The following is a 141,693-nucleotide window of genomic DNA, read 5'->3' as shown; positions in this document are numbered from 1 at the left end:
TCCTGTGGTTCAATCAAACGGTCATTCCTGTGTTTTTCCTGCATTTTGCAATCCTCTGTTTTACACTTATATTCCTATCAAAATCCTACATTTTTCCTATTCCTACGTTTTCTCAATCCTGCGATTCAAAGGCCCTTAAAATCTGAGAATATAAGAGAAAACACCAAAAGCACTCATTTTTCAACAGAAAAACATGCAAAATTGTAAAGTCCATAATAAATTGAAAACAACTCATTTTGGAGTAAATCAAATTTCTGTGAACTCACCAGATTATGAACTTTAAAGTTATGAAATAAAAATTGCACTCACAGTACAACTTTCACCTCTAAAATTTATCTAAGAAAAATTCTACATAAAGCATGCACAAACTTATAAAATGCTTACAAAATTCATTTCAACTCATTTTGGGGTAAATTCACTTTACACAGATTCACCAACTTACACTCTCTGGTAAAGTGAAATAAAAACATATACTTACTTTTTGCCAAATGTCTCTAAAACTAATATCTTCAAAATAATTAATTTTATGTAGGCTGAACTTTTAGAAGTTTATATAAAATTCATATTAACTCCTTTTTCAGTAAACTCAATTTCTATACAATCACAAAACTATGCACTTCAATGATATAAAAATAAAAACACACACTTATAGTACAATAAAAGCCCCTAAATATTTATATAAAGAATAAACAACCTAGTATACACTTTAGCTTATAAAATTTGTAGAAAATTCATCTTTAGTCTAAATGGAGTGAACCAAATCTCTATTAACCAGCAGGAAATGAACTTCATCCCAGTAAAATAAAATATGGCACCTTCTGTACTAAATATATCTCTAAATTTTAAATTGATAAAAGTATATGCTAATCACATATTACTAGTTAAGCAAATTATAAAAAATACATCCAAACTTCAAATGAACCCAATAGATCCTAGATGGACCAGAGAACCTATAACTCCAACCTCTCCCACCAAAACTTAAGGCACTTAGCTCATATAATAATTTCTATGTTGACATAATAAATTGCTAGCATAGACTAGAGCTCCCCTAGCTTATAAAAATATGAACCATGATAATAAAGACCATAAGCTTATGAACTACAAATGGATTAATTAACCAAATTATTCCTTGAGTAAATTGCATCGCCAGTACACGAACTCGGTAGGTAGGTGCAATATAGTGCACAAACTTGTAAAATGCTTATTTTGGTGCATGAACTTGTCCAATGCGTGCGGAGAAAGGCGAAAAGGACACTACATGACTAATCTTATTGATTTAGGGGCTAATTAGGATACTATGTAAACATATATCTGAGAAGGATACCATTAGACATACAACTCTTCAATAAAGAAAATAGAATAGGATAGATGGATAGTAGAAAAAGATTACAAAACCAAGCAATTATATAAAGGTTAGAAATATATAAAATTCATCATTTCCATGATGAAGGATAAAGTAGAGACCAAATTTATAAATATTGCATGTCTTTTGCATACTCACTACATGTATGCATGTCACATCCTAATCAACATCAACATCATAAAATTAACATTGCCAAGTTATTTTGGTCCTCGTTCGCACGAACTAGACAAGTTCATGTACTGAAACGAGCATTTTATAAGTTTATATACTAAATTACACTCACCTAACAAGTTTGTATACCACCAATGCAATTTACTCTTATTCCTTTTACTCAACTCAATCAAGAAGTAACATGTACTGGACATAAAACTATTAAGACATATACATGTAAAACACTATATGCCTACAACACGCTATAACTTGTAAAATTTATAAGAAAATCATTATAACTCCAAAAATTATGAAACCAAGTATGTTAGTCTTAAAAAAAAGACACCACTACACCCTGTGAAGTCTAATCTAATAAAAATCACTTGGCAAAAATATTTCATAATGCTACCTAAGCCAATAGTACACTATACCGACGTAACTTCTAAAATTCATAACTCTCTAATGCAAAGTGATAAAATATAAACCCTTTCACTTAAATTCATATTTGACTAGTACCTATTCACTATGCACAAATCATTCATTTTAGAGCATTTTGGATTTTTCGCATATTTCGGTGTTTAATTGCATAACGTGTACTTTGTATAGATGATTGCTTAAACGGTGAAGAAGTGATTTAGATGCTGACTTTTTCCAGTTACAAGTCAAGTCCCACCTCCCTATCTCTTTGATCACATTGGTCCTATGTTTTGGAGGTTATTGAAAATGTTTGCAAATCTTGCATGTCATTTGTACACTAATACATTAAAATTTTGTTAAACTTGTTAAAATAACACCTATTGATTGCATTATCACTTGAACTCCACATATAACCATAATCTTCGTTCCTAGCCCTAGAAACATTATGGCTACGTCGGAATAGGTAGGGAAGGCCCAAAGGGGAACTCGCCTGTCATCTAGTGGCGGTGGCTAGTATCGGTGATGTCAGTTGGGGAGGAGGTGATGGTGACGACGAGGCGAGGGAGTAAGGTGGCAGCGGCGGTGAGTGCCATGGAATTGGTGTCCATCGGTGATGTGGATGCGCGGCTGAGAATAGAAGATAGGAGGAATGCGGCGGCGGCGTCGATGTTCCAGACTTCCAGCGGCGTCGATGTTCCAGACTTCCAGCTCTAGGCACTCGTTTTACCTTTTTTTTCCCGATCGTAACCTTTGCGATTGAACGATCGGATTTATTTTGGTACCTAATGATACCAGTACCCCAGGGTACCAAGTGCTGGACTATAACAAAGCTCTTCCTATATACAACCCAAGTCAGCGAGACAAATCTGACGAGTTCACTAGATGTGTTGATAACTTATGTCAAAGACTACTTGTGGGCTCATCAGAACAAAAGCTTCATCCTACTAGCTCATAATCATCAGTAAACGTGTTACCTAATTAGATGAAAAGTAAAGATGCGCATAGCTATAGTTTCTAACTTGCAATATATTAATGCCGCAAGTACCATTGGGTTCTCTTAGTCATAGTGTTGAAGTGGAGTAAGGTCTACTACCTTAACTCCCGAATAAGTGATAAATATGACTTTTCCATGCTTGAAGGTTCATTTCATGATGCGTGGGCACCAAACGTGGAAGGGGGGGGGGGGGGGAAACCTCTATCACCACAAAGACTTCCCATGCCATCAACAAATTGGTGAAACTTGTGGTTTCCACGTGTGCCATAACATGAAGACCTTGCTGAATAAGGTGACAAAGGGGAGGGGGGGGGGGGAAACCTCTATCACCACAAAGACTTCCCATGCCATCAACAAATTGGTGAAACTTGTGGTTTCCACGTGTGCCATAACATAAAGACCTTGCTGAATAAGGTGACATTGCTAGATATTGAGGTTCGTATTTACTTAGTTGTAAAAAAAATGTTAGTTGCTCAACTGTATGCTAACTTGGCGCCTCCACTTGCAGGCAAGCATTAACAACAATCTATCATGGTTATGGATACCACATATCCAATAGTAATCGACTAAAGCTCAGCGGGGCCTACCACATACCAAGTCTTATATGGAATCATACCTCGTATAGAGAAGGAGTTCCGAATAAGGAAGGATAAGTAGAGTTCTATATGGAAACTACAATGACTACTCGGATCGTATCTATAATTGTCTCTCTAGTTTTACTTGGACAAGGAGACATCTATGGGTATAAATACAAGACCCCCTAGGAGGTGGGGAGACAGGACAAGACAGAATAGACACCAACACATGCCGCCAAACATCGACATCAGAGATAAGCCTAGACAGACCCCATATGGTACCTGCGGAGGCCGACAAGAGGGATTTAGTGCCATCTCAGATATCGACGAGTTCGTATTCGAGGAGGAAGACTACCCCGTCGTCGACTACGTGTTGGTGATCCATACCGGCAAGTCGACGACAGCTAGATAGGTTATCCCAATTATTGTACTTGTGTGATTCAGATGAGTAAAGAGCAACACCGGCTTCGGCCAACAGGAGTAGGGCTATTACCCGTCAGATAAGGGACCCGAACATGTATAAAATCCTGATCTCTGTCTCTTTTACCTCAATCTCGCATATACCCTGGTACTGATGATCTCCATACCATCCAAATACCGTAGTCGTGACCTAAAACGTCTACACAATCCGCCGCACAAATTTGAACACATTAGAGAAGAGTTAGATGCCTTCATAATTGCAGAAATAACATCTTCAAAAGGAAGCTTTGTTTTAAAGTAGCCTGTCCAAAAATTATGGAACATTTAAGAATGCTTGTGTGAGATTAATTAGCCCGTCCAAAGACATATGATCGTGTGACATTTATGTATATATTATGTAGTACAATATCATATGCTTCTGTATATATTTGCATTGCTAATTACATGCGACTTGGGTTGATTTAAACAATGTTATGTATCGAGAAACTCAAGGCCATATCTCCTTCCAAATGGTAACTCGGTTGTTGCATATTGTAATGCTTAACTCTTGGAGATGCATATCGACGGTTTGGTGAAATGTGAAATACATGTACATGTTAATGTGAATGCATGGATGTATAACATGTCAATGGATTTGCGAAATGAATGTGTTTTGTGTTATGAAATGATTTTCCTAGCAAAGGCATGAGGTTAATCATAAAAAATATTTTTAGCCATAAAAATATCTTTTTGATAAATTAATCATCGGTGTCAGGTTTTTACAAACCAACATGACAGATGCACATCGGTGATGTCGGTTCTAAAGAAGAAACCGTCACCGATGAGTCATCCGTGACGATCTCCAAAGGACACCGACAAAAGGTGACCTAGTCATCTTTGTCGGGTTTTAGTACGGGACCATCACGGATGACTCATCGGTGACAGTCGGTGATAGACTGTAGGTCGACTCATTTCTGGGTCAAATTCATCGGTGACAGGTGTTCAGTTAGGCCCGACAAACATGACTGTCATCGGTGACGGTGGTCGGATTGAGAAAGATGATTTTTCACATCACTAACCAATAATCTATGATGGCCTCTTGCCGACACAGATGAGGATTCCGTCTGATACATATGATCTGTTCCGCATCAGTGACAACAAACCATGACAATATAAGTTCAGGGATTATTCTTTCCAAAAATTACTATTTTGTAGTACAATATAGGGACGTCAACAATAATATTTATAAAATCTATAAACTTATTTTTATTATAGATTCCTAGCACAACGGATGGATAAGATAACATTTATGAATGTCTGCATCCAACATGGCTGTTGCAACGCACTTGGTCTGTTTTTCAACGATGCAGCGCACTGGTGACAGAAGACAAATACAAGCTACTTTGAGAACGGGAAAAAGAACATATACAATGAAAACTTTATTCTTATATGCGATCCAAGATAGACCATTTGTAATCAACTTTAGACGAGCAATTTTACAGTAGGAGGTACCATAAGGTATCACCTTATCTATTGTAAATTTGGAGGTACCAAATTTTACACAAAAATTTTGGTACCTCATGGTACCTTCTCAGGGACTATAAAAATGCTCACTTCATAAACATATATTTATACTAGTCGATAGCCTGCGTTTTGCTGCGGGATATGTCTAAATAATGCAAAAAATGATGTGGAGATAATGATTTGACATTGCTTCCTTATTAAGTTAGTTCTAAAAATACAACAAAATTGCAAATGATATGTTATGTTTGTATGATATTTAAAATACTCTAAATAATAATTGCTATAGTGGATAATGATGTGATATATTTTAGCTTTAAAAGTCGGTGGGCATCAACTATATAGATATTACAGATATGTCTCCGTTTGTGCATATTCAACATATTTGTCAACCCAAATATTAGTATATTAAGAGGTACAGAAAATACCGCTAGCTGTAGCCTATAGTACTACTACAGGATAGCGCCACTCAAAACTGAAAATTTTCAATTTGAAAAACAAATAGGCAAGGAAATCTATAAATATGGTGCTTCTTCCCAAGCGAGCCTAATTTGCCACAATTGCATGGAAAAACCTTCTTTCCAGTCGAGCCGCTTAACTCCGTCATGTTAGGGCGGCCACCTGGGATAATCATTTTCCTCACGTGGCTGGGTGGCCAGCCTTCAATAATTACCAAACATTTCTCATAGACATCTGCGAGCCGCCTAACCGCTTTGAAAAACTGATTTTAGCTGTCCGCTATCTGCAGAAATCTTTTCCATAAATCTTTTCTATGGTAGTGGCTTAAACAAATCTCTACTATTATAAAAATTGAAGATGTTTTTGCCGGTATTTTGGTACGTCATCCTTGTTTGAGTCGGTTTTTAATTTCGTTCACTTTTGAAAATATAGATTCATGTTTAAGTCAGTTTTTATGTTTGTTCGCTTTTGTAAATATAAAATGAGTCGTATAAGAAATATTTTTAAAAAAACTCACATGCTAACTTGAGATGAAAGTCGGGCTCCTAATTGCAGCTCATGATTTTCTTTAAAAAAATCAAGTGAATTTCTAGAGTAAATTTTATCTTAGCTAAACCGTATAACAATAATAAGATTAAAATATCTTTCACCGGTTGCAACGCACGGGCATTTTTTCTAGTAAGGATGATGTGGCACAATGTGAGAGCTGGTAATGGGTTAGAGATGAACCCTGAGCTCCTTTCGATAAGCTCATGGCTTTGATTGGCATGATATTTTGGCGAGTTGATGATAACTATAATTTGGAAGAAACGTTGACGACATGACTACAACCGTATGAGGCATTATTGTGTTGCGCTTTAGTGATCAATACACCCCTCCGCGAGTTTTTAATCTTGCCGGTGCAGATCAACCTTATTTCTACAAGCAAATCAAATAAACAAGCAAAACAGGATAAAAGCAATCTGGATTGCAAATAGAAATTTAATACAAATGATAAGTTGGGTTTCCGTAACGAGCAAACCGGCGATCTAACCGAACACAAGATTACATGGCAAATAGCGAAGCTAAACTTTAATATAAACAATACCCAAGAAACCCTGAAGGGTACCTTGTTATTTAAGGAGGTGGGAGGACCGCCAAGGGGTCTCTAGGCTCGTACTCCACCAGGTTGGGATGCACCCACATGGGCTCCACTTATGCCAGGGTTCCAAATTGAAGTTACAAGTCTATAGGCTCATCATAGGTGATGTAGCATATTGTTTTGTGATTTCAGCTGACTAAGATGGAATTTGGAGATGATGCTAGATTCATTGGAAAGAGAACTCTGAGAGTTTTGCATCATGTACTCACAGGTTAAAAACGAAGCACCTATGTATATTTGGTGGCTGTTCGAAATCGATATTGTTGTAGGTGACTGAACTAGATTCCGTACCTTTTACAGCTTGATCTGGATATCTTTCAGTAACCGTGGTCACATTAGTTGGATGCACTTGTATCCAAAGAAAGGATTGCATGTTTCTAACTCCTAGCACATGAATGTAATTCTAGTTTTTGCAGCCACCCTGCCACTCAATGGCTAGACCCACAAGATGACCCGGTCGCAATCACGCTAGACGCACCCGAGAAAATGACCCGGTCGCGATCACGCCACACGAACCCCTCACCTGCCGCGATCATGCCACACGACCACCTGCAGTCGTCCTCGCTGCTCCGGTTTTAAATGTTCGCTCTGGAGCCTCTTGTCCGCTGCCGCGGCCTCCCTCGTTCTCCCGTTGGTGAGCCGGTGAGTGTCCCGGGTTTTTACTCCCATCGCATTGCACCCAAAAAAAAATTTTTTGTGCTGCTCTCTGCTCTCAGATTCATCACAATTTACTGTTCGCTCACAGTTTCAGGTAGCTCCAGGGGGCCTCTCTGCCGCGGCCCTCGTCGATCTGGCCATCAGTGAGCCGGTGAGTGTCCCCGGTTTCCATTTGTTTGCCTTTTCTTGCTGCCATTTTCTTTTTTGGTCCTGCATCTCACATTGTACTGTTCGCTCCCAGTTTCGTCAGGCAAGAAAAGCCTTGTCAGCTGCCGCCGGCCGGCCTGTCGGCGGATGAGACGGTGAGAGAGCCTCTCCTCCATCCCCAGACCCCTGTGCCGTCCAATTGCCTATATCTAATACCTGTCGACTTTGTTTTCATTCCAGGTGTATGCATTCCGGCGTTGCAACGGAAACCCGTATGGAAGCTCGCGGTGGACTGAAACGTAACAGGTACTTCCTCCGTCACAGTGTTTTGTACCAAAATAAAGCTATTTCTCCACCTTTCTCATCCTTTCATCCAATCACAGCCATTTTTCTCCACCTACCTTTTCTTTTCAATCAATCACACACTTCTTCAAATCATTCTCATCTAATTTCTTAACCCGTACCAACCTTAAAAATAGTTACATTTTAGGACGGAGGAGCTTCGTTAAAAAAAAATGTATAGGTAATTAATGTTTACATTGCTGTTATTACCGCAGAAGGATCACAACGACACTTTTCATATTTGAACCGATCTTTCGTCACAAATTAACTTTTGGTCTTCTAAAACATTGCCTCAACATCCATAAAAAAATTCCCAGTTATAAAAAGAAAGAATATGAGCTATAAATTTAATCAAATTCATCTTAAGCCCATGTTTTCGGTGATTATATAAAATGCTTCAGTTAGAGTTTTAGGGGAGCAGCTCATTTTGATTTAATCAGTTTTTGCTAAACGAATGAAATGGACCGATTAATCGCGACTATATATCCACTGTGCCGCACGCCGAACTGCCCGTATCTAATACGTACTTCTCTACTTTGTTTTCATACCAGGGGTATGCATCCCCGCGTTGCGGCGAAAGCATGTATGGAAGCTCGCCGCGGACTCAAACATAACAGGTAATTAACGTTAACATTAATTAATTGCTGTTTATCACCTCGGTAGGCTGACTTGTTTTGAACTGATCTTTCGCCACAAACTTATATAAAAATATATGAAGCGGCATTTAAAATTCTAAGCAAACAGAAGGAGCAACACAGTGATAAAATTCAAAATAACTGTATGTATGTATCGCCAGAGGGCAGAATATACTCCGTTTTCTAAATATTTGATACAATTAACTCTTTTTAATATGTTTGACTGTTCATCTTATTCAAAAAATTTAAGTAATTATTATTTTTTTTCCTATTATTTGATTCATTGTTGAATATACTTATATGTATACATATAGTTTTACATATTTTATAAAAAAATTTAATAAGACGAACGGTTAAATATGTGCTAAAAAGTCAATGGTGTAAAATATTTAGAAACGAAAGGAGTACATTATATTAGGAAACCCTGTTTTGGAGTACTCACTAGTGGTTTATGGGGTGATTTATAATTATTTTCATAAGAGCATGCATGTTTAATTCCCTAGCTAGCTACACAGTCGTCCACAACTTTTATAGCTGGCCTGCGCTGCAGCCTGCCCATATTATTTGTCCTGCAAAGCGAAGAGCAGTCATCACGCATCAGTAGGGTAGATACATAGAGTAGTACGCATGTATACGGTACGTGAGTTAGCATACTCTTATGTACTCTACTCGACCACCTGCAGCTAGCTTGCCCTACTGTTATGTACTCTACTCGACCACCTGCAGCTTGTCGACCCCGGCGCGCAGCAACAGGCCACGGGCAAAACGCCAGTGAACACAGACTGCTGTGAGATTACTCTGCGGCATTTTTTTTTTTCCAACAGCTTTGTCTCATTTTACTCTGTGCCATATACTCACACCTTCTCATTTTAAATGCATCAATGGTTTTTTCACCTAACTTTAACCGTCCATCTTATTTTAAAATATTTTTTAAAAAACTAAAAACATAAATCACGAGAAAAGTGCTATTCATGTTTTATCATCTCATAACAAAAGTATTAACTATAAAAAAAATTCAAACAACACGGACGATCAAAATTGGGCGCATAAACTTATGGTTACACTTAAAATGCGACGGAGCGAGTATATAATAGCCCGTTATAACTAGTTTTATTAGTCGACAAACTAGCTATTTTTCCTTAAAAAACAAATTAACTATATTTTTTGTTGCGTAGTGTGTTTATCCATGCAATATATATAGCCTACACCTTTTTAGTTAATAATCAACTATGAGACCTTGCTTTTGTGGGAAAAAAAATACTACATTGTTAGCGCAAGGGAACGGCAAAGCCATGTAATGGTACAGTTCAGGAGTAAATTGTCGGACTAACAGTAGATCAGATCGAAAGCCATTTAAGTTTGTTAATTTGTTCACTTTTTTATTTGTTATAATATATATTTGCTCCCGCATAACATTTTTAATTCCTTGAATATATCGCTAACTATTTTACCAAGAATTTGTAATGTTTTCTGAAGAAGTAACACAAAAGTGAAAGAAATACGAAACAACATTTGACAATTTAATTTGGCTTAGCGGTAAAATTTGTAAAGTTTTCTGAAGTAACACAAAAGTGAAAGAAATACGAAAAAAACATTTGGCAATTTAATTTGGCTTAGCGGTAGATTGTAACTGATCTTAAGCATCCCTAATGTTGTAATTATTTTGTACATTTACAGAAACTTACCAGTATTATATGTTGAGATTTGCGTAGGGTAATGTTTGGTCAGGTCTTAAGATATTGAAAAAAATACGTATATAGTTAATCCATAAAAGAAGGATGTTTTTTTTTTAACTTGGACATGTTTTTATTATTTTTGCTCCATATAATATTCTACTTTAGAGTGTTCTTTTAATTGCATTTCATGAATAGTTTTCTAAAGTGTGAAAGAAATCCATCTTTATATTCTCCCTACTATCTGCAGATGCAGTACCTCCACGAGCTTGAAAGAAATTATTAGCACTAATTTGTTGATCCTGGTGGTACTATCATATCTAGTTCATGCTGTCAGTGCGCAATCACTAGATGAACCATTCAGGTATATACTGTATATTAAATGCTTTTATATTGTCAACGTGCATAAACATAAGTTAGTTTTTAATTGATCTTCCTTTAATTAAAGTAGTTTAGAGTATAAAATGAACTTTTCCTTTGTTAAATAAAAAATTGGATTCTAAAATTAATTATAGTAAGAAGAAAACTTTATGCATTTCTCTCATATATAATTAAGAGAATAAATTTTAAAACGTTTTTACCTTATGTTTAGACATTTCAAAATAATTTATACCTCTAACATTATATTTTATCCTATTATATAATATTAAAATGGATTTAAAGAATAATTTTATTTTCTTTTAGTACAGATGTGATTTATTTATACACTTTATTACTTTCAGTTAAACAAGTTTCAAAGATTTTTTTTTAAGTTGTAGGTAAAATTTTCTGCAATTTAATTGACGGGAAGAAATGATTGTTTGAAACAAATAATTATGTCCAATTGTACTTTCCTATTGTGTTCTTCATGCATTTCTAGAGCTAGTACTCCCTCCGTCTCATAATATAAGGGATTTTGAGTTTTTTACTTGCATTGTTTGACCACTCGTTTTATTCAAAAAATTTGTGCAAATATAAAAAACAAAAAGTTACGCTTAAAGTACTTTGGATAATAAAGTAAGTCAAAAAAATAAATAATAATTCCAAAATTTTTTGAATAAGACGAGTGGTCAAATAGTGTAAACAAAAATTCAAAATCCCTTATATTATAAGACGGAGGGAGTATATGTTTAATTCAATTGTCTAATGGCTTTATATAGGGGGACTGGAGCAGAAATTTATGAAATGACATACGACCTCAAACAGGATCAGCAGGCTTCATTTATTGTTAGCTTCATTGACTGTGCAACCAAAGAATCTGAATTTCACTTAGGGACCCTGAAGGTTCTTAGAAATCAAACAGATACCGATCGAGAAGTGCCATTTGGTTGGATCCTACCCAGACTAATTGCCCGTAAGGGGTCCGTTACCTTGGCTTTTAGGACCGATAACTTATACTTGATAGGGTTCACAGATAAATATGGAGGTTGGTATAGTTTCAATGGGTACAAAGTTTTGATCCCGGGTTCCACTGAATTGGAAATTGATGGAGGATACGGAGAGGGTGGGATGGGTGGGTTTAGAAAACTGGGAGATCTACCACTAAGCAGGAGACATGCCTTAGATGCTGTAGATATTCTTTGGGATTACGACCCATCTACTACACCCAAGGAAGTCCTCCAAAATGCAACAGCAACACTACTGTTAGTAATCCCTGAATCTGCAAGATTTAAAGAAGTGTTTGAGCCGGTCATTGCTGATTGGGACAGTAAGGAGGGCATCCGCTTAAAGGAAAAGATTGAAAGCATGGGACTACTGCATAATTGGGGTATGCTTTCAAGTGTGGGAATGATCGGATTACCATGGGATAGCAGCGAAGTGCAGGGCTATGTTAAAAAAATGAGCAGAGATAAAGTTTATATAAATAGCAAAGAGGATGCAGTCCGACCTCTTAAGGTTTTACTTATGTCGAAAGCAATGAGACCAAAAGAACTCGTCATCAAAAGGATTAATGACCCCCAGTCCTAGAGTGTGATGTCAACAAACGGTATGATCTTCAACTTTTAATATGATTGGAGTCTAAAATTAATTTTACTCTGCTTTGCATTCGTAACAATAGATCCTTGGAAGTAATGGGTGCTCATATTTTCTTTATGATCAAAATATTAGTAAATCCCTAGAAGTACATGCACCTGTAGTAGGTTGCTAGGATGCACTCAGAAATTGTGTATAACTTCTGTAAATCTTGAACACTCCCAATTACTAAACTTCCATAATACATGTACTAGATCGATCCCAGTCATTATAAAAATATTTAAAATAGGTATAACATATATTCTTAGTTTAATGTGTACCTTTTCTTGTACAATGCAGTGATGCTTTGAGGAAGTGATATTTGCTAGAAGGACCACAACAAATTTTAGTTGCAGTACATTGGATGGAACTGGGTCGATATGTCCAGTTTTATTGCATTGAAATAAATTTGGTGCACTCTAGCAATGTTAGATTTATTGTTGAAAATAACAATCGTAGGCGTGTATTATTTACACTGTGGATCAATTAGCAGTTAGGTAATGCCAGGTTGAGATGAATTGCTGTTGTGGTATGAGGAAAGGACGAAACACTGAGAAAATTCATTCAGCACAAGTCCTGTTTGGATTAATGCGTCAGTTGCCACGTCTTGGCATGCTAGTACTGCTAGTTAATTAGTGTAGTGCTAGTTTGCTTAATGCAAATTAGCCTGCGCCAAAAAGTTAGCCATCAACGAACTGCTTTGCCAAAAGGTTTCTTTGTCAAATGTGTGCGCTCAAACAATATTCGCTAGATTAACTAGCTAGCTGTGCCCCCCGCGCGTTGCGCGGGCATATGATGAGGCAAACTGTAATATCTCAAGATAAGAAAAGAGCACATCACAAGATAACATGCAACACTGTTCCACAGTAATAGCTCTGCATATCATAAGATAAGTGCAACACCGTTCCAGGGTAATAGCTCAAGATCAAAAAGGACATATAACATTGTTCTCAATTTTGAGTGATGTAATCAAACTGTTGAATAGTCTAACATTAGTTGTGTAAGGACAAGGGACCTAGGCTGTGTTTGGAACATGGGTTCCTGACATGCATATTGCGCACGGAAAATGGAGTGGTCCATTAGCGAGTGATTAATTAAGGATCAGCTAATTTTTTTTAAAATGGATCAATATGATTTTTTAAGCAACTTTCGTATAGAAATTTTTTTGCAAAAAAAACACACCGTTTAGCAGTTTAAAAAGCGTGCGTGCAGAAAACGAGGCGGAGGAGCTGGGAATCAGTAGTTCCGAACACACATCCCTGAGAGCAAGTTTAATAGTATAGCCAACTAGTGACTCCAAATCATTTATAGTCAATCTAATAGCCAGTTCATACATAATTACCAAGCATATACTACACAATTAATATTTGGTCCCACCTGTCATACACACATGCATCTTGGAGTATGTACTGCAGCTGGCTATAAATCTGTAGCCCACTGCTCTTCTTTATCGTCTTTTATTTTCTCGAAATATGTTTATAGCTGGTTTATAGTATGTTATTGTACATACTCTAATATATAAGTGAGGGAGCCCTTCACCTCAATGGCTAGCTTTTGAGGTGGCAAAGGCATTTTACGATTCTACAGTTGGTATTAGAGCCTGGCTAGTTCAACATCTATGGTCCGAGAGACATATTGTGTGAAGGCCTGATAAATTGTGGGTGCCTGCGCGGGGCCAGGGGGGAGGGGCTAATGCGCGACTAGTCGCGCGGCCCCCTAGGCGCGTGACCGCTGACCAGTACTACTCTACTACTACTAGTAGTCTACTACTAGTACTACTACACTACTATACACTACTAGTACCAGTACTACTGCTGCTGCTATACTACTACTAGTATTAGTACTATAAAAAATATATTTTTATAGGTATATATTTTTTATGTATAAAAAAATATACACATATGCAAACTTTGTATACGACGTGTACAAACTTTGTATATGATGTATACAAACTTTGTATATAACATGTACAAACTCTGTATACATACATATTAAAAAATTGAAAAAACAAAAAAAAACATAATGTATATTCGAATACAAATGTACAAACTTTATATACGACGTATATAAAGTTTGTATATACGGCGTATACAAAGTTTGTATTCACGTATACAGGTATATGTATACGTATATATAAAAAAACCAAAAATAAAAAACTGGAAAGAAAAAAAACGAATGGAAAACCGCAAAAAACGGAAAGAAAAAAACCGAAAACAGAAAAAAAAACCAATGGAAAAAACCGCGGCCCCACCCCGACACGCGCTGCCGCGCGGCCCACTCTGCGCGCGCCACGTGCCTTGCAGCGTGCGGCGGGGGAGGGGGGGGCTGATCGCGTTTTAGCTGGCGAGACCCGTATACCTGAGGGACCGTGGTGAAACATTGAAATATTGAATCCTTGAGCTACTCGTAGACCCATCCTTTTATTGATGCGGAATTCAGATAGACAACCTCTTTGTAAGCAGGGGCGGATCCAGCATGGGGGGCGGGGTCTCGAGCCCCCACTACTGGCGTGATGACTATGAGAGACTTCACGAAGACCCCACTAAATTTTTTTACCAAATTTAGAGGAGAGGGGGGACTGTAACTCTATCTAGTTTGTAAGGGTGAAATCCAAGGAATTCAAGATGGTCACCATCATTAAGACCGTTGCCTTGATTGTCTACAATGTTATTATCATCATCAGAATACCATTTGAAATTATTTCCAGCCGGTGATTCATCATCTGAAGAATGAAAAAGAGCGGGATCATATTCCCAATTGTATAAATCCCACTCCCCTATAAACTTTTGGCTATAAAGATAATAGTTAATATCCCCTAAAATCCACGGTCCATAAACTTGTTTGCTATGGTTCAGACAAAGCAGCAGGGGCTTAAGGTTGTTTTGGTGCTTCAATACGCACTTAAACTCGCCACACGATTCATTAAGGACCCAAATTGAAAGGCAATAGTCAGTTTTAAGTGATGCAAGGTACATCCCATTCTCTGATTTTCCAATGTAAATATATGGTCTGCTCTTATAAATCCCAGTAGGATGCTTGATTACTTGGTAGATCCCATTAGATATACTAGGTGATTCCCCGCGTTTTGCTACAGGAATTACTAATTAATTTTTAATATTATTTTTCGTTACAATTGAGCTAGTAGCAAAAAAGAAAAAAAAATCTTAAGGCTTATCAGTATTTATCATGAAAAAAAAATGAAATTTACTCTTTAATGTATAACATATTGTAAGTATATAGTAAATATTATAAAAATGATAGAGAGCTTTGTAAAACTATTGTGAAAATGATGTGAGAGGTGAAGATTGGATATGCTTGCATATTAATTTATAGAATTAAATAGATTGTAGATGATGTTGCATGCTTGCATGAATTATTGCTAGTGGATGATGTGGCATGGTTGTATGTCAAGCTTTAGAGTTAGTGGGTTATAACTTTATAGAAAGTATAGATATGGATATCCTACGAAGGAAAAACACAAAGATCTATTATATACTAAAAGTTTATAAAACTTCCTACACTCTTAAGCCGCCACATGGCATTTCAACAAATTCTAAAGAAGACAAAATATCTAACCGTCGATTTTCATTTAATCTGGTGGACCCATTATTTCCAACCATTAGATCTATTTTCAATTAAAAAAATATCAATTAAATTTATCTTCATCAATCCTACGTACACATGCATATAAGCACAACACGTACGAGAATGATACCTAGCGATGGATCGCTGGGGGTCGCTAGGGGGCAATCAGATTCTGATTCCCTCTCTCCACCCGGTTTCCTTTTTAGGTACCGTATTACTTTCCTATTTTAGTAAATTTGTGCACCTAAAGTTTGTACACCTCAAGTTTACACATCTTCACAAAAATTTTTAAAAAAAACAAAAAGTTAGAAAATTTTATGTATAGAAATACTATGTATAAAAAATTTGAATTCAAATTCAAATTTAAATCGGGTATGTAAACTTTTGACTTATAAACTTTGGGTCTATAAATTTTAGATGTATAGAAATACTATATATAGAAAATATTTGAATTCAAATTCAAATTCAAATTTGAATCGGATATAATTCAAATTCAAATTTGAAACGGGTCTATAAACTTTAGGTGTATAAACTTTAGGTGTATCAACTTTAGATGTATAGAAATACTATATATAAAAAATATTTGAATTCAAATTCAAATTTGAATCGGATATATAAACTTTTGACTTCTAAACTTTTGGTCTCTAAATTTTAGATGTGTAAACTTGATGTGTATAAACTTTAAGTGCATAAATTTACTAAAATAGAAAAGTAATGCGGTGCCAAAAAAGGAAACAGGTGGAGGGAGGGGGGGAGGGGGATCGATCGCTACCCCTGTCGCCGGGCGATCGATCGCCCATTAGGCGTACCCCAACAGGGACATATGTACGTAACTAGCTGGCCTCATGTCCCTCTTTTTCTTTCCTTTTTCTTCTGAAATAAAAAAATAAATACACCGTTAAAAAACCATTAGATCTATCATGAAAAAACAATTAAATTTAAATCTACAAACCCTAAATACACGTACACATAAGAACCGTATGTAAGTACGTAAGCACAAGCACTTTGGCCTCACAACCCTCTATTTCTTTCTTTTTATTTCTGAAATCCAAACAAACATAAATACACCATTAAAAAATTGGATTCAGCTCAAAGCTATATTTAGGATCTAAAATTAAAATTCTAGGCTCCTTTGGATTATAGGATGTAAAAACAGTATGCAATTTGGATTCCTATTGATTCATCGCTATATTATCCTTTGGTTTCCACAAATATGTTGTAGGAACTCCACGAATATGTCATAACAATTCTGAAGGAAAACAAATCCATTTCCCACCGATACCATGCAAGAAACACACAAAAAATTAAGCCCATTAAACATCATCAAAACGCTCCTAAATTGGCAAATGGCATCCTACGAACACTCCTAAGCCGCTACATGGAACTTTAATAAATTATAAAAAAATCATATAAAAATTATAATAAAAAAATGCTTAGCTATCTGTTATAACTTAAATCGGTTGACCCATTATTTTCAACTGTTAGATCAATTCTTCAAAACACAAACCCCTTCCACCTCACACCTCCCTTATGTACATAATCACTTGTCCCTCCCCAACATCCATATGTACAAAGCATATATCTTACGTACAACAGTTGATGAACCCTGAGTTCCACTCGACACTCAAGGCAGTTTTTTGGTCCGATCTTTCGGTGAGTTGTGGATAACTACAATTTGAGAGAAACGTTGACGATCCGACTACAACCGTCCAAGACGTTGTGTTGCGCCTTTGCGATCGATACACCTCTCTGTGGGTTGCTGATCTTGCCGGTGCAGATCAACCTTATTCCTGCAAGCAAATCAAAGAAACAAGCAAGAACAAGATAAAGCAATCTGAATTGCAGACAGGAATGAATACACACGATAAGTTGGGGTTTCGAATACAAGCAGACGGACGGTCTAGCCGACACGTGCACTGCAAAAGTAGCAATGGCTAAACTTTCATCAAAACAAAACCCAATTAACCCTGAAGGGGTATCTAGCTATTTATGGAGGTGGGAGGACCCTACGACGTCCTCCACCTGGTTGAGGCGTGGCCCAAGTCCCAGACGAAGTTACAAGCCCATAGGCCCATTACAGGTGATGCAGCACCTTGTTCCCTCAATTGCGCATGTTTGAGAAGGAGTTTGGTGGTGAGGCTGGATCCTTTGGAAAAAGGACTCTGAGAGCTTTCCGTCAAGTACTGATGGGTCGAAAACGGATGTCGTATGCAGATTCGGCGGCAGTTTGAAGTCAGCAGTGTAGCAGGTGGCCGAATAGGATTCCAACACTTGGAGGACTTGATCTTGATACCATCTTGTTTATCCATGATGTGAGCAACGGTTGTATCCGTAGTAACCATGGTCACATCAACAGTGTTTTAAATAATTCAATTAGGTTAAAAGTAAAAAAAAAAGACACATAAGTTGTTTCGTAGTATGTCTAAGGTGGAATAAGTTTACATTAATCACTACCTTTCTTATAAATAATGGAGGTATAGTTCCAACCGTTTCATATAAAAGGTTGTGTTTCTCAAATGTGCTTTCTTGCGCACTCATTTTAAAATATACAAATAATCAGTTTGAAATATATATTTTATATTTTTATAAATAAGAAAATACTTAGAACATGTGACAAGTTTTTAATACACGCATATTGTTATGATGCCAGACTCAGTCGTCATATAGAATATAATTACGATTTTAGTCTTTTACTGTCTAAATATGTCACTGATTGTTAGGATAACTAATGCTCAACATTTAATTTTTAAAATATCAAACACTCATATTCAAAAGAAAAAGATATGGTTGTATAATTTTATACGATATTAACAATGTGCCCGTAGAGTGAGCTATAAATATTAATCTTGGTGGTTTATAAATATATACAATCTAGCTACTAAAAAAATTTTAGGACAAAGATCATATATTTAAACATTATCAAATAACATGTTAAGTAAAAGTCACTATATATCCCTACGGCAATAAAAACAATAAAATAAAAAATAAGATGTCCATGCATGTTTTATTTCTTCACATAGCATCGAGCCAATCAAGCTGCTAATGCAAAGTTTTTTTTGGTTATTATTTATGCATTGATAGATGATAATTTGATCTAGGTGCGTTAGTAAATTTTCAATTCCCGTGTTTTCTATGCTCCATTGAAACATTCGTTCTTTTCAATACTCTACTTTACACATGTATTATTTTCACACTTTTCAATTCTTTTTTTTTTCAAGGCTGTGTTACAAAGGAACCTTTAATTTCTTTCACCGAGAGACAAAGTTATAACATTTCATAATTGTAATAACACAAATTATGATAGTTTAAATAAGATGCCCGCGCAAATGCGTGGGCTACCTTCCTAGTTTGTATTAATTAATATATAAAAAACAGAATACAACTTTAAGGAGTTAACTAAGATAAAATAGAAATATTAAGGCTAGAGTTGAAACCTCATAACAAAATGTGATTTCACATAGAGTGCTCCTCGCCAGTAGACATGTTGCTCGAATAAATATAGCCTCTGAGCGTCAGCCATGGTCCCTGCACCATCCCCTTATCTAATGAATGATCTCTCCTCCCATCATTCCGTTGCCGATGAGAAGACATGAAGGATAAGCGGCGACGGTGGACATTCCGATTCCTTCAAGACGTGATCCATCTTTCAACGCTGTACCGTCCGGTGTTAACAAATAAGATCTTAAACACCTCGTAGTGCGGTGATATGGTGGGGTCGAAGACGATGCATTCTTTGTCGAAGAACCCAAATTCTAGCTTGGGGAAGTGGCGGGGCAATAGTGGCAAGCTCACCCACCTCCGAGTGGCTGGGTTCACCACGAGGAGAGAGAAAAGCAAAAGGAGGCCGTTACAGTGGTCCATGATGGTGGGATTTTTTTCACGGAAGTGCTAAACATCAGTCGACTGAAAACCTACCTCCAAATCTTGCAAATTTTGGTTCACTAGATGTGCTTCGTGATTCGTGCTCCAGCTGCTTCTTCTCCAACTCTGTCACACCCAGAAATTCCCGAATAGATTTCCAAGCAGAATGTGCATTAAAACCCCCGTCCAGGACCGGCCGGGGTACACAAACAACAAAGTTGACACACAGATCCACGTCTTACAAACATCATAAAAGTCTTACATAAATGCAGCGGAAAATTGAAAGATAATTGGAGCTAAGCCTTGACTTGGACTGCAGCGGGAACACCACTCCACAGGCATCCTCGATGGCACGGACGAAGCCAACTCCTCGGAAAAGCCACCATCTGACACATACTCAAACTCTGGGGTTTTGGGGAAAATAGAGCAAGACTGAGTACAACCACCGTACTCAGCAAGTCATACCGGAATAGGGGGTATGATGCAGGATATTATCAAAGGATAGCTAGAGTGGTTCATTTGCATAAAGCGAGCATTTATAAACAGTAGTTGAAAGCAGTAAAAACAGTTGTAATAGTTACTCAATATTAACCATCCACTGTCCAACGCTACACCACGTTGCAACAGGCCCAACCATCCACCTGAACTAATCAATTCCATCAGACTAGACTAAGGTGAGACTAATCACGGTGAATCTGGTTGACCGCCCATAACAGCAGGCACGGCTATTCGAATAGTTTTACTCTGATCAGAGGTGTACAACTGTACCCACAAGACACAGCCCCACGACACGTTTCCGTGCGCCGACATGCCACCACGACATACCGGAAAGAGGCCGTGACAGGACCCTTCACATAACCCCCTCTAACCAAGCACACCACACCTCAAGTTTCACCCCCGTCCCCAACGGGCAACGGGCAGTCCCCTCTCGTGCCTAGGTGAATCCGGAAGCGACAGAGGCCGTCGCAGGGCCCGCCCCGCTCCATCACGCCCACCCTTGCCTGGATGCGTCAGCTAGAGGAAAGCTACACTACAAGCCCAGCCGTTGCCCACGCTGGCTTGTGGTGAGTACGAGGAATTCTTCCAGGGTTTCCCGCGAACCGGTCCTTAAGTGCCATGGGCGCGACCATCAAAACCATGCACCCACAGCCCACCATTTAGTTAATTTTAATTAACCAACACCGGAGCGGTGACACTAAACCAACATCAACACTAAAACCTGAAGTCTAGTCATTAATGTGATTCCTCCATTGTGTGCTAGTTGAACTAAGCATGGCTAAGCAATCCCTAGTCCAATATCTAGTCATGTTATATCCCAGGCTAACAAAGGAGCATGGTACAAATAGCATGGCGGTAACAGTAGGTAAACATCCCATGGTAACATTATAAAACAATGCAATATTTAAGGGAAAACGATAGAGCATTTGTAATATAGGTTTAATATGTTCAAGTGACAAGCATGACTTGCCTTGCTCTGCTGCTAGAGGAACCTTGGCGACTATTTCAAAGTACACCGGAGCGCCGGAAGAGCCGGAATCTAAGCGACATACAAAGCAAACAATACAAACAGGCCATAAGACTACTGAAACAGAGAAAAAAAACCATTTTTAATGGATTCTTTGCATTTTTCTTGATTTACTGAGACTTGAATGGGCTTAAACGGAGCTCGGATGAATTTTCTATGAATTTTAGAAGATTCATTGTGTTTTTGCTATAAACAGAAAAACCCTTAAATGATTTATTGCGCAATAAATAAAAATTGAGAGAGAGAGGAGGCGGCGCCGACATGCGGGCCCCAGATGGCAGTGACTCGGGTGGCGGTCCGTGGTGGACCGGGTCCACGGACCGGGAAAGGGGCGGCGAACCATGTGGCGCTGACGTGGCGCCGACGCGGCGGCCACGCGGCAGCCACGCAGGCGGCCGAACGGACGGCCCCGATCCACCCGGGGTGGATCGGACGGCGTTGGGGCGGCACGCGGCCGGCGCGCACGGGCGGCTCAAGCCGGCCCGGCGGCCACGGCGCGTGGCGGCGTGGCATCGACACAGCGGCGGCGCAAGGCGGCGACTGGCGGCGACCGGCCGGCGGCGGAGGACGGCTAAGCGGCGGCTAAGCGGCGTGAGAGAGAGAGAAAGAGGGAGAGGAGGAGGGGCCTCACCGACGACGATTGACGACGGCGAGCGACGGAGGACGATGGCGACGGCGGGACGAGCTCCGGGATCACCTACGGGAACAAAAGGGAGGAGTTAGAGAGGGGGAGAGAAACCATGGATGGCTAGGGCGCCGGCCGAAGGCGCCGGCCATGGCGAAGCTCACCGGCGTGCGGTGCAAACGGGGTTCCCGCGGCGGAAAACGGCGACGGAGAGGCGGACGGCGTGGCCCTCGGGCTCGTGAACCCGATGGCGGCGACGGCGCAGCTCGGCGCGGCGGCTAGCGGCTAGCGGAGCGGCGGCGGAGAGGAGGGCGACGACGCTAGGGCGATGGAGGGCTCGGGGAGCTCGGCGAAATGGAGAAAAAGAGAGAGGGGAGGGCGGTGATGCTTAAATAGGGGAGAGGGGGCTCGGACGTGGCCGGGAGCGGCCCGATTTCGCCGGCCGACATGGGGAGGTGGAGGTGGAGAGAGAGGCGGGATTCGAAAATCGAATCCCGGCCGTCTCGAGCGCGGGCGCGGGCGGGAGAGAGGGAATGGGCGCGGGAGATGCGGGGAAGGCGGCGACGTGGGCGACGTGGCCCCGGGAGGCGAGGGAGAGGCGAGAGCGGCGGTTGCGGGACGCGGCGGCGCCGGCCGGAGGTGGGAGACGGGCTCGACAGGTGGGGCCCACCTGTCGGTGACCCTAGGGGAGAGGGGCGCGGGGCGGCCGGCTTAGCTGGGCCGTGGCCTTTGGCCGGCCCAGCGGGGAGGGGGAGGGGAAGAGAATGGGCCGGCGGTCCATTCGAAAAGAAAAAGGGAGGGAAAAAGAAAAAGAAAAAAAAAGAAAAAGAATTTCCAGGGATTAAATATTGCTTGTGCTCATTTTTAATTGGTTAAAATTATTTCTAGAGCTCTGAAAATTTCACTAAAAATTTTGTTAGCGTATTTCGACATGTAGAACTCAAGAAAAATTCCACATGCCAATTCTGATTATTATTTACATTACTTCCTTTAGGGTTTCTGTCTTGCTTTTACACCGATATTTTCTTGAGACCATTTATAAATTCCATTTAGGCTTGGGAGAAGAACTTCAGGGTGTGACAAACTCCAACAAACTCCTCTTCTTGTCCGGTGCCGGCAACAACCCAAACTCCGGCGAAGGCCGACGAATTAGGGTACCGGGGTGAGGTGGGGTGGGAGGGGGAGGGGGAAGAAAGGGGAGTTCACTGGGCTTAGAGGAATGGTCGTGGGAGGCGGCGGCCCGGCGGTGGGCGGCAGAACGGGCGGGCGGCGAGGCGCCGGCGGCGGTGCCGGAGCCGCGAGGATGGAGGAGGGCGGTGGGCTGGTGTTGGTGGCGGGGGCATAGCGAGCTTGTGTCTTGTGGTGGCCGACGGTGGTTGATCCGGCGGCGAGGAGTCGCCGGAGACGAGAAAGACGACGGGGCGGGAGCATCTATCTCACCTTCGATGGCTCGAGGAGGGAGGCGAGGGGGAGGGGGATGGGGAGGAGGCCGGCCGGGGGGGCATCGCCGGTGCCGTTCACACCTTCCGGCCAGCCGGCGAGGCCAGGCGGCGGCACGCTGGGGCGGCGGCGGAGGCGGCGCGCTCGCACTAGGGAGAGCGGCGGCGTGACTGCGTGAGGAGGAATCGGGAGAGGAGGCGGTGTTTTAGGGTTTGGTTGGTTGCACGAATCTTAAAGCAGTCGGATGGTCTAAAATTTACAAGATTTCTAAGGATGTTTTCTGTCAAATGATCTATAGATAGCCCCTTTTTTTCAGGGGCAAAATATCGAGCACGCCGCTAATCATTGTCGGCGATGGACGGGAGAAGAATTCCGGAAATATAAGGCCGTTGAAGTCAATGAAGATATCGGCGAGCGATAACAGGAGGAGCTCCGCGCGGAGCAGCCGACGAGAGTCGATTGGCAGAACGCCAGTCTGTGCTAACGCCTCGCGACGCGGCGAGGCTGCGAGGGTAAGGTGCCGGAGGATTTCGGCGAGCACGTCCTCCGGTAGCATCACCTCGTCGCCTCTCGCTGCGGGCGGCTCATCCATGACCTCCATGTTTTGGCCGATACGTAGCCTTCATTGTGTACTGCAGGCTGAAGTGGACTACGATACGGATTGGAAATCATGTGCGAGTACGTGTACAACTCGGAAATAGCTAAACTCTGCTCCGTTACTCGTAACGAGTAGTACGAAAATCATCAACCTTGTGCAGTGCCACGTTGGTCACACGGATTGATATTGCTCCCCGCTGCAAATCTAGCTGTGCCTGCTGCGCCAGCGTACACATTACTAGCATTAGCAGACAAGTCCTCATTCTCACTCGAACTCGGCTCAACCTCTAATATAATCACCTTTCTTTAGATCAAAACCTCAACCTCTAATCACCTGATTACAAAAACTCGATTACAATTAGAGGGCAGCTACACAACGGGATTCTGTTACTACGAGATACTCTAAGTGACTCCTCCATTTCCTTTCTTCTGTATAGGTGAGATTTCACGTGTGCTCCCCTTGGTACCTGGTACCACGTACCAGAGGCGCGATACCTATCCGGTTCCTACTCGGTATCGATACCTCGTCGCCGGTGTCGCTCCTCTGCAGCCGGAGCAGCACAACACAGGCTGGTACCTGATACCTGGTATCAGTATGGTACCAGCTGCATGGTGTATGGTACCTGGTACCTGTAGAATTGGGGGATTTAATAAAATAGGACAGAGGAATCGATACTATCCATATAAGCCGGAGAAAAAATCAGCAAGAAAATCATCAAGAAAAAAAGAGAAAAACACACGTGAGGAATGGATGCAAGCGGCGGTGAAGCACTGCCGACGTGGGGGGTGGAGGAATCAGCCGGAGTGGAATGGAGTGCGAGGGGTACCTGCAGGTATCGAAGGAAGGGATGCAAAGTAGCGGCGCAGCACTACCGGCATGGGGAGGCAGATGGATGGAGGGGAGTGGCAGCGGTGCAGCACTGCCGCGTGGGGGTAGAAGGACAAAGGAGCTCGCGGTCCTCGTCGGCAGGGGCGCGACGACGCGAGAACTCGCACGCTGCTTCACCGCCGCGCCGCGCGTTCCTAAGCTGGCAGGAGCAGCTCTGCGTGGCGCCGTCTTCCCCGTCGCCGGCGGAGGAGGGAGAGCAAGACGCCGGCGAAGCACCGCCGCGTGTAAGCGACGGCGAGGACGGCGGAAGCCGCCGGAGATTCGCCGCTGTGAGCGGCAATGACGCCGATGATGTTGCCTAGAACGCTCGTTTTTCCGAGAGTCACGGGCGGGTGGGGGAAAGTGAAACATGCACTAGACGCTTCTGTTCAGAAAAATGGTTTATACACTAATTAATCGTGGTTAATCGCTATCGGTAATCGCAATTTAAGTTCTCCCGTTGCAACTAATTAATCGTGGTTAATCACTATCGGTAATCGCAATTTAAGTTCTCCCGTTGCAACGGAAAGCCCTGGACTAGATTTTCTGTTACAATTAACGTGGCAAGGAGCACAGTCCTATACCGATTGACCTAACCCACCGAGCACCAGATAAAAGCGTTAATTGGATTCCTATCATTATAAATTATTCAGTTTTGATTCCCATCCATTGTAAAACACGTAAGTTACCTATTAGAATTACTACTAAAATGACAACTATTTTGTTGTGTCAAAACCACCGCACATAACTTAATATATATTTATATTCACCAATTTCCGCAGCAACCAGGGTTATGGATACCACATACCTAATAGTAGTCGACTAAATCTCGGCAGGACCCACCACATACCATATCCTATACGGAAACAATCTGCGGATATAGGAGGAGTTCCGGATAAGGAAAGACAACCAGAGTTCTACATGGAAACGACAAGGACTACTCGGATTGTATCCATATTGGTTTCCCTAGTTCTACTTGAACAAGGGGACACCTATAGGTATAAATACAAGACCCCCTAGGGGGAGAGAGAACCAACACAGACAACCCACCACAGCATACACACAACATACAAGCCAACATACACCAAGACAAGCCGCTGGATATCGACATCAGAGATACGCCTGGATCGACCCTATCCGGTACCTTCAGAGGCCGGCCGTAGGGATCTAGCACTGTCTCTGATTTCTCCCGGCACGAGCTCGAGGAGGAAGGCTACCCTGTTGTCGACTACGAGTCAGACCTTCAGACCGCCATGTCGACAACAGTTAGATAGGCTACCCCACATATTGTACTGGTGTGATTATGGTGAATAAAAAGCAACATCGGCTCCGGCCAACAGGATGTAGGGTTATTACCTGATAACTCAGGGGCCCGAACCTGTATAAAAATCCATGTCTCCATCTCTTTTACCTCAGTCTCGCATATATCCTAGCACCAACGATCCCCATACTGTCCAAATACCGTAGTCGTGACATCAAACGTCGACAGATATCATCTAGTTATATCTATTTTAATCAGCATGTAAATTTTTTGTCCACGTAGAGTAAAATAAAAAATTCGTTTTTAATTAGGAGGTGCCTGTTTTTAGCTGATACTCATATTTGATTTATGCTGATGGTTATAGAATTCAAATACTTTCTGATTTTATTGTCTCTCTCCGCAACCACATATATAATCAAAATATATTCGTAACTTGGAAGCTTTACTTGATATTAGAAGCAAAAGCCTTACCAAAGAGAATTCCCCAAACAATATACAAGCTAATCTTGACAGAGATTATATACTGAAATACTAGTTTCAGGGAGCTCATCAACCCAGCACGGTGTATACGGAAATGACTCGCGTATGTGTTCATGTTGGGCAAAGTGTTTATAGTGTTTTGGGTATAAGTTACCCAAACAATGAAGCTTTGAGCTTTTCAAATGGTAGGCGAATCCTTTCATTGATCCAGAAGACATAAAGACAACCTCTTTGTAAGGGTGAAATCCAAGAAATGTAAGGTAGTCACCACTATTACGCTCTTCACTGTTGCATTGATTGTCTACAATATCATCATCGTCGGAATGCCATTCAAAATTATTTTCCGCTGGTGCTTCATCGTTTGGAGAATGAAAATGAGAGGGATCATAGTTCCGATCGTATAAATCCCACTCCCCTGGAAACTTTTGGCTATAAAGATGATAGTTAATATCCCTTAAGATCCACGGTCCATAAACTTGTTTGCTACGGTTCAAACGTAGCAGCAAGGGCTTAAGGTTGTTTTGGTGCTCCAATACCCACTTAAACTGGCCACATGATTCATCGAGGACCCAAATCGAAAGGCGACCATCAATTGTAAGTGATGCAAGGTATACCCCTTTCTCTGATTTTCCAAAGTAAACATATGGTCTGCTCTTGTAAACTTCAATGGGATGATGGATTACTTGGTAGCTTCCATCGGAAATGGATATCCTACGAAAGAGCAAAAGCACAAGGATTTAAAACAGTAAACAAAGAAAGCAGAATGCAACTTTAAGGAGCTGTACACTAACTAAAAAACATTAAGACTAGAGATGAAACCTCATAAGAAAATATGAGTTCACATAGAGCGCTCCACGCCAATAGAAGTTTCCACGTTTATCCAGATGACACTGCCTCTGAGCGTAAGCCACAGTTCCTGCAGAATCTCCTTCTCTGACAAATGATCTCTCCTCCCATCGCTCTGCCACCGATGAGAAGACATGAAGGATGAGCGGTGATGGTGGCCATTCTGATTCCTTCAAGACAAGATCCGTCCTTTCGATACAGTATTGTCCGGGCTTAACAAATGGGATCATAAACACCTCGTAGTGCGGCGATACGATGGGGTCAAAGACAATCAATCCTTGATCGTATAAGAACCTAAAATCCAGCTCGGTGGAGTGGCTGGGTAATGGTGGCAAGCACGCCCACCTCTGAGTGGCCGGGTTAACCACTAGGAGAGAGAAAAGCAAAAATAAACCGTTGCAGTGGTCCATGATGTCAGGACCTTCTTCGAGAGGAAAGAAGTCGAACACACCACTAATCGGTGTTGGCGGCGGGCGGGAGAAGAAGTCCGGAAACCTAAGGCCCCAGAAGTCGATGAAGATGCCAGCGAGCGACAGCGGGAGGAGGTCCGCACGTAGCAGCCGGCGGGAGTCGATGGTAGAACGCCAGTCCGTACAAACACACCGCAACGCGGCCAGGCTGCGGGGTGGCAGGCGCCGGAGGATTTCGGCGAGCACGTCCTCCGGTAGCACCACCTCGACGCCTCTCGCTGCGAGCGGCGCCTCTTCATGATCTCCGTGTTTAATTTGGTGGAACGGGAAGCAACTGCCTTTCCCGGCGTTTTTTTTCCCCTCAATGTCGTCCCTCCCTCTTGATCACACGGATTGCATGATCGACTAGATGGCCTTTATTGTGTACTGGACTCCGATACGGATTGTATTCGAATAATCATGTACGAGTACGTGTACAACTCGGAAATAGCTAGACTCTGCTCCGTTGTTCGTAACGAGTAGTATGGATCCGAGTACGTACATCATCGACTTGTGCTGCGCCACGTTGGTCACACGGATTGCTACTGCTCGGCAAAGCAAGTTGCATGCGCCTGCTGTTCCACGTTGGGCCCATGGACAGAATCGTTTGCCTGTACGAGTACTTGCACAACTCCGAAATAACTATCTGCTCCGTTGCTCGTAACGAGTAGTATACGTACTTGTGCTGTGCCACGTTGGTCACACGCGCGGACGCCTAGATTTTACAACTTTCAAAATATTTAGACGTGACTATAAATGAGACGCCCATTTAACCGCACTTTGCCCTCTAATGTGCACGCACATCATAGGCAGCATTATGTCAGTACTCCCATAGCATCTGCAGGCATGCAGCCTGCATGCAAAGTTTGGAGTAAAGTTTCAATCAATTTTTCTTTAATCTATGATTTAATTATACTGTTGTATTTTTTAAAATAAATTATTATAACAAGTCTATACACGATTATATTTTGATAAAAAAATCAAACTGTGTTTAACCTCTTATAGAAAATTGTTTGAATTCACTTAATAAAATATTTCAAAGAGATACAATTTTCAAAATATACTGACTGTTATCAAACCAACATCAAGTCTTAACAAAGTAAAACATGAAGAAAAACTCATACAAAATATTATCCCGTTTTAGGTTATAAGACGTTTTAGATATGGTCAAAGTCAAACTGCTTCAAGTTTGACTAAGTTTGTAGAAAAAAATAATACTCCCTCCATCCCAAAATGTTTGACGCCGTTGACTTTTTAAAAAATGTTTGACCATTCGTCTTAATCAAAAAATTTAAGTAATTATTAATTATTTTCCTATCATTTAATTTATTGTTAAATATATTTTTATGTATACATATAGTTTTACACATTTACAAAAGTTTTTGAATAAGACGAACGGTCAAACATGTTTAAAAAAGTCAACGGTGTCAAACATTTAGGGAAGGAGGGAGTAACATTTTCTACCCAAAACAAATTTATTATGAAAATATATTCAATTATTGATTTAATGAAACTAATTTAGTATTATAAATATTACTATATTTATCTATAAACTTAGTCAAATTTAAAGTAGTTTGACTTTAACTAAAGTCAAAACGTCTTATAACCTGAAACGGAGAGAGTACATGATATATTTACAAATACTTGATATTGTTAAAAGATCACACATCTACACCGCGCACAGTCACGCAATTGTCTAAACACAAGACTCCCTTTATTTCCACAATTAACATCAGGCTAAATCAAAGGAAAAAGTCCAAATCCCCCCTAAACTTTGCCCAAAAGTCCATCTAGTACCCCGAACTATAAAACCGGGTATTTAGCCCCCTAAACCTTATAATCCAGTCCATTTAACCCCCTAAGCTGTTTCAGGAGATGGTTTTGCACACGTGGCGGGATAACTGGACCGTATTTGCCACGTCGTCATGCTGACCAGGCAGTTGCAAAGTAACAGGAGGGAAAGGGAGAGTTCCTCTCGCTCTAGGGTTCATATTCCCCACCTTGAGTTCTTCCCGCACATCAGTGGCAGCGTCAAATCCCAGAACTGGAGGCGTGGCGACTCTAGCGCAGGAAATCATAGCAGTGGCGCTGGTGCGCAGCCACGGCAAGCGCGACGACCCTGGCGCCCGTGACAGGCTGGAGCCGTGCAGCATCCTGTATGGGTCATCTTTGCCGGCGCCGGGACTCATGTGTTCCCGGAGCTGGTAGGCTGCAGGATCAGTTATGTGCCTGTCGGGGCAGGTCAGCATGGGCTGCACGGCGACGCTCGACGCGCTGGCCGCCAGCACGGCAAGGATGGACAGGGCTAAAGAATATTTCAGCCGGCTCATCACCATGGCCACCCCCCTGTATTTTAGATCGGTGTTCCTGAAGCAATTTCTGACGAATTGTAGAACATGGTGATAGAAAAGAATTTTTACAATGTAAATCCATGCATATAGATTAGGGAGGAATGAAATGTGTAAAATAAGCTCATGTATTATCCCTTTGTAATCTGAAGATTGCCCATGTGATATTGTATAATCTAGTAAGCATATTATTATGCAATTCAAATGATGTATCCTTTTGGGATTGTCTTATTCGCATTTTTCTCAATGAGGCAAGAATGATATATGGAGCGATATGCATTCCCTCCCTCCTGTTATTTCACGATCTCTTCACCTTTCCCTCCCTATTACTTTGCAACCGCCTGGTCAGCATGACGATGTGGCAAATACGGTCCAGTCAGCCTGCCACATGTGCAAAACCACCTCGTGAAAGAGCTTAGGGGGTTAAATGGACTGGAATACAAGGTTTGGGGGGCTAAATACCCGGTTTTAAAGTTTAGCGTGCTAGATGAACTCTTGGGCATAGTTTAGGGGGGGATTTGGACTTTTTCCTAAATCAAATGAATCTTGTGCACAACATACTTACCAAAAAATAGAGGAGGGGAGGGGGAGAGGGACGCCGGCTGTGGGAAGAGACAGGGTCGGTTGCCGCCTGCCCCTCGCCGACCACGCCCGGACCGGCGTTGACATCGACGGAGAAAGGAGGGGAGGGGAAGAGGAGCGCCGGCGGCAGGGTATCCGAAGGATGTCGGACGACCGGAGTAGGGAGATCAAGATAAGGGAGAGAGGGGAGAGAGAGAGAGGTGAGGGGGGTTTTTATATTTTTTTTCTAGATTCTAGGGTGTTTAGTGTAAATTTTGGACCTCCACACAAATTACGAAAAATAGTAGAACTGAAACAAAAATATCAGGGGCTGAAATATAAAAATTAAAGCCACTTCTCAAGCACTTGCACTGTTAAGAATCAATATTTTGGACCTGTGACCTTAGCCTACGTGGCACTCCGAGGCTCCTCGAACGAGGGGGACGCAATGTGAATGGCCATAGGAGGTCCTCGCCGCCGATCGTGACGGACATGAGGCCAGAAGTATAGATGGCCATAAGGCCTGCCCGGCCCGGCCTAGGCATGGCTAGGCCCGGCCCACCAGCCATTGGGCCGGCACGACCCAATCGCCCATGGGCTGCACCTCCGGCCCATGCACGGCCCACCAGCAGTCAGGCCGTGCTGTGCTGGCCAGAAGGAACGCGTGGCCCATCGTGCCTTTTTAAAATAAGTCTATTTTCCCTCCCTCTTCTTTGGGCTGTGACATATATATATATATATATATATATATATATATATAAACTATTCTATACCCCCCCTCCCTCCCAAGGGTCACATCCACTTCCCCCCTCCTTACCAAGGCCCAAAACCCACCTCCCACCTCGGTCAGAGGCCCCTCCCACCGGTCAAACCCGCCTACTAACTCCCCCCACCACCCACCTCTTCTCAGCTCTCGTCCCAGGATGGTGTAGTAACACGACGACCACTGTGCAGTAACATTGTGTCTTACGTGCAGTAACAGCGTTAAAATATAGTTGAAATATAGTCATGACGGATCTACTTTTGATAAGCTCTTTTTTTCTAGCATCATGGTGCAAACGGTTTTAAAAAACCTTACATCACTTGGGAGATATTGTTCTTCAAAGCTTGACTTTTTTGCAATTTGTCTCTCCACAAGTAGTAATACTAAACTATTACTTGTTACTACTTGTCTGTTGTACGTTATTACAATCACATCACGATGTTACTACACTGCGTTTTACTATATTTTTTGGGTAGTGTTACTGCATAAACACGTGGTAACGTGTACCTTCCGTGCAGTAACACTTTTACTTTTGTGCAGTAACAAGTATATGGTTAGCATCTGAGACTTTTAACCTATATATTTTTGTTTCAATTCCTAATTTACTGTAATTCACCACAATATTACTGTCACATCTTACACATGCAGTAACGCTATATTGGAGGGAGGAGACCAATTTTCTTGAGAAGAGGGAGGAAGAACGGTTCTTGAGGAGGGGAGTACGTAGATGCATCTTGAAGTTTAATCCTCCATACGCAGTAACACTATAACATCATGATGGAAACGGTTTTAAAAAATAATACATATCTTGTGAGATATTGCTTTTCAAAGATTGACATTTTGAACTTTAGCCCTCCACATGCAGTACCAGAATGTGTAATTTACAGTAACAGGGGTATATACATTCAGTAGCATGGTTTTACCAAATGTATAAAATTGTTCAAAACACTCCTACATCAATCAGACATCGCTCAAAGCCACCTACAGACTTTACCTATGGCCCACCTATTCGATCTTCATCTCGTAAAAATGACATAGTAACACTGCATTTATCATGCAGTAACATAGCTACTTGGAAGTGGTAACATGCACCTATTATGTAGTAACACTTCTACTTTTGTGTAGTAACAAGTATACGGTTAGCATGTGAGGGTTTAACCCATATATTTTTGTCTCAATTCCTAGTTTATGTAGTAATACTATTCAAGAAATGCAAGACACTTTGTTACTGCAAAGCTTATTGTCTTTACTAGACTCTTATAGTAACGTTGTGATAGAACTGTAGTAACGTACAGTAGTAACAAGTAATGCTATTGTATTACTACTTGTGGAGAGTCAAATTCCAAAAAGAAAAGCTTTTAAGAACAATATCTCTGATGTCATGTATGGTTTTTTAAAATTGTTTGCACCATGATGCTAGAAAAAAAATGATTATCAAAAGTAGATCCATCATTACTATATTTCAACTATATTTGAGCGTTGTTACTGCACGTAAAACACAGTGTTACTTCACGGTGACTATCGCGTTACTACACAGTTTCGCGAGACGAGAGCTGAGAAGAGGTGGGTGGTGAGGGGAGTTAGTAGGAGGGTGTGACTGAGCTTTGACCGGCGGGAGGGGGCTTTGACCAGCGTTTGACCGAGGTGGGAGGTGGTTTTTGGGCCTTGGAAAGGAGGGGGAGGTGGGTGTGGCCTTTGAGAGGGAGGGGGGTATAGAATAGTCTCACCCTATATATATATATATATATATATATATATATATATATATATATATATATGTCCGATTCCAAAGAAAAAGAAAATATATGTGACGCGGTAAAAAAAACAAATCTAATCCGATTCTATCGACGCGGTAAAAGAAAAATCAGGCAAAAAAAAATGAATCTGTCCGATTCCAAAAAATAAGAAACAAACTCTGATCCAAAAAAACGAAAAGAAAAAAAAACTCCGTCAACGCCGTAAAAAAAGGCTAAAAAATAAAAAAAAGAATATGTCCGATTCCAAAGAAAAATAAATTATATGTGACGCGGTAAAAAAATCAAATCCTATTATATGTGGCACGGTTAAAAAAAATGCGACTCGGTAAAAAAAACAAATCGAATCCGATTCTATCGACGCGGTAAAAGAAAAAACCAGGCAAAAAAAATCTATCCGATTCCACAAAACTAGAAAACAGACTCCCATCCGTTTTCGCTACTTCTATCTATCTACTCAACTTATATATCTCTATCTCTACTACTTATAAAAAATAAAAATAAGAGGTGCTTCCATCGTCCGTAAAAAATCGGGCGAAAAAAAACCAAGTTTGTCCGATAAAAAAACCGGGCGAAAAAAATATGTCCGATCCAGAGGGAAAAAAATCGGGCGAACAAAAAACAAAATTGTCCGATAAAAAAAACCGGGCGAACAAAAACGTGCGAAAAAAAAGAAAAAACAAAATAGCGATAAAAAAAATCTGACTCGGTCCCGTAAAAAAATAGCGATAAAAAAAAAGTCCGACTCCTCGTTGCGATTCCCTCTCAGAAAAAAAAGTCATCCGAGTCTCATTCCTCTCGGTTTGAGTCCGAGATACTAGGCACCACTTCTCTCTCGGTTTCAAAGATATTCCGTACATCTTGGTGAAAAAAAAATTGATGTGCCGGATTAAAGATCTGTTTGCAAAAATGGAAACTACATGTCGAGAGCACTCTATTTTTATATGATTTTAATTTTTGGGTTTGTACATTTGCATTTGAGTCCCTGTAATTTTTATATTTACATTTGAGTCCCTATAATCTTGCAATAAGGTGCTTTTGGTCTTTTTTTAAGAAAACAATTAATAAAAGGGATAGAACAAAGGCAGAAAGGTGCATAAAAAGAAAAAGAAAAGCCACACAAAAAAGAAAATAAACAAAAAACAACAACAACAAAAGTCTATTTCCCTTAAGTGGCGAAAATAAAAACTATAGATGCAAACAAAAAAAAACCCGATTCCTATAAAAGGCAAAAAAAAAAAGTGGTGAAGAAAAACGCTAGATCCGATTCCTTTAAAAAGGGGAAAAAAAGTCTGATTCCTTTAATGGCGAAAAAAATCTGAAAAAACATCTAAAAAAGTTCATCCGATTCCCTAAGAAAGTGGCAAAAAAATGGTTCATAAAAAATAAAAAGCTGGTTCGTATAAAATAAAAAATGCACGCGAGAAAAAAATAGAAAGGACGAAACAAAGTCCAATTTCTAATCAGTATAAATCTCTTCCCTATCTCTAATCTAATCTAACTATTTAAAAATAAAAAAATGCACGAGAAAATAAAAACGATCAAAAAAACGTGTGAGAAAAAAGTCAGAAAAAAGCGCAAAAAACACGTTGAAAAGGTTTTTCCATCTTCTTAAAAAAACGCGTGAGAAAAATTATTTCCATTGTCGGCAAAAACTTTTTAAAAAAAACATGCGAGGAAAAGACTGTCAGAAAAAATGTGTCATTTCTAAAAAAAATGGTTTGAAAAAACCACGCAAGAAAAAAAACTATCTATATAAAAAAATCGCTCTGAAAAAGCTGTCAGAAAAAAGCTAAATTAATGGACGCTTGAGTCGGATAGGATCCATCAATTTTTTACCATCTACTACACGGCTTTTATTTCGTCATATATTCTCATGTATTGGAAAAAAAGCAAAAAATCACATTCAGAAAAAACTGGCAAAAAAAACCACGGAGAAAGTAATTGTCAGCAAAAATAGGCAAAAAAAAAACATGCGAGAAAAGCAAAACAAAAAAGGGGAGAAAAATATGGTTTTCGTCATCATTAAAAAAACAAAAAAAACATGCTATGAAAAAACTGTTAGAAAGAAATGCGCTATTTCTAAAAAATGGTTTGAGAAAATCGTGCAAGAAAAAAAAACACCATTTATAAAAAAAACAAGCCGCTCATTAAAATACAAATACTGTCATTGACATGATTATGCATGAAAAACGTATATTATCATTAGAATTTTTTCACCCGTTGCAACGCACGGGCATTTTTGCTAGTACTTAAAAAAATATGAGGTGTTTCCGTCGTCCGTGCAAAAAAATCGGGCGAAAAAAATCGTCCGAAAAAAATCAGGCGAAAAAAACAGGATGAAAAAAAAGGGGCGAAAAAAAAGAATCCTATTCCGTGTAAAGAAAAGGGAGAAAAAATAAAAAACCAATCTGTCCGATTAAAAAAAAGAAATCGGGCAAAAAAACCTGCGAAAAAATACCGGGTGAAAAAAAAGGGCAAAAAACAATGACGATTCCGTGTAAAGAAAGGCGAAAAAAAATCAATCTGTCCGATTAAAAAAAGGAATCGGAAAAAAAACCGGGCCAAAAAAAATCAATCCGTCCGATTAAAAAAGGAATGGGAAAAAACCGGACGAAAAAAACGGGTGAAAAAACCGGGCAAAAAATGAATCCGATTCCGTGAACGCAGTAAAAAAAAGGTGAAAAAAATAAACAACGAATTCTGTCCAATTAAAAAAAAAATTATATGTGACGCGGTAAAAAATTCGAATCCTATTACATGTAACACGGTACTATATATCTGTATCTTCTCTATTTCTATCTCTACTACTTAAAAAATCATTAAAACAAAAAAAGAAAGTCCGATTCAATTTACTTCTGTCGTCTGTGAAAATCTTATCTTATCTTAAAGGTCCAGGCAGCTCGGTGCTCATCGTTGTTTGCGCGCCCGCCTAGTCGGACCGCCGACACCGTGGCACAGCTTTGCGGTGCCCTCAGGTGCACCCTTAGCTGGCGAAGCAGGAGCCGCTCGGCGGTCGTCACTGCACGCGCTCACTCGCTCAGCAGACTACCGTCGTCGCCTTCGCCATCGTTCTGCTCGCTCGTCGCCGGAGACAAGGGATTTGGGAGCTAGGGTTTTGCCCCTCTCTCTCGGTCGGCGCTTCATCCGGCATGGGAACAATCGGAGCCGTCCATTAGATCGGATGGCTCAGATTTACCCAGCGTCGGGCCTTTGCCGCCGCTGATTACACTGCGCCTAATGGGCCACGGAAGTGCATCGGACCGTCCCCGCATATGTGGGCCGCGCTCAGCTGCTCGGCTTGCGAGCTGTCGAATTGACTCAGCTCGCCGAAGATGGGCCAACCCAAGTTTGGGCCGGCTAGGAAGACCTGGGCCGAAAGCAAATTTGATCAAACAATATGGCTCAGATTTTTTAAATCAAAGTCCGTCGGATAAACTCCTAAGTAGGCTCGAAAAATTAAATCTAAAACTAAATCATAAATTCTATGCTAATTCATCAAATTAGACTCGGTTCTACCTATTTGTTAATATATCAAATTAGACTTGATTTTTATCGATTTGAGGTTTTCAAGGTGTGACTCTATCAAACGGTGTTTTTCCCGTTGCAACGCACGGGCACTATTGCTAGTCATTCAAAAATTATATCATGGTCCTTGTCTCTCCCTTACATCTCTCTTTCTCTCCCCTCCTCCCTCATGTCCTTTCTCCCACATCGCCGGTTCCTTCTCCCTCCTCCCTCCCTCTCTCCCGCGGCGGGCGGAGCGGTGGCAGGCAAGCGGAGACGCAGGAGTGGTGGCGGCATGCGCTGGAGAAGGGGCCTTCTGAGCAGTCGTCCTCTGGCTCCTCCGCAGAGTAGCTGGGGTCGGCGCCGCCTTCTCCATCTTGGGCGCAGCAGCGGTCGGCCTAGTGGTCGCAGGGGTCGGGATCGGCGCTGGTGGGGCCCTCGCGTGGCAGCTGGGTACTACGCAGCGCCATGCCCGGGTCACAACCCCTCTCTCTCTCTCTCTCTCTCACAACTTATCACTTTGCCAGTGCCAGCCCTGGCCGATCGGATCACCTCCCAGGCTCCCACCCCTCCCTTTTGCTTTTCGCCGCAGTGTACGCTGTTGCCTCCTGCCGCTGTCCCCTCCCCTTCCTCCCGCGGAAACCGCCACGGCATAGTGCATCGGAGGCAGAGATGGTGTGTGCATGCATTTGCTTGACCACCAGTCCACCACCAACCTCTCCCCTACACACACAGAGAGACAGAGACACAGACAGACACAGAGAGAGAGTGTGTGTGAGAACCGCCTCCTGTGCAGCTCTCCTTCCAGGGTACTACTACGTACTACATTTTCCCGGCACTATACTAGAGGTAAAAAAACGTGGTAAAAATTTTGCTGCATGTAGGTACATTCATGTGCTAATGAAACTGTTTCTACTCACAGGTTAGTAGGTTACTGATGACAAAAACCGAGCTACTACAGAATACATAACTCAATTGCAGTTAAAATCACACAGGCGCCACAGCTACTACTATACCTCCCACACACACTTTTTAACTCCGGTTTGGACTATAGAGACGAGGGATCCGAGAGATGACCAAAATTTGGCTGCCTTTTCCTTTTGCTTTTCGAGCAGTGAACGCACTGTGCGCTGCAACGTATACATGCATGCATGAGCTGGGCCGACCGCTTGGACGCATGTGAGCCAAAACGCTGATACGAATCAAGACGATCGCTTTGCAAAAGGGAGAGAGAGAGCAGTACACTGTACACCGTCTGGCCTGATCGTTTTTGAAGCGTGACACGTACGCCGAATTACCGATGATGATCAGGCCATATGGTTTTAATTTCACTGTAAAGTTGTACAGATTATTATTTATCTACCTGTGATTAAAAGCTTGGTAGCCATTAACTACGGCATGACATTTTTTTTCAAACTTGGGCACAGCTGTGGCTGTATCTCATGTGGGCCCAAGCAAGTAACGTACGAGAGATAAGGCCAAGGCGCATGAGACGCCCATGGGTCATTCCGGAATCTTCTTTTTTCTGTCCGTTGTGACCGAGTTGTTCGATTGATTAAAACACGATCTATTTGATTTGTTCGATTGACAAAATTAAACATTTGCTGGCCATAGCGATCGAAATTAATTGTGCAAGACTACAGAGGCATTACGTGGCAGCAATTAGAGAGACTCGATCGCTGGGAAAAATGAGAATACTTGGCTACATTAATTATAATCTGCTCTTTCCAGCTGGCATACAATAATTCCAATCTGTATATTAGTATTTAGTTTGTCAAATCGGGACAATGTATATCATAAATAGCACTCCAAACATATATAACTTCAAATATTTCGAGAAATCAAAACGGAAGGAGGTGTCAAATTTAATGGGTCACTACACGAACGTACGCCTTTCGCCATTTGCAGTTTAACTTTGAAGATTAGGAACGGTGCTGCACGTATGCCAACACTGACTATACGTATAACTTCACGTTTATAGTTATATCATAGCTTAGTTCGTTCTAACAAGATCGTAACACCAAAACTAATAAATTGACGAAAAACAACCTCAGAATAATTAATTCACCACAATAAACTCGTGCCAGGTTGCACTGATTAGGAAAACCTAGTCTTGAGTAGTAGCCAGTTATTCTGATTAGCCGCCGACTAATCACCCTTCCGTACAGACAAGCATAGAGTCACCGAGCGGGTAAGGTCACCACCCCTTTCTCCCTCCCACCGGTCTAGGGTTTCTCGTCGATTGCTTCCTTTGCATATAAACGCCCCCCTCCCTTCCATTCGAACAGAATCACACACCCACTCCACCCTTCCCTGGCTTCCCCACCCATCCGGCCTCACCTCCATCTCGTTCCCTAGCTTCCTCCACATCTCTGCCATGGCCTACCGCGGCGGCGACCCTGGCCGTGGCGGTGGAGCCCCGCCGGGGATGACGCCGTGGCCGGGGCCTCCTCCTCAGCCGGGCCAGCCGGCCGTCGTCTACACGGCGCTGCACCAGGGCGCGTACCAGCCCGGGGTGGCGCAGGTCGTGTACTGGGCGCCCTCCCCGGGGGCTCCTTCTCTGGGTGGCATCCGCGCGCCTCCGGCTCCGTACCAGCCGGCGCAGGTGGCTGCGCCACAGGCGGCCGCGCCGTTCGCCGCTGCTCTGGCCAAGGAGGTCGAGCAGAAGCTGTTCGTGACGGAGAACGCGCTGGGGCCACCCGCTGCGGCGGCGGCGGTCTCGAAGAAGGGGCCCGCCCACCCTGGGCGACCGGGGTACGGCGCGGCCGGGAAGAAGGTGATGATCCACGAGAACAACTTCCTCCACAACGTCGTCGACAACAACCTCTTCCACAACGATGTGAGCTCACCTCACCCTCTTCCTTCCCTTCCCAGCCCTAGATCTACGTATACTCGATCCATGCATCTTTCTGTGTATTTGTGATTGTCAAATTTATTTAATTTATCTATGCATGTTCTATGTATACACGCACGGTTCTTGCTTGCTTCAGGATGATTTTGTTTCGTTCTTCCGAATTCGGTTGCAAGTTCGTTTCTCTGCCGCTTTCGTTTGCAGTTTTTTGCATGGAGAGAATCTTCCGATCTCATCCTAGTTTGTGGGTGTTTGGTCGGAGAGTCCTCGCGTCTCCTTTCTTGCATAAAGTTTCTTGTCCCTTTTTTTATCCTCCGTTTCTTTATCCTTTTCCACTTCGGTGCTTGCTGTTAATTTGGTGCTAGAGAACTGGTCGATGTCGAGAGAAATCTCATGGCCGCAGCACACGCAGCTCACCCGTTCGAAGCCTTTCGTTGTGTTCGTTTGTAGTTTTACATGGAGAGCGGCTTCCGATCGATCTCATCCTTGTTTGTGGGTGTTTGGTCGGAGAGTGGCGTCTCCTTTCTTGGATAAAGTTTCTTGTCCGTTTTTTTATCCCTCCATTTCTTTATTCTTTTCCACTTCTGTGCTCGCTGCTAGTTTGGTGCTAGAGAACTGGCCGATGTCGAGAGAAATCTCATGGCCGCAGCACACGCAGCTCACCCGTTCGAAGCCTTTCGTCGTGTTCGTTTAATTTGGTGATATGCATGTACATATGTACTACGCATCTCATGTGCTCAACGCACCGGCGTACATGCATGTCGTTGTTTGCTTGGGAACATTTCGGACTGTGTTTTGGAGTTACTGATTTCGTACAAGGGTAGGCCTGATCGACAAGGGTGGGCCTGTTCTCTCCCTCGTGGGAGCTGGTCGGGTCTTTCCCTCTGCAAGCAAAGGTTGCTCGGTACAGTTTACAAGTTTTGCCTCTTTTGTGTGAGAGATGGAAGAAGACAACCTCTCTGTGCCATGCCCGGTCGGTTCTACCTCTGGTTTTGACTGTTTTTTTTTTTTTGTCTTTTGGAGACTGCCATTTTTGTGCAAGTGGATGCTTTCCCGTGAGTTTCTTGCTGTTTTGTTGCAAGGGACATGCTAAACTTTCTCCCTGCATGCGAAGCCTTCGCGTGAACTTTTGCATCCAATCGTTGTCAGATCGATTCTTGTTTTTTTTGTAGCAGCGGACTAGCGACCGCTGTCCTTTTTCTGATCTTGCAGCAACACTGAAGCCTGTCGCTTGCATGGTTGCAGACGTAGAGTGGTGGATCCACGTTTAAAAACTCGGTTAATACTGTTTAGCTTTTGGTTCTGTGTTTTCTGCCTTTTCTTTTTTGGCAAAATTTATGAAAAAAATTGTTGTTTTTGTCGGATGTCGTTCGCATTCATAATTTTGTACGCCTAGCTTTTATCTAAAAAGCTTATTCCATGCCGAAATAGCAGTCGTCTTCGTGTAGAATCATATGATGCCAAAAAAAAAATAATAATAATAATTGTTGTCTTTCTCGGGAAGTCGGGATGCCGTTATCATTCATGATTCCGTGCTAGCTTATAAACTTGTTCCAAGGAACGTAATCTTTTCCAATAACGTTTTTTCGTGTAGAATTTTTCAATAGTTTGTTTCGTGTGTAAGCATTTCTGTAAGCTCGTTTCTTGTTTATTAATACTAGTAATTTCGTTTCTTATTTTGTTGTTGGGCTTTTCAAGATGTTAGTTCTAATTTCTGAGACCGACTATCTCTTTAGGGTTAGGGCACTCACAGTGCAAGCCATGGGATCCGTACCCCTAGCCTAAAAAATTGATTTAAAAACATCCATCTCATGATGTAAGTGTCTAGTTGTGTGGTTTAATTGGATAAACTCACTGTAGAAGGCATCTACCCCACAACACACGTTACCCCGCCCAGGGAGCAAGGAAGGCGTAAATTCTTCACCTACCCGTCGTTTCTCACAACGCGACGACTCCCTTCCTCGGCTCGGCCGCTCCTGCTGCCGCTGCTGCTGCCCCCGCCGCCGCCTCCCCCTGTTGCTGCCGCTGCTCCTCCTCCTCATCTCCCTCCCGTGCTGTGAACAGGGTACCGGCGGCGGCGGCGATTCTCCGGTCGGATCCAGGAGAGGTTGACCTAGGCGGGGGGTGGGGGAGTAGATCCGGCGGGCGCGCGACCGGGGAGGCGGAGTCGGCGGCGGCGCTGGTGGACATGGGCGCCGACGCCGTGGCGACTGACGCGAGCGGGAGGCGTCCCCGGGAGGCGCCGGCGCCGGTGGTTGCCGGCTCCTCGTCGTGGCGGCGGCGCCGCCTCGCCTCCCGTGCTCGAGTGCACGCCGCCGCCATGGGGGACACCACTGCGGTGGGGGAGGGAGGAGGAGGGAAGGCGGCAGCGGGCGCCGCCGCGGCCAAGAAGCGCGTGGCGCTCAGCAACATCACCGCCGCGATCTGTTATGTTGCTTTTTTTTTTCTTTTTCATCTTGTGGTGGCAAAAATAGTGTTTCTTGAATCCATCTTCTTGAGTTCTTCCAATCCCCAAGATCCTCTGCCATATTTTTGCTTGCTGATTTTGAGGATTTTGCTTGTGCGGGAGCGGAAGAATCGGTGGCGGGAGATGATTTAGGAGGGTAAATCGGGTATTTCGCTGGGAGGATTGGGCGCGAGGTCACGGGTCGGCGAAGCAACACTGCCCACAGCGCGCGTCCCTGCCGTTTTCTCCTCCGCCCGTGGACTCGCGTGAGCGAGGTTTCGCGCGGCTCTGCTTGGGGGCGAGGTGCTCAGTTGGGGTGCGCGACCTAGCGCCACGCAAGCGTGAATCCGACCTGGCGAGTTGAAGCACCGGTCCACGTCCCCGCACTGTAAGAGGCCTTAGAGGCTCAGAGCCCAATAGCCCAATTTCTAAGAATCATAATCTTTGTACTTGGTCTACTTGTTTATTTTTTCAGGAAATGATCAATGGAGGAACTGAGGAACCAAGGTTCTGCGGTGGCCTGATTCAGATGTGCAATGTGGAGAATGCTCTGAGGGATGTTCAAAGGAGAACAACCGAACTGCCAGTCAGATATGCTCAAGGAAGTCACAAGAGTGAAAAAATCTATTCTGGTCAGAATTGTTGGCTATTACTGACAATGTACATAAGTTACTATTTGAAGCATTTGATGGTTGGCTTATTATTCCGTTTCGATCTTATCCTGCAGGAACTGTTCTGGACAGTCAGATTGGCCTTCTTGGAGAACTAGATTCGAACATAAGTGCTACTGGCTTGCAGGTAACGCCTTTTTGCGGCTTAAACAAAAGTTTTTAGCCAATTAAATTTTCAATTAAATGAGTGCATGTTATTTCTTCTTTCAGCATACTCATGACTTGATGAAAAAGATGAAGTTTGCAGCCTCGGCAACTCCGCATCCACGCCGGGTTCTCGCTGTAGCTCTAGCCATCATGGTGGCCTTTGCAGTTGGCCCCATGGTGGCTCTAGCTAAGTGCGAGCAGCAGGCCCACGCCGTGGCTTCTCTGTGCGGTGGGACAGGCATATATGCCAGATGCTGTTTTGCCTTGAAGAGGTCCCTTGATGGTGGAGATCCTCTATGCCTCTGTTCGCTCGCCAACAACAGGGAGGTGGCTGAGATGGGGTTGAATTCAACCCGAATCCTTTCTCTTTATCGGAAATGCGAGGGCAATGTGTTTCCTGTTCTACCCGCTGGTGGATGTGAAGAGGTCCCCGCTTTGTCTCCCTCTCCGCCGCCGCTGCATGGCTCTGTGATGCCACCTCCACTGCCACCGGCGACGGTTGAACCGGTCATTTCAGCACCGATGGTCGAGCCGCCGCCTCCGCCTGCCATGATTACACCATTGCCACCATCCACGCCAGTGTTTACGCTGCCTCCGCCACCACCAGTTACTACTGCGCCGAGCACAGCCCTGCCAGCCGGTGCAAGTGCGGCAGCGCTGAGCACGGGGGTGCTGAGAAGAATCTATCAGGCGCTCATTGGTCTTCTATGTCTTGTGGCTGGTTTTCTGCTGGTGGCGGTGTTTGTTGTGGTTCGCAAGTATTGGAAGCCTCAGTTGAGTAAGTGGTCTCCTGTTCAACCAAATTCCTTTTTATCAATTCTCAGGATTTGCTTTCCTTTCATGGCTTAACGTAACCCATATGTATTTTCAGACAATGACGTGGAGATGGGCTCCTCAAATGCCGCAGATCAGTCAGCCATTGAGAATGCCAAGAAGGCAGCGGCCGAGGCCCAAAGCTCCGCCGAAGCAGCTGCAGGTGCTGCCGCTGGGTCCCTGGCCACTGCGCAGGCTGCTTCTGAAGCGGCGCAGGCAGCGCAAGCAGCAACTGAAGAGGTGGTGACGGTACAGGCAAATGCGGCTGAACAGGCAGTGCTATTTGTGGAAGCATTGGGGCGAGCCGCACAGCAGATAAGTACTTGCACCATTACATTAGGCCAGCTTCTACAACTTGTGTCACAGATTATTCAGGCAGTGAGAGCAGCCCAAGGAGGCGCAGCTTCAGCCGCCGCAGCAATTACGGGCTTTGTTCGCCCGCTTTGGGGAGATCTTTGGGCGTGTCGGAGCCGCTACAGCATTTGTGGAGGCTCAGGCCGTGGCTGCACAGGGCGCCCCGTCAGATTTGATTGATATCGACTGCATTAATAGGCCTGGAGGTTAGATTGATGGTATATTTTTTCTCTCTTTGTTTCACAGATCTTTTCTAACACTATTCGTATTGAATCTGATGTATTTTTTTTAATTAGGAGATAGAGGCGTATCCTCATTTGATGAAGGAGGGTCCAATGAAGATGAAGATGAAGCCAATGTAGAAAGAAGTACTAGTAGGACTAGTAATAGGATTAGAAAAAGTAATGTGCGTTATTCTGAAGATGTTTGGGTTTTAGATCCTCCAGCTAGGGGTAAGGGTAGACGTATTTGAGAGAATTTTTCAGTTTGAAGATTTCTGACTTTGAGAGAATTTTTCAGTTTGAGGATTTTTGGCTTTTTGAGTACCATTGAGATGTTGTTCATATATGATCTATCAGATTTGCAGAAACAATATTGCGTACTTCATCGTTCACTATCTTTATCTTATTTTTCCCTTGTCTGGGCTTTGTGGTTCACTATCCCTGCTTCTACAATTTGTTTTGCCTAGGTGTCTGAACCGTTTAGAAGAGCAATGTTTCAGATTAATGATGAAAGTATCTTAGTTTTTTTCATTTTTTGCTTAACTCATTATATTTGAACACAGCATCCATAACAGAAGGCACTCAACTATCTAGAGACCCTGATCTACCAGATGGTCAGTCTTTGTAACCTGGCATGTCATCATCTGGTGTTGGTGTTATTGGCCGGAGGAGTGTATCTGATCATCTTGGTGCAATAGGTGATAACCTCAGTGTAGCTTCTGCAAGTACTAGTCATGATCTGCTTTATAATCTGCAATGCTCGAAGCTGCTTACCATAGGCTTCCACAACCAAAGGACTCAGAGCGAGTCAAAAATTATATTCCAGTAAGATCATTTCGGTAGAGTTGTTATGAACAAAATATTCTGGCGTATTGTTCTAACTTCTTTGTCATGTGTTATGTTCAGAAGCACCCTGCAGTCACCCCTGCCAGCTTCCCGCAAATTCAGGCACCTGTAGTATCAAATCCTGCCTTTTGGGAAAGAATGGGTGGCGATTCATTATCTACGGTTTTGTTTTTTGCTTTCTACTATCAGCAAGTAAATTTCCATATATTTTTTTTTCAATTGTTTTCATCTGCCTTGCCTGCCTTTAGAAACTTTCAATGAGTTCTAACCTGTTTGCTCTTGCTCCTGGCATTTTCTGTTGCTTTCGTAGAATACATACCAGCAATTTTTAAGTGCCAGAGAACTAAAGGAGCAATCGTGGAGATTTCACAGAAAGTACAATACTTGGTTCCAACGGCATGTGGAGCCACAAGTTACCACTTATGAGTTGTCAGCAAAATCACTCACTCACAATCTGTGGAAGAAAACAGCTAAGTCTGACGGTTGTCGAAACAGCAACAGTTCACTAACGAAACTGGAATTCAGAGAAACCAAAAACAGAGTGAAACAGAGTGTTTGTGCTGCTTAAAACTTGCGCAGCTTTTCAGGGGTTTTCTCTTCTATTTATTCTCCTCCCTGAGAGTTTGTTACATGCATCTAAAAATCGAGTTTTCAGGATCATAACGAACGCGCCATCCCACGATCTAGCTCCTGATCCGGTCAGCAACAGAAAAGAAAACAACGATAAATGCTCAACTGAATTCCGGTACTCCGGACTATTTTCAGTCTTGCCTACATGCACGGCTAACACAAAATTACATGCAAACTAACATGCATCAGATACAAAGTGGATCAATGCTCAAGATTATATCAGCTTCGTCAACAATTCTCCCCCTAATCTTGAAGCATCTTAAGTCTGAACCAAGCCCAGCTTGTTCTTCAGTTCTTGAAACCGAATCCTCCCAGGTGGCTTAGTCAGGATGTCTGCAAGTTGCTCTTCAGAACAGATGTGCTCCACCTCCATCTTTTTTTGTTCAACACACTCGGATGAAATGGAACCTTGTATCAATATGTTTGCTCCTATCATGAAGAACTGGATTCTTGCAGAGATTTATAGCAGATTTGTTGTCAACTTTCAAAATTGCACAACTTGGTTCCTTATCTTGCATCTCACCAATCAACCGTGCCAACCAAATATCTTGACAAGCTGCAGTTGTGGCAGCTATATACTCAGCTTCACATGAGGAAAGGGCCACAACCTTTTGTTTCTGGGATTGCCAACTTATCAAATTTTCTTCAAACTTGAATAAAACCCCAGTTGTGCTTTTTCTATCATCAACACCCCTGCCATGTCACTATCACTATAATGACAAAATATAATTGTGCAGTATTAATTTTGAAATGTTATAGTATTCATATTACTATAGCATGAATACACGTTTGTTTTTATATAAGATAGATCCAACGATAAGAAATAATGGTTCCACCGGTTTAAAAGGCATGGGAGTATTCCAAAAATATAGCTTAAAAATTATGTTTGTTTTAATATTTAATATTATTGCAAAGTGAGTGTAGCTCAACTGGTTAGGTTCCTTGTAGTGGAACTTGCCACCGAGTTCAAGTCCTAGACTTTGACATGGTTGCTCGCATTTACGACTAATTATTCTTTCAGTGGTAGGTGATGTATCCATCGACAGCGAGACGCACGTGGTGATTTCTTAAATCTCAAAATATGTCGTCTAATCTTTTGGAGATACTCAAAGAGGGGTAAGCTATGTGTTTGTGAGTTCATAGGGGTGAGTGTGCGTCCGCTAAGTTGTGAGCGCCTACGTTTGTTGTGTGTTTCTAAAAAACATTCATAGGGCTAGGCTATGTATTTATGCGTTCATAGGGGTGAGTGTGCATGTGTTGTGAGTGCCTATGTTTGTAATATGTTTCTAAAAAATATCGAACAATATGAAGGGGACAGGCAGTGTTGTGCGCATGTGAGGGCGAGGAGGAGGTGGAAGAGATTTTTTTTTTAATTTTTCTAAATGATTTAAGTGATAGCCGATGATGGGGTGCTTCATTTTTTTTAAGAATTTCTAAGATACTTTCTTTGTTTTATAGGACGTGGCACATGGCGATTTAACATTATGTTTAAGAAATAGATCTAATAGTTAAAAATAATAGATACATCAATTTAGTTGTATTTCTTTAGAATCTTACCACATGATAGACAGTGACTTATGAGCGCTCGGGAGGGAGTTTAATTGATTTTTGTTATATACAATGATTTAGTATAACATAATACATATTTTTAATTATTTTTTGGTTGTTAGGATATTTTTTTTTAAGATAGATATTGTGGGTCCTAGTTTTGAGTTATATATTTTTATAAATACATTTAATTTTAGATCTATTAGAAAATACTTTGGGTGTTGTATTTTCTAATTAAACCACTTAGATTGTTTTAAATTGTTCTACTCGAAGTACATGTTATTAATCAGAAGGTTTAAAAATCTATTTGATATTTTCTTCAAAATGTATGAATCGGTGAACAATAGTTAGTCCATAGAATATATATGACACAAAGTAATGAATTTCTTTAATAATAACTTGGATCTTCAGTTTTAAATTTTATAGTTAATAATCTAATGGTGTGCACCAATAAAAAATTAGCTATATGATTTAGATAATATAGTTGTTTAAAATTAGTTTTCATAAAATATTTTTTCCATCTAACTAAAAGAGAAAAATAGGAGAGAAAGAAAATAGGTGGGGAGGCACGTACGTACTGAATGGGAGGGGTGGATATGCGGGGCTTGTTTTCTTATCCTTTTCTATTTGATAAACAAATCTAATGATAGAAAATAATAGGTTATAAAATATTTTTTCCATCTAACAAATTGAGGAAATTAGGAGAAAAACATGAGCGAAGGAAAATTGGTTGGACTGGGGAGGTACATACTGGTCGGGGTAAGTACGGGAGAGGTTTGAGATATGTAGGCCTTTTTTTTTTGTTTTCATCCTTATCTATTTGGATAAATAAATCTAATGATAGAAAACAATGGGTCCACTACATATTAGTGAAAATCGACAGATGGATGTTTTGCTTATTCTCAGATTTTTTGTGATTTTTAAATTTATTAAAATGCCACGTGGTGGCATAGGAGCATTTAAAGGAGCGCCATGTAACGACTTGAGAGCATTTATAGCACATATGCGGGCACCTTACTTATTTAGTGCTGATTAAAATTTTATTATAAATCCTTATGTGGAAATGACTTTTTAAAGGAAAATGTATGAATTTCACCCTTAAACTACAACGACGGTACGAATTGTCCCGGTTATATATAAAATCATTTATCACCATCGTTTGTAAACATGAGTTAATATATTTTTTATTTTGTTTTTTGTTTTATTCTACATTTGATTCACCTATGCATGTTCATGGGTATTATAAGATAGAATAATCTATATTGTCAAAATTATTTATGCTAATTATTAACATTATATAGATGAGAATGACATAATTAAAAAAAGATATAATGTGGTTCCATAAGACACTTTCATTGACTATGTATATGCTTTTTCTGGCAAATACTAAGCACGTAGTTGTTCCTCTTAGTGTAGGTGTGCGTATGTGTATTTATATGATGGATGTGCATACGTTTATATATGTGCTCGTGAATGCCTTTTATATCATTAGTAAAAAAAATACTTTCAAGAAAATTGGTGAGATGGCATGAAGTGGTGATGCGGCGACGTGAATTCTTCGACAACCTCGTTAGGAATGGTCGCTACTCATATGCACAATTTAGGAAAATCTCATAGCTGTAAAGAAAGAAAGAAAGAGAAAACTACTCGATGCAGCTGATCGTATACACACTCTTCTTTTTTTTTCCTTTATGACATCTCTTGTGTACGTACATAGTGAGGGATTACATGAATATATATAATGGTTGAAAAAAATATATCCACGGGTTATGTATAAATAAATAGCTAGATTTTACTTTTTTTTCTTATATAAGCACGGGTTATGTAATATATATAATACTTAATTAATCTTACGCTGATGATATGCTTTGTTTCGTGTGTCCTAGATATGCTCATCCAATGAGATAGACCAAATAATTCCTAAAAGATAAAAGGACATCTACATGCTGTAAAAAAATATATATGATTGTTAATTTTCCTAAAAAAAATATGAATAAAGAAACATATAATATATGAAAATACATTCATGATACGCCATTTGGATATATCAGTTTCGCGTGTCCTAGATATGCTCATCCAATGAGGTAGACCAAATGATTCCTAAAAGACAAAAGGACATCCACATGCTGTAATATATATATATATATATATATATATATATATATATATATATATATATATATATGTATATATATATATATGATTGTTAATTTTCCTAAAAAAATATATGAATAAAGAAACATATAATATATGAAAATACATTCATGATTAATTTAATAACGTCATTTGGATATATGAGTATTACACAGGATGGAATGAGTTAACTTTTAGAGTGCTACTCACAATTTAAATTGTTTTTATTTTTTAAAATATAAGTCCAATTTAACTATGCTCTTCAGTGATATACAATCATATAATCCACAATTTTAATTTATTTTTATTATTATGGATGATTCGATGAGATCCGCTGTTTAGAATGAAACTTGAAATAACATATACTTTTAGAACTTAAAACATATGGTTAACATGGATTTTTTTTTTAGTTTTTCATCTAATCTAAATATACAAGAAGGAAAAAAGACATATAGGGAATATGTACGGACGTACAGCTTCATGAGGACACGTACGGCCGGGTAACATGGGATTCTTTTTTTTGATAGATTGATTTGGTATTTTCTTTAAACTAGAAAAATGCCCGTGCGTTGCAACGGGTGAAGGATATTTTAATCTTATTATTGTTGTACGGTTTAGCTAAAGTGAAATTAACTGTAAGAATTCGCTTAGATATATTTTTTACAAAATCATGAGCCGCAATTAGGGGTCCGATCGTCTCAAGTTAGCATGCAAGTTTTTTAAAGAGAATTCTATATGACTCCTTTTGTATTTATAAAAACGAACACAATTAAAAACCGACTTAAACACGGATATGTATTTCCAAAAGCGATTGAACTTAAAAACCGATTCAAACACAAATGGCATACCAAAAGTACCAACAAAAACATCTTTATGTTTTATAATAGTAGAGGTAGATATTTCTTATACGACTCCATCCATATTTCCAAAAGCTAACGAACTTAAAACCCGACTCAAATACGGATCTATATTTCCAAAAGCGAACGAACTTAAAAATCGACTCATACACGGATGACATACCAAAGTACAGGCAAAAACATCTTCAATTTTTATAATAGTAGAGAAAGATAGAGATGCAACCCGTTTAGACTCCTGGACTGGTTACGTAATATTAAGTAATGGCTACTCATAAAACTCTTCAACGGAATACTGCACTTGGATTTACCACGACATTTGAAGGTTAATTAATTACCTAACCTATAATGGTCTTGCTTATACCCCAAATTACATTAGGAAAGATTAACTAATTAATCACAACCTGGGCTCCATAACCTAAGTCAGATTGTCATTAAGATTAGGTCTCCATGCGCAATGGACAAGCGACAGACTCGGACAGGCAAACATGACAAATCTGCACACACCCAAGATATATTCTCGGTATTACGTATAGATAGAAACATAATCGGTCGGTGCATGGAAATCCTGATCCGAACAAAATTACAAGGACGAAATTGCGGACTCGAGCCTGACACTGGTAACAGACGACGTACCAAGCAGAACGGTAAAAACATCTTGAATTTTTATAATAGTAGAGATAGAGATATAAGTAGATATTTCAATTGGTTGTAGTGTAATAATTGACGGCACAATGTGGGATGACATACGAGATGATGAGAGTCGGGTAGCAGACGAAAATTCCACCTGAAGTCTTATGAAAATTTTAATTAGGTATATAAATAGATGGATACTTAATGCAAATTTGATACATGAAAGGGTACATGAAATTTGCTCCCAGGAAGTGGAAAATATAGATTTGGGAGTAATGACCGAAATATTTCTTCTTTACTTTAATTTGGGATGTGTGACTTATTTGCATAAACTCTTTACATACTAATGGCTATAACTTTAGTGCATGCTGCATGCATGCATACATGAAACTCTCATCTGGCAAATCAATTCTTGGCAGTCAGCAGCAATGCGGCATGACAGTGACGCCATGCTTTTCCATCGCATGTAAGACGATGCAAACATGATCGATGGTAATCATCTGGAAAGGCGCGATCCACTGAGCCATGCGACACACGAGACGGGGACAGAAGTAACACAGAGTGGACTAAAAAAAACGTGAGACATGCATGAGACGCAGAACCCGCCTTCGATTTCCATGGCGCGTCCGGATTCTGCGTGGCACGGGCGAGTCAAGCCCAAGCTGAAAAGAAATGGAAGACAAATTTTGACGACGTACGAAATTTAATTTCGACAAAAACATCTTAAATTTTTATAATACTAGATAAAATGTCCGTGCGTTGCAACGAGTAAAGCCTATTTTAAACTTATTATTATTATAATAGTTTGGAGCTAATTCATACGTTTTCCAACCTTATATATATGTTCCATATTGTGTGTTAGAGTGGACATGGTGAAAAGGGACAACAGGTAGGCGCCATATATACCAAGGCTGCACGCATGCCGTCAACATGCATCGTTGGCTACCTCGAGGACTTCGGCTACAACAATACTGGACCTTGCCTTTGTCTCCCACGTTCTTTGGTTGCATGCTTAATTAATCAATCGTGCTGGCGCATGTGGGAGGTAGGAATAGAGACAGAAAGCTTGGGTGACCTCGAAAAAAATAAAGAAAGAAAGAAAGCTTGGGTGAAACGTGAACGAAATTGTTTGTGCGGGCTTGCTAGCTGTTCGGACGATGGAAGAAAAAAAAATCGAAATCCGATTGCGCTGTGGATCAACCGATCAGATGAGTTACGGAGTAACGCGATACAAACTCGAGACCCAAGCCAACAGCAGGCGACGTACGAAATTATTTGACAAAAACATATTAAACTTTTATAATAGATAAAGATAAAGATTAAAGATGAAGATGAAGATCTAATGGTTAAAAATAATTAGTCTACTAGATTAAATGAAAACCGATGGCAAGATGTTTTTCTTTTTTATTAGAATTTTCATGATTTATTAAAACGTCACGTGATGATCTAGGAGCGTTTGTAGGAACGCCACGTGACGGCTTAGGAGCGTTTATAGGAAGTTTAATAGATTTTTATTTATTTAGTATATAATAGATAGATAGATAGTCGTAGTGTTTTGTGTATGTGATGTGGGTCTGATGTGGAGAGGACATTGTTTTATCTTTCTGCATGATCCAAGTGAAAAAAATATATTTTTTTCTCATATTTCTAAGTTTTTCGTTGATCTGACACGTGATGACTTAAAGTACGCTATAGAGGAAGTTTAATTGATCTTTATATTGTAAAACGATTCAGGATGATATATTGCTTTTTTTGTGCGGCTATGTACGTACATTACGTACGTAACACGTACATACTCCAGTACATGGGAGGATGAGAGGTAGAGTTTTACACGAGGAGATGCGCCTAATCAATCTAATCTAACGGTTTATAAGGTTGGACCCACCGATTTAATTGAAAATCGAGGGACGGATGTTTTGCTTTTTGTCAGATTTTATACGATTTTCTTTAGTTTATTAGATCTAATCCAATGGTGTAAAATAACGGGCCCACTAATTAAGTGAAAATCGACGGTGAGATTAAATATTGCCACATGGTGGCCTAGGAACGTTTGTAGGAGTGCCACGTGGCGGTTTAAGAGCGTTTGTAGGATGTTTAATGGACTTTTAGTAGATAATAGATAAATTTATTTACAAGAAATACAATAGTGTAATTAAATCATAGATTAAATAAAAATTGATTGAAACTTTGCTCCAAACTTTACATACAGGCTGCATGCCTGCAGATGCTATCGGAGTACTGATATTATGCCAGATGCCTCTGATGTGCGTGCACATTAGAGGGCATAGTGCGGGTAAATGGGCGCCCATTCTGCTCCCCCCGCCGGTCGACCGCGCGTAGGATTGTCTGTAAAGGAAATCTATCGTTTATAAAATGGTTAAATTATAGACGCGACTACATAGAGAGTGCTAACTGGATAGTGCTAAAGAGAAACACACTTCTTCAAAAAAAAACTACTAGTACACTCAATATCTATGTACTTTTTTCCTTATTAGAGAAGTTTCTTTTAAATTACTTATCCAATTTATAATCCGATTATGCCGTTGTATTCGTTACAATTAAATCTTTACAACAAGATTTCACATGATTATATTTTGATGAAAAATCACAAACTTTTAGATTTCACTAAGTTACTTCTTAAACTATAAAAGTAAATTCAGTAAGTCTAAAAGTAATTTATATATATTATAGAAGTAACTTAGAACAAAACGAAGGTAACTTTGGAGTAAATCCATTGTAGAGATAAAAACATGACTCTAACTAGAAATTAAATTAATCAGCACAAATTATACAATTAACTAAAAAGTCATATTTTATCCCTATAATGAATTTACTTCTAATGTCGTGACAAAGTTACTTTCATTTTGTTTTAAGTTACTTCTAATGTAAATTACTTTTAGACTTTATTGAATTTACTTTTATATGTCTAAGGAGTAATTTAGTCAAATCTAAAAGTAACTTATATATATGATAAAAGTAATTTACAAATATAAATATTTTTCATCGTAACATAATCATGTAAGATCTTATTGTGAAGATTTAATTGTAACGAACACAATGGTGTAATCGGATCGTAGATCGGATGAGTAATTTGAGATGAAACTTTATTTGAATAGGAAAAAGACACCCACGTAAACTTTATTTGAAAGGAAAAAGACACCCACGTGGATAGACATCATGACGACGTGCACAGTTAGATGGTTCTGAGATGCATCGCGCTATAAAGCTAAACCGAGAACGCTCTCGAAATAGATTTCGCGTTAAATTATACAACCAGATGGAGTAACGCACGGGACATGCAAGCACAACTTGTTTTGCGGAGTAGTAGGTGTCCGTGGGACCAACGTGGCACGCATACTACTACTCGTTACGAGCAACGGAGCAGATAGTTATTTCGGAGTTGTGCAAGTACTCGTACAGGCAAACGATTCTGTCCATGGGCCCAACGTGGAACAGCAGGCGCATGCAACTTGCTTTGCCGAGCAGTAGCAATCCGTGTGACCAACGTGGCGCAGCACAAGTCGATGATGTACGTACTCGGATCCATACTACTCGTTACGAACAACGGAGCAGAGTCTAGCTATTTCCGAGTTGTACACGTACTCGTACATGATTATTCGAATACAATCCGTATCGGAGTCCAGTACACAATAAAGGCCATCTAGTCGATCATGCAATCCGTGTGATCAAGAGGGAGGGACGACATTGAGGGAAAAAAAAACGCCGGGAAAGGCAGTTGCTTCCCGTTCCACCAAATTAAACACGGAGATCATGGAAGAGGCGCCGCTCGCAGCGAGAGGCGTCGAGGTGGTGCTACCGGAGGACGTGCTCGCCGAAATCCTCCGGCGCCTGCCACCCCGCAGCCTGGCCGCGTTGCGGTGTGTTTGTACGGACTGGCGTTCTACCATCGACTCCCGCCGGCTGCTACGTGCGGACCTCCTCCCGCTGTCGCTCGCTGGCATCTTCATCGACTTCTGGGGCCTTAGGTTTCCGGACTTCTTCTCCCGCCCGCCGCCAACACCGATTAGTGGTGTGTTCGACTTCTTTCCTCTCGAAGAAGGTCCTGACATCATGGACCACTGCAACGGTTTATTTTTGCTTTTCTCTCTCCTAGTGGTTAACCCGGCCACTCAGAGGTGGGCGTGCTTGCCACCATTACCCAGCCACTCCACCGAGCTGGATTTTAGGTTCTTATACGATCAAGGATTGATTGTCTTTGACCCCATCGTATCGCCGCACTACGAGGTGTTTATGATCCCATTTGTTAAGCCCGGACAATACTGTATCGAAAGGACGGATCTTGTCTTGAAGGAATCAGAATGGCCACCATCACCGCTCATCCTTCATGTCTTCTCATCGGTGGCAGAGCGATGGGAGGAGAGATCATTTGTCAGAGAAGGAGATTCTGCAGGAACCGTGGCTTACGCTCAGAGGCAGTGTCATCTGGATAAACGTGGAAACTTCTATTGGCGTGGAGCGCTCTATGTGAACTCATATTTTCTTATGAGGTTTCATCTCTAGTCTTAATGTTTTTTAGTTAGTGTACAGCTCCTTAAAGTTGCATTCTGCTTTCTTTGTTTACTGTTTTAAATCCTTGTGCTTTTGCTCTTTCGTAGGATATCCATTTCCGATGGAAGCTACCAAGTAATCCATCATCCCATTGAAGTTTACAAGAGCAGACCATATGTTTACTTTGGAAAATCAGAGAAAGGGGTATACCTTGCATCACTTACAATTGATGGTCGCCTTTCGATTTGGGTCCTCGATGAATCATGTGGCCAGTTTAAGTGGGTATTGGAGCACCAAAACAACCTTAAGCCCTTGCTGCTACGTTTGAACCGTAGCAAACAAGTTTATGGACCGTGGATCTTAAGGGATATTAACTATCATCTTTATAGCCAAAAGTTTCCAGGGGAGTGGGATTTATACGATCGGAACTATGATCCCTCTCATTTTCATTCTCCAAACGATGAAGCACCAGCGGAAAATAATTTTGAATGGCATTCCGACGATGATGATATTGTAGACAATCAATGCAACAGTGAAGAGCGTAATAGTGGTGACTACCTTACATTTCTTGGATTTCACCCTTACAAAGAGGTTGTCTTTATGTCTTCTGGATCAATGAAAGGATTCGCCTACCATTTGAAAAGCTCAAAGCTTCATTGTTTGGGTAACTTATACCCAAAACACTATAAACACTTTGCCCAACATGAACACATACGCGAGTCATTTCCGTATACACCGTGCTGGGTTGATGAGCTCCCTGAAACTAGTATTTCAGTATATAATCTCTGTCAAGATTAGCTTGTATATTGTTTGGGGAATTCTCTTTGGTAAGGCTTTTGCTTCTAATATCAAGTAAAGCTTCCAAGTTACGAATATATTTTGATTATATATGTGGTTGCGGAGAGAGACAATAAAATCAGAAAGTATTTGAATTCTATAACCATCAGCATAAATCAAATATGAGTATCAGCTAAAAACAGGCACCTCCTAATTAAAAACGAATTTTTTATTTTACTCTACGTGGACAAAAAATTTAAATAGATATAACCAGATGATATCATGCGCGTTGCTGCGGAAATCGGTGAATATAAATATATATTAAGTTATGTGCGGTGGTTTTGACACAACAAAATCGTTGTGATTTGTAGTAATTCTAATAGGTAACTTACGTGTTTTACAATGGATGGGAATCAAAACTGAAGAATTTATAATGATATAGGAATCCAATTAACGCTTTTATCTGGTGCTCGATGGGTTAGGTCAATCGGTATAGGACTAGTCCTTGCCACGTTTGGGGCAGCTATATAACGGAATCCTATTTTTAAACGGGATGATCCTAGTTAGGTATCAGGTCTGGTATCGGGTGATACATATAAGGTATTAGGCGATTCTACCACGTTTTCAGGTGATACTTGCGACATATCAGGTGATACCTATCAGGTATCATGCGATTCTTGCCACATATAAGGTGATACTTGCGAGGTATCGGATGATACCTATCAGGTATCACGTGATACCTATTAGATGATACTTGTGATGTATCATGTGATACCTATCAGGAATCACGCGATACCAGCCAGGTATCACGCGATACCAGCCAGGTATCACGCGATACACACCTGACATTGACACTGACGACCACTGCCGCCCCAGCACCCCTTCCTCCCTAGCTCCGGCCACCGCCGCCGCTCCCTCCTCCGGCTCCAGCGACGCACCACTGCCGCCCCCTCCCATCCCCTGGATCCGGCTACCACCACCGTTGCCCCTTCCTTCCCATGCTCCGGCCACCGTTGTTGCTCCCTCCTCCGGCTCCGGCAACCGCCGCCGCTCCCTCCCCCGGCTCCGGCCACCGTCGCCGCCCCCTCCCCCACCGGCTCCGGCCACCGCCGCCGCCCCCTCCCTCGGCTCTCTGGCTCTGGCCACCGCCGTCGCCTCATCCCTCCGCTCTCTGACTCCAGCCGCCGGCGCCCCAGCTCCGGCCACCACCGTCGCTCTTTCCCTCGGCTCTGACCACCACCGCCGCCCCCTTCCCCGGCTCTCTAGCTCCAGCCCTTGTGCCTTGTGCTCTTACAGCTGATAGAGGTGGAGGGGAAGCTATCCCATTGGAGCAACGGTATCCCGTCCCCTAGCATTCCCGTAATTGTAATCGAGTTTTTATAATCAGGTGATTAGAGGTTGAGGTTTTGATCTAAAGAAAGGTGATTAGAGGTTGAGCCGAGTCCAAGTGAGAATTGGATTTTTGCAGACCCTTTGGGGCAAACGTGCTGGAGGTTCACACACGAAAATCAGTTTTGCTCGTTTGAAAAAGTCAGTTTTGGAGTAGTGGGTGAGTTACTGAAAGGTATTAAATTTCACGCTAGAAACCATGGTGTCAAAACAGATACTATCACTGCTACGAAACCTGTAATAGGGACGTGCCAGTTTATGGAAAAATCAGTTTTGTTGCTGTGGGTGAGTTACTGAAATGTATCAAATTTCACGCCAGAAACCAATGTGCCTCCATATTGCCAAAACAGATACTGTCGCTGCTACGAAACCTGTAATAAGGACGTGCTAGTTTATTAAAAAAACTAGTAAGCACCCACGCGTGGCCACGGGTGAAGTGTGAGAGTATCTACCTATCTATTTCTTTTTTTTTTAAGAATTGCAGACACTCATAACGCACGCGCACTTATCCCTATAAACACACGCACGCAAACCCTACCCCTATGAGCATCTTCAAAGACTGGGCTGGCAAATCCTGGAGAGATTGACGAAGTCACCACAGGCGCCATGGGTACGTCGCCTACCACTGAAAGCACAACGGACTGGGCTGGCAAATCCTGGAGAGATTGACGAAGTCACCACAGGCGCCATGGGTACGTCGCCTACCACTGAAAGCACAACGCCAAAGTCACCACAGGCGCCATGGGTACGTCGCCTACCACTGAAAGCACAACGCCGTTAAATCCTGGAAAATTCACTCCCACGGGGAGTCGAACTCAGGACCTCAGGTGCTACTGAGGCTCTTGTAACCACTAGGCTACAGGCCCTTTCGCATCTATTTATCTATCTATTCTATTATTCTATTATATACTAAAAGTCCATTAAACTTCCTATAAATATTTCTAAGCCACCACATGGTACCCCTATAAACGCTCCTAAAGCACCACGTGGAACCGTCTAATTTTACCATTGATTTTCACTTATATTAGTGGATCCGTTATTTTATACTATTATTAGATTAGATCTATACACCGTTGATTTTCACTTAATTTAGTACACCATTATTTTAGTAGTAGATTACATATAATATGTATATGTATATGTAATACCTTCCTCCTATATACGAGAGAAGATATAGATGCCAACAGTTGGCCGAAAAAAAAGGCAAAAGTACGTACTGTACGTAGTATGGAAAAGAAAATCCATACACGTTGATTTCCACAAATTAGTAGACCGTTTTTTTAGATTAAATATCTATGGGTAATACCTTCCTCATATCTCTATCTCTTCTCTATCTCTATCTCTACTTACTTAAAAAATTTAAAAGGTTTCCGTCGTCCGTCTAAATAAAGCGAAAAAAAATCTAATTGTAGGGTAAAAGGGGCGGAAAAAAAGCGCTCCAATTGTATGGTAAAAAGGACAAGAAAAAAAAAAGTCCCGAGCCACCTTCACCCGTCGCTGTGCGCCTTCACTCATCATCTGCCTTGAGTTAGTCCATGTCCGCTTCCCCTCAAGCAACCACTGGTGGAAAAACCATCTTTGGTCGGTCCACTAGATTTCACAATAGTCCCGGTTGTATTAAAAACTAGGACTAAAAATATCTTTAGTCCCGGTTTGAAAGCTCTGAGGAATTTTTTGATACCAACCGGGACTAAAGATCTATTTATAGTCCCGGTTGGTAACACCAACCGGGAAGATCAATATAAGCTTTACTCCCGGTTGATGTTATCAACTGGGACTAAAGATCTATTTTTAGTCCCGGTTGGTGTTACCAACCGGGAAAAAAGTCAACATAAGCGGGGTAGTTGCACGCGGATCGGATCAATACAATCTCCTCCTCTCTTTTTTTAACTCATCTCCTCACAGAGTCACCCTTATCTCTTCCTCTCCCTCCTCCCTTCCTTTCCTCCTCTCCCTCCTCCCTCCTCCCCACCTCCCCACCTCCCTTTGCAACAGCGCGGCGGCACGGCGCACGGAGGGCCGGGTGAGGCGGCGCGGCGGCGCGCTGGCGGCTGGCGGCCTCGCGCCGGCGGCCGGGGACGCGGCAGGTGGTGCGCGGCGGCTGCCGGCCAGCGCGGCGCGCGGAGGGCCGGGCGAGGCGGCGCGGCGGTGTGCTGGCGCGCTGGCGACGCGGCGGGCGGTGCGGCGGCGGCCGGCGACGCAACGGGCAGCACGCCGGCGGCCGGCGGGCCGTTCGTCTTCTTTCTTTTTTTTTATTTTTTTTTTGTTGAGAATCTGTGATTCGGATCTGAGACGATTTATGTGTGATGTATTTGATTTGTGTGTGATGTGAATATGTGATGTATTTGTGATGAATTTTGTAGAAGTTGTGATATAATTTTTTTAAGATTTTGTGATGTATTTAGAGATATTGATTTGAGAATTTGGAGACTATTCGGGATGATTGATTTGGGATTTTGGGATGAGATAGAGTGAATCAATATATTAAAAACAATGAAGAAAAGAATAGAATAAAGTAGCAACCAATCTAGCCTCTTTAGTCCCGGTTGGTGTTGATACTCTATCTTTAGCCAACCGGGACTAAAAATGAATTTTTACTCCCGGTTTTTTAACCCGGGACTAAAGATAGCGATCTTTAGTCCCGGATTCGTAGTCCCGGTTAGAAAAACGGGACTACAGGGGGGTTACGACAACCGGGACTACAGGGGGTTACGAACCGGGAGTAAAAATTCATTCTCCACCAGTGAACAAAAGAAACAGAAAGTGAAACCTACTCAAATATCGGATAAAAAAGGATAAAAATTAATCAGTGGTATTGTCATGTTAAAAACCAAATCGGTTAGAGAGAGAGGAGGAAGTAGAACAGAAGTCAAGATAAAAAAAACTGGATAAAAAACTGCATACACAAATCACAATTAATTGATTTACCTCTAAAGGGAAATTAATCACATATAATAAGATATTTCTCCCGAATTCGAGTGTCCAATTCAATTCAAACATTAGACAAAAGTACAACAGAATAAACCTCACTATTCCTCACCATCTATTGCTAGAGCTCGTCCTCCCGAGCTATGGAAGACATGCTCTATCTGTTGTGAGAGGGGACGGCATGGAGTAGATGGATGACATGCTCCTCTCGTCTCCGACCCACTGTGGAAGAGTGTGAATCCTCTCCTCGTCTCCTAGTGTTAAAAGTTTTTTAAGTTCAATCGAAATCCATTAGAAGGGAGAGTTCACCACTCGCTCATCCCCGTATCCCAGCACGGCGTGGAAAGACCCTACTGCTGTTGTACCTCTTCTCAGAGTCGCGCTGACGCTGAACGGGTGGATGAGGCTCAGATTGTCAGCGTGTCCCGTCACCAACTTCTCTAGATATGGAAGCTTGAGGGTGCCGTCCTTGCCACCACCACCACCATCATCTTCCTCTCCTCACCGTTGCTGGCGTTGTCTTCCTCACCGGCCTTTGCCTCCGTTCGCAAGCTTCGGCGCACCAGATCCACCGGCGACGAACGGACCCTAGCCACCACCCTCCAGTCACCGGATCCCGCCGCCTCCTCCTTCCTTCAACCTTCCTCACCATTGCTAGTGCCGCATCCCTTCTCTGTCACCGCCACCGCCTTCTCCTCCCTCCACCAACTGCTAGCCCATCGGATCCGGTAGCGACAGGCTTAAGGCCACCATGGTGGCCGGGAGCAGCTGGGAACAGTGGCGACTTGTAGGCAAGGTTGTCAGGATCCGGATACTAGGTAGTATCGTTTTGCTCAAAGTAATATCGTATTGTAGGATCGTATCGTAGTATCGGGATACTATGAGATTTTCTTTTTTTAAGTTTAATTAATATTTATATTAATTATATATAGCCATTCTATATAAAAAATATAGTAATGATATATGTCATGCAAATAGAGACATTTATCGAGAGAAACCATGTTGGTTTTGATATATTTAACTGATTTTTATAAAAATTTGAGCATATTTATTTATATTATTTTCAAACCATGTTATTTTAAATAATATTTTGTAGTATCGTAGGGATCGTAGAATCGGGATACCACCTAAGATTTCGTAGGATCGTGTAGTAATGAATAGTAGGATCGAGATACTATGAAAATTAGGATATAGGTGGGATCGGTATCGTTTCGACTTGGTAGAATCGTAGTATCGTAAGATACTATGATTCGTATCGGGATATTGACAACGTTGCTTGTAGGGAGAGATGGGGACAAGCAGCAACGAGGGCGAGGATGCTCGTTCTCCTTTTTTTTCCTATCTTTTCTTTTTTCTTTTCTTTTCTATCGAGAGAACCGCACTAAGTGAATGGTTATTGAGCGGCGACGAGGGCAAGGCCCCGTTCTCTCCTTTTTCTGAATGAGTATGAATTTTTTTAAATGTTTAGGTTTGAACATTTTTTTTGGTTAGATTTTGGTTGTAGGTATATAATAGTGAATTATGAAATAAAGTTGAGTTTGAGTTGCTTTGTTGATAGGTATAGGTATGAATCATATTCTTATACCTAGGTATATACTCACAATTTGAATTTTTTAAAAAAAACATGAGAGAATTTGTGTTTCATACCTTAGAACCCGGACACCATGGTGCCATATCATATATATATATACACACACACCTCTCATAGGCTAACCCCACCTCCCACCTTGATCAAAGGGCAGTCAAAGCATCCCCCGCCGGTCAAACATCGGTCAAACCAGCCCACTCACTTCCCCCACGCCTACCTCTTTGTTGTACTCGTCTTGTAAGAATTGCGCAGTAACAGGACGACCATCATGCAGTAACACGGCTGCTTTCTTACAGTAACAACATTAAAAAATAGTAATGATGAATCTAGTTTTGTCAGGCACTTTTTTACGAGTATCATGGTGCAGACAGATTAGAAAACAATATATAACGTGAGAGATATTGCTCTCTAAAGATTGATAATGGTCAATGTATAGTAACACGACTGCTTTCCGCAGTAATGACGTTAAAAAATAGTCATGATGGATCTAGTTCCGTTAAGCTTTTTTTTTACGAACGTTATGGCGCAAGAGGATTAGAAAAATAAGATATAATATGAGACATATTGCTCTCTGTAGATTGAAATTCAAAATGTTTCAGTTCTACACAAGCATTACTATTATAACACCACTATTACTGTAACACATTCTTTGTTAATGTAATTTTTATCATGTGTTACTGCCGAAAGTATAGTAACAACTTGTAAATTTACAGTAATATATATATCATGTTATTGCGCTTCTGTCATTCATAGCAACAAGATATAATTCATATAGTAACATAACTAGTTTATGTTCACAAAATTTGAACAGATATATAGAGTAAGAAAACAATAATATCTAGACATATAGTGTTATAGGGTGAGTAAGAAAACAATAATATCTAGACATATAGTGTTATAGGGTGAATTGATTAGGACGGGTTGCTATGAACTATGAGATTATGAGTTAAAGTCTTGAATTCATCAATTTATTTTAATTTTTTCTAAAAAAGAGAAAAAAAGAAGGTTTATTCGATGAAAAAAAATGAGAGACGGATAGGGAGAGGGAGGGACGCGCGGGGGGTTAGGCACCGGACTTATTCCTAACTATTCTACACCTCCCCCTCCCTTCCAATCCAGCCACCTCCCTCCGGAGCCCAACCCCCCGCGCGTCCCTCCCTCTCCCTCGCGCCTCTCCTCCAATCCCAATCCCTCCGTTTTCTCTCCCCTCCCTCTCCCGCGACCTCTTTTTTTTCGTCCCCTGGTCGGAAAACCAGGTACGATGGGTCCCCCAATTTATGAAACCATTCAAATGAAATCCCTCCCTCTTCCGCGACCTCCTCCTTTTTTTTTCGTCCCCTGGTCAGAAAACCGAGTACGATGGGTCCCCCGGCTTACGAAACCATTCAAATGAGGTCCCTCGGCGGTATTGTGTCCGGTTTTGGCTGAGGTAGCGCCTACGTGGCTCCTTTTGATTAGGTTTTTGACCAACATGGCATTGACGTGTCGCTTACATAGCAATTAGATCCCACAAAATAATAAAACCCATAAGACCCATATGTCAGTTTCACACAAAAAAATAAAAAAAGATGGGCCCATGTGGACCCACACGTCATCCTCACTACCCTCTTCACTCTATCCTCTCTCTCCCACTTCTCTCTCCAGCCGGCGGCAGAGCAGAGGGCGTGGAGGCGAGGGGCGAAGCGGGGCGGGCGGCGCCGCCCGTGGCCCGCCATTCGTTCCACGCGTTCTCCCGGTGGTCGTTCACCTGCCCCTCCACGCCGCGCAGTGGGCTCCGCCGGTCCAGCACCGCGTTCTTCGTCAGCCGGTTGAACATCCTTGCGACCGCCTTGTCGCTGCCCAGCCCGTTCGACACCACGCCGCCGCTCAGCAGCCGCACGTCGTCGCCGGACTTGATGATGCTGTCCATGAAGAACATGTACGCCGTCACCTCGTTGGTCCCGCGCTGGCGTGGAGGCGCTCGTACGCCATCAGGCTGGACAGCTTGTGCTCCGTCGTGTCGTCCACGGCGAGCTCCGGGATGTACGGCGTCCCGCGCCAGAAGCTGATGTCACGGAGGCTCCGCGTCGGGCTGCGGCTGAAGTGGACGCTCGGCGCAGGCGGCGGCGCCGTCCCGTGGAGGAGGCTCTAGTGGCAGACGTCGATTGGGTGTAGCCGCGCTAGGCCGTCGCCCGTGATCGGCGGTGGGTCTCACGTCATCGACATGAATCGGAGCACCATGTCGTTGATGACGTCGTCTGTCTGTCCATCACACCGATCAAATCAAATCGGTTCTAGGATGATTCTTGATTTCTTGATTGATTGATCGATTCCACGATCTGATTGTACCTACCGCTTTGTGCAGGCCGCGAACGACGGCGACGAGGCGCCGTCCTGCTCGTAGCCCGCTCCGGCCGCTGCTCAACCTCCTCCTATCGGCTTCGCGCGCCGCCGCCTGTTCCGCTCCTCCTATTGGCTTCGCGCGTCGCCGCCCGCCACCGCCGCCGCTCCACCCTCCTGCCAGCTTCGCCCGCTGTCGCCTTGCCTGTCCGCCTTGCTCTAGCGAGTTGGCATGGGAGAGAGAGGACAGAGATAAGAGAAGAGGCTGAATGTGACATGTGGGCCCCATTATTTTTTATTATTTATGTGTAACTGACATGTGGGTTCCATGGGTTCTATTATTTATCAGGATCAAATTGCCACGTAAGCGTCACGTCAATGCCACGTTGGATGAAGACCTAGTCAAAGGAGCGCCACGTAGGCGCCACGTCAGCCAAAACCAGGGACTATACCGCCGAGGGACCTTGTTTGTACGGTTTTGTAAGTTAGGGATGTGTTGTATCCGGTTTTGTGCTGCAGGGACGAAAATCGGACTAGATGACAAATAGAGGGATCTAAAATGAACTTATTCCGAATAGTTATATTATAGGGAGATGGGTGTAGAATAGTTATACTATAGGGGTGTACATTAGAGCAGTCCTATATATCTCTACTATTATAAAAATTACAGATGTTTTTGCTGGTATTTTGATACGTCATCTATTTATGAGTCGGTTTTAAGTTCGTTAGCTTTTGAAAATACAATATCCGTATTTGAGTCAGTTTTTAAGTTTGTTTTGAAAATACATATCCGTATAAGAAATTTTAAAAAAAAAATCGCATGCTAACTTGAGACAGAACAAACTCATATATATATATATATATATATATATATATATATATATATATATATATATATATACACACACACACACATACATACATATACATATATACATATATACATACATACATATATATATATATAAGCGAATTCCCACAGTAAATTTCACCTTAACTAAACCATATAACAATAGCCTTCACCTGTTGCAACGCACGGGCTTACGTATGTACGTACGGTTTGCCAAAAGAAAAAAAAACATATGTACTATAAATAAAGATAATAAAAAACCATATTTACGAAGTACCATCGCAAAAAAAATCAACGGTCTCTAACTTTCTACCATATATATATATATATATATATATATATATATATATATATATATAGACACACACACACACACACACACAAATATGCGTAGTTAAACTAGATCTGTGTATAAAATGTCAAATTAACGATCTTTAAACATTCATATTTTAGAGTATTTTTAAAATTATATATCTAATTTGATCACGTTGTATTCCTTTATCTAAATAAATTATTGACATATTCCTTGCAAAAAGAAAAACTATTGACATATTATAAAAGTTATATTATGGTCCTACTAAATACATCACCACACATAGAGCCAATAAATAGTAATTAATATTATGATGATTTTTAAATGATTACGCATCATATTTTAGGGTGTCAAATATCACTTGAAAAGTTTTTTATGTAGATATGATTTAGTTTTAATTTGTTTAATCTCAAAGTGTTTTTTGAAATTTTTCAGCAATACTTGATTGGTATTTGAGAAGTAAGCAGCATAGATGGTACATAGATGTGAAAAATATTTAAAAATATTTCAGCCAATGATCATGCTATAGCACAACCCTTTAATCCATCATGAGATTTTTGTTATATATATGTATATTTTGTTTCTCTGGGCAAATAGTTTGACAGCAAATAAACAATTAAATAATACAATAAACTACACATGATATATTTTCTTATAATTGAGGAATTCTAACATATCATTCATAATTAATAGATGTATATCATACATCCCACCGACGTGACTAAAGTTTACTTCAACAAATTAGTTTGAAAAAAAAAATTCTTAAAGGTGTCTCGTATGATTATCAAAAATAGGTGTTGAAAATAATTCAAGTGCTACGCTATATATATTTGTCAAAATATAAAAATAATATAGTGCTATGGAGATTATCCTGTTGGTATGTCTCTTTAGCTATAAATTTTGTATTCTATCAAATAATTAAAATCGCTTATTTTCAAAAGAGAGTATTCTATCTATATCATAAAGTTTCTTTTTTTAGAAAAAAATATTTTGATCATCTCCATTTCATCTTTGTCTTTCCTTGAAGGGCACCAAGCACCAACAACAGAGTTTGCTACAATGTCATAAGTGTCGTAGGGGCATATATATAGCTGAGTTGAGACCGCCCCAGTGGTGGCCACCGTCGCCAATAGTACTCAACTTACTACTTAGCAATGCAATACACCATGAGGGTGTGATAGTGAATTAGAAATTATAATTATGCTCTAGACTGGTATGTGCCTATATCGATGCAGGACCTATGTTTCAAGGCACAAAGAAAGAAAGTCTTGCCGACTATAATGAGCTTCACACGTTATAGGGGCATTTAGGTTTAACATCCCTTAACTAATTAAAGCTGTTCACAATAGATCCTTCGGCGGTTTTGACTACGGTTTTGTCCGACGTGGCGGGTGACTCAGCGTGGGACCCACGTGGGCCCCACACGTCAGCCACTTATTTCCCAACCCTCTCTTCCTCTCTAATCTCTTCTCTCCTCTCCACGAGCGATGGAGGGGGAGGAGCTAGGCGCGAGCTGTGGGCGTAGGCAGCGGTGGGAGGAGTTGTGCGCGGGCGGCGAGCACAGGCGGCGTTGGGAGGAGCACGCCCGCTGCCGTCATCGCTGCAGCCGCTAGACGCCGACACCAATGTGGAATCGGTCTCCTCCGGCGGTTGCACCCACTTCAGCTTCGCCTCCAACCGGTGGAAGAGCCGTGGGTCGTGTCGCGTCAACCCCCCCCCCCCCCCTCACGCCATAGCCGCCAGACTCCCGAGCTCCTGCGAGCTCACCGGCGACGGTGACATCTCCTTAGCGTCACAGCCTTGGCTAGCATTTTGTCGAGCTTGATTTGCGTCGAGGTGGTGAGGTGCGTGTAGTCGTTACCCATGGGGAGGCCCTTGGCATCCACGTACTTGAGCCATGGAATCCTCACCACCTTCTGGGCCTCCCTCACCGGCTCGATGAACTTGCCCTGCCCCGTCGCGATCCCCACCTAGATCACCAGTAGCTCCGGCAACGCCAGATCTCGCCGGACGCCAGAGGAAGGGAGGGAGGGAAGGGAAGGGAATGGGACTGGGAGAGAGCTCGCGATCGCGTGACGCCCCATAGAGGTGGCGAGGGTTTTGGGGGGTCGACGCCGCCATCGCCCGACACTGGCCACCAAACAAGGAGGAGAGAGTGAGAGGAGGGAGAGAAGAGGGGCAAGAGAGAGGGTGATGACGTGGTCACCTAACATGTGAGTGCTACACTGACTCAGCTACCACGTTAGACAAAACGAGGATCAAAACCACCGAAGGATCTAAAGTGAACAATTTAGTAAGTTAAAAGATATCATATATCTGGTTTTATGGTTGGAGGACGATTTTGTAACTCGATTACAAGTTGAGGAACCTTCAGTGTACTTTTTCCTCACCGGAATAACGGAGCTATTCGGAGAAGAAAGAGCAACGAAACAAGGCGAATGAGTGTTTTGGCCATTGTGTATGAATATGAATGGAAAGGAAGGCACAGAACAGCTTTTAAATCCAACCACAAAGTTAATCTGTAAGTGTTCCAGATTCCAGCAGTTCCGTTCTAAAAGTTACAAGATTCACAATGGTGAAAATGATTTGATTAGCCCTAATATCCTGGCTCTCTAATTTGTCTGTACTGACAGCTCATCCTCAAGGAAGTTGTACTCAAATGTGAAGTCGTTCTTGATTCTCTGACACCTGCAAGCAACGGTATAAGCAAGTTAAACACAGTCGAAGGGTACCATCTTAGAAATTAGTACTACTACTGCCATACTGAGCCCAGCTAATAGAGAACTCGATTGGAAACAGCAATACCATGCCAGAAAATAGATTCTAATATGCATGCAATGATGTTATTAAACATACCATCCTGATCCTGTGCCGTCATCTATGACATGGAAATCAAAGTACACATAAGATCCCCGCTCATACTCATCAGTTGTAACTTGTGGCTCCACGTGCCGTTGGAACCAAGTATTGTACTTTCTGTGAAATCTCCACGATTGCTTCTTTAGTTCTCTGGCACTTAAAAATTGCTGGTATGTGTTCTATGAAAGCAACAGAAAATGCCAGGAGAAAGAGCAAACAGTTTATAACTCATTGGAAGTTTCTAAAGGCAGGCAAGGCAGATGAAAACAATTGAAAAAAAAGTGTGGAAATTTACTTGCTGATAGTAGAAAGCAAAGAACAACAAATCCGTAGATAATGAATCGCCACCCATTCTTTCCCAAAAGGCAGGATTTGATACTACAGGTGCCTGAATTTGCGGGAAGCTGGCAGGGGTGACTGCAGGGTGCTTCTGAAAATAACAGAAGACAAAGAAGTTAGAACAATACGCCAGAATATTTTGTTCATAACAACTCTACTAAAATGATCTTACCGGAATATAATTTTTGACTCGCTCCGAGTCCTTTGGTTGTGGAAGCCTATGGAAAGCAGCTTCAAGCATTTGCAGATTATAAAGCAGATCATGACTAGTACTTGCAGAAGCTACACTGAGGTTATCACCAATTGCACCAAGATCAGATACACTCCTCCGGCCGATAACACCAACACCAGATGATGACATGCCAGGTTGCAAAGGCTGCCCAGCTGGTAGATCAGGGTCTCTAGATAGTTGAGTACCTTCTGTTATGGATGCTGACGGATTCTGAGAAAACAAGAACAGTAGGTGTTCAAATATAACGAGTTAAGCAAAAAATGAAAAAACTACGATACTTCCATCATTAATCTGAAACATTGCTCTCCTAAACGGTTCAGACACCTAGGCAAAACAAATTGTAGAAGCAGGGATAGTGAACCACAAAGCCCAGGCAAGGGGAAAAAACATAAGGATAGTGAACCATGAAGTCCATGAAGTAAATGCCATTATAGTATGCAATATTTGTTCTGCAATTCTGATGAATCATATATGTTAGCATTGTTCTTTCAACATCTGAATCACACCCAAAAAGCCAGAAATCCTCAAACTGAAAAATTCTCTATTGGTTTCCTCTATTAGAAAAATAGATTTACACTTTTCACCAATAGTTAGTCCACACTCCCTCCATTTCAAATTACTTGCCATTCTAGGATCAATTTTTGTACCAAAATACTTGTCATGCTCACATTCCAAAGCACTTTTAGAGGTGAACTTCCCTCCCCACCCTTCATCAATGCAGTCACACATCAATGCAATCACAGTTCTTATTGGCTCATCTCAACTAATTAGAGTTAACTAGCTGAATGCCAGTGCTTTGCTACGGATAAAAAATATTATATACTGCCTAAAATAAATAAAAGTGTATTTCCCATGAAATGTGTTACCCATCTTTTTGCTATAGGGAATATGTGGCTATCCATTTGATTTTATATGTGGCTAGCATTTAGATTTTGATTTTTTTTATATTAATAAGTTCCAAGGGATAATTTGCAAAAGAGTAAAATACACCAGCGGTCCTTAAACTTGTCATGAGATTTCACTTAGGTCCACGAACTTGCAAAGTGCACATCGAGGTCCCTAAACTTGGTTTATTGTATCATTCTGGTCCAAAGCCACGTTTGACTGTGGTCTTGCCTACGTGGCATGACATGGATTTTTTTTTTTATTTTTTTTCTCCCTTCTTCCTTCTTTTTTCTCTTTCTTCCTTCTTTTTTCTCAGTGGTGAGAGGCGGCACGAGGGGAGGGGTTGTCGCAGTGGTGAAAAAAGAAGGAAGAAGGGAGAAAAAAAATAAAAAAATTCCATGTCATCGTTCACGTGGTGTGCCACGTAAGCAAGACCATGGTCAAACGCGGCTTTGGACCGGAATGATACAATAAACCAAGTTTAGGGATCTCGATGTGCGCTTTGCAAGTTCGTGGACCTAAGTGAAACCTCCCGACAAGTTTAAGGACCGCTGGTGCATTTTACTCTTTGCAAAATTTATAATGGGAGTAGGTGGGGTGGCAGATTCACTGCCACCATTACCTTCTTATAAAGGAGTATAGATGACTGCTTTGGGAAAACAATTGGCATGCATTTAAAGAGGGTATCAATATAATTTGCCACAGCTCCTTGGTTAGTGTGAGATATGCTAGAATGCCAAGTAATTTGAAACAGGAGTAACCTTTTTTTTTAGAAAATGCAGAAGAGCCGGGCTTCATTTCATTAAGGAAAACGAACCTCCTATACAACCAAGGGCTCACAAACCCCTCACCCAGAACCCATCCACAAACAGCAAAGGTAAAACTAAGGCAACACATGACCCAAAAAAACACCCTACGACAGCCTGTGCCCTTGGGTTAGCAACCTACAAAGTAAAACTTGGAGCACAAGGGCTCCAGAGTCCAGACAGGCACCAAAGCCTAGCTTCTGTTGACACTGCCCGCAACACCTCCGTGATGTTTGGATTCACTCCTTTGAAAGCAGAGTCATTACAGCGTTTCCAAATTTCCCAAGCAACTAGGATAATCAATGAATTTCCCAAGCAACTAGAAGTAACTATTTCACTGATGATTGCAGTATGCTTGAATTCAAGCAATAGTGAGACATTAATTTCGCTTCTGTTCATGTAACCACCTTATTTCACTGGTTACCAGGTTCACATTGCTTGGGTGGCAAATCTTCTTGTCAACATGAAGCTCAGAATCAGAAAAGCACGTCCAAGTTCATGTCCATACTTCAGCATCCAACTCTGCCTATTCTACAGTTCCAGCATTCTATGGCATTTATTAACTTGCTTGTGCAAAGCTATTATAGCATTAACCTTCAAGCTTTAACATGGGCAAGTGGGGGAACATATTTTTAAGTTTTTTCTAATATTTTACACTGGGATACAGGAATTATCGTTAACCTTCTGGATTTGGGTTTTTAAATTAGCTCGCTTTTCTGATCAGCTAAAGTAGAATTCTATTAGTCAGAAGCTGAACTGACCAAATTAACCAACCAGAACCCCTAGAAGCTACAATCAGAATTCCAACCAATTGCAACTTGGTAGCATCTGAAACAAAGAACGACCCCCCCCCCCCCCCAACACACACACACACACAAATCATAAATTTAACTGTAGAATCTTATCACATGAAAATTGTGGAATATAGAAAGTTTGCATGGAAAACTATAGTGTTCCTAGAAGCTGATATTCTTGAGTAACTTTGCAAAAGTTGGATCATACCGAAAATGGAATCTTTGTATCATCTTCACTCATGTGTTTGTTTGCTCCAGCTGTTGCAACGGATTCCACACTAACATCTTCTGCAACACTTTGTTGTTGTTCCTCACTTTTTGTATGCCCAGATTCTGCACAGACAGGTAAATTCTCAATACAGCCAATAAACAGCTAGTGGTTAAATATTATGAACTTTTCCATTACATAGCTAAAGACTTGGGGATTTATAAGGCTGTACACAGCTGGTATGAGCAGAAAGAAGCAATACCTGGTACTTGTACCTGCCCAAGCCCAATACCCGCTTGGGAGGAAATAGAGGAACTCTGAGAGTTAAACTGCATAAATAAGATGACCAGAAATGTGAGACTGGTCTAATCCAGAAGCAAGACTGACTGGCATATCTAGTGCACCAAAAAAAGGTCCTACGAGGCTACAATGTTAATTCCTGTATTTAGGGTGTCTTAACAAGAAAAAATGCTGAGACATTCCCAAATGTGATTTGCCATCATATAGAAGGCACAAAATAATGAAATACTAAAATGCCATAAATGGAAAGGATTTTTTTTTATTTTTCTTAGTTAATTTGATGCCTTAATGGAAATCAGTGACCTTCCAAGGGGTCTGCACTAGATATATCTGATGTGATCAACTATGTTGTGTTTCTCAACCACAAGGAGACCTTCATGTAACACAATACAATTCAATTAAATAATAACAGCGTGAAGTACCTGTTGTAAGAGCGGGTTTGGTTGTTGTGATGGAAATTGCTTCTGACTTATGCCCGTTATATGAGAAACATTAAGAAGGCTGCCTTGTTGTTGTACTTGCTGCAATCTTTGCAGGTACTTCTCCCTTTGATCTGCAGAAATTTCAGGTCTTCCACGAAATTGGCCCTGGAATACAAAAGGGTTAGTGTAACATATTACAAAGATAATGCCAGTATGCAAAATCAAACGGGAATAGCAAAAGCTCAACATGAATAAAATCCATGATGGCATTGGATCAACAGGAAAGAGCAAAGCACAATTGAGAGCACGCAGAAATTCTGAAGATTGACTTGAATCAGTTATTTAGTTGAAAGACTTAAAACGGTGAAATACTGTTTTCAACAATTAGCAGGTCTGGCACACCTAGAAAGTTTATGGTAAATGCCAACATATGCAAGAGCATAGAAGAATTCAGAAGGGGTGGGTATGGGGGTTGAAAGGTACTTACCGCTTCACTTTGATTTTGCAAACCAGCAGTGTTTTGAGGCCTCCATTGAACCCCAGAAACAACTGGGGGAGAAAAGATTCTTCCTCCAAGAACAGTACTCTCATTTGTGTTACTAGAATCAGAGCTAATTGTATCAGTAGTCCTCAGAACCTGCTGAGGTTGAGCTTTATTACCAAGTGGTGAAATCAACTGCTGAGAAATACCACCACTGTTAATCCTCTCATCAGTATTCAACATGTTTCTTTTGGACAAGTCAGTAAGTGCACTAACTGATCCATTCCCTGATACTGGACCTATACTTATCGGAGCTGAACCTAATCCCTGGCTAGTTAATCCACGAGTAATACCCCTGCCAAGGCCAATTTCGGTGACTGCAGGTGATGATCTACGTGGAGGAAAGCTCATGTTGTCATCATCCTTCAAGGTACTAGATGAGTTCGCAGGAGCTGAAGTAACAGCTGGTATGTTCTCTGGAGCACTTCGAGCAGTGACAGAAGCAGGAAGTACTGCAGCTGTTGTGGTAGGAACAATTGGGCGTACAGGGGAACTAATGGTTTCAGCTGAAACAGAGACAGCAGCGGTACTAGTACTGATGGTAGTCGGCACGACTGGCACTGAAGGTTGACTTCCAACTTTTGAAGGTGGTGTCTGTGGTGCCGATTCAGGATTGCTTTCTTGTGAAGCCGTTTCCTCTGCTTGATCTTGTGATACACTTAGCGAAGGAGCTGCTGATACAGTAGCCTGGAGAGAAGGGAAGTTAGTAAACCAGCACAATAATAAGTGGTAACCAGGAGAAGACATTAGAAAAGGCCTGGACAAAACATATTTCCTTGATCTTGTTAGCACATGTTTTATGAAATCTAAATATTAGAAAAACAACAGAATTTTTTGAAGAATATGCAGGAGATAGATATTTTCATTGCATTAAGAACGAGAGTTGGCATACAGATAAAAGAACAGCTGAAGAAAGAGCCACAGGAGAGGACAAACGACAGGAATTCAAACATTAGCTTTAATTATAATGTGCATACAACAAAAATGGCATTTGACAGTCAAACAAGAAACAGTACATTATCAGCTAGACTGACCATGTGGTTAGGGAAAAGACAATCTAGTGAATCATAAATAATAATAGCCAATACCTGAGTAGGTGAAGTTGCTACAGAACTCTTCGTACTCAAAACTGCAGTAGTAGAAACAGAAGCAACACCCTGCCAAGCAAGAAACAAGGTTCAAAGATATACAACAAGCCCAAAGGTGAAGCGCGTGGAAGAGAAAAAAACCTCTACTACAGCTCACCTTGACAAGACTGGAAGGGGCAAGTGAAACCATGTCTTCTAGTGCTTCAACCTTCTCCATAGGTAATGTGCTATAGAGCTCTTCCACATCACTAAATTCATCAAAATCTTCCTAGATTTGAATAACGTACTGACATAATAAGAATGTGTTCTGCGCACATAGCAATAAACTAAATCGGATGAAAATATTGACACAAATAAATAGGAATACAGCCACACCTGGTTACGTTCAACATAGTCATCCAGGAAATCTTTCACATCATTAACTTGCTCAGGACTCAACTCATCATTATCCAAAAGTCTTAATATTGACTCCAATTTCTTTATGTGAGCTTTATGCCGTGTGATAGATTTCTCTAAATGTACCTGATGATGCAAAGTTACTTCCTCTATTCTAGATATTATTGGAAATATTTCTCACAAACACGCAAAAATGATCGGTTTGCACTGTGACTCAATTGATCATACCAATCGAGGAGGTCTTTGCTTTCCTTTCTTAATTGAAAGTCCTTCAACCTCAGCTTCGAAGTTATCAATTTGGTTTTCCAAATCACTAACCTGTAAACAAGATAAAGAATATAATTAGATATGTCACGTGCATGTACAACAAAGGAAAAAAGTATAAATGTTATAAGCAGAAGTCATCACAAATAACATGGTAATACAGTCAACTTCTCAATAAAAGTTATCAAATCAAAGATACATGCAATTGATAACAGTGATCAGATCAAAGAAAATATTTATAATCAAGGATGACAGCTGCTGAGAGATTGTATCTAAAGAACCCCATGTCTTCTGGAAAAAAAAATCAACTATGTCTTTAGGCCCTAACAACTCATGACAATGAGAACTGTCAAAACACAAAATACACCGTATTTTGCAAACCTGTTCTTTGCTTCAGAATGATTTACAGAATATTGGAAGGGCGTGAAGACATACACGCACGAGACAGAGCATACAGATTATGTTTCTAACATACCACATTGTTAAGCCAATCTCTTGTTTCAGCTTTTGCCTTCTCTTTTGGATCCTGCACAAATTAAAAATAAACCATTAGACTAAAGGGGAGCTGCAAAATCCTGCAACATACACAGAAACTGACAAAAAAGATAATTGATAAATCAAGACTCACTTTCTAAGACTGCTGTGTAAAATTAAGAAATAAGGCCATAACTAAGCAGACAAGGCTCGCAATGGAAACTTGGACCAGATACAAAATACAAGCTCAAATCTAAGTTGGATATTTTTTAAAAAAAACCATAAATTTTCCCAACAGCCAAATGGTCACTGCATCTCCTAGTTTTTGGAGTAAATTAATAGCTTGAGATAAATTTACTTTCTAAAAGACGTCAGTAGCATCATTGTAATTCCAATGAAGGTTATGAACAATCAGTTCAGAGCCTCAGGCTTCGATTTATCTTTACTCGTTTAGATAGAAGGGGGGTGGTACTGGTGTTGTGAGTCTGCCACCACCAATAACAACCTGATGTGCGGGACCAAGTGTCAGCGAACTAATGTCACCTTCTCCCTTCACCAAATCCCCAAAATTATAGCAGAAATCCACTCAATCACGCTTGTACTACCCAACCTGAAGGCTGATACTGCTGGCGGACGGTAGTGACAGTTCAGCAACAGCGGCAAGCTCTTGATGGTGCAGTTAAACCCTGTGCAAGCACAACTGCCCCTCAACACGGCACCGCATTTTCAACACCCTGTGCCACCCTCATGAGCCCATCCTCTAGCACTACCATCGATATCTCTTCCACCTTTTGTGCCATGCACCTCATCAAGCTCGCCTTAACCCAGCATCCATGCAGCAAGTAAGATCTGTGCAGTCACCAGTAGTGGATTGAGTTGTTGTTGCTGGGGTGTTTGCCAGATTGGAGAGCAGTAAGGAAGGAAGCAGAGGGGAAGAGGAAACATATCATGAATGAGCAGGCAGTTGAGCAGTGGTCTAACCATAGCCCACTAGTGTGGGCTGCAGCTTTCCCACAGGGTCATGGCTAACAGGCCATCAGCTGACTGAGCCAATGGATCAATCCATCCCGGAAGATGGAAACGGAGTTATGGTCGTAGGCATGTTGTGCAAAATGAAAACTAAAACTTGCCGTTGTGTGGCATCTGCTAGGGAAGTGCCAATTACCAGCTAGATAACCATCTCGAATTCACAATGGCATTAGTTGGATTTTGGACATCTTATTTCATACAATAGTATTGTTTTAAAAATCATAGCAACAGCTAGTTTTAACTTAAGTTGCTTTCAAAGTTTGAATATTCTAAGACGACGAATGCCTATCACATAAAGATAGAGTTAGCACAAAATCTGAACACTCCGTTACAAGATTACAACAAGCATAATGCAGCAAGAATTTATAATCAGAACCTTCAGCCTTCACCTCTTGCGAACAAAGCGTTTAAATAACAATTCAAATTAGTTACAACCAAAACCAGGAAAAGTATGATGCAAACAGAGGAGGGCAAGTTCTTACAGTTTTCGGTTGTTGACCTAACCCTTCCTTGGAAAAGGCCTTCGTTTTAGTTTCCTTCTCACAAACCTTAAATCGTTCCATCTCGCGTTCAATCTGCTTTCGGGCATCCATAAGAGCCTGCTCATAAGAGGCACTAACCTATGTCAACACATATATTATAAATGGGTTAAACCCAGAACAGTAAGTAATGTTAACAAAAAAGTCATTTGCAACGGCAAAATATATCATACAAAAAAAAAACATGATTGAAGAAGAAATTCAGAGGGGAAGAACAGAATACTGCTTTTAAAACTATAATCATGAATCCTGCTCCATTTCTTTATTGGAACACTCTATGTTCATGGTAAAATATGTTTTGTAGTATTCATAATTAGAATGGTTAACCAAGGTTAACAAGTACCAACAGCAAGATGAAGCAAATACTCCCTCTGCCCCCAAAATGTAAGAACTTTTAGAGTCAGGCACTAGTATTAAGGAGAAAAGTTAAATAAAACAAGGGATGGTTGTGATTGGTTGAGATGAGGAAATAGGTGGAGAAATTAAATGGGAAATGGTTGTGATTGGTTGAAGTGAGGGAGTAGGTGGAAAGGTATATTTTGGGGCAAATTTTGAATGGTAAAGGTAACTACACTTTGGGACAGAGGGACTACTTATTAAGAATGAAAAAAATGGACTTATTGAAATAACAGTGCATCTGGTTTACAAACAAAAACCTTCAAAAATAATTTACAAGGAAAATAAGCAACAAAAAGAGCTTCAAGGAGAATCAATATGCAATAGATTCAGTGAATTTGTCCCTAAGCTTGTGTGACCTTGAAGTTTAGCATGGCCTTCAGGTAAATTCTGAAATTCCGGTGGCCATCTGTACAGATTGATTTGAGACATACTGCAACAAACAGTAGTCTAAGTGAAGAGGATGCCTTAAAACAAAATATCTTCTCAATACAGTAGGTTGCACGCCTTGATCAAGTATTTCAGTCATATAACAATTGCAGCATAAGTTGAAAACTGTGCCACCAGACTGCCATATAAGCCATGTTTTGGGCTGAAGACCAAAAATAATTTCCAAAATGCTCTGTTGTACCAGAGTCGTTCATCTACTGGATCTCCTGATTAACAGCATCTAATACATCATCCAGATTCCTCTTTACTTCCCTACTGCAACTAATGCTGCAGTTACATACTTTAAGTACAGATATGTTTTATGTAGTTCCATAAAATGCAACTGAAAACATTTTAAAATTAGTTACCAAAAGTATGAATGCCGCAGTGAGCCAATAAGAGCCAACTATAACTACATCATCATTCAGAATTATCAGGAATGTTCTATACTCACTCTTAATTGAGATTTAGAAACACCACAGTAAATATGGATACAAATGTCAACCATGGATAGTATTGAAAAGTGGATCTCAGTTCTCATCATCTTTACTAACCTATCCCCAAAAACTATTCATAATTCTGCCAAATAATTTAGCATCACAACAGGCTTACAAACATCTACTGAAAACTTACTTAAGAATGGATTTCCTTGTCACAACAAGAAAAGAAAAGCCTACAAACCACAAAATCAGCATCCCATCTTAGTGGCAATAGCATCACATCGAGATTGAAGCTACACAACAATGCAGCTACTAACAGCATAAACACGAAAAGAGAAAAGGCGTTGCATACCAACAGTAACCTCAAATATATTTTCACGCACTCCCCGCAGACCACATAATGTATAATACATAACTCGCTAGGAAAGCTGATAGGCACCTAGAGTTCTGTTAACTGAATCAGGTAAAATAAAGAGCATTCCCAGATCAGTGTTTGTACTGACCAATCAGCAAGCATATAAGTCTTCACTCAACAAAACTAATCACTGCCCGTATGACGTAACTTAATGGAGTTTCTTCTAAAATCATCAGTTTCTCCGTACAATTAACTGGACAGAACAGCAGAACATACATAATTCTAAGCACAGGAGGCAGTGCATTGCACCATGAACCGCATCCCCTGGAGCTAAAGAGAAGCTACCGGCTACGGCTAAGAAGTTAAGAGGGCTCACCTTCTTGTCCTTGATCTCGCTGGACTGGATCCACGTCTTGATCTGGTCCCTGTACCGCTGCAGCTTCTTGATCTCCTTCTTGAGGTCGGCCTCGAACTTCTCCTTCTGGTTCGCATTCTCGGTGTCGTAGACCTGTACAAGCCCCACCGCCGCAGCAGCGAAACAAAAAAACAAAATCTCAGAGGGACAAACCAAAACCTCTCCGAAAGCAGCATCAGGAGGGGGAGACGAATTCGACGGAGGAGAAAACGAGGGAGGGGGGGGGGGGTCGGGCCGCCGTGGGGAGGGGGAAAGTGGGGGAGTGCCTTGTTCCAGATGCTGTCGAAGACGTCGACGCCCTCCTGGACCTTCTTGAGGACGCGGTCGATCTCGCCCTGCAGCTTTCGGCTGGCGCCCATGGCTGCCCCGCGGGGGGAGGTTGCCGGCTAGGGTTTACGATTTGGGGGCGGAGGCGAAGCTGAGGCGGAGGGGGAGAGAGGGGGGGGAACGGAACGACAGTGGAGGAGACGACGAATTATTTTTCTCGGGCGAGAGAGTATGGGTTGGATGACGTCAGCGAGAATGAGAGGGGGGGCCCTTGCGGTGGGCCGTGCTAGTGAGCCCATGGGCCTAATTTTTCTATCGATCTCTCGAGTGGGTTTGCGGGCCAGAGGCCCACTCGGCCCGTTTGAGATGGACTAAGATTGATGTGGGCCAGGCCCAGAATCACTGCGTCTCGAACGCTGAAAGACCATCACAGCACGTGCTACCTCTCTCTCTCCTTTTGTAGTCACAGTGTGTCACACTAAAAAACAATATAACCATGAATGATCCAGAGATATTCGACGAATTAAACGGGGTTAATATAATTAACTATTTTATGCTTCCTAGTACTAATGAGCCGTTGAGAAACGGGGGAGCTTGATCGACTCTTTCGTTTTGCTCGATCGCCTGTCACACGTTGTACGTAATATTTGTACGGTTTTTGATATAGACAAATAAAATAGTATAAACTTGCACTGTTTATGACAGAGGAAAAACCCCATCGATCGAGACACGAGGACATGGGCTTAATTAGCTTGCACTATTAACAGAACAAGCTAAGTTAACGATCGGCCACGAACAGACCAAAGATAAGCTGACTCCTGCACGCACCCATGTGGACTATTGTACCTGCACTGACAAGAATCTATAAATTTACAGGACAAATCTGCGTATCGGAATCACAGAGAGATGCAATAACAATAGTAGGGGAATAAACAGGATTGCAGGAAGCAGTTGCAGCAGCTCATCATCTCATCAGCAGCATGCACAGCATATAGCGATCTCAAACGGGCGTACGTACGTGTACGAGTTGTTCTTACGCCAACGCGATGCTATGCATGCATGCATGCACGGACGCATGCCCAACAACGCTTGCCCCTCGTCGCCGCGCCGAGCCGAGGACACGATCCATCCACCTGCGCGCGCGCGCGCAACGCGACGAACGCAACGTACTTGGGAGAAGAGGCAATGGGCGCGGCAGTGGATCCCCCACACGCGCGTTCCGTACGTCTCGCAGCTGCGTGGGCGAGCGGTGTAGATGACTTCATCAAATTCATCGTCGTCTCACTTGTTTGGCTAGCTAGTGCGCGCGCGTTGCATCGGGCAATGACGAGGCCTGCAGTGCAGTGCAGGTGCAGGCGTGCAGCATCGCCGGCCGCGGCGCAGTAGACGTTGCGGGTGGTGGCTTGGCTTTGCTCTGCTCTGCATGCTAGCTACTAGCCGCCACCGACCACGCTGCGTCGCTGTGAGGTTTGCCGGGCGGGACGAGACTGGACGTGCCCAAAATTTAATACTTCCGGCGCAGTAAAAAGCAGCTGGGATCGAGTAGTAGTGACCGTTTTCGGCGATGGGACTGCACGCCACGCTGGTGCAAATGCTCTTTTGGAGCCATGCCACGGCTGCACTTTAGGCACCCACTAGCCTCGGTCGATCTCATGTTCTTGCATCCGGATGCCGTGGCAATGCAAAATATTGATTGTTGGTGCTGCTCACTGCTCAGTGTTAAATAGGTCTCCAATATATTTAACTGTTTGTCATAAAACGGGGAGATGCTACGTACATGAGCGCAACTGATGCACGGTTGCATGCACACCACGGCCGATATTGTAGTATACTACTACTTCGTAGGTTTTTACTACGCCTGCTAATATATTGATGCCACACCGATGGGGTGATGGTACACAAGTCCAACTAGGGATGCAAGCGGGTCAACCAGCGAGTTCACTTATAGGTCAAATAAATGATAATTTATGGATTTTTATGTCGTGGCTCGGCTTGTCGCATCTAGACATGCAAGTGAGTCGATCTATAAACCCATTTATAGATCAAATTAATAGAAAACCCGCGGGTTACGCACTAATTTTATCTATAAGCGAGAGCGCGGACAAGCCTACTTACACCCCTAAGTCCAACCGGTAATCTTTCTGATTGTACTCCACATCCTAGATAGGATGTATCTACGGTTGTGATACACTGATATTTCCTCCGTTTTTTATTAAATACACATAGTTGACTTTTAACACATATTTGACGATTCGTATTATTAAAAAGTTTTATACAAATTTATAAGATATAAATCACGCTTAACGTACATTGAGTGATAAAACAACTAACAACAAAATAAATTAGTCATTCAAAAAAACAACAAAATAAATTATAATTATGTAATTTTTAAAAATAAAACGAATGATCAAACGTGTGATAAAAAGTCAACATCGTTATCTATTTAAAAGACGGAGGTAGTATGTTATACTAGTACCTAGCTTGATATTCCCTCCGTACTCGTAAAGGAAGTCGTTTTGGACAGCAACACGGTCTTCAAAACACAACTTTGACTGCTTGTTTCTATAAAAAAAATATTTATTGAAAAGTGATATATGTATACTTTTATGAAAATATTTTTCAAGACAAATCTACTCATATAATTTTTATATTTTCAAACTCAATAACTTAACTTGAGAGTTATTCATGATTTATATTCCCAAGGTTTGACTTAAATATTATCCTAAACGACTTCCTTTAGAGCAAGTATAATAGTAGGCTATAAACCGGCTAAATGCTGAGTTGGAGGAAAGAAGAGAGGAGAGAGAGGAGAAGCGCGCTGTAAACTAACAGCCGGCTTGAACACAAGAACCAAGAAACTCTGTGAGAGAGACAAGTGGGCCCTGTATTAATTGTGAAGAGCTAACTATTATATGGGTAGGCTGAGAGAAGGCTATAAAGAACCTTATAGCCAGCAGGTCGGCTGTATTATTAGCCTTGCTCTTATGAGTATGGAGGGAGTATATATGCTTATTAAATGTGCACCAACACTGATCGATTTATTACTTAGGCTGTGTTTAGTTCCCTTCAAACTTTCAACTTTTCCGTCACATTAAATGTTTAGACACACGCATGAAGTATTAAATTGTGAGACGAATCTTTTGAGCATAATTACGCCATGATTTGATAATGTGGTGCTACAGCAAACATTTGCTAATGACGGATTAGTTAGGCTTAATAGATTCATCTCGCAGTTTACAGGCGGAATCTGTAATTTATTTTGTTATTAGTCTATATTTAAAACTTCAAATGTGTGTCCATATACATCATTTTTTTTTGTCAAAACAACTAAACACGGCCTTATTAGTGTGAGATACGAAATGATCGTCTTGTAATCAAGACAGGGAAGATATGATGAATCAAGGGATGCCGAAATAATGACGAGGATAAATAATCCACACAAGAGAGAAAATAGTATTTGAGTAATTAAGCCAACGGTAATTATCTTTGGCATAGGAGTGGTAAAATGTTCCTTCTCGAATTTCTCCATTAAACATAGAGTGCATGCCCTTAGACTTGGAGAGAAAAATTGTACAAATAACCCCAAATAATGCCAAATTTTAGGATTGTCTTAGCTTTGATTCTAAAACCTACCACATAATAGGAGTCTTCAATAATAATATTTGTGTATTTGGATTGAAGCCAAAATTTATCCCAAGTTAATATAGTTGAAGCATATCTATCCTATTTTGGTAGTGCTAAAATTTAGCTAAGTTTTAACCGTTTGTCAAACTTATGGTAGAGCACCAATTAGAGCTGACCATTGGCACATTTTTGCGTTACCAATTTTTGTTACGATTGTATGGGTTTGGTTGGAAGACTTACATAAGAGTCCTAATATTAGCACCACAAATTTAAATATAATCTATCACAATTCACAAATGCTATAGAATTTCGCGTGAAGCATCTGTAAGAATAGGAAAGAATTCCGTATACCAAACGTAATTCAACGGCCAGGATGTACGGCAGGTCGGCAGCACACACTTCCTCATTCTCGGGGACACGGCCGGTCGCACAACACATGGAAAAACATCAGCCCAAAAAAAAAAAAAATTGCATCGGCCCACGTACGTCTCCGCCCGCTTCTCCCGGCGAGAGGGATTTCCGCCGCCACCGTCTCCGTCGCCGGTCGCGTCAATGCCGTTGCCGTTAACCATCACACCCAACAAACACGCTGACCTGCGCGGCCCCACCGCACCATCCAGCCACTCAGCCACCGGCTCGCCCAACCACGTCGCAACCGGACAACGCTCCGTGCCACGCAGAGCTCGCCCACCGCCTTCCTACGTGGCCTCCGGCCCCACCTCCCGCCCGTTGCCGCCTTTTAAACCCCGACCCCCACCTCCTCCAAGACGGCAAGACCCAAGTCACTCTCCGCTCCAGTCTCCACTCTCCAACGGTCACATTCTCTCTTCTCCTCCCTTCCCCGAATTCCCAACTCGATCCACGTCGCTCTCGCTCGCCACAGACACGGGCGCGCGGCGATCGGAGAAGCTTCGGACAATCGAGATCTCCCGCTGACCCTGTGGGCGGGCGGTGGGGGGTAGCCAGCCATGGTGGAGGAGGGGGCGAGGCGGCGGGTGGTGGTGGAGGTCTGCAACGCGCGGAACCTCATGCCCAAGGACGGGCAGGGGACAGCGAGCGCCTACGCCGTCGTCGACTTCGACGGCCAGCGCCGCCGCACGGCCACCAGGCCGCGGGATCTCAACCCGCAGTGGGGGGAGCGCCTCGAGTTCCTCGTCCACGACCCCGACGCCATGTGCGCCGAGACGCTCGAGCTCAACCTCTACAACGACAAGAAGGCCATCGCCGCCACCGGGGGAGGCGGCCGCCGCGGGGGCACGTTCCTCGGCAAGGTCAAGGTGGCCGGCGCCTCCTTCTCCAAGGCCGGGGACGAGGTGCTCGTCTATTACCCGCTCGAGAAGCGGAGCGTTTTCTCGCAGATCAAGGGGGAGATCGGGCTCAAGATTTGGTTCGTCGATGAGCCGCCGCCGCCGCCGCCACCCGCCGCCCCTGCGGATGGAAAGGCCGATGCTGCCGCGGAGAAGAAGGAGGCTGCCGAGGGTGGCAAGGAGGAGAAGGAGAAGGCGCCAGCCGCTGCCGCTGCCGCTGCCTCTGCGGCCGAGGAGAAGAAACCGGAGGCGCCGGCCGAGGAGAAGAAAGCAGAGGAGGCCAAGAAAGAAGAGAAGAAACCAGCTGAGGCGGACAAGAAGGAAGAGAAGGATGACAAGAAGAAGTCGCCGGAGAAGCGGAAGAAGGACGGCGAGAAGCCCAAAGAGGAAGGCAAGGCTAAGGACGAGACCAAGAAGGAGGTTGCGCCGGTGCCGCCTTCGCCGTCGAAGGCGCCGCCACCCTCACCGTCGAAGATGGAGCTCGCGGCCGCCGGAGTCGCCGGGGACCTCGAGATTCGTCCCCAGAGCGCCGCCGAGCGGAGCATGGCGGCCTCTGCGGGCAACGCGTCGTACGATCTGGTGGACCGCGTGCCTTACCTGTTCGTCCGGCTTCTCAAGGCCAAGCACCACGGCGGCGGAGACAAGCAGCCGCTGTACGCTCAGCTGTCCATCGGCACGCACGCCGTGAAGACGCGCGCGGCGACGGCCGCTGGCGAGTGGGATCAGGTGTTCGCCTTCCACAAGGATAGCCTCACGGCCACCTCACTAGAGGTCACCGTCCATGAAGAAGCCAAGAAGCCGGCGGCGGAGGGAGAAGCCACTCCGCCGGACACCAACCTCGGGTACGTCTCGTTCGATCTTCACGAGGTCCCAAAGCGGTCGCCGCCGGACAGCGCGCTGGCGCCGCAGTGGTACACCCTCGAGGGCCACGCCAATGACGGCACGGCGGCCTGCGACGTCATGCTCGCCGTGTGGGTGGGCACGCAGGTCGACGAGGCGTTCCAGGAAGCGTGGCAATCGGACTCCGGCGGCTACCTCGTCCACACCCGCTCCAAGGCGTACCTGTCCCCCAAGCTCTGGTACCTCCGCCTCAGCGTCATCCAGGCGCAGGATCTGCGCTTACCGGCGCCGCCGGACGCCAAGGCGAAGCCGATGGGACCGGCCTTCCCGGAGCTCTACGTCAAGGCGCAGCTCGGCGCCCAGGTGTTCAAGACCTGCCGCGTCGCGCTGGGCAGCGCGGCGACGGGGACATCGAACCCGAGCTGGAACGAGGACCTGCTGTTCGTCGCCGCCGAGCCGTTCGATCCCTTCCTGACCGTCGTCGTGGAGGATATCTTCTCCGGGCAGCCGGTGGGTCAGGCGCGCGTGCCACTGTCAACCGTGCACCGGCGATCTGACGACCGGGTAGAGCCGCCTTCGCGGTGGCTGAACCTGTGCGGCGACGAGGCTCGGCCGTACGCCGGGCGGGTGCACGTGCGCGTCTGCCTGGAGGGCGGCTACCACGTGCTCGACGAGGCGGCGAACGTGGCCAGCGACGTCCGCGCGGCGTCGAAGCAGCTGTCGAAGCCGCCCGTGGGGATGCTCGAGGTGGGCATCCGCGGCGCGGCGAACCTGGTGCCGATGAAGATCGCCAAGGACGGCGCGAGCGGGTCGACGGACGCGTACGTCGTGCTCAAGTACGGGCCCAAGTGGGCGCGCACCCGCACCATCCTGGACCAGTTCAACCCGCGGTGGAACGAGCAGTACGCGTGGGACGTGTTCGACCCCTGCACCGTGCTCACCATCGCCGTGTTCGACAACGTCCGGTACAGGAGCGCCGACGCCAGCGGCGACGCCGGGAAGCTGCCCAAGGACGCGCGCATCGGCAAGCTCCGCATCCGCCTCTCGACGCTGGACACCAACCGCGTGTACGCCAACACCTTCGCGCTCACGGCCGTGCACCCGGTGGGCGTGCGCAAGATGGGGGAGCTGGAGCTCGCCATCCGGTTCACCTGCCCGTCGTGGCTGACGCTGATGCAGGCGTACGGGAGCCCGCTGCTGCCGCGCATGCACTACGTCAAGCCGCTGGGCCCCGCGCAGCAGGACGTGCTGCGGCAGACGGCGATGCGCATCGTGTCGGGGCGGCTGGCGCGGTCGGAGCCGCCGCTGGGGCCGGAGGTGGTGCAGTACCTGCTCGACACGGACACGCACTCGTGGAGCATGCGGCGGAGCAAGGCCAACTGGTTCCGCGTCGTGGGCTGCCTGTCGCACGTCGCGACGGCGGTGAGGTGGGCGAACCGCGTGCGCACGTGGACGCACCCGACGACCACCGTGCTGGTGCACGCGCTGCTCGTCGCCGTCGTGCTCTGCCCGGAGATGATCCTCCCCACCGTCTGCCTCTACCTCTTCCTGGTCCTGCTCTGGCGCTACAGGGCGCGGCCGCGGGAGCCCACGGGGATGGACCCGCGGCTCTCCCACGTGGACAGCGTCAGCCCCGACGAGCTCGACGAGGAGTTCGACGGGCTCCCCTCGGCCCGCCCCGCCGACGTGGTCCGGATGCGGTACGACAGGCTGCGCGCCGTGGCCGGGCGGGCGCAGACGCTGCTCGGCGACGTCGCGGCGCAGGGGGAGCGGATCGAGGCGCTGCTGTCGTGGCGCGACCCGCGCGCCACGGCGGTGTTCGCGGTGGTGTGCCTGCTCGCCGCGCTCGTCATGTACGCCGTGCCGTTCAAGCTGCTGCTGCTCGCCATGGGGTTCTACTACCTCCGCCACCCGAGGTTCCGCGGCGACATGCCGTCCGCCGGCTTCAACTTCTTCCGCCGCCTGCCGTCCAACTCCGACCGGGTTCTCTAGGAAGAACCTGATCAATCAATCAGCTTCTTGATCGTTTGGACCATTTCGGTGTAATCTCCCTACTTTCTCCAGATCGTTTTGATGATTTGTTTGCCCAGTAAAGCCTTTCTTGATTAGGCTTGCTGATGCTAATAACAATAATAATGATGGTTATTTCATTCATTGGTTTATTAGGAATCACTTCTTGCATCTTTGCAGACTCTGATGGTTACGACTTACGATCCGCACCATAAATCGTAGCTTAGCTAGATAGATTCAGAGAGGACCAAATTGTAGTATCGAATGGTGATCAATACTGAGAATCCTAGCTTTAAATATGAAATATTGACTGTTTAACTTGGCATATAAATGAAATTATACCGAATCATATGCCGTTAAAATAGAATCAATTTACTCATAGAGATGCTACAACTACAAGAGCTTGTGCCGCAGTAGAGAGGTTGATTGAGGTTAATAGGCAGATGAGATTGAGCGAAGAGGCCAAAATTAGGCGGCGGAATCTGCATCGGCGAGGGGATTGATTCCCTACCGATCACATGCTCCGTGGCACGTACTACTACACCCTCTCTGATCCTTCCAGGTTCATCACTCACCCCCCAAACACAACCAACTGAACCAAGTGCCTCAAATAAGATAAGCCTGCATCTGGTTAGCTCACCAGAACCATCTGCTCGATTTTAATCCCACTTGCCACACACTTGCAGATTGCAGTGGTGCGGTCTCTGAACAAAAGCCCATATGCTTTTGTCAGTAATCACTAGGAGGCAACCATCACACTGAAACACAAAGCGAGTAAACCAGTAAATGCGTGTGTAAATCATCACAAAAAGAAAAACTTACTGATACTACAAAGCGTGCCGTTGATGTCGGCAACAGGAGAATGTTTGTACTCTATTGCATCATCACAAGATCGACAAATCCGATAATAATTGCCCCACGCATCTGATGAACACAAGAAGCAAGGTGAGTAAATATTTGTCTCAGTTAAACAGTAAAAAAAAACTAAAAAGTGCATGAGGCAATGGATCCGTTGCTGATAGAAGAAAAATGAAAAAAAAAAAAAGAGACCATGATCAGACGCAGAGGAGCAATTTTTGTGTGCCTCATAACCTCATTGGATTTTTCCCCCTTCTCTGATCAGATCTACCACACACTGTTACTGTAGTATTCTACATTGCACACACGCGAAAAAGGCCGAACTGCCGCACGTGAAATCACAATAGCCTTTTGCATCATATGGCAGACAGGATTCAGATTTCAGAGAGCCAAAAACCATAAAAATAGTGTGTTTTTTTTTTCTGGACGCTTACCACGTCTGCGAGAAATCTAACCCCTTTCTGGGACCATGAACTGGAGAGGAGAAGAGAGGGCAGGGCGCCACCACTAGGAGTGATCTGGTTGTTCTCGTCTCGAGAGGTGGAAGGATCAGGCAGTGGAGTGGAGTGACTGTGACTGTGACTGTTTGAGAGTGAGAGCTTGCACTGAAAATGATGGCGGCCTGATCGAGGAGACGATCGATTGGGCTGCGGGCAGCGTCGGAGATCGGGGAGGTCTTGGCCTCACCCTGCTCGTCTTTTGTGCAGCTCAGAGGTGGCTTTGCCTGCATGATTCGGTTTGGGCACTTGCACGTTTGTAGCTACAGGTTTTTTATTTTCCCCTTCTCTTTGCTCTCTTTTCTTTCACTCATCGGGCTCAATCGACTATCGTTTCGCTTATTCACGTAACGCATATTTGCTTCGTTTTACTTATTTATTCTCTCAAACCACCCTCGTTTTTGTCGTAAAATTTGGTAATTTGACACTTTGTTTGTTGTCACTCGACTTGTTTGACACTTCGGTGAAACTATCGGAGTCAATTAAAGTGAGAAAATTAGACCACTTCGACTATTAAATAATCGAAACCCACTTTTTAAGGGTCGAATTAGACCATCTCTCCGTTTTATCTGGTGTCATTGGACTTTGAACAATTTGATTTTTATCCGGAAGAAAATGGAAAGAAAGTACATCAATAAAAAGTCTAAGTGCCTGTTTGGCATGACTCTAACTTTAGCTTCACTTTTTTTTGAGATAGAGTTCAATCAAACAGTTTCAATTCCACCTAAAATGAGAGTGGAGCTACTTGGAACGCTCTCACGAAATGAACTAGATGTGTAGGGTTAATCTGTTACACAACTCCACTCCAGATCTAACTTCTAGAGTTAAATTTAAGAGTCGGAGCTCTACTAAGTACCAAGCTAACCTTAAACTATAGAGTAATGAAACTCAAATTTTGATTCTCTGCGTTGTATTATCTGTCGCTTGGAGTGGAATCGTTTTCCCCTCTTGTATTTTTCTTCCCTTAATAAAACGACACGATGTTCACTTGCGTGTTCAAGAAAGAAAAACTCATACGTCCATGCTGCCCTTTTTTTTTTTTTTTTTTTTTGAACCTGTCGATGGTGCCATTTCACAAGTGAAGACGACTCATCAAGAGTTGCGTTTGTGGGCTTTCACAGTTGTTCGTTCATGGGCTAGTTTGTACACCAGTAGGTTGGCAATCCAATCTCCTTCTAGGTGGGCTTCCATTATTGCAACTTTAACTGACAAATCTAAGCCTGGTAAAGTTGCCATGTTGGCCCACTCATCACGCCTTTTGCTTTGCTGTGTACACGTGTTTCTTTTTGCCGGCGGAATAAGATCACTTTGACTCCCTCAACTGACCACCGAATCTAAATCGTATCCCTCAACCGTAATACTAGAAATCTTGACCCTCTAAACTTGTAAAACCGGTGCAATTTGACTCCCTCACCGGTTTTGGGAGGTGGTTTCGCCGACGTGGCGCCACGTGGTGCCTATGTGGTGATATTAACTGAGTCTTCGGTCCACGTGGCATTGACGTGGCACTTACGTGGCAGTAGAATTAAAAAATGTGTGGGACCCATTAGTCATTCACACAAAAAGAAATGTGGGCCCACTGACATGTGGGACCCACATGTCAGTCCTCTTCCTCCTCCCTCTCTCCCTTCTCTCTCTTTCTCTCAATCTCTCCCCTTCTTCCCATTCGACGGCGGGCGGGAGGGCGGCGAGAGCGAGCGGCTGGCCCGGCTCGGCCTCGGTGGGGAGGCGACGGCGCACCGCCGGGGTCCACCGACGATCGCAACGGTGCACGGACGAGGGGAACAGCGGCGGCCATCAAGACGCAGCGGAACCGGAGCGGCGGCAGCCATCGGCGCACACGAGCAGGACGACGCCCCAGCCTTCTCCAGCCCCACCGCCCCAGCCTTCTCCAGTGGCCGGCCTGGCTCGGCCTCGGTGGGGAGGCGGCGGCGTACCACCGGGGTCCATCGACGATCGCAACGGCGCACGGACGAGGGGAGCGGCGGCGGCCATCGGTGCACACGAGCAGGACGACGCCCCGGCCTTCTCCAGCCCCGCCGCCCCGGCCTTCTCCAGCGGCCTTTTCATCACCCCCCGCGCCAATCGCTTCGTCACCGACGACGACCCCGCGAGCCATCAGAGATCACGCCGGTAACCGCAAGGACGAGGATGACGAGCGGCAGCGTGGGCCGCACCGTTCCGCTCGTCTCCTAGCCGCCGACCGCTGCCCCCAGTTCGGTTCTGATGCGCCCCGATGCCGCCAGCTCGCTCTCGCCGCCCTCCTACCTGTCGGCCGAATGGGAAGAAGGGGAGAGAAAGAGAGAGAAGGGAGATAGGGAGGAGGAAGAGGACTGACATGTGGGCCCCACATGTCAGTGGGCCCACATTTCTTTTTTGCCAATGACTAATGGGTCCCACGCATATTTTTTAATTCTACTGCCACGTAAGTGCCACGTCAACGCCACGTGGACCGAAGACTCGGTCAATATTGCCACATAGGCGCCACGTCAGCGAAACCACCTCTCAAAACCGGCGAGGGAGTCAAATTGCACCGGTTTTGCAAGTTCGGGGGGTCAAAATTTCTGGTATTACGGTTGAGGGATACGATTTAGATTCGTGGTCAGTTGAGGGAGTCAAAGTGATCTTATTCCTTTGCCGGCTGTTCTCAATATCATGGATTTTCCTTCGTACTAGTCTGCCCTTTCTTATACCTTTTTCTACCTTGGAGTGCCGTGCTGATTGCCCTCCTCCTATCCATATAGCACTATCAAAAGAAAAAGGCTAGGTAATCATTGGGAAGCAATGGGTTCTCTTCTCCATGCCCATGCTTAATCCTTTTATATGCTTTCATTCCATAGGGAAATAAACCTACAAACATAATATACTCCCTCCATACTCACAAAAAAAGTCGTTTAGGACATTGACATGGTCTTTAAAACACAACTTTAACTTCTTGTTTCTATAAAAATATTCATTGAAAAATAATATATGTATATTTTTATGAAAGTATTTTTCAAGACAAATCTATATATCTATCTATTATATACTAAAAGTCCATTAAACTTCCTACAAATGCTCTCATGCCGCCACATGGGACTCCTACAAATGCTCTTAAGCCGCCACGTGGTAATCTAATAAACCGGTGGACTCGCTATTTCAGATTTTCAGTTATTTAATTTACACTTATTTGGTGGACCCAACATTATATGGAATTAGATATATTTTTGGGAAAAAAAAAATCCATATCCCGCTTGGCCATGCCGTGCGTACGGGAGACAAATTATACCGAATCGTATTGCTATTACTAGTCGGCCGCATGCCGTTAAATCAGAATCAATTTACTCGTAGAGACACTACAACTACAAGAGCTTCTACTGCAGTACAGTGGTTGGTTGATGTTAATAGGCAGATGAGATTGAGCGAAGAGGCCAAAAATTATGCGGCGGAAGCTGCATCGGCGAGGGGATTGATTCCCTTGCGATCACATGCTCCGTGGCACGTACTACAACACCCTCTCTGATCCTTCCAGTTCCAGGTACATCACTCACCCCCAAACACAACCAACTGAACCAAGTGCCTCAAATAAGATAAGCCTGCATCCGGTTAGCTCACCAGAACCATCTGCTCGATTTTAATCCCACTTGCCAGTTGCCACTAGGAGGCAACCATCACACCGAGGGCTTGTTTAGTTTCCATTTAAAAATTTTTCAGCTGGTAACATCAAATATTTAGACACATAAATAGAGTATTAAATATAGACAAAACTAATTACGTAGATTACAAGTAAATTGCGAGACGAATCTTTTAAACCTAATTGCGCCATAATTTGATAATATGGTACTACAATAAACATTTGTTAATGACGGATTAATTTAGTTTAATAAATTCGTCTCGCAGTTTTCAAGCGGGATCTGTAATTTGTTTTGTTATTAGTCTATGTTTAATACTTTAAATGTGTGTCCGTATATCTAACATGACACACCAGAAATTTTCTCGTTCGCGAACTAAACGACCCTGAAACACAAAGCGAGTAAATCAGTAAATGCGTGTGTAAATCATCACAAAAAAGAAAAACTTACTGATACTACAAAGCGTGCCGTTGATGCCAGCAACAGGAGAATGTTTGTACTATGTTGCATCATCCCAAGATCGATAATAATTTTCCCACGCATCTGATGAACAGAAGAAGTAAGGTGAGTAAATATTTGTCTCAGTTAAACAGTACAAAAAACTAAAAAGTGCATGAGGCAAAGGATCCGTTGCTGATAAAAGAAAAATGAAAAAAAAAAAGAGAGGGAGGGGGGGGGGGGGGGGGACCATGATCAGATGCAGAGGAGCAATTTTTGTGTGCCTCATTGGATTTTTCCCCTTCTCTGATCAGATGTACCACACACTGTTAATGTAGTATACACACATGCGAAAAAGGCCAGAGGCTATCATTACTATGGATAACGAAACAACTCATGGCCTTGTCATATTGCCATATTGTCATGGTTATATTCTCTTTCCTTGTTGGACGTTTTGGAGATCATGCATGGGATCAAGAGGTTACCTCGCATGGTAGCCCAACTAGGTGAAAATACTGAGTCATTTTTTCTCCCATCTTGGAGGTACAGATATGTTTAGCATTAATTATGAGGTATATATCCTTGTGGAGGCATCGTGATTAACAATGTAGAATATTTTGCATTATCTTATTAATAGTTTAATACGAGTACCTTGTAAAAACTGGAGAAAACATTTGACATCATACCTTCTAAAAGTATTGGTTTGATTCTCTCAAGCCACCCTCGTTTTATCGTAAAATTTGGTAATTTGACACTTCATTTGTAGTCTTCGATGATATGTGGAATTATCGGAGTCAATTAAAATGTGACCAGGTGTTGCCGCTTTTTTTTTTGCCAACACAAGATCACCTAATGATTTGCAGTGTAATCAATAGAGTCGTCAAAATCAATAGATCAAAACCTGCTAGCGGAACCGATTTCAAAATTAATTCACTTTCGCGGAATCAAGCGACTAATTTACAAGCAAATTAGTAAAGAAGATAAATATCGTGCTTACGTAACGATGAACGACTAGTTTTCAAGCAAACTAGCAAAGAATAACCTCCTCGTTTTTGTGGAGAAGCACGACCATTTTTCAGCGCAAAACGGCAAAAATTAACTAAATTTTAGGGCTGATAGAACTCAGCCATAAAAATAAAATAGAAAAGAACTAAAAAATAAAAAGTAAAAGAGATGAATAGTAGATTGAAATTGTTCGGGAGTCTCTGCCGACGTCGGGACTTCAGCTTTGTAAGCACCGCATGCCGCATCAGACGGATATCCTTTTTCTGCACCATGGGCCCATCATTCCTTCCTACTATCCGAGACGGTACTACATGCAAGCAATCAGGCTGGCCCATCTGATTCACTGCTGTTGCTTCATCCACATCATGTACATGCATGCCATCGTTGATGTCCTCCATCTGCATCCTCTGGCGCCAGCCCATTCAGCTTTTGCCACTCAACACTCTTCTAAATAATTTGTCTTGCACAAATCAAGTAACTAAAAGCCAAATTATGTAAACAGGGTGGAGCTAGAATAAAATGAAGGGGGTTCCACTCGCTTGCTTTACTCTGGTTTGAATCAAATTTAGCTTGATACAGGTGCCTAAGTTTAAATTGACGGGGTATATATATAGTGAAAATAGATAAACTATAGTAATTTCTTTTGAACCGGGTTCGTGGGCACCCCTTAACTATACCAGCTCCACCCCTGGATACAAACACCAGACCATTAAATAATCGAAACCCACCTTTTAAAGGGTTGAATTAGACCTTCTCTCTGTTTTATATGGTGTCATTGGACTTTGGACAATTTGGTTTTATCCGGAAGGAAACGGGAAGAAAGTAAATCAATCCAAAGTCTAAGCGCTTGTTTGGCACGGTTTTAGCTTCAGCTTCATCTTTTTCGGAGCTAGAGTTCAACCAAACAGATTTATTTTCATCTAAAATGAGAGTGGAGCTAGCTATAATGCTAAAAGAAAAAATAGGTGTGTAGTTAAGTTTAGATTGTTACATAATTCTACACTAGACTCAACTTCTAAAGTTAAATTTTGAAGTTGGAGCTACCAAATGAAACCTAAACTATAGAGTAATGAAACTCAAACTTTAATTCTCTTGCATGCGTTATATTTTCTGTCGCTCAGAGTGCGATCGTTTTCCCTCTTGTATTTTTCTTCCCTTCTTAATAAAACGACACGATGTTCACTTGCGTGTTTAGAAAAAAAAAAGACTCATACGTCGATGATGCCACTTATTTTTTTTTTAACTTGTGGATGCTGCCACTTCACAAGGGAAAAAGTACACCGAAGGTCCCTCAACTTGTCATCGAGTTACAAAATCGTCCTTGAACCGTAAAACCAGATATATAACGTTCCTTAACTTACAAAACTGTTAACTTTAGGTACTTTGGTGATTTTAACCCCGGTTTTGTCCGACGTTGCGGCTAAGTCAGCGTGGGACTCAAGTGGACCCATATGTCAGGATACCACGTCATCACCCTCTTTCCTTCCCCTCCTCTCCCTCTTTCTCTCCTTTGTCTTCTCGCAGGCTGGCTGGTGGGTGGGGTGGAGCTGGTAGGGCGAAGCGGGAGAGGAAGAGAGTGATGGCGGCCAGCGACGCGGGAGAAGAGGAAGCAGTGGTAGCAGAGACCACAACCGCCGTCCAGCGAGGGAGTGGGCGCGGCGGGAGAAGGTGAGGTGGGGATCGACCGCGATGGGAGAAGGTGAGACGGGGCGGCCATTCCTCCCTCTCGGTGCCGCTGCTGACGGCGGACGGCCGGCACGGCATGGGGGCGCAGTTGTGGGCGCCGTGGCGGACGGTGGTGCGCACCGTTCTCCGTTGGGACCGACGACGCGGAGCGGTGTGGGGGCCGTCCTCAGGCACGGCGCCACCTTGGATCCAAGTGGCGCGAAGATGGAGGAGATGGGGAAGAGGAAGAGGTGGTGCTCCTCCTCCTCGAACCCATCGTCATCGTCCGCCAGCCGCCTGCTCCACGCGCCACCGCCTCACCGGCCTGCTTGCTCTACCCTACTCGACGGCGCCCGACGGTGTGGCAGCGTCATCATCGTCGGAGCTAGAGGCCATCCGGTGGGGGACCGCCAAGCGGCAGGCCGCCCGCGATAAGGTGGAGGATGAGGTCGTCCTCCATCCGGGCTCCCTCCTCGACAGCTTCTCCTTCGCTGCCGTTGAGTTCCGCAGGCACGTTGAGCTTCTCCTTCGCGGACGACGCGGCGTGGGGGCGCAGAAGGGGGTGCCGCAGTCGATGGCGGTGCACACTGCTCTCCTACGGGACCGACAGCGCGGCATGGCATTGGGGTGCCACGACTAACGGCGGTGCGCGGGCTCCATCGATTCTTTCCACCGACGACGCAGAGCGGGAACGAGGAGCAATGCATGGAGCAGCGACGACGAGACGCGACGGCGTGGAGCGCGCTCCCCATCTCCTCTGACGCCTTCCACCGAGCCACCACTGTCTCCACAGCCATCTCCCTTGTCGCCTTCTCCGCCCACCGCCGCTCCACCTCGCCATCGCCCCACTCCGCCCACCGCCGCCCCTCTCCATCCCGCCGGCTCCGTGCGCCGCCGCTCCACCTGCTTCGCTCCCCTCTGCTCGGCTGCTCCCATGGGAGAGAGCGGATAGATACAGAGAAGAGAGGGGATGAGAGAGGAGAGGAGAGAGGGGAGGGGATGAAGAGGCTGACATATGAGGCCCACGTGAGTCCTATACTGATTCAGCTACCACGTCGGATAAAACCAGAGTCAAAGCCGTCGAGGAACCTAGTTTGTACTGATTTTATAAGATGACATATGCGCTGTATCTGGTTTTACAGTTCAAGTGATGACAAGTTGAGGGAACTTCGGTGTACTTTTTCCCTTCACAAGAGAAGACGACTCATCGAGAGTTTATGTTTGTGGGCTTTCGGAGTTGTTCGTTCATGGGCTAGTTTGTATAGGTTGGCAACTCATCTCCTCTTAGATGGGCTTCCATTATTGCAACTTTAACGGGCAAATCTAAGCCTGGTAAAGTTGCCATGTTGGCCCACTCATCACGCCTTGTGCTTTGCTGTGTACATCGTGTTCCTTTAAGCTGGTTGTTCAATACAGTATCATGGATTTTCCTTCGTACTAGTACTGTACTAGTATGCCCTTTCTTACTTTTTTCTACCTTGGAATGCCGTGCTGATTGCCCTCCTCCTATCAAAAGAAAAAGGCTAGGTAATTATTGGGAAGCAATGGGTTCTCTTCTCCAAGTCATGGTTAATCCTTTTATATGCTTTCATTCCATAGGGAAATAAACCTAAAAATAAGATATACTAATCATGTTTTGTGGGGTATAACACTAATCATCAAGTCCTCCTTTACAAGAAAAGGATTTTAGATTTTTTTTAAAAGAAACTGAAAAAATTGTTAGGAACTTTTGGTGTTTCAAAGGAGCTCATATTTTATTTCCTCTTTTTATCTGAAACGCACGGTAGATAATTTGAGCAAAGCAAACGACATATCGCAAATAAAAAAAAACAAGAACAACAAGCAACAAATGTCTTACTATTGTTATCATACGTGTTAACACTAAATACACCGTTCACAGTTTAAAAATTAGGCTGATAAAAATCAAGATAAAATTTTATCTTAATCGGAAACGAACGAGATATAAGGAAGAAAAAACTTAAAAGAAAAAAAAAAGCTCAGACGATGCCATTTGGTGCAACTGGTAAGCGACAATCAGCGGCCAGCTCTATAGAAAAAGAACGCCATTTGTGCTCCACTACAACAAAAAGCCCGAGACGGAGCACGCTGACGTGTAAACGGTGTAAAACGCCATCCACGGCCGGATTTCCCCTCGCCACCGTTACAGTCACCGCAAATCACCGTAGCCGACGCTCACCTCCTCACCCGAAACAGCTCAAGTGCTCAACTGGACAAAGCCAAGAGCAAAAATATTTTTCAAGTTTCAGGGAAACCAACCGGGGAAAATATATAATGCAAACCCCATATATATATATATATATATATATATATATATATATATATATATATATATATATATTGGAAACTTGGAATTGGATCGAGAAATAGATGTCCAAGATTCATCCACATCACCGCGAGTTAAAATTTAACTCGCAGTAAAATTTCTCGGATGAATCTCACGGTAACGTGAACGAATCTCGAACGTCTATTTCTCGATCCAATGGTAGTTTCCAACATATGTAGTTTGTACTGCTACATATTTTCCCAACCAACCGCGCGCACGTCGCACGCCAGCTTCCACCGGGCGGTAACCCCACCACCAACCCCCCACTAACCCCAACTCCTTTCTCTCTCTCTCCTCCCCGTCAAGGCGTCAAGGCGTCAACACGTCAAGCAGAGGAGAGCAGAGCGGAGAGGGCGAAGCGGAGCGAGGCGAGCGAAAAAGCGGCAGCGAAAGCGAGAGGCAAAGCAGATGAGGCCAAAGCGAGTCGCGGATTAGGGAGAGACGCAACAAAAGGGAAGCGCGGCGAGGAGGAGGAGGCGGAGGCGGGAGGGGGCGATGGTGAGGCAGGGCGTCGTCGTCGGCGGCGGCGGCGAGATTACGCAGGCCGGCAGCGGCAGCGGCAGCATTGCCGGGTCGGCGACCGCGCCGGCGGCGAGCCCCCACCAGGTGAGACCAGCCCAGCGCCTCCCGTTCCCCCCCCCCCCCCCCTCTTCCTTCCCTCGCTTGGTGTGCTCGCGCTCCCGCTGTGTAGTCGATGGCTTGCTTGTTGCTGGCTTTTGCTTGCTGAGAGTCCTAGCGTGACTTGTAGTTGGGCCGATTCGGTACCCCGATTTTGTTCGCGCGACGAAGTGCGGGAGTGGAGTTCTACTAGATACGATTTTGAGCGATTTACTAGCGGAATTGTAACCATGGATTCTGATGACGCGAATCGGGCGCTTACTCATGCGCGCGTTCGAACTTGTTTGCTTGTATGTTTGTGTTTGCACATTTTGAATCGTTATAAATGGAGTGTGCGCATGTGTTCAACTCTCGAACTGCTATTTGGCGACTCAATTGGTTCGTGCAATCGTGCGAATGCATGTGTGTGGAATTGGGTGTTTTCGATGCTGTTTGTGCGTCCAATTGGCTGTAGGAGACTACCCGTGGCATGGCACTTGCTGACAAATTGGGGGAACAGTGTGTGAATCGGAGCTACTCTAGGCCTAAGATTGCTGCTGTAGTTGTTGCAGAAATGAACAGTAGCATTCAAATTGAAAAACGGTCACAATGAAGTGGTTGGGGTTTTGCCGGTTAGGTGGCCTACTGGCATGTTATAAAATTTCCAGCATTACCATGATGAGATGAGTCGGCCGGTCAGGTGGTATTTGGTTTGTGTGGGAAGTTTGAAATTGCATCATTGGGATGAACCAATGGAGAAATAATTTTTTCAATTCTCTTTTGACTTAAAGTACAGAAGTAGTTAGCGATTTGGTGATTTTGTGAGTCCCAATGTTTAGGTAGTGCCAAACTTTGTGGGCATGTTTGATTCGGTGCTCAAATAGTGCTCATGCAAGATGAATATATTAGCATTGCCTAAGTTTTATTAGGTTAGGTTTTTGTTGAAATGTTTGGTTTGCTACCTTACCAAATTTTGATAGGGTAAAACCAAACTAACTAATTGGGCTTGTGACTTGTGTGGTTGCAGTTGTTTCACTGACTTTAATTGCACAAATATGTAGGTTTCATTCCTTTATGTTATCTTGCTCACTGGAGTACGAATTAGCTCATTTTTCTTATGTTTGAAGATAGCCTGATATACTTGTTGTTAGACAATACATTGATGAGAGTGTTCCCCATTTGCTTTCTGTCTATTCAAAAGAATTAATTCTAAATAACAATTTGTTCCATTTTTTCAAAGAAAGGCGATCTGGTCGCAATTTTGTCCCTTAGCTACATTACTGAATTTGCTATAGTTGGTTAAGCTTGTAGGACTATTCTGAACTGCCCCAGTGCCTCATTTTGTTTCCATGCATTAAACAAATATGTTGTATTTCATTATCATTGTCCCTGAGTAATAATAGAAAGAACCCGTGACATATATTTTCAACAAGTCCATCGGGGCCATTTACAATTTTCAAGGCATTACTTTGCTTTGTAGCTGATAGTTCCATAGTAATAAATTACTTGGCCATTGCTTTAAAGCATAATCAGGTGATCATGATAGACTTTGTGCATATATTTTTTAGTTGAAAAACTAAACGCTGATAATCCAAACACGCCTTGACTTATAAAAGTGTCTGTCAGAATTCCATCACTTTTTTTTTTGTTGATTTGAACTAATTTCTGCTCTCTTTTCGAGGACATAGCTATTACTTTGATTTAACCTACATCACTTTGCTAACATTCAAAACATTACTTCCTCAGGTGGCAGTTGAAATAGATGAGCAAATTTACTCCCCAGCATTTGGCAATATTGTTGTCCCTGATAGTCGTGGTTGCTGCAGTGGTTTCACATCCAGTGTCACAAGAGTGGTGTTTATCTTACACCTCCTTGCTTTCATTGCCCTCACAATCTTCCTTGGTGTCCAGGCCTCTTCCCGACAGAATCCTACCTACAAGCCTTTCGCCAACTTTGTTCCTCTTGCCTCCTCTGTCATAGTATCCATAATTGCAGGTTGCTTTTGGGTCATCCTTGCAGTCATTAACCCTCCAAAAGCCATCAAGACCTCACTCTGGGCAGCCCCTGTTCTTGCACTGGCCTGCGATGTAGTCATACTCCTTGTTGGCAATGGGGCTGCACTTGGTATTGGAGTGCTCATAGTTGTAGTTGCCATTGCCGTGGCACTATACAGTTGTTGGGCCAGTGGTCCACGTCTTCAGCATGCCACTGCAGTGCTTTCCACCTCTCTTAATGCAGCACATTTGCCTCCTACTGCTTCCTGCCTAGTTGTCTTTGTCATTCTTGCTGCATTTGGCTATATGTCTTTCTGGACAGTCGCTATCAGCTGCATTGCTGCTGCAGAAGGGTACTTCATGAACTTCAAGATGGCTTATGTGGTTGCACTTTTGGTGAGCATGGCATGGACCATGCAGGTACTTCGCTACTTTGTCTATGTGGCTGTGGCAAAACTGGCACATACACGGCTTGTCTATGGAGTCCGTATGCCAGGTGGCACCGTTGAAGCATTCTGTGGCACAATGATGGGGCCATCCTTCGGCGATATATGCATGGGAGCTGTGGCTGTCCCTGTTATTGCAGCAGTGAGGAGCTTTGCTCGAGCAATCAATGCTGTGACTAAGGGCAATGATGAGTTCTGCCAGGGCTGCTGCTTGGCTATATCAGATAAACTGATGGGACGGGTCAACCGGTGGGGTTTTGTACACGTAGGAGTGCGTGGCAAGGCATTCTGTGTGGCTTCGCGGGATGTGTGGTCTCTTTTCCTTCTCCGTGGGATATCAAAGCTGGTTGATTCAGACCTCACTGGTTCATTCTGCTTCCTTTCTGCTGTCACAGGAGGTGCATTGGCCTCACTAGTTGCTGGCTCATGGGCACTAGCCATGGATAAAGAACATAAGGAGCTTGCTCTGCCAGTAGCCATTTATTCATTCCTCATCGGTTATTACATGGTAGTCCACTCAACCTCTCGCACTCTGTTCTTTGAGTGCTCATCTGCAATTAATTCTGGATTAGTTAAACCTGATCGAACATGTTTTTGAACTTTTTTCTCGCAAGTAATAGTATACTTTTGCCATACTGAAACATGACTAAATTGATTTGGCCTTTGTAATCAAGAGGTAGCATAAGTCTGTTGCTTCAATATTTTGCAAGCCTAATATGTGCCATTTGAAATTTTGTAAGACAGCATCCGGTAAGGTTCCAAGCTAGTTGGTATCAAAGAATATAAACCAGTCACCAGCTACAATCCTATAAAATTTGAATTTAACTTTAGGCTGTCTTGGTGAAATATTACGGGCCTACCGTCCAAACTTATTTTTTTTGTTCTAGGTATTCTTTTATCCATATTATTTGGAAAACAAGATACTAGTTATATTACTATAATAGAGAGACATAATATTATTTACTCATTTTAAAGTGCAGAGGTTCAGCATCTCATGGGATGTAATACTCATGCTGTTTAGACATCTTGTTTTCTAATCCTCTTGTTTGCTTCTTGTTGCAATGGTGCAGTGCCGAATGATAATTGCGTGGCCACAGGCTTGTGTTGCAACATATCATGTTGCATATGCAGAGAACCCACAGAACCCTCACCTGGGGACACTTATACCAGACCATCTGCGTGAGCTCCAAGCACTAGCAACGGACTGATCTCGTAAAAATATTCGCCAGCGTGACCCTTGCAGAGTTGCGCATTCTTCCCATTATATTGATGGTTCTTCAATTCCTTCAGCCATTTTTTCAGATTCCTGCATCAGTGCAGATATTTCTATACTCTGCTGCTGTTGTTGCCGCTTATGGGTACTGCATATGTACAGCAAATTTTTGCGTGCTCAGTTGTGTAGATATTGCATTAACCAAAAGAAAGATATTAGATGATCTGAGACACCAAGACATATAGCTGTAGAGGAAATAGCACAGTGAACACATAAATAGAATGGATATATTCATTTTCGTGGATAATTGTTGCTTGCCAGTTGCAGGTGCATTTGCAGATGCGGTTGTTGATGCTTTTGCCGTTAGGCTGTGCACAATTAAAGCATTTATTTGTCATTGAGTTCTACATTTTTCATAGTTGCATTTGTATTCTTGTTCTGTCGGTGCGTTTTGAAATATTGACTTACATGTTGCTCTTCACTGGGAAAGTTGTACTATGTATATGTGTTATATGGTTGATTTTGGTTAAAATGCACCCTATACATTAGTTAATGCTGCTCTTCATTGGGAAATTTGCATGATCCTTTAAAAAAATTGACGACTTTGCACATTTAAAAGATCATGCTGTATATTATATAATTGATTTTAGTTACACAATACTTCAAGATTTTACCACTAAATTTGTATATAGTACTGCTTGTTCACAAAACAAAGGAATTATTCTTTTAATTAGCAACATTCTGAGTTTCTGACTAACTTGAATAATACCTCATTGACATGCCTTAGCAAATTGATTCAATTCAATCACGTGATTATCTATTGTGAAAGACATGACTTGTATTTTGAATGATATCTACATGATCTCTGCCATGCTACTTAAACTATGGGTTGGCCATATAGTTTATGTCACTGTATCATTAGAAGTTTACAAGACTAGTCTTCTTGTTCTAGCTGAAATTAACATTCTAGCTTCTACAAATTCCTTTTACATCACATACTTTGTGGTTATTTCTGCATAAAGAGAGGTGTATAATATAACTTGTAGGCTGTAGCCCTGTAAATGTGAAGTACTTTGTGTATGTAAATGATATTATTCTGTTTCCTGGGTTTTGTTATTTTGATGGCATTCTACTGGAAGTATTAATTAGATGAACTGATCAGCTTAATGTCCTGGAAAAACTTATAGGTACTTTACAGTTCATCATATATCATGTGTATGTCTTGAGACATTTTGAAAATCAAACTGCTTTCCCGCTACCTGTTGACAACAGGAGCAAGTGATTAATACGAACTGTATATTGTACATATATATCACTCTGTATACATTACTCTGTTTTGTTGCCATTCGTTGTCTTCTTTGATAATCCTGTCAATTGTCATGGTTCTCTATACCAATCTGAAATAGTGACAAGCCATTATGTTAAACCGCGTGTATATGTGTCATGCATCGGTCCCTTTATCAATAATTTTGGTTTCTGCTTGCCTATCGAGTACAGATTAGATATGCTCGTTTATGTGATGTGTACATTACAAGGATTCAGAGTCCAGTGTTTGTGCTATATCTAATTCAGGTTTCTTAGAGGTGTTTATGCACGTCTTCTGAAGGAACGTATCAATATTCAGTACCTCTGGTTGCCCGCATGTATCTTTGATTCACATGCATGTCCAGTGCTAAACTGCTAATCTGAGATCACCAAATGACATCGCCATCCAATTAATTGTGATTGGGGTTTTACAAATTTTGGCTTGTTTCGATTTGTGACATTGTAAACCTCACCATTTTTTTGGTAATTAAACCAGAATTCTGGCAATACAGGTGTTCCGTTCGTAGCCAAAATTTTGGCAATGTTATTGGTGCTCTATTGTTTGCTTTTACCCAGAATGTTAGCAAGAACACAAATTTGATAACAACAATCCAAATCACAATACTCATTCTATTGCCACTGCCAATTTTTTGGGTTACAAAACAAACGTGCTGCACTCCCCATTTCCAGAATTTCTTGGCAAGTTGGCACACTTCCCTTCTCAGCTTCTTTTCTCTCCGCAAAACACTTAAAGTTAAAGATATGCACAAGTGATGGTATGCCATTTAATATTTGTCATCTTTGTTTCTTGCTCGAAATCTTATATTCACGATGCTTCTTAAAAAGAATTTTCTTTTGTTTATTTACCCACATTAGCGATGATTAGGGTAAAATACTTCCATTTGATAATATAAGACGTATTAGGTTTCTACATGATATTCAATATTATACTTTAATTATTAATTTCTTTTATATATACCAATATATTATTATCAACAACTACAAAATTGACATTATATATTTTTTCTTTTAAAAAAGGAATATAGTGATACTTTTTAGTAGTTAAAGTTAATTTTTCAATGTTAAATTTACGGAAAACAAGGAGACCTTATATTTTTAAACGGGATATGGAGTAGGACTCTACGCATCCTATACAATACGAACCCGTCGGATTAGATGACCAGAAGCGACAACTACTTGTACGACGAAAAACACAGACACCCCTACTTAATGACCATCAACTTCTTTGTTTGATCGTGCACTTAAAAAACTATTAATTTTGTCTCATCATTATTGGTTTGCCTTCATTTATTTCACACCCAAACAAAAGAGAACTAACAATATTACTCGGTTCAATAACTGGTAGTGATAGTAGGCGACGCTACTACCGATTCATGTTATCCTAGAGCAACACTTTACCGATTCAAAACCCCATAAGTGATGAGGTTTTCTTAGAGATGGAAACAATGCCTCGAAGTAAGGAATGAGCCGCGACCTCGACCGACCCGTTATAACTTGGACTAGGAATTTCAATTACACAATAGCAAAGTAGATCTTATACTAAAGATTGAATCCCATGCCTCAAACCATGGCATGGGCTACCCAAGGGCTGGTTTCACTTTCATACCTGGTGCATACCTTGACTTGTCCATCAACAGAGAGTATTGGTGTGAGGAATGAAGCCTGATCCGAGATCTACCTACCCCTGTCACTCACCTGTTGCATATCCCCCATATCACAAGATATGATATACACACCATATATATAGGCAGATCTTGGATCAAACTGCATTCCAAACACCTATCTCTCTCAATCACACCTATCTTGATCTATAGCTGCTAGTACATGCACACACACACCATGCATATATGCATATTAAGACGCTAGCTAGCTATCAGCTATTCAGCTGCACGAGGTTACTACTACTGTATATATACTGGTCGAGCTAGCTAACAAAAGGCAAAGCTAACGCCTGTACATATGGCCACATGCATGATGGCTGGAGAATATGGAGATAGATCTTTCTTGTGGTCTCACATGCATCGAGGGCTGTGTATGCTCTCATGGCTAAGGCTAACGCTAGGTAGGCTAGCTGCACTCTCTCGTACGTACGGCGTTTCGTTCTGGAAGAATCAAACTCCAGAGTCCAGAGAGGAGGCGGCCGGCCGATGCATGCGTGGGAGTGAGTGCACGGGGAAAAAGAAAAGTGAGCCCTGCGCATGCACCGACCAGAATCCCCCGCGGCGTGCTGTATTGCCGAAGCCCGCAGGTGGGGGCGCCGATGTAATTAAGCCTCATTCCATTGGCTACGTTTTGGTCGGACAATTTGATGTGAGATACTCCCTTCTTTCCAAATTGATATACATATTTCATAGAGTGAAATATATGGCCGGTTCTTAAACTTGTGAGGTGGTGTCACTTAGGTCCGTAGACTTGAAAATTACATTTTTAGGCCCGTGAACTTGGTTTAATGTACCACCCGGTCCAATTGTTCTTTGACCACGTTTGACCACCAACATGGCATGCCATGTAAGCAACACTTTTGTGCTTAGCCTCCTCCACATATATCTTCGCACATAACTTGCCCTGACCGGTGCATTTCAACCTAAATCCCCCAAAATATCCCTAAATCGACTAAGGCTTCGACGGTGAGGTTAGTGGAAGGAGGCCAAGAGGTTTAGGGACCGGCTATGTATTTCACTCTATGTCATAGGTACACCCAGACCAAGAAAAGCTAATAACTCTCTCATACTATATTTACTCTAGCAACAAACTCAATGCATGCACCATCCCCGCTATTTCCTAGCCAATAGCAAATCAAGATATTGCATGTGGGTTATAAATACTTGTGTGCATGGATGCATGCATTAATGTCCATTTGCTCCAATACACAAATAACGAATAGATTTAATGAATGAACACAAATATGTAGATCATTTAGGAATAACCTAAAAAAACTATATGTAGATCAATTTGAAATGGAGGGAGTAACACCCTTGTTGTGCTTTTTTTTTTTCTTTCCTTTTGCTTTTCCTTGCATTCTTATTTTTGTTTTGAGTAAATTTCACAAAATATGTAGGTACTTTGATCAAATTATTACAAAACTATTCATTTAACACAAATTTTATCACATAGATACATATATAAGGCTAAGATTTAATAATAGAGTTATCACAAATCTACAAATTTTACAGTTTAACTTCCTAAATGTGATGTTAGAATTATAAATGTTGTAGTTTTGTAATTAACATCGTGTAAAGCATGTAGTTTTGTGATAAATTTATTGCTATATCTGTAGTTTGGTGATCTTCCATCTTGAATCTATAATTCTTTGATAAATTTGATCATGAATATGTAGTTCTGTGACACACCTTCAATTTATAGTGTTATGATAGTTTCGTCAAAGTATATGTTGTTTTATGAAATATACTCTTTTGTTTTCTTTGTCAGTTGTGTTTGTAAATTCCACCCCTTAATCTTAATACAAAGATACTAAGTCTTATGCATATTTTAAAAAAACTTATCATCGGTAAAAAAAAAAATCAACCCTTGTCATGTACACCACAACATTCCACTATAGAAGAAAAAACAATAGTAGCTACTACCTACGTCCCAAAATGTAAACATTTTTAGCTATGAATCTGGACACGACAAATGTAATATTGTGTCCAGATTCATAGCTAAAAATGCTTACATTCGGTACGGAGGTAGTAGTAGTTAGCTCTGTACTTCCCCCATATAAAAAAAACAATTTCATCTAAAAATGGATCTAGACAAACACTAGTTCAGTTTCTCAGAAGTTGATTTTTTTTATAGAACAAATATGATGACACTTTGCACTTTACTTTGACGTACTGCCTATCATTCGTATTGCCAGTTAGGGCTGCTGGGCAGGCCGGAGCCCTGATGGAATCATCTTTTTGGTATGCTTCGCGCGTACATGAACGATATTTGCCTGATAGACGATGATGTACTTGTACTTACAAACTAAATTTATGTGCTCAAAAGAAGTGCTTGAGGTCTTTATGTTTCTTTTCCTTTTTATGATTTGCTGGGTAAAGTTGGGATTTTAGGGGTTTATCCAAGCTTTATTTTTGTCTTGCATTGAAACTCGATGCCTTTGGGATGCATGCCTAGCTTCATTTGGAAAAAGCAAAAGCTAGTGAAGTCTGCTCTAATCATTAGATGCTACACAATACACGAAGATGATCTCTTTTTGAACGAGCAGCCATAGGACGATCATTTACAATATGTTGAATTAAATAGTACCCCTGTCCAGTTTTTAATGTTTGATGCCATTGGTTTTTAGATATATGTTTGGTCATTTGTTTTATTATGAAAATATGTACTCCCCCGTTCTAAAATATAAGTATTTTTAGACCTTGCCACGGTCTTCGAGATGCTACTTTTACCAACAATATCTATAAAAGTAAGATGTTTTAAATAAATAGAGTTACATATTATAATAGTTTATTTAATGATAAATCTAGTAACATCAATTTTACATAATTTATCTTTTTTATTTTTTTTGCTATTAATAGTCAAAGTTAAAACTGTTTGATTTGTTGCTATGCTAAAAATGCTTATATATATTTTGGGACAGAGGGAGTAGTTATTATTTCTTTTTGTTATGATTTATTTTATTATTAATGGTATGTACTTTAAACATGACTTATATAATTACACTACAGCAGAAACAACATGTAGATACGGGCTTTTTAGCTTGTAGACACGGTTATAACCGTCTCTATGCCTCCTAGAGACGGTTTTAGAAACCGTCCCTGAGGCATTTCCATTGACCTTGTCTCTACACTATGATACGGTTTTGCTAACCATGTCTACGATGTAGAGACAGTCGGTAGACACGGTTAAAACCGTCTCTACATTAATTTTCCATATTTTGTAGACAATAAAAGAATAATCCAATTTCTGGTCCCTAGAGACACATTCACTCGTATCTGGCGGTCAAGTTATTAGATACATCAATTGGCCACAATTTTCATGTATACAACCTTTTTTAGAGAATATCAGAAAGATCACAATTCATTTAGCATTAGAAATAACAAACATCAGAGATGACATATTGAAGAAATCACATATATTTCATTCATTGGACTGATAATTTACATTGTACACAAAACCATGAATTGTTCAAGAAACAATGTACATTTTGAACTACAATTCAATTCAACTACAATGCCATAAAACAGATATAGCTCTTTCCTCTAATCAAAGCACACCCTCCATTCACTACTACGAAAACACTTTTTGCATGCAGGCGAGAAGGTCCACAAAAATCACGCTTTTCACATGCGGCCGGCGCAACCGCATGCGGTCGCTTATATCGGTCGCATGCGAAAATAAATTCAGTAAACAAAAAAACCAGAACCCTAGCCCGCTGCCGGAGCGCTATATCCCCGCCACACGCCGTCGCCGGCGCCGGATCCGTCGCCCCCGCCGCCCGCTGTCGTCGCCGTCACTGGATCCGTCGTCCACGCCGCTCGCCGTCATCACCGTCACCGAATCGGCCGCCCTTGCCGCCTGTTGTCCACGCCGGCGCTGGATCGGCTACCCTACCGCTCGCCGTCGACGCCGACCACCGGCACCACCGTTCGTGCGAGGGAGGAGCGCCCTTGGCGCCGGATCCGCGTGGAGCGCCGCCGCTCGAGGCGGCCGAACCACCCCCGCCGCAACGGTGGTGAGGAGGGGGAGGGTCGCCTCGTTGTCATCGACGGCGGCGGCGGTGAGGAGGGGATGGCGGTGGTGCCGCCGCCTGCATCACCGCCCACTAGCCGGATCAATCCGCCGCCCCCACCGCGTGCCCGCCGTTTCCTTAGCCGCAGCCTCTCCTTAGGGCGGCGGATCCGGCCCTCCCGAGTGCGGCGCCGCCGGATCCGCCGCCCGTCGACGCCATCGCCGCCCCTGCTCACGGCCGCCGGCGCACGCTCTCAGAGAGGGAGAGGACAGACCTGTGGAGAGAAAGAGAGAGAGGGGAGAGTAAAATTAAATAATAGAGGGGGAGAGAAAGAGGAGATGGGTTGGAGAAAAATTGAAGTGGTGGGAGGGAAAAGAGAATGGAGGGAGATGAAAAAAATTGGGGTGGCATTTTTGCATGCGGAACACTTAAGAGGTTCGCATGCAAAAATCTATGGTCCGCATGCAAAAATATGAGAAATTCGAATCGAATTTTATGATACTAAATCAACTCATGTGAAAAAGTTGTCAAAAACAAAGTTGTAGAACTCATTAAGATCTACCATTTCTCTTTTGGTTATTTCTTCATCCGAGTTTGATTGAACTATCTAAAATTTGAGTTTTAAAATATAAGAAATTCAAATAATTTTTCGGGTAGTAAATGATTTCAAATGAAAAAGTCATCAACAACAAAGTTGTATAACTCATGCAGATCTATGTTCTGGTCATTTTTCCTATATGACTTTGCTTCAACAATTTGAATTTGAATTTCAAATTATGACAACTTCAAACAATATTTTGAAATACTACATGATTTCAGCTCAAAAAGCCATCAATAATAAAGTTGTATAACTCATCAAGATCTATAGCTTTTATTTTGGTCATTTCTTCATCCGACAAAGTAATAATAACATTGTTTACAAAATTTACATATCTCTTTTATGGTTTTGTAAACTATAAGAGAGATATGTAAAGTTTGTGAAAATGTTACTATCACTTTGTCGGATGAAGAAATGACCAAAATAAAAGTTGTTGATCTTGATGAGTTTGTTGTTGATGACTTTTTCAGCTGAAATTATTTGGTTCTTCACAATATTATTTGAACTTTCGAAATTCAAATTTTTAATTGATAAAACGAAGTCATAAAAAAGTGGCCAAAATAATAGCATAAAGAACACAATAAAAAGATAGAGCATGATTTTAGAAACATTTAGGAAAAAGAATAATCCAATTTGGAGTTTATATGAGTGAGATAAACTAGTTTCAAATTTTCAAAATTTATTTTCGCATACGTCTCCTTAAGACGCCCATATGGAAAAATCGATTTTCCCATGCGGGCTCTTAAGTGATTCGCATGCAAAAATCTCACTTTTGCATGCGAACCTCTTAATTCGATTTTTCCATGCGGACGTCTTAAGGAGTTATCCCGAACCATCATATCCCTCCTAGTCTCTCAACCAAACATATGTAAAAGTGGGATGATCCCATCCCATCCCGGGATATCCTTCCAACCAAACACTACCTTATATTTTATAATATAACTTTATAAAATATAGAGAGTAAATTATATTTTATATATGCCTAAGTTTTAGTTCGGACTACATTTAGTTTAGGAAAAAGTACGAATTACCCCCCAGAACTATTACGGTCGTCCGAATTACCCTCTGAACCACGAAACCGGATATTCTTCACCTCCAACTATGCAAACCGGACGAATTACCCCCTCGAACCAATTCAGAGCGGTTTTGTCCAACGTGGCGCACACGTGGCAATCCAGTCAGTGTTTTTTTAATAAAAAATTATGGGACCCACCTGCCATACTCTTCTCTTCTTCCTCTCTCTCTTCTCTCTCGCTCTTTTCTCTCTCGCGGCTCGCACTGCACGTACGGCGAGGACGGCGCGGGGACGGGTGGTCGGCGACGGCAAAGGCAGCGAGCGCGGCGGAGGGAGCTGGGGAGGGGCGCAGGCACGTGGGGTCGGCTGCCCTGCCGCCACAAAACCAGGCGGCACAGGAGCGACAGCAGATGGCCAGGCCCCTGCCGAGCATCACCGCCACCGCGGATCGGGACGCGCGAGGCGGCCATGCCACGGCTCACCACATGGAGCGTTGCGCCGGCAGGGGCTGCTCGCCTCCGCGCCGCGCCTGAGGGCCATCCACTTTGCTCACCCCTCGAGGACCGCCTCCGTGCGTGGGGCACGCCGCCTGCGCCGCCCCTTCGTCCTGACGTCCTCCCTCTCTGCTAACGCCGCTGTTGTGGACGAAGACGACGCAGTTGCATGAGACACGGTGGTGAACGCAGGCACATAGGATCAAGCACATCGAGCCCGAGCAGTATTTCCATCAACAGCTATTAACCTGTTTGCATCACATCGGTAGTATTTCCATCGGCAGCTGCTCCCAATCCATCTGCTCCCTCCCCTCTCTCTCGTCGTCCCGTGAAATGAAATCGCACCACCATCGCATCGCTTGTTCGATCTCAAGTACTCCCAAAAGCATGAGGCGTCATTCGTCGCGTGACGCGTCAGTCGATTGATGCGACGACACCCGCAGCGGAGACGAATAGCACGTCGCTGAGGTCCTACGTGTTGACCGCCGACTCGATCTTGGCCAGCGAGGAGGCGGTGGAGCTCAGCTCGGGAGCTGCTGTTCCCGCCGAGCGAGCACGGGGTGGCGAGGGGCGGAGCAGGGCAGTGGAGGAGGCGAACGGCGGCGGGAGCTCGCGGAGGAGGCGAGGTGGCGGCCGACGCCATGCGCGACAACCAGCCCTAGCCCGCGGCCGCGCCTTCCTCCGCTTCGTCGCAGGCGCTGCCTCCGCCGACGCGCTCGCCTCGCCGCCGCCGCCGCCTCGCCTCGCCTCGAGCAGCGCGAGCTCCAGCTGCCGCTCGCCTCCTCCACTGCCCTGCCCCGCCGCTCGCCTACCCGCGCTCGCTGCCTCCGCTGCCGCTCGCCTCGTCCGCCGCCGCCGCCTCGCCTTCTCCACAAGCAGCGCGAGCTCCCGCCGCCGCTCTCCTCCTCCACTGCCCTCCCCCGCCGCTCGCCTCCCCGCGCTCGTTGCCTCCACCGCCGCCTCGCCTCGCCTCGCTGCCGCCGTTGCCTCCTCCGCCGCGCTCGCTGCCTCCGCCGTCGCCGACCGCCCGTCCCCGCCGTCCTCGCCGCGCGCGCAACGCGAGCCGTGAGAGAGAGAATAGAGAGAGAGGAAGAAGAGAAGAGTATGGCAAGTGGGTCCCACAATTTTTTATTAAAAAATGCTGACTGGATTGCCACGTGTGCGCCACATTGGACAAAACCGCTCTAAATTGGTTCGAGGGGGGTAATTCGTCCGGTTTGCATAGTTGGGGGTGAAGAATATCCGGTTTTGTGGTTCAGGGGGTAATTCGAACGAACGCGATAGCTCGGAGGGTTAATTCGTACTTTTTCCTTTAGTTTATTCTTTATACTTTAAACTAGCCAACTTTATATTTGTTGCACTCAGTTTGAACCACCTAGATTCTTTTCCCTATATATGCACATCTAGCTATGTTATGTTGTATAACTAAAATAATTTGATGGTACAATTAACTATTATGAAGTTAAAAAATGAATTTAAAATACTCCCTATAGGTTGAAGTAGAATATATTTTGGACAAGACAATATATCAAACTTTAAAATCTTTGACTATAAATAATTTCTAAAATATTTGTGTTAGAAATATGGAGACAAATAGTCTACTTTGATAAAATCATATATCTATTGATATTTTTTAGTCTTATCTATTGATATTTTTATATATATTATAATAAAAATAGTAGTCAAAGTTATTTTTTAGAGACTATGTCCTAGTCGGTATCATCAATTTGGAGGGAGTAATATTTTAAGAAATTTATATACAGAGTGTTTTTTTAAAAAAACAATCATAGTGCTTAAAAGCTCAAGAAACATGCCTATTACTTCCTCCATTACAAAAATATTGTAGCATAGAATAGATAGATTCGTTGTAACCTAGGGCTGTGTTTGGAGGTGGGTGTTGGGAACCCATCTCTCATGCACGGAAAACGGAGCGGTCCATTAGCATGTGATTAATTAAGTATTAGCTAATTTTTTTAAAAAAGATGAATCAATATGATTTTTTTAAACAACTTTTGTATAGAAACTTTTTACAAAAAAACGTACCGTTTAGCAGTTTGAAAAGCGTGCGCACGGAAAACGATAGGGGAGTGTTGGAAACTTGCTCTTGCAAACACACCCCGCAATGTTTGGAAAATGGGTTTGGGATATGATTTCCCACCCCTTGAGGGTATGTTCAAATTTTAGCCATCCATTCATCTAACCCTATTTCATCCTATCCCTCTATTCATTTCCATTTCCCAATTCCACCCCTCCTAATCCATTTTCCAAACACACCTTAGGAGGTTTACGTGGAAGTTGTAAAATTTAAGACAGAAGACCTAATAGTTTGATCAGATTGTGCTTGATTAAGATTGATTTTAAATATTTTAAGCAAACAATTTTACTCATGTGAGTAAGAGAAAAAATAAGCCTATAGAGCATGTTTAGTTCGCGAAATAAAAATTTTTGGATATCACATCGGATGTTTGATCGGATATTGAATGGGGTTTTCGGACACAAATGAAAAAACTAATTTCATAACTCGCCTGGAAACCGCGAGACGAATCTTTTGAGCCTAATTAATCCGTCATTAGTACATGTGGATTACTGTAGCACTTATGGCTAATCATGGACTAATTAGGCTTAAAAGATTCGTCTCGTGATTTCCCTTTTAACTGTGCAATTAGTTTTTCTTTTAATCTATGTTTAATGCTTTTTACATATTTCTAAAGATTCGATGTGATGTTCCTAGAAATACTTTTGGGGACTAGAAGGGGGCATAATTCAGCGCTCAAGTGCGAGCGTCACATCGTGCAGCCGAAGTGCTAGAGCACCGGAAACGCATTTAATCCACCATCAATATCTATTTTTCGGTGGTAGATTTGACATATCGATCCCTCGAACCTTCGCTAAGCTAATTCCGCGCCTACTCCACCCGTCACGTGCCTCCGAAGCAAGCAACGGCTCGTTTCGTTTCCTCTCGCGCTCGCCCCCAAAACCCTCGAGATCTCTGCCCTCACTCGCGCAAACCTCTTCCTCCTCCTCCGAAGCTTCGATCCCGACACGCCTCCGCCGCCGCCGCCCGCCGGAGGCGAGCCCGAGATGCGGCCCAACGTCATCACGGAGGTGCGAATTTCTCCCGGTTCCCCACCCCCCGAATTTCCAGTTCCTGCGCGGTTCTCCCCGCGTCCCATCTCCGGATCTGGGCGCCGCTAGCCTCAAATCGCTAGGGAATTCGTTGGTTCGAAGCACTCGTGATGTTGTGGAGAGGGGGACCCCGGGGGATCTAGGTCTTCCGGTGAGAGCTTAGGAGCCCCGCGCCACCATGGTGGTGGTGGTGGGGTAGCGTGGGGGGCTTGGTGTTGTTTTTGTGCTGTTAGGGTTTGCGAGGTGCGTGGCGGTTTGAATTGAGCTAGGAATGGGGCGCTTTACATGTTCTGGATGAAATTATGCTGTGGCTTTGTGAGGAGGATTGTTTTCCCTGGGTTTGCTATGCTTGTTTATTAGCTGCAAGGTTTATAGGAAATTGATGGGGTAGCTCTTGGAGCAGGGGCTCTGCAGTACGTATTTGATGGAGATGACATTGGTAAATGCGATGGCTTATAATGTGGTTTATGTTTGTTATTGTGAAATGTGATGCAGGCTGGGATTTCAACTAGGTTGAATCAGTGGTGGGGCAGCATACCATTCATTACATCCGGTGTTATCTTGATATGTGGAGCGATTTATCTGGTGTGCTTGTTGACTGGCTATGACTCCTTTGCCGAGATATGCTTCTTGCCTTCTGTAGTAGCATCACGCTTTCAAGGTCTGTCTCATGCTTACCTTTCCATTTCTTTTGCAGAGCATAAATCAGGATTGCTTTTATGACACTGAATATCAATTTTGTTCTGAGAGATGAATATATACTTTATGAGCATTCATATTTTGTTAGTGCTCATATGGTTTAATTGTACTGTGGCAAGTCTGAAAAGTGTGAAAGTCAAAATCACACCCATGGATTTAATATGAGAAAACAATCTGTTACATGACATGAATTCATTTTCCATTTATATGCTCTTCTGTAAATATTACCTTATAAAATGTTTGGGAGCACTTAAAAGAACAAAAGAAGACTACAATAGAATTGCCCCTCTTAAAAAAATATGAATACTAAAGAACCTCCAGATTGTGCATTTCTCAATTCAAAATGTCTGATGTGCATGTTCTATATCTTTAGCTTCTTTCTTCCCACCTGTGAATACTATCTCATATTTTTGTTTTTCTTTGGGATATCTAGAACTAATATAGTTTGTATCTACTTCAGTGTACAGGTTCTATACATCTGTTGTATTTCATGGTTCTTTGCTTCATGTGCTATTCAACATGCTGGCCTTGGTACCCTTGGGCACTGAGTTGGAAAGAATTATGGGATCAGTCCGTCTCTTGTTCTTGATGTTTCTTCTTGCTACGACTAATGCGATTTTTCATCTCATCATTGCTTTCTTGGCGGCTTACAATCCGCTCTATCCTCTCCACTTTCTTGTGGATGAATGCTCCATTGGCTTTTCTGGAGTTATATTCTCAATGATTGTCATTGAGACAAGCCTGAGTGGGGTGCAAACTCGAAGGTGCATTGCTTCTTGATGCTAATTGTACATTTTACTCATTTTGATGAATGATTATTCATATGATATTTGATACTTCATTTTATGTAAATTTGGAGGGAACGAGTATACACCTCTATGTTGAAAATGCTTGCATTTCATAACGTTTTTATTCATGCATAAAATAAATGTTTAACCTGTTTTCCGAAGTGTTGAAATTTGATAACATGTTGTATGATAATGTCGTAGCACTATTTGGCTAGTTTAGACATGCATATGCTTAGTTCAGCATTGTATTTAGCAACGTCTGTTGCTTTTTTATTTGCCAGCTGTGACTAAGCCAGGAGAATTACTCTGTTACAAGGGACATATCTACTGCTAACTCATATATTAGATCATTAGATGGAATTATGCATTCACCAACATGAACTGTTTGGCAAGGGATAGATGGATCACATCTTATGGGTTTAGTTAGAGAAGATGGGAACACAAACATACAATTTTGTACATTGGGGATTTGGATGGTTTATTCATAAAAATGCTCATTTGAGTCTCTGATATCCATAAACCTGATCCAGAAAGCTCACATGACTGCACTCAAATGCGAATTTGCACTATTATTTCGAGCAAATCCTTCTCTTGTCTTTTCTCACCATTGATACAATGGCAAGAACCTTTTTTTTTTTAAAAAAAAAAAAACTAGTATCTAGGAAGGTTTAATTCAGAATTTATGGAAGTTTAGAAAGAATTTATCCTTTTTCCTACTTGTATGTCCATTAATGGTCTTTATTGTTTTTTCAACTTACTGAAAGTTATTAGTTCTTTCTATTTTTATACAATGACATTTTTCCTTGATGTCTTATTCACAGTGTCTTTGGCCTCTTCAATGTTCCTGCAAATTGGTAATCGCTCTATGCATCTATTTTTGTTCTCAATTTCTTATTTATTGGATAGTCTTACAAAGAAATGTTTCAAATGTGCACAATATCAGGTATGCGTGGATTTTGCTGGTTCTCTTTCAGTTTCTGGCAAGCAATGTTTCATTGCTGGGCCACCTGTGTGGCATCTTGTCAGGGTTTGCATGTTTGTCCCTTTTACCCATTATTTATGAAGCCTTAATGAACTGCATTAGTTATTATCATATTCCTTGCTAATCATTATTGTTATTTCCATCAGATACTTATGGGCTGTTCAACTACTTGCTTCCTGGACCATCATTTTATTCTTCTATTGAGGGCTTGTCAGTGCTAGTAAGTTTTGAACAATGATTTAAGTTGTCTTGTTATGTCATTGTTCATGTAACTTAGGGAGATGCTTCTTCTATGATGCTTATTCTCTTGAGATATTGGATATCAGTCTGTTTGTGTAAGGCGTCCTGGCTTCATTCTGTGTACTGGAGGGACTACATATGGCCAGCTTCCTACATTTTCTAACACATCTACTGCACCAAGGTATTTTAGATATTATTTCCATATTGATATTGATTTCAATTTATTCATAGGACTAATGTATTAAATCCTTGATTTGCAGCGCTCTGATTAATGCAAATTTCTTAAGAAATATTTCTTCATGGATACCAAGCAGGCAGACAACCACCACTCAGGGGAATACTCAGGTGAATATAAAGAAATCATGGATGCCTTTTATTGTTTTACTGTACTCATCTTTGCAAGTATAAATTTTCTGTTGATGTACTGATGACATGGGCAGAGGACAAAAAATGTAGCAGTAATTGATTTTGTTGTGAATTTTGTACAACATGATTCAGATGTGTATTCCTTTTTGATAGAAACACTAGTTACAGTTGTTAGTACATGGATTCTTAAAAGATGATTTCAAAGGTTATAGTAGTATACTAGTAGCTCTGTTCCTACTTTCATAGACTGCATTTTGGTTCTCGATCAATTATGTTTTTTGAAACCTCTATCCTGGTTTTTCGGGTAGTTGACTTTATCCCCTTTATGATAGTTCAATTCAAGTTTATAGCAGTTCTCTTTTGTTTTGTTTGTGCACACTGGGGTGATGCTCTTCCAAGAAAATATATGTGCCTAAGCTCACTGGATTGTTTGTTTTCATTTGCTCAATACTTTGCATGGATCTGAACATTATATCCCAGAAATATGTGTTGAGATGAACACCATACTGAATATTCTCTTATAGGAACAAGATCCCAGGTTTCCAGGGAGAGCACGGACACTTAGTTCTGCTGGAACTGAACCAACTGCAAGGGAGGCAAGTGCAAATTTGCATGCTAGCTTGTTGGATAGCACAACTCCAAGTGATCCGCTTACGAGTTCACAGTAATGCATTTTCTACTTGGCATTTCTTTAATACGGTAGACATCTGGTGAATATCACCTATGCATTGGAACCAGAAGCTCATATGAAGCCTGAATAACTTGAATATACAAAACGATCATTTCTAAAACAGTACTTAATAGTTTAAATAAATAATTGGTTTGGTCATTGGTACTCCGTAGCATTTTGTTGGAGCACCTTCTGTTGTGTTCTTTTTCTATATCAGACTAAACATTTTGTTAGCTCTAATTAGCATTTACCAAGTTCTGTTTCTTTAGTCAGTTTGAATGTTTGCATTATGCAATTAGCACTATTCGTCCCAGTAATAAGTCCCTGTTCAATTAGTTAGTAAAATGATATGTTTTGCAAAGGTAAGCTCAAAGTTTTGAAATTCCGCACTACACAGGTGAGAACTGAGCAGTGCTCAAGTGATCCTTGCTTGGCTAGTGCACCACCTCAAGTTCTGCTCAATGGAAGCTACCCAAATTGAGCTTGGTTCAGATGCATTCATGGTTGATTTATCATTAATAGGCTAATCTTGCTATACAAAATTGTAATTCTTGAAATAGTGTACTTAAAATCAAACTCCATAAATCTCGCCGCAGACTTGCAGTATCCAAAGAAGAGTATGATATAAAAGGTGGAGATACCAAAAAAAATAAGCTTATGATGACTCAAATTTGCATGCAAATGATTTCCAAGACCCCAGATCGTGCCAATTGGTACCCTCAATTCAGGATTGTTGTTAGGCTCATAATAGGAACAGTTGGTATTCATTTCTGGTTATAATCTTTTAGAATATATTGGCTTTGATTTTGAACTCAAAGCAGACTTGGGATATGCACACTTTCCTTTTGAGTTGAGTTAATTTCGAGCATATCAAGAGAAGTGCATAAACTTTGACTTCTTGCCCACAAACATGAGTCATCTAACACAGCCTTCTTGGGATAAAAAAAAAACTTATTTTGATGCAAATAGTCACTTACAGGATCAGGGAGCTTTCTGGAATTGCAGAATTCCTGGTGCAGGATTGAATAATTAAAATGCTTTGTTTGAATTTTCTGCCAATGTTATGATCAAAGAACATATCAAGTATTTCTCAAATAATGCAAAATAAAAAAGAGAAGTACTGAGACACTTCATAAAACAAGGCTTGTCAGGTAAAAAAAAAAATCGACACTTGATTTTTTTTGGCTAGAATTGGGTAATCTGGTGGGAACCAGCTGGTTCCTGCTGGTTATTCTAGCTTCCACAGGATAGGTTTTTTGTTGTTGTTCAGCAATTATATATGTTGTCCTAGTGCCTATAAGCGTTCATCTCATTTGATAGCTACAACTAATATTGTCAGTTTTATCCAGTTAGTGATTTATGCCTTCTAAAATGATTAAATATTTAATGCTTATACTAATTCAATAAAATGACCCATCCCAAAAAAGAAAAGAATCGATGCAATGACGCTAATGGAGTTGGCATCCTTTTTAGTACTGCTGTAATTTCAATTTCTTCTCTGACATTTGAGATAGCTATTAACTCAGGTAATGGTTTACTTCCACAGAGTTAAAGGATATTTATAATCAGAAGTCACCCTATATACTGTTATGAGATTTATGACTTAATCCTTACCATGATATCATCTACTTGCACTTCATAAACAATGTCTCATGTTTTATGTAAGATGCCCCTGAGAAGCCAGTCACTGGCTTATGTGAACTTTCTGATAGTGATATATGAGAAATATCAAGCAAAACCATCCTTAAGATTTAAGAACTATGACACTTCTAATACGAGAATAAACCTAGTTGTTTTGTAGTTCTTACTTCTGGTTTTCCATTACAATAGGCATCCAGCAGCAAACACAGTCAGAGCTGATGCAACTGTAGCAGCTGACCAGGTTCTGTGTTATGTACCTTTTAATGATTTAGTATTGGATGTTGATATTGATTTAATCATGATAATTGACTATCTTTTGCAGGTTGATACATTTGATGAAGAACTTAAGAAGCTGGTTGGAATGGGCTTTGAAAAGGTAATTAATGCCCTGTCCTAGGATGAGATTCTCCTAGCAATCGCCTTATTTCACTTGTGCTAGTTCACTTATCATGCCCAACTCAGCAGTTTTAGCCATGCTAAATTTGGAGCAAAGAAGTAAAACAAATGGACAATTTGTTCTCGATACTCATCTATCTGATTAAATAGTTGTCAGATTTTCAACTAATTGCGTTGATGGCCATGTCAGACTCTATTAATGTTGGGAAAATCTGAATCCTTATTGATGTAAAATCTGAATCTTAATCAGAAAAGAACAGGACCTATGTCAGACACTATTATTGTTGGGAGACTCTAGCTGAAAGTTATGTCGCATGGTTTCATAAGAGCCCACAAATTATTTCAGCTATACACTAGGTATTTGTGTTGTCCATATGGCCACAGAAAGCCTTCCACTGATGTATTGGTTACCTTGCTGCAGACTCAAGCTGAAGTTGCTCTTGCTGCTGCCGATGGAGATCCAAATGTTGCTATTGAGATTCTCATGAGTCAGCAGGTTTGTCTTGATATTTTACTAATTTATTCATTTGTTGTTTAATATGGTTCATCCTGACATTATTAAGGTTTTGTTTGTTGCTTTGTCCTTATTCCTAGGGTTAAAGGTTTCAACATCACTGATAGCAAGCGATGGAGGCTCAATTTTAGGGTGTAGATTCTGGTTAGTAAAATTCAAGAATGGACCATTCTGGGCAATTGTTTTTGCCAACATGGTTATATTGAAGATGCCCTTAATCGTGCTTCTATGAAGGTCAAAGCTACAGTTAACAATGACAATAGTTGCATTGAAGGCTGTTTCTTGATGTATTAGTAAAACAGTAATTGATGCTCGGGGCGCTCATTTTGTTGGCAGATCTTCACAATTGCTATTTGGCAATATGTCTAGCTAGACAATAAAGCTTTTACAAAGGAAAAAAAAATCGGTGCATACTTACAATTGATTCATCTTGAGCCAACGGAGCAGGGAGAAGGGGGGCCGTTTGGTTTGCTACCATTTTCAACCCTACTAAATTTTGGCAATGGCAAATTTTAGTGAAGTACCAAAGCAAACATTGTTTCAATGGCTAAAGCACGAGCCTCCAATCTTGTTTACATATGTGCTAGAATTTGTTCAGATCGGTGATGTGCGCTAGAATCTTGTTTAGACCCCCCATATAGGTGTAAAAGTCTCAAATTGGATATGCTCCCAGGTCCCTATTATTCATACTGTGCGCTGCTTTGGAGCGCCCCAGGGACTGCTTGTCCAATGTGTTTACAATCTTCTGATATTGCAGAAGATTGAGCACCTTTTCGTTCAATGTGCTTGCAATCTTCTCAACCGTGTATGGCACCTGATGAGTGATGATGGGACTGGACGGGAGTGGTTTTTGAGCTGCCTGGCGAATCTGGGTATGAATCTTAGTGGTGGCTGCAGGGTAGGCTGCGTTTTCGGCTGAGCTACAGGAACGCTTTTGACTCGGGTTTCATGCTCGGGGTGTTTGATCAGAAGTATCGGCCGGCTGAGCAGCTCTTCTGCGACATCCGCGAAGAGGTTGGCGTCTGGAGGGAGGCAGGGTTGTTTAAAATCTGTAACGGCTGAAATGCTGTAAAGTAGAGAATCTCAGCCGAGTTTCCTGGTTTGACAGCTCTGTCGATGTCTGTAACAACACAAATTTTACCCTTCAATCTTAATAAGATTTGGCCGACCTGGCAAAAATATAGAGCACCCAAGGGCCAAATAATATACAGCATAGTCTATCCAAGTGCCAAATAATCTCATGGGCTTTTATCCAATCTAATTCACTTTAGTAGGATTCACAAGAGATTCAATCATCAGTTTGTAGATGGCTGCATGCATTTGAGAATTTTTGAACAGAAATTAAGCATATCAAATCAAATGTTTCTGGTCTGAAAATATAATACAATATTAAACTATTAAAAATAGCTTCCATAGTAAACAAATTACAAATGTTGACATCATGATCTCGAGCCATATCATTCAGTTGAAATGATACTAAACTTGACTACTAAGATTTATTGCTAAACCATGTTACATTGTGCAACGGAAAAAAAAATTGATCTACAAATTACAGGTCATTCTTTGTTCAGCACTCTTGGCACCTTGATGTATGGATCATCATAGCTTGGGACAGACTCTATTATGGCATCTCTGCGGTGATGAAAAAAAATAGTGTTCATCACATGACAATAGTCCAACGGAAGACATGGCTAGAGTTATTTGTTTACTACCTGTTAGTAAATGTTTCAGGCCTGTCTTCTCTCAATGAATTACCTGCCGCAGTACCTGTGGACAAGACAGTCAAGCGCAAAGCAGGTAACAGTAACACACTGCAGTGGTAGGACGACATAACTAATGGAAACAATATGTAGTAGGACATTTGTGCAAAGATGCAATGTAGTGAAGAGTAAGTCTATACAGTAATTTTCTTGAAAGCAAACCAAATATGTGTATGAAAGCATTGAAATACTGAACTAAAGTTAATTAATGAAGAACGCCAATAGAACACTCAGAACTCAGAAGACTCGCTGTCTTGTTTTGCTGCATATCATAACTCAAAATTCATTTTTCAAACCATAAGTAATTGGTTGTGTTATCCCTCTTATTTGGTTCTTTGATTTCAGGTGTGTAGCATGTAGCATAATTCAAGTCAAATGACAGGGATTAAAATGCAAACCATGCGTGCGGTCAAATGCAGCACTAAAAAGTGAAGCATGCATAAACACGTCAAGATTCCAAAACCATATGTATAAAAAAAAACATTAGTTAGTTGCATTGCTCAGTTATGAAATAACTCTACTCTGATAGTCAAATCAAGAAAGATAGTGTATCACGACCTAGACGATTGCACAAAACTGAACTGTATCAAGAATGAAGCAAATGGCTAACTGCCAGTTGAACTACAAACCTCTACTTTGTAATAGGCTAATAGCTAACTGAGTTACTCTGAGTCATTTTACCAAATCATATGATAGGACCAAACAAGCAATAGTTCAAGATAATATGCAAAGATCAGGACGAATACCAGCTCTAAGTGAAGGCTCAACAGATTCAAGATCGACGGCTTGAAGTTGCCCAAACCTGTAACGACAATAAAAAAGTAAGGAAAGAAGATTTATAATTGTATTAAACGCGATGCATGAACATAAGTTTACTTCTGTGCTCCAAGGTTCTTCTCAATACAAGTATAACCTCATCACAGCACATACAACACCACAAGGATTTATCACATGTCTCTCTGATCATCCCACAAACTTAAGATATAGCAACAAGAACCATCCTATTTGCCATGAACACCATATGATGTTCTAGTTACTTTGTTATGAAATAACAATCCGATGTTCTAGTAACCATCCTAGCCTAATCTGCATTACTTTGTTATTACAGACTCTTATCTGCTCCAAACTTGCGAACTTCAAAGTACTGAAAACCAAATATCTGAATTACGCATAGGGAGGAACAGAAACAAATTACCAATCCACCACCTGCCGAATCTTCGGCGCGAACTCCTCAGCCTACCAGGCGAGAGCACACACAGGCACAACAAGCAAAGCATCATCAGCCTCCGTCACAGAGAGTTTCTTCTCATCGAGAGACAAGAGAGATAGAGAAGTGTGCTGACCTCTTCCGGCGAGAGAGAGATGCGTGCCGCGTTGGCGAGGCGGGGCAGGTCCGGCGGCTCGAGAGCCCCACTCCCTGCCGCCGCCGCCGCCGCCGGGATACCGGGCGTCACGTAGGGAGGTGAGGAGGAGAGGGAACGCCGCCGCAGCAGCAACCATTGGTTCCTCGCAGACTGGTTCCGCGGCGGCGCGGCGCAGCGGAGCCTCGGGATGGCCGAGGCGGCGGCGGAGAGCATGGCCGTCGTCCGCGGCTACCTCCGGCGAAGGATTCGAGGAACAGACTCGGGCGGCGGCGGCGGCTTCTGGGTCTCTCGGATTTGGGCCGGGGAGGATTATCCACTGCTACTATCCTGCCCTTCCATCTGCACCGTCAGATCTTGTATCTACGGCTGAGATTGGGGATGCGCAACATTCGCACTCCAAAACCATAGGAGAAGCAACATTTGTTCATTTACTCCCATCCCCGGCACAGGAATCCCTTCAAAATTGGTTAGTGCCCCCCAAAGGCATTTCTAGAACGAGAAGTAGGGGCATGTTTGGAACAGCTTCAGCTCCAACTCTATCTTTTCTAGAGCTGGAGCTCAGCCAAACAGCTTCAGCTTCACCTAAAATAGGAGCGGAGCTAGGTGGAGCTCTCTCACAAAATAAACTAGAGTGTTGGAGCTGAGTTTAGGTAGCTCCACAACTTTACTTCAGACCTAACTCCTGAGACTAAATTTAGGAGTTGGAGCTCTACCAAATAGGCCTGTAATATACATCCTACTCCTCCATCCGACTCACGTATGACTGTGTCGAACCAACCAATCACGAAGTTCATTGTCATTCAAGTGGGCCCAGTTGAAAACAAATTTGTACGTGTCATGTGCAGGTCGGAGTCATACATATAGTAATTATGTTCTAGAACTCATAAAATGCACAAAAATACTAAGGAGATTTTGAAGAATCAAAATGGATGCATGAAGAGTTGACAACGAAGGAAAGGTTCATATTTGCTGGAAAGTCCGGGCTAGTCTAGTATTTTTATGTTGTGGGTTGGAAATTCTGGATATTGAGAGTTAATTTTGAATCTCCAAATTGAAAGCTTGGCTATGTTTGAAAGCTAGTTTAAATTTTGCTTCTTTTTTTTGCCGCATATGAAACGAGAAATGACATTACCGATTAGTTAAGTATTAACTATTATAAACTTAAAAAAATAAGTTTGTTTAATTTTCTAAAAGAAACTTCCATATAAAAAATATTTACAAAAAAGAACGTACATTTAGCAATTTCAAAAGCATATTCATGGTAATCGAGGGGATTGTAAAACTAAATAAATAAGGTTTCAATCACAGCCTAAATTAAAACTGTAAGGAGGAAAATATAAGATGGAATTTCAGTAGTTAACAATTTGGAATTAATAACTTGGTTCAATCAACAAAGGCTGTGTTTAGATCCAAAATTTGGATCCAAACTTCAGTACTTTTCCATCACATCAACCTGTCATACACACACAACTTTTCAGTCACATCATCTTCAATTTTAACCAAAATCTAAACTTTGGATCTAACTAAACACAGCCAAAGTATTGAGTATACCACAGCTTAAAGTTTGAACTTAAAAATTTGGAATTCATTTCTTTTAGTGTTTAAGTAGGCAAGTAGGGAGCATATCAATTCCCACTTCTAAAGCAATGTTCAAAACAAAGGAGTGGCCATACTTAATCTGTTTCTACCTTTATGTCAAAGTAGCCATGATGACCATCAGTAGTTTAATGGCCTAGATCACTGTATGTGCCATCATTTGGCTATTAGCTCATTTTTTTAAAACAAAATTATATGAACATCGCCTACATTTAAGGGTCGGCTGTATCTAGAATAAATTACAACATGACTTTTTTATGCAAGGAAAAATCATTAGGATGAAGTCCTACTTGTAATATAAAACATATGCTTTTATTGTTTATGAATTAGGGTTAAGTATCTACAGACATCTTAATTTTCATAATTAACATCGATAACATGAGCTCATTGAATGAATTGTACTATGTCATTTGAAGCTCTCAGCTCGTAGATATGGTACTGTCTTCAATCGCTTTTGAACTGTCAAAAAGTTTTAACTTTTTCGTCAAAGTAAGAGCAGGAACAATAGCAGGCTATAAGCCAACTGTAAACATATTTTAAGAAGATAAATAAAGAGAGAGAAGAGCAGCGGGTTACAGATTTGTAGCCAGCTATAGCACGGACTCCAAGATACAGTGTGTGTATGATAGGTGGAACCAGGTATTAATAGTGTAGTATGTAACTATTGTATGAATGAGCTATTAGATTGGCTATAGATGAATTGGAACTAGTAGTTGGCTATACTATTGAACTTGCTCTAACTTACATGCATGTGTTTCCTCGAATTCCAAATGTAGAAGAACTTCTTAATTACCTTTCGTCTTTCTTCCCCGTTTGTCATTGCTAACCAGTCCTCCTATATGTTAACTCAAACAAATGATTCATCTTTTTTTACTGCAATATACATGAAGAAAAATAAAATCATTCGAGTTTTTTTTGTTGTAGTATAGAAATACTATGTAAAAACAACTTATATTATAATTAGGATCAGAGAAAATATCTTATACTTTTATGGGTCTTTGCGAGGTCAACAAAGCTTTCGTCGTGCAAGCTAATTGAGTAACGAAACACTTTCTGAATGAAAATAATTGCTGGTAATGATGACTATTTACAAGTAAAAAATGCTCCTCGAAGTGGAACTGTGGAAGAGATGTTTTAAGTAGTACTTCCTCCGTTTATAATATAAAACGGAGCGAGAAACTGAAAAGGCACTAGATTTTTCTTAGCTATTTCAGATTATTAGTGTGGATTATTTGTTTCACATCTCTCTCTCTCTCTCTCTCTCTATATATATATATATATATATATATATATATATATATATATATATATATATATATATATATATATATATATATATATAAACTACTTTTGGTGTGTGTATTGCATTCTTTAACAATGAAAAATAACACGTTGTCCTCTCATATACGTCACGTAGTTCATGTAGCCGACGGATGCTCGATAGTAACACACGTGAGCCGCCGGTAGTGCCATGCGCACCAACTGGTTTCAGACTGCGCCATGAAGAAAAGTGGTCGAAGCCGTCCAATATAATCTTTACCAACCAACCAACTATACTAGCAGTAGTACTTCGTAGTAATTAACCACGATAACTTTGTTGGCCACTAACAAAGGAAGTGCCATCCTGAGAGTCGTGACGGCAGCAGCCAGGTGGGCCCAGGTTTCCCCTAATCCGTCCAGAGTGCTCCTTCGCCTCTCAATCAAAAAAGCCCTAGCTCTCTCTACTCCGATCCCCCGCTCCTGCAGCTGCCTGTAAACCAGCGTCTCATCTTTCAGCTAATGCTTATCAGCTAAATTTAAATTATTTTATCTTTAAATTTACAGTTGATTTTAAGAATTTTTATGGTAGTTTATTTTTCAGCTTTTATTTTTAGATCTTTAAGAACACGTATAGCATGTGTAATGGTGTCTAATAACGGACTCTATTCGTTATCATGCAATTAAATTTGGTGACGTGAAAAAAAAGAGAGGAAAGGAAGAAAAAACAACAGAACCGATTCTTAGCATTTATTATCGGAGAATTTATTGTATGAGTGTGGAGAAAAGGAAAGAAGTATTAAAAAAAATTATTTAGCGTACTAATGATTTAGAAATCTTATTGTCTTTACTATTATAGGAAAATAGTATCTTATTGTCTTTACTATTGTAGGAGAATAGTATCTAGTGATATTAATTAATATAAATAGCTCATATCAAACTCTACTTTTCTACATACCCTATAAGTTTTATTGATAAATTATTTTTTCGTTTTGCAAATATACCGTGAAACGAAGGGCCTGCAGCATTCCGTATTTCCGTTCAAACTGTGAAGAGGAGGACAAAACGGAAAGGCCCAGCTCAGCCAAGCACGCAGACGCAACGGCAACGGGAAAGAGAAACAAAAAGTGGAAAATGGCCGACGCTGCCGTGTGGGCCCCACGTCCAGGTGGGGGCCCTATTTATTCCGAGCCCGATCCATCACCCAGACGACACCCACCGCGCAAGGAAACGAAGCGCGGTTTCCGTAGCGCCGCCGCCGCCTTCGCCGCCGCGGGCACCACTCCCATTAAGACCGGATCAGCTCTCTCTCTCTCTCTCTCTCTCTCTCTCTCTCCGTTGCGCTCGTCTCCTCCTCTCGCCGCGCCGCCGCCCCCCGCCCCCACGATCGACGACTCGCCGCGCCGCCGCCGCCGCCAACGCATGCAGGTAGTGATCCTGATCCCTCGCCGCCGGAAAGCGGCAACAGTTTCTCCTTGTTCCGTCCGCGTGTGCTTCTTCCCGCCGCGCGCGGCGCGCCATTTGCTCTTTCGATCGGCGGGCGGTTGTTAATTTTGTGGGTTGATGGGGGTGTAGATCATCAGGACGAAATTTGCCTTCTCCTCCAACTCTGCTGCTAGAGCGCTTCATTCGGGAGAGGGCACAACGCGGATCGAATGCGCACTTCCACATTTATTTCCTTTTCTCTTTGTTATTACCAAAAACATTTTTCTTCTTCTTCATTCTTTTATTTTTTTTGGTTCCTGGTAGTTCGATTCATGCCGGAATAGATTCCGTTGGTCACTGTCCAATGTCCATGTCCCCTGTTCCTACTTCCTTTGTGAGCCTTTTCTTTTTCATCTGACGTGTGAGTTGAGTTGTCAGTCGTGTTTACACTAATCCATTGCATTTGTCCATGTAAAGCAGATGATTTGCTTTTCCTGGGTGAGTTATGAGTCACATGCAATTGCTTCTTAACCTGCACAACCTCTAAATTAAGCCAAAAGGCCTAGTCATGTTATCCAGATTACTTGTACTGGCCATCTAAAAAAAGGATTACTGTTGTTGTTTGTTCTTCAAGCGATTGATACTGACTTCGTGTCATATTAGGACATCCAGATCAGTTAAATGGATGGTTTTCTACGTCAGGTATTACAAAGTCAGCTCTCATCTTATTGTCTAACCACATTCCTTATTGTTTTGAATGAAGTCTTAACACATATTATGATTCTAACTTGATCCATTAGTGATATGTGCTTTTTGGAAGATTCTAAATATGTGGTCTCTGTTTTCCTTGAAAGGAACTACTTTCAACATACGTGATCATGTAATAATGGAATGTATTCCTAGAAGTCAGTACAAGTGTGCAATCCGTTCAAATCATTGTCTGCTACTTTTCTCAGCGTGTTGTCGTCTTATCCTATTCCAACGAGGGGCAACTCCTATCTGTTTTTGGTGGGCTTGTGGCCAGCTGGGTTGATAAACATTGCCACATGTTCAAGTTTTTGTTCAGTGCTGAGCGCAAGCAACAAACCAAAATGGGGGGAACAGTAGTTTCTTGTTTTGTTTTCTTTAAGTTGAACTAATATTTTTTTTTAAAAAAAAGACACAGCTAATGGCTTATGTATGATATTAGTTTTTTTTAGGATCATAAGTTTTACACCTTTTATGGTCCATATTTACCATCTTATTAATTTTTAACCATTGTAATTGTGCGATATACCTGCTATGTCAAGTAAGCTTTTGTTATGTACTAAAACTATCTGTCTGATTTAATGCATGCAAGCCTAATTTTGTTCCTTGCTACAAGTTATGATATTTTTTAGGGTGGTTCATCGCTACAAGCTATTCCTGAAGAAAGTGTCTTTACTTTTTAAAATTTCTTATTGTGCAAGTATAGAACTCACTGGGAGTTGTAATACCTCACGGCATGATTACTGTGTTGGAAAAGAGTACAGCTGAAACACTCTTTCTTTTTTTTTTTTATCAGGGGATGATATTGTAGGTAACTATATTTTGATGTGGTACAATGCAACTTCACATGGTCTCAGCTAGTTTTCAGCTTTTTCTGTAGGCAAGATGAAGTTCGGTGCAATATATGAAGAGTATCTTCGGGAACAGCAAGACAAATACCTAGCAAAGTGCTCACATGTGGAGTACAAACGTCTCAAAAAGGTACTGAAGAAATGTCGAGTTGGTCGCTCATTGCAAGAAGACTGCCCCAATGGTGACCAGCAAGAGGGGAACAACGAATCTCCAGATATTTGCAAATGCAATTCATGCACATGTATGTTCAACTTCCCGTGCAAATATCCTGCTTTCATCTAATAGCATGACAGAGTACCAATTTTCTATTTTCTTTCTTCGATTACTCCAACCTGTGTTTTTTACATAGAACTCAGAGATTTGTGAGGAACTAAATATATCTTGTTATAATTTACTGGGAATTGTGTATAGATTACATTCACGATGGGTTTTAAAACAGTGCAGTTTCTGTTTATGATGATTTATCTTACTAGTAGTAATATGGCCTGCAATGCACCCAAAATTATACCAACTGATTCTTCCCTTTGGTAAAAGTATAAGGACTCTAATTTCATTTCATACAATCTAATTCTCTGCCTCAAAGATTACATATAATAGCTCGGAAGGTTAGGTAGCTCAGGTTGTCTATTTGATAAATAGCTGTGAAGAATTATATGTCCTATCAGATTACATGATTTTGCAACAAAACTTGTACTACTTATCTTGAATATTTGGCTAAATCATTTCTTTCATGTGATGTGTTGGCTATCACCTTTCTTGTCTTCCACTTAATCTACTATCTGTGCTTTTCAGATCCTGACTTCCAATATTTTCTTGTTCAGTGTGTGATCAAATGTTCTTTACAGAACTTACTAAGGAGGCTTCAGAAATAGCTGGCTGTTTCAGCTCTAGAGTACAACGTCTCCTAAATCTTCATGTCCCTTCAGGATTTCTACGCTATATTTGGCGTGTAAGGCAATGTTTCATAGATGATCAACAAATCATGGTTCAAGAAGGCAGAATGTTACTTAATTATGTAACCATGAATGCTATTGCTATCCGTAAAATTCTGAAGAAGTATGACAAAGTAAGTGTTCGTCTTCTAGTAGGCATCATACATGCTCACTGTTAAAGGTGATTGTGCTAATAAGTGGATGATTTTGCAGATACATGGTTCTGTCAGTGGTAGAGATTTCAAGAGCAAGATGCAAACTGATCATATTGAACTGTTGCAGTCCCCTTGGCTGATAGAACTGGGTGCTTTCCATCTAAACTGCAATAGTTCAGATATTGATGAAACTGTGGGGTTCCTTAAGAATGAGTTCTTCAAGAATTTTTCCTGTGATTTGACCGAAGCACGACCACTAATGACTATGGCTATTTCTGAAACTATGAAGTATGAGTACAGCCTAACTTGTCCAATTTGCTTGGTGAGAAACTGTTCTTAAATTTATGTTTTCTTCTAAATATCTTTAAGTGTTGTGCTTCTTACTAAGTAAAAAGATGACGATAGCTAATTTATTGGCTTTTTGTAACAAACATTATAAGCAGTGACGTTCAACCTTCACCAGCAATACATAGTTCTTGATGAATAGTTTTTGGCTGCTGCAGTCGTCAAGTGCACTTGGATGTTGCCATGACTTCTACAGCCAGTTGATACAAACAATCAGTTCTGTTGCACAAATTTTCTGTAGTATAGCATGGTATTCGTATTTAAAATTTTTTTTAAAAAAACTGACACATTATTTAGTAAAGTTTGAAGTGGGTAAGGCAATTATTTAGTAAGTTAGCTGCAGCTACCGAAAAGGAGGTAGGTTGACCTGGAGAAAATGTGGGTGAGGAAGTTTGCGGAGAATGAAACTCACCCAAATATTGCAATCCCTTGCTGATTGTATCTGCCGGATGGTGAGTCTTTGGTAGAATGTACGAACTACTAAACTTAGGATTTCGTCATGTGCCCAGGATACTTTGTTCAACCCATATGCACTTAGCTGTGGCCATCTCTTTTGCAAAGGCTGTGCTTGTGGAGCTGCTTCTGTGTACATCTTTCAAGGTGTTAAGTATGCACCTCCTGAGGCGAAGTGTCCTGTATGCCGATCGGTACGTATGCATCGTGTATATATTTTTTCTATATGTTACAAAGCTTCATCTGTTGCTGTGAATTTTATAATATTTATTTTTATCGTCCACCCTCTCCTATTCTTTCATGCCAACATTGCAACAGTATCCGTAGAAACTCTCAGCTTTCAACCATTGTTTTATGCTTGAACTTGCTGCTAAGTAATGCAACTACCATACAGACCAGAATATGATTTATCCATTGCATTACTTCAGACTTCCATGTTAATGGTTTGTATTTACTGCTCTCAGGATGGTGTCTTTGCTCATGCTGTGCATATGACTGAACTTGACTTGCTCATCAAAACAAGGTATTGGAAGTTAATTTCTCTTATGCAAGAAATAAATATAAAAAGATACTAGTATCTCTTTTTCATGATCTAATTTGAATCTGCATGTTGATCAGGAGCAAGGATTACTGGAGACAGAGACTGCGAGAAGAGCGGAATGAGATGGTTAAGCAATCCAAAGAATACTGGGACTCTCAGGCTATGCTGTCAATGGGAATTTGACTGAGATCTGAAGTTACAATGATCGCCATTCATTGCTTGCATTGGTGTCAAACCAAAAATAATCAGGTCGACCATGATCTCAAGCGTGGAGATCATCCAAGATGATTTTAACTTATTAACTGCCAGTCTCCTAAAAGTTGCAATCAGTGAGGACTACCTTGGGATAGCACAGGCTAACACAGCTGAGGTTATTTTATTTTAGCTCTTGAAGAAGCAATTCCATTCCATTATTTTTTGTCCTAATGTTGTCGCCTGATATAGTTTAATTTGGAAATGCAACCATATTTAATTAATTTTCTTTGGACCTTCAAATGTAGTTTGGAACAATTTATACGCAATTTATCTGTTCTTTGCTTTGTAAAAACGAGTGTAGAAATGTCTTATTTGAATGTCTCTGGCTCGCTGCTGATATCCCAGGTGCCGTTTCTGAAAGTTTTATGCTTCATCTCCACAGTAAAAGGACCTGCCTGTTTTGAATGCATAGTAAATTCTTTAAAAAATGTCAGTGGATGGTTCGTTTATAAATTCAAGTAATTCCAGACGAAAACTACCGCAACTTTGAAATCCCTACCATATTTCCGTGTTACAAATGGCAACACAATTATTCACCGCAGCAAAAGGCATTGAATACAACAGAAATAGTTATGAAATTTAATCAAACTGATCAGAAATGATAGCCTAAAGAGCAAAACGGAACATTTAAACTGGTAAGGACAATTGTGCAGCTAGAATACTAGATTCCTCAATATTCACTCAATCTGGAAGGAAAGAAATCAATCAACCACCAGTCTCCAACCACCATGTATTACACGCACACTGTACATGCATTTAGCTTTTGCCGGTGAGAAATAAGCAAAAGCGTCCCCCAAAACAGCACGAACAAATCACAGGATTAAAGCAATAACCTTCCGCATTTCCTGTGCTGGTGACTGACAAAGCGAAAAACATCGGTAAAAGAATCAAGGAAACACTTGCTCCACCCAACCTTTAAATAAAGAATGCCATTACAAGCAAACTCCCCAACCGATGGCTATTTTTATTTACACTGAACAGCAGTTGCTCCTCCAGTAAGGTTTTTTACTTTCTTCTTGTGAGATTTTTCGGAATCCGCGTTTTTTACTTTCTTCTTGTGAGAGTTTTCTGAATCCGCGGGTACTTGTCCAGGAGTACTAGCAAGCCGACATTGTTGCCAGATAGACCAAATGTGTACCTATCAATCAAGTAGAAGAGTAGTCAATATCACCATATACTTTGTATAATGCACCAAATTCCCAAAGAAGCTTTTATGTACCTGCTTTGTGATGGGTTCCTTTTCTGAGAGCAAAATAAAGCAACAATCCACTGCAAACATGATCAGAAATAGTTAAGCAAGCAGGAAGAGGATATATACTTTATAGCCCTCGAGGACCATAGAAATGGAGTTCTGAAGAATAGTAGCAATAAAATAAGTACTCATTATATTTATGAATGGTTAGGCAACACAAAGAGCTCATCAAAACACATTCATATAGAGGTACAGTATAGCAACGTAAAACTAAACAGAAAACAACTATAGTAAGAAGTATCCAGGCGCAAATGGATGCTACTGCCATCAGCTGCACTACAAATGCAGAGCAGGATATAGGAACACCAAAATGAGAAAAATGCTAGTTCCATGGGCAAAACATCAATGCTTCAAAGCTCCTATACTTTCTATTTTGGCTTCCTAATAATTTAAAAGTAGGAAAACAGTTGCACCCAAATACTCAAAAGTGAGCAAATAAGCAAATTAAATAAATTACCAAAAAAGTAAATATGCTAGGCTGAACAGGGCCAAGTTGGGCAGGGTTCTATACCAAAAGAGAATCCTACTCACATTGAAGATAAGAGATTCTGACACGTGGCATGAGCAGGTCGCTTTTTTTTTCTGCCATGCTGTTTGGCGGGAAATATTATGCATGGATTTTATTTTCTAACTAGACATTATGATACGTCACATCAGCAACCAAACCATTTTCTCGTTATCTCAATGTAAGCAGTCCTCTCCATTACCAAACTGGCCTGGCTCTAGGAGTGTGGAGACTGAATCCTGTGGCTGGTTGCATACTTACATTGAGTTACAATATCTATTATCCAATGGCTGTAATTTATTTTGCCAAAATCAATGGTGTTGTCCAGTAAGCTTTTATCAATGACTCAGTTTCCACTGTGCAAGTTCTCATCTCAGAAGTGATTCATGGAGACCGGACACAGGAAACAATCAAAACTAGGTTACAAAGTGCTAAAAGATTCCATTGGCATTGATCTCCATCGCCAAGTTTTGTGAGACTTGAGCACCACGAAACACATAGGTTTGTATGACAAGTTGGTAACCTGACCCAACCCATACATAAGCAGCAATATGGGTTCAGTCAATGTTTTAGAAAACAGTATGTGGTTTCGTGTGGTCACCCCACCTTGTAGTGGTTATGCTGCATAATCGTCCGTTTATGTGGCTTAAGTGGTACAACGTTGGGGCACCCGTTCCTTGTATGCGGCCTTGCAGACCTTTTTTTCGAACACTGGGTTCAGTGTGGTGGTTTGGCATGTGACTGGCCTGGGCGTGAACCATGACTATGCTAATTTACTATCTTTGGGCTCATTCAATTATATCAGCTAGAACTAGGTTTTGGCATAACATAGAATAGAAATAAATTATGCAGCAATATTTCATGACAATCATTTCAATCAAACATGCCTGAACATCTGCAAAGTAAATGTAGATAGAAATTCCATAATTGCATCTCTTGATCTAACGAATGAAACTGCACGAATGCTATACACTAAATATCGCTAAAGAAACGATTATTGCTTCAATTTCAAAAGATTTCTAGCCTATCAGATGAAAGCTAAGTCTAGTAAACCGAGTTGATGATTGTATAATGCTGCAATGTTTTGCTAAGGTGATAATAGAGGCATGAAATTCATATCCACACTGATGTCCAAACAGCACAAAGAGCTTCATACCTTACACAACGCAACCATGGAGAGTCTCTTGGCAATCGCCATCTTCCTGTTTTCCCGAAACCTCTGATCTCTGAACCCATCTTGCTTTCCAGGAAAATGGTGCACAGTTGGCACCACCCCAAATCCTCCTGTGTTAGCTGGAGTAGCATCCTTGGCTAGCTGCTGTGCAATCTCCCGGAGGAGCACAAGCTGAGCCTTCTCCGAGTGCATTGCCACCAGGGCTTGCCGCATTGACTCCCGGTCTGCCTCCAGCGCCTCCAATCTCATGTATAGCTTCTTAATGTCTGGCTCCACTTCCCCATCCTGGTAATTCTCTAAGACCCTAGCTGCTGGAGCAGTAGCACCTTGATGCACCTTGTCGATTGTGTATACCCTATCGCTGCCACTGCCGCTGCGACCACCATCACTATCGCTTCCCTCTTCCTCACTGCCATTTCTAGCAGCTGGAGACTCCGGCAACTCATCATCATCATCACTGCATTGGTTTCTTTCCTGCACAGTCCCTTCAGGCAATGCCTCGTCGACATATACGCTGTTCAATTCCTGCTCAGATGAATCCGGCAGCGGCTCGTCTGCATAAAGTGGAGCGTCTTCCTCTTCCTCCAAGCACAGCTCAACTCCATGGTTTTTGTGGTCGTGCTCGAGGAGGTAGATCCGGCGCTCCAGATCGACGACAACGGGATCGTCCTCCTCCTCGCCCTCCTTTTGGCCATCCTCGTAGTAGTACTCCCCGTCGTAGCAGCGTAGCTCTGGGTAGTATCCGGCGCCGTCGCCATCCTCGCCCTCGAGAACGAACCCGTCGTCTAGGGCCAACTCATCGGCTTGGTCGCCCTCGGCGAGTGGGATGCCGAGGCGGAGGCACGTGTGGCGGTACTCCCGGAGCGTGGAGCGGAGGCGCGCCAGGTGGCGGGCGCGGCGGGCGAGGGCGGCGCGGAGGTGGTCGATCTCGGCGGCGTCGAGCGCCATCTTCTCGTCGGCGAAGCGGCGGAACTGGCGGAGCTCCATCTGGACCTCGGCCTTCTCCCGCTGCAGGCGCAGCATCATGGCCATGGCCTCGCTCGCGGCGCTGGCCGCCGCGAGCCGCTCCTCCTCCACCTCCGACCGCAGCGCCGCGGCCGTCTCCTGCGCCGCCGCCACCGCCTCCCGCAGCGCCGCCGCCTCCTCCTCCGCCTCCACCCGCGCCAGCACCACCGCCCCTTCCCCCTCCCCCTCCCCATCCCCCTTCTCCTCCCCCAGCTTCCTCTTCACCGACCGCCGCCACGTCGCGACCGCGCACGGCGTCGAGCAGCACGAGCACGGGCTCGCCCCCGCCGCCGCTCCGGCCGGCGGCTGGTCGGGGTCGCAGTCGTGGTCCTCGTCCATGACGGCGCCGACTGCGCTGGGGGACGCGAGGGTCGCCGCGCGGCGGCGGCGGCGGCGGCGGAGGAGGGGCGGTTTCCGATTTGGGGAAATCGGCGGCGATGCGTTTGGCTTTTCGTCTTCTCTTCTCTTGTGTAGGTGTGGGTCTTGGCTCGAGGCGGAGGAGACAACCAACAAATGTTTCGGATTTCATCATTTCACTTTGCAAAAAGAAAAAAAAAAGAGAACTAAAGTTCAATACTCAATTCATCTTTTTTTTTTCCCCTTCTATGATCTCACCTTTTCGTGTAATCTTTTTTGGTTTATTTGATTTTCCAAAGGAATGGTAGTTATTGATAAATTGGACGAATTGGTTTGGTAAATCGAATGGATATAAGTTGGACATGAAGACAATGTCTACTTTTTTTCCTATTTTGATGGTGATGTTATTGATGCCACGAGATATTTTTTAAGTGCAGAGAGATAGTTGTAATATCTGAAATATATTTTTATATTTGATTTTCTCTGTAGCAAAAGGCTATGGACCATTTCACCTCTGTTAAGACTTGGAAATTGGAATGAGTCAATAACTGTCGGTTGTCAGTTGTCAATTACTATTAGTACTACTTGTGGCTGGCTGGATTATTTGGGCCAAAGGTATTTTAAATGATTATTGAGTTAAAAAAACAAACTATTTATACATCCTCATGACCATACACTAGCAAATTTGGGGCGAAAATTATAGTTTAGCTGGCCTAGTATGAAAGAATTTACATAATCTTTTTTCATAAATATAAAAGAACGTGTTAAACAATTACCATTGAGAAACCATTGTCCATATCATTTGGATCCTTGAAGTAACGACGCGATTGCTTTTTTAATTTAGTACCAATGGGATGATAAACTAGGACAGTCAAACCGTCAAACAACATGAGCTATGATCCTCACCCCTTATCTATGGTCTCGTTTGTTAATCGCAGCACATGATTTTATTGAAGTCTCTCGTCGCTTACTTCGCAACAATAGCCAAAACTGGAATTCAAAAACTTCATTTTAAAAATTTTAAAGTTTTTTTAAGCGTAGCTTGTGTTTACCATTGGATTCTAAATTGTTAAGAACATACTACTAGTACTAGATACTACTATACACAAATTATTTTTAAGTTGCTTCATTCTGATGCTTTATTCTCTACATCATCTGTTTCAAAATAAGTTCAATTTTTTATGCGTCCCCATACGTTAATGAAAAAAAAACAAAATACCCTCACTTTCTCCAAGTACTAATGCATTATGCAATTATTCTTTTATTTATCTATTCTTAATATATTTATTTTCTCTTTTATAAACTCTGATTCAATAATTATTTATAAATAAACTTATTTTGAAATAAATAAGACGAGTGGAAAAATAAACTTAGAGAGTGTAGACAAAAAGAATTTCACATCACACAGCAAGTACGCGCCGTACCATTTCAACACGGATCACTGGATTAGTAGTACCAGAACTCCTAAATCTGATAATCAATGCGTGTATCTGGTGATCTGTCAGCTCTCAATTCTTCTGGAGCTCGATCCTGTACACCGTTGAGCCCCGCACGTTGCGTAGTTATTGGGGGATTTGATTTTGCGAGAGATATTAGCAGTGAAGACGAGGCTGGTGGCGAATATTTTACCCATATCGATATATACAAATGTCATTTCGAGCTTTTAAATATCTCGTTGCAAAAAGATGTAGGGGCGGAAATATTTGAAATTAAATTTGCAGTTTGTTTGAAACTTTGGATATTTAAGTTGAAGCCAGCTTTCAGAGAACATGTTTTAATTTCTTGTGAATGTTAGAAATTAGTTTTTGTGATATTTTTTTGTTAGCACGTAAAAGGATTTTGTATCAATATATTAGAAGAAGCTAGTTTTTTAAAAGTATTAATCGTTTATTCTAAAATCGAGTTCGGGGACCGCCACTAAAAATCTTGGACAGTACTGGTCATTATATCCTACATTGCATGCCAACATGATTATTGATTAGTTGCATGATATGCAATAAAGAAGCAGCGATAGCTCAGAAATTCAGAGTTCTAACACAAAAACGGAAAAACCCCATGTTTGTGTTTCCTTTGCCTCGAATTTTAGGACCCGTTATATTCTTTTTAGATATACACCTAAACCGTGTATTTTAAATAACTCTGATCATCAATACTTCTTAGGAATACTTTATAATAATTTTAGTTTGTTTTAATACTCCCTCCAGTTTGAGATTAATTGACGTTATGGGTTACTCCCTCAGGTTTGAGTTTAATTGACGTTTTAGCTTTCTCCACTACTCTCTCCCTTCTATTTCTCCAGAATACCCCTCATGCATGCATGCAAACAAGAAAAAAGTAACTGTTGATTGGAGTATTAATGAGGTATATGACAGGAAATATGGATCTAATTAATACTGTCATTGGTATTTGCCATGATGTCCAAAATGTCAGTTAATCTCAAACCGGAGGGAGTACTTAATTCATCTGTTGGTGTGATCAAATAATTATCATAAACTCAATTTCATAATCCATCGGCACTTTCAAATGGGTGAGCATATAAATAATACACAAATTTGCTAGTATATCCATTTTAAATATATATACGATGTTGCTGATTTTTGCATATGACGTTTGAACATTCGTTTTACTAAAAGAAATATGCATAATTTATTTTGCTGTGACATTTTTGTTAGTTAAAGTTGTTTTAAGCGCTTTTTTTATATATTTTTTTGGTATTTTGAAATAAGAAAATTGTTAAACGGGATATCAAAATTAACTCATATATTTAGGAACGGAACAGAGTTGAGTACATTACACTTTGCGGAACGGGTAGGAGTTGAGTACAATATCTAGTATGTAATTTTACAACATTGCACATCGAACGAGCAATTGGCTATGGGGCTCTCAGTTGGACTTAATTACGGGGCTGCTATTTAGCGCATTTGGGTTCCACCGCACACTTTTCTCTGAAAACTTTCATCGATGAATTGTTTTTACATGAACACTTTTATATGTAAAAAAAAAAAAGCGCTGGAAACGCAACTGTGCCAAATAACCATCCTGCTTATTACTTGCCCCCTCATTGCACTCCATTTGGTAATATTTTTCTTTAATTCTTTCTTGCAACTGGTAAAGCAGCAGTCTTGCCCTTCTTTTAATTAATAAAAGTAAAAAAAAAAAAAAGGTAGAAACGCCCGCTGGCTGGTCGTACATGGCGCGCGGCGCGGCATGTAATTAACCAGCACGAGAACGTCGAGAAGACACTGATTCAACACCGCGCGCCAGCGTCTATTCAATTCCTCCATGCCGCTTTCTGTACCCAGCGACGTAAAGCTGGCTGTTTACCCAGAATTTGATTAGTCCACATGGCTTCAACGAGTGCAAATAAATCGCAAAATCTAAATCGAGAGCACTCTCGATTTAATCATAACAAGCAACCCATAACAAGCCCATCAGTATTATTCAGATATGTGCTATCTTGAAGAATTTTACTTTACTATAGTGCTAATCCATTAAGTAGGGAAAATATTCATATCATTTATACTTCAAATAAAATTTTCTCTTAAATTACTCATCCGATTTACAATCCGATTACGCCGTTGTGTTCGTAACAATTAAATCTTTACAATAAGATCCCACATGATTATATTTTAATAAAAAACCACAAATTACTTTTATGATGTGTCTAAATTACTTTCAGATTTCACTAAGTTACTTTTTAAACATATAATAGTATAAATTCAGTAAAGTCTAAAAATAATTTATATATATTATAGAAGTAACTTAGAACAAAATGAAGGTAACTTTGGCATGTCATTTGAAGTAAATCCGTTGTAGAGATAAAAACATGACTCTATCTAGAAATTAAATTAGTCAGCACAAATTATGTAATTAACTAAAAACAATAATAAAAGTATAATCACCTCAGAGCATTACGAATGTATAGGAAGTATTTTGAGAAAATTCCCTATCTAGCATAAAAAAAGTTGCTCTTCCCTCTATAGCACTCAAACTTCAAAAGTTCCCTATCTAGGCACTTCTAAAATTTCCCTTCCCTATATAGCACTTCCGTTAGTTTTTACACTTGATGGTGTTAACTAGCGGGAGAAAAGACGGTTTTGCCCTTCTTTAGTTTTCAGACTTGCTCGTACATTATCATTGGTATTTTAATCGTGCTTTCTCTTGATTTAACGTAACACTGCAAATATAACATGTCGATCCACTCTTTTGAAAAAAAAAATAATTATCCTCTTGTGGTTTCACTTGTCATTAATTAACTTAAGTAATTAATAACCAATATCATGTACAGGCAAGTCTGAAAACTAAAGAAGGGCAAACCCGTCTTTTCTCCTGCTATTTAACACCGTCAAGTATAAAAACTAACGGAAGTGCTACATAGGGAAGGGAAATTTTAGAAGTGCCTAGATAGGGAACTTTTTAAGTTTAGGTGCTATAGAGGGAAGAGCAACTTTTTTTTATGCTAGATAGGGAATTTTCTCAAGTATTTTAATCATATATATATATATATATATATTCAATGAAAAAAGGCATTAATTAAAGTTACCTTCGTTTTGTTCTAGGTTACTTCTATAATATATGTAAATTACTTTTTAGGCTTTATTGAATTTACTTTTATATGTCTAAGAAGTAATTTAGTGAAATCTAAAAGTAATTTATTATTTTTCATCAAAATATAATCATGTGATATCTTGTTATAAAGATTTAATTGCTACGAACACAACGGTGTAATCGGACCGTAGATCGGATGAGTAGTATAAGAGAAATTTGTAGATGGATAGTTTCTCTTATAGATGGAGTGGTAGCTGATTTAGACGAACCAGCTACCACTAGCTGTGTAGTCACGTCCGGGTGGGCCGCTCGGTGCCGCAACCGCAAGAGGCGGTGAGGGGAAAGCGGCGGAAAGCCAAACGCACGCTCACGGAAACTGGATAGGATCATTGGGCATGTACAATGGTCCAGATGCTTAGATAGGTGCTTAGAAAAAAGTATGTAAGCATCTGTTGAAGAGCCTAAATCTCCAATGAAGAGAATCCATTCCACGGACGCGTAGTTATTTAAGAGTCTATCTAAGCATCTGGGTGCTACAATGGTAGTGAATAAGTCTACCATTTTTTCTTATTTTACTGTCTCATTCTCAACCAGTTTTTAATTTTATTGTCATCTTTATTACAAAGGTGATGTGCTAAAATACTTCCGTGCGTGATCCATATGCTTAAAACAGAGCAAATCTAATTTCTATACAAAGAACAGAGTAATGTGGAGGATTACTACTGATGTAGGATCCATTTGGTGTAGGAACCATTGTATGCAAAAGCAAGAAGAAGGTGCAATTCTGTCCCAGCCAAATACCTATATTTATAGAAAAAAATTGGCTTCTACACGGCCATGTATAGTGACCTAATCAAGTTAGGTAATGATTAGTTATTAGTTAGTTAGTTAGTTAAACAAGATTAGTTAGTTAGTTCTGTACAGAGCGTCGGCGCTTGCTACGCTCCTCCTTTTTTTC

The 141,693-nt window shown here is 42.2% G+C and overlaps 11 protein-coding genes and 2 pseudogenes across 18 annotated transcripts; 8 read left to right on the top strand and 5 right to left on the bottom strand.

The window, feature by feature from the left end:
• Positions 1-7,633: 7,633 nt before the first annotated feature.
• Positions 7,634-13,265, top strand: LOC127768358 (uncharacterized). Its single transcript, XM_052293915.1, has 8 exons — positions 7,634-7,661; positions 7,765-7,827; positions 7,918-7,978; positions 8,064-8,129; positions 8,717-8,782; positions 10,724-10,837; positions 11,613-12,439; positions 12,766-13,265. The coding sequence occupies exons 3-7, from the start codon at positions 7,971-7,973 to the stop codon at positions 12,418-12,420; spliced, it is 1,062 nt and encodes a 353-aa protein (XP_052149875.1). The 5' UTR covers positions 7,634-7,661; positions 7,765-7,827; positions 7,918-7,970; the 3' UTR covers positions 12,421-12,439; positions 12,766-13,265.
• A 6,206-nt stretch (positions 13,266-19,471) lies between these two features.
• LOC127766353 (uncharacterized) lies at positions 19,472-24,102 on the bottom strand (annotated as a pseudogene).
• A 2,527-nt stretch (positions 24,103-26,629) lies between these two features.
• Positions 26,630-30,338, bottom strand: LOC127766352 (uncharacterized). The gene is made up of 3 exons (XM_052291419.1): positions 29,936-30,338; positions 27,527-28,265; positions 26,630-27,418 (listed from the first exon to the last, which is right to left on the bottom strand). Exons 1-3 carry the CDS (start codon positions 30,336-30,338, stop codon positions 26,728-26,730), a joined length of 1,833 nt encoding a protein of 610 aa, XP_052147379.1. The 3' UTR covers positions 26,630-26,727.
• Positions 30,339-41,635: 11,297 nt separating this feature from the next.
• Positions 41,636-44,873, top strand: LOC127768639 (uncharacterized; annotated as a pseudogene).
• Positions 44,874-44,945: 72 nt separating this feature from the next.
• LOC127766351 (uncharacterized) lies at positions 44,946-45,852 on the top strand. Its single transcript, XM_052291418.1, has 3 exons — positions 44,946-45,263; positions 45,345-45,476; positions 45,595-45,852. Exons 1-3 carry the CDS (start codon positions 45,195-45,197, stop codon positions 45,850-45,852), a joined length of 459 nt encoding a protein of 152 aa, XP_052147378.1. The 5' UTR covers positions 44,946-45,194.
• Positions 45,853-50,906: 5,054 nt separating this feature from the next.
• On the top strand, positions 50,907-56,487 carry LOC127766350 (uncharacterized). The gene is made up of 3 exons (XM_052291417.1): positions 50,907-50,972; positions 54,851-55,590; positions 55,699-56,487. The coding sequence occupies exons 1-3, from the start codon at positions 50,907-50,909 to the stop codon at positions 56,387-56,389; spliced, it is 1,497 nt and encodes a 498-aa protein (XP_052147377.1). The 3' UTR covers positions 56,390-56,487.
• Positions 56,488-68,196: 11,709 nt separating this feature from the next.
• On the bottom strand, positions 68,197-79,427 carry LOC127766751 (general negative regulator of transcription subunit 3). Of its 2 annotated transcripts, none has more exons than XM_052291885.1 (16): positions 79,233-79,427; positions 78,928-79,059; positions 76,875-77,012; positions 75,365-75,415; positions 74,854-74,943; positions 74,605-74,751; positions 74,387-74,497; positions 74,230-74,298; positions 73,088-73,828; positions 72,601-72,765; positions 72,141-72,207; positions 71,879-72,003; positions 69,126-69,395; positions 68,910-69,044; positions 68,612-68,793; positions 68,197-68,443 (listed from the first exon to the last, which is right to left on the bottom strand). In XM_052291885.1, the coding sequence occupies exons 1-16, from the start codon at positions 79,323-79,325 to the stop codon at positions 68,368-68,370; spliced, it is 2,592 nt and encodes an 863-aa protein (XP_052147845.1). In that variant the 5' UTR covers positions 79,326-79,427; the 3' UTR covers positions 68,197-68,367. The 2 variants fall into 2 exon arrangements, with proteins under 2 accessions (XP_052147845.1, XP_052147846.1); XM_052291886.1 differs by having other exon boundaries at positions 76,875-76,991.
• Positions 79,428-83,639: 4,212 nt separating this feature from the next.
• LOC127768103 (FT-interacting protein 3) lies at positions 83,640-87,154 on the top strand. The gene has a single exon (XM_052293626.1). The coding sequence runs from the start codon at positions 83,826-83,828 to the stop codon at positions 86,994-86,996; it is 3,171 nt and encodes a 1,056-aa protein (XP_052149586.1). The 5' UTR covers positions 83,640-83,825; the 3' UTR covers positions 86,997-87,154.
• Positions 87,155-97,738: 10,584 nt separating this feature from the next.
• On the top strand, positions 97,739-103,907 carry LOC127768658 (protein PNS1-like). Its single transcript, XM_052294278.1, has 3 exons — positions 97,739-98,038; positions 99,776-100,978; positions 101,541-103,907. The coding sequence occupies exons 1-3, from the start codon at positions 97,928-97,930 to the stop codon at positions 101,676-101,678; spliced, it is 1,452 nt and encodes a 483-aa protein (XP_052150238.1). The 5' UTR covers positions 97,739-97,927; the 3' UTR covers positions 101,679-103,907.
• A 9,757-nt stretch (positions 103,908-113,664) lies between these two features.
• Positions 113,665-120,889, top strand: LOC127766785 (rhomboid-like protein 15). Of its 2 annotated transcripts, XM_052291931.1 has the most exons (13): positions 113,666-113,895; positions 114,412-114,577; positions 115,076-115,379; positions 116,225-116,257; positions 116,347-116,438; positions 116,532-116,605; positions 116,712-116,806; positions 116,886-116,970; positions 117,516-117,655; positions 119,492-119,543; positions 119,625-119,678; positions 120,120-120,194; positions 120,293-120,889. In XM_052291931.1, exons 1-13 carry the CDS (start codon positions 113,872-113,874, stop codon positions 120,296-120,298), a joined length of 1,200 nt encoding a protein of 399 aa, XP_052147891.1. In that variant the 5' UTR covers positions 113,666-113,871; the 3' UTR covers positions 120,299-120,889. The 2 variants fall into 2 exon arrangements, 1 of the variants encoding a protein (XP_052147891.1); XR_008016289.1 differs by lacking the exon at positions 120,293-120,889 and having other exon boundaries at positions 113,665-113,895; positions 117,516-117,587.
• Positions 120,890-121,575: 686 nt separating this feature from the next.
• Positions 121,576-123,648, bottom strand: LOC127766786 (glutamyl-tRNA(Gln) amidotransferase subunit C, chloroplastic/mitochondrial). The gene is made up of 5 exons (XM_052291932.1): positions 123,316-123,648; positions 123,168-123,208; positions 122,719-122,774; positions 121,925-121,979; positions 121,576-121,844 (listed from the first exon to the last, which is right to left on the bottom strand). Exons 1-5 carry the CDS (start codon positions 123,547-123,549, stop codon positions 121,769-121,771), a joined length of 462 nt encoding a protein of 153 aa, XP_052147892.1. The 5' UTR covers positions 123,550-123,648; the 3' UTR covers positions 121,576-121,768.
• Positions 123,649-127,408: 3,760 nt separating this feature from the next.
• Positions 127,409-132,572, top strand: LOC127766737 (probable E3 ubiquitin-protein ligase BAH1-like 1). Of its 6 annotated transcripts, XM_052291869.1 has the most exons (8): positions 127,409-127,617; positions 128,287-128,316; positions 129,242-129,454; positions 130,035-130,279; positions 130,359-130,622; positions 131,155-131,292; positions 131,563-131,621; positions 131,717-132,572. In XM_052291869.1, the coding sequence occupies exons 3-8, from the start codon at positions 129,247-129,249 to the stop codon at positions 131,820-131,822; spliced, it is 1,020 nt and encodes a 339-aa protein (XP_052147829.1). In that variant the 5' UTR covers positions 127,409-127,617; positions 128,287-128,316; positions 129,242-129,246; the 3' UTR covers positions 131,823-132,572. The 6 variants fall into 6 exon arrangements, with proteins under 6 accessions (XP_052147829.1, XP_052147826.1, XP_052147825.1 ...); XM_052291866.1 differs by lacking the exon at positions 128,287-128,316; XM_052291865.1 differs by lacking the exon at positions 128,287-128,316 and having other exon boundaries at positions 129,230-129,454.
• Positions 132,573-132,592: 20 nt separating this feature from the next.
• LOC127766736 (myosin-binding protein 7-like) lies at positions 132,593-136,339 on the bottom strand. The gene is made up of 3 exons (XM_052291864.1): positions 134,808-136,339; positions 133,114-133,163; positions 132,593-133,032 (listed from the first exon to the last, which is right to left on the bottom strand). The coding sequence occupies exons 1-3, from the start codon at positions 136,167-136,169 to the stop codon at positions 132,939-132,941; spliced, it is 1,506 nt and encodes a 501-aa protein (XP_052147824.1). The 5' UTR covers positions 136,170-136,339; the 3' UTR covers positions 132,593-132,938.
• Positions 136,340-141,693: the final 5,354 nt, after the last annotated feature.

Source organism: Oryza glaberrima, chromosome 3 (genome assembly GCF_000147395.1).
Source record: "Oryza glaberrima chromosome 3, OglaRS2, whole genome shotgun sequence".
Lineage (NCBI taxonomy): Eukaryota > Viridiplantae > Streptophyta > Magnoliopsida > Poales > Poaceae > Oryza > Oryza glaberrima.
The sequence above is the reverse complement of the archived record's forward strand: the minus strand, read 5'-3'. Positions and strand labels throughout refer to the sequence as shown.

What these genes read in the sequence shown, in the direction of transcription:
- LOC127768358 (XM_052293915.1), top strand. An exon ending in GGTGGACTGAAACGTAACAG is followed by an intron (nt 8,130 to 8,716) that starts GTACTTCCTCCG and finishes TTTTCATACCAG; the next exon opens with GGGTATGCATCCCCGCGTTG. An exon ending in CGCGGACTCAAACATAACAG is followed by an intron (nt 8,783 to 10,723) that starts GTAATTAACGTT and finishes TACTATCTGCAG; the next exon opens with ATGCAGTACCTCCACGAGCT.
- LOC127766352 (XM_052291419.1), bottom strand. Translation starts at nt 30,338, where the DNA reads ATGGTGATGAGCCGGCTGAAATATTCTTTAGCCCTGTCCATCCTTGCC. An exon ending in TGTTACTTTGCAACTGCCTG is followed by an intron (nt 28,266 to 29,935) that starts GTCAGCATGACG and finishes TTAAACACGGAG; the next exon opens with ATCATGAAGAGGCGCCGCTC. An exon ending in AACTCATATTTTCTTATGAG is followed by an intron (nt 27,419 to 27,526) that starts GTTTCATCTCTA and finishes GCTCTTTCGTAG; the next exon opens with GATATCCATTTCCGATGGAA.
- LOC127766351 (XM_052291418.1), top strand. Translation starts at nt 45,195, where the DNA reads ATGCTCGAAGCTGCTTACCATAGGCTTCCACAACCAAAGGACTCAGAG. An exon ending in GAGTCAAAAATTATATTCCA is followed by an intron (nt 45,264 to 45,344) that starts GTAAGATCATTT and finishes TGTTATGTTCAG; the next exon opens with AAGCACCCTGCAGTCACCCC. An exon ending in TTGCTTTCTACTATCAGCAA is followed by an intron (nt 45,477 to 45,594) that starts GTAAATTTCCAT and finishes TTGCTTTCGTAG; the next exon opens with AATACATACCAGCAATTTTT.
- LOC127766350 (XM_052291417.1), top strand. Translation starts at nt 50,907, where the DNA reads ATGGACAAGCGACAGACTCGGACAGGCAAACATGACAAATCTGCACAC. An exon ending in ACACCCAAGATATATTCTCG is followed by an intron (nt 50,973 to 54,850) that starts GTATTACGTATA and finishes TTAAACACGGAG; the next exon opens with ATCATGGAAGAGGCGCCGCT. An exon ending in AACTCATATTTTCTTATGAG is followed by an intron (nt 55,591 to 55,698) that starts GTTTCATCTCTA and finishes GCTCTTTCGTAG; the next exon opens with GATATCCATTTCCGATGGAA.
- LOC127766751 (XM_052291885.1), bottom strand. Translation starts at nt 79,325, where the DNA reads ATGGGCGCCAGCCGAAAGCTGCAGGGCGAGATCGACCGCGTCCTCAAG. An exon ending in TAGGTCAACAACCGAAAACT is followed by an intron (nt 75,416 to 76,874) that starts GTAAGAACTTGC and finishes TAATTTGTGCAG; the next exon opens with GATCCAAAAGAGAAGGCAAA. An exon ending in ATACAAAGATTCCATTTTCG is followed by an intron (nt 69,396 to 71,878) that starts GTATGATCCAAC and finishes TTGTTTTCTCAG; the next exon opens with AATCCGTCAGCATCCATAAC.
- LOC127768103 (XM_052293626.1), top strand. Translation starts at nt 83,826, where the DNA reads ATGGTGGAGGAGGGGGCGAGGCGGCGGGTGGTGGTGGAGGTCTGCAAC.
- LOC127768658 (XM_052294278.1), top strand. Translation starts at nt 97,928, where the DNA reads ATGGTGAGGCAGGGCGTCGTCGTCGGCGGCGGCGGCGAGATTACGCAG. An exon ending in CGGCGGCGAGCCCCCACCAG is followed by an intron (nt 98,039 to 99,775) that starts GTGAGACCAGCC and finishes TTACTTCCTCAG; the next exon opens with GTGGCAGTTGAAATAGATGA. An exon ending in TCCTCATCGGTTATTACATG is followed by an intron (nt 100,979 to 101,540) that starts GTAGTCCACTCA and finishes GCAATGGTGCAG; the next exon opens with TGCCGAATGATAATTGCGTG.
- LOC127766785 (XM_052291931.1), top strand. Translation starts at nt 113,872, where the DNA reads ATGCGGCCCAACGTCATCACGGAG. An exon ending in GGCCCAACGTCATCACGGAG is followed by an intron (nt 113,896 to 114,411) that starts GTGCGAATTTCT and finishes AATGTGATGCAG; the next exon opens with GCTGGGATTTCAACTAGGTT. An exon ending in AACACATCTACTGCACCAAG is followed by an intron (nt 116,807 to 116,885) that starts GTATTTTAGATA and finishes CTTGATTTGCAG; the next exon opens with CGCTCTGATTAATGCAAATT.
- LOC127766786 (XM_052291932.1), bottom strand. Translation starts at nt 123,549, where the DNA reads ATGCTCTCCGCCGCCGCCTCGGCCATCCCGAGGCTCCGCTGCGCCGCG. An exon ending in ATTCGGCAGGTGGTGGATTG is followed by an intron (nt 122,775 to 123,167) that starts GTAATTTGTTTC and finishes TTGTCGTTACAG; the next exon opens with GTTTGGGCAACTTCAAGCCG. An exon ending in CCTGAAACATTTACTAACAG is followed by an intron (nt 121,845 to 121,924) that starts GTAGTAAACAAA and finishes TCATCACCGCAG; the next exon opens with AGATGCCATAATAGAGTCTG.
- LOC127766737 (XM_052291866.1), top strand. Translation starts at nt 129,247, where the DNA reads ATGAAGTTCGGTGCAATATATGAAGAGTATCTTCGGGAACAGCAAGAC. An exon ending in CAAATGCAATTCATGCACAT is followed by an intron (nt 129,455 to 130,034) that starts GTATGTTCAACT and finishes TTTCTTGTTCAG; the next exon opens with TGTGTGATCAAATGTTCTTT. An exon ending in GACTTGCTCATCAAAACAAG is followed by an intron (nt 131,622 to 131,716) that starts GTATTGGAAGTT and finishes CATGTTGATCAG; the next exon opens with GAGCAAGGATTACTGGAGAC.
- LOC127766736 (XM_052291864.1), bottom strand. Translation starts at nt 136,169, where the DNA reads ATGGACGAGGACCACGACTGCGACCCCGACCAGCCGCCGGCCGGAGCG. An exon ending in CCATGGTTGCGTTGTGTAAG is followed by an intron (nt 133,164 to 134,807) that starts GTATGAAGCTCT and finishes TCATGTTTGCAG; the next exon opens with TGGATTGTTGCTTTATTTTG. An exon ending in AGGAACCCATCACAAAGCAG is followed by an intron (nt 133,033 to 133,113) that starts GTACATAAAAGC and finishes CTTGATTGATAG; the next exon opens with GTACACATTTGGTCTATCTG.